At 41.5% G+C, this 144,179-nt stretch overlaps 1 protein-coding gene and 1 pseudogene across 3 annotated transcripts; one reads left to right on the forward strand and one right to left on the reverse strand.

Moving 5' to 3' along the window:
• Positions 1-8,009: 8,009 nt before the first annotated feature.
• GPBP1 (GC-rich promoter binding protein 1) lies at positions 8,010-47,585 on the forward strand. 3 transcript variants are annotated; one of them, XM_063422897.1, is made up of 13 exons: positions 8,010-8,645; positions 8,766-9,816; positions 10,636-10,703; positions 25,315-25,433; positions 30,709-30,832; positions 31,302-31,525; positions 32,133-32,199; positions 33,941-34,125; positions 35,082-35,222; positions 35,659-35,823; positions 39,502-39,686; positions 45,451-45,553; positions 46,657-47,585. In XM_063422897.1, exons 4-13 carry the CDS (start codon positions 25,371-25,373, stop codon positions 46,813-46,815), a joined length of 1,416 nt encoding a protein of 471 aa, XP_063278967.1. In that variant the 5' UTR covers positions 8,010-8,645; positions 8,766-9,816; positions 10,636-10,703; positions 25,315-25,370; the 3' UTR covers positions 46,816-47,585. The 3 variants fall into 3 exon arrangements, with proteins under 3 accessions (XP_063278967.1, XP_063278968.1, XP_063278969.1); XM_063422898.1 differs by having other exon boundaries at positions 8,010-8,349; XM_063422899.1 differs by lacking the exons at positions 8,010-8,645; positions 8,766-9,816; positions 10,636-10,703 and having other exon boundaries at positions 25,381-25,433; positions 30,678-30,832.
• Positions 47,586-53,428: 5,843 nt separating this feature from the next.
• LOC134564554 (uncharacterized) lies at positions 53,429-61,343 on the reverse strand (annotated as a pseudogene).
• Positions 61,344-144,179: the final 82,836 nt, after the last annotated feature.

A 144,179-nucleotide genomic window follows, 5' to 3' on the forward strand; every position in this document is an offset into this window, starting at 1 on the left:
TAGACAGGGTTCAGTGGTGGTGAGATGAGTCCAGTCTTCCTCTGGGAATCCAGTGGAAAAGAGGAATGCCTGGGGTCTCTAGGTCTCCATTTTTATCTGGGTAGGGAATGGTTGGCTCCTCCCCACTGGGCAGAGCATCTCCCAATGGGATGGTGTAATGTGTCATGTCACTGGGGAGCCTCAATGGCCCATTAACAGAAGATATCCCCCGAGGGTGGACAAAGTTGGTGAAAGAGATAAGAAACACTGCCCCACCTGGTTTTAACAGCTGGCCTCTTATCAGAAGGCATCCACCCTCCTCCCCTCTGAAGTTCAAGAGATAAAGAAAAACAAAACCATCCCCCAACTGCTTTCTAAAGATGAAATAGAACACACTTTTTTGTTACATAACCCAAGGCACCATGTCACAGCACTGTTCAGCTTACTGGAAAATAAATATTATAAAATGCAAGGCACTATCTCCCACAATCTATATTCTTTGAGCTTTGTGAGGGGAGGATAAAAGGAACCCCTTCTGTGTATTAGGCATATTGCTTACTACTCCTATCACAATCCTTGTTGTGCAAATGCCATCTATCTGAGGATTTTATTTCAACAGAATGGATGTGCAGAGTAAGTTTAAAATCTCCTAGTTGTTTGTCATGGTTTAACTCAGTTGGCATCTAAGTACTGTGCAGCTGCCTGGACATTTTCCCCTGGTAGGGAGAAAAGTCAGGGGAAAAAATGTAAACTTGTAGATTGAGATAAAAATAGAATAATACTAATTATAACAATATCAATAATATCTTCATCATCAACAACAATAATAATGAAACAGAGAGAGAGAGGAATAAAACCCCAGAAAGGCAAGAGGTGCTCAAATGCAGTTGCTCACCATCCAGTGACAGATGTCCATCCTGCCACCCTTCAGCAAGGATCAGTACCTCCCCGCCAGCTCTCCCAGTTCAGACCCTGGCCATGTCATCTGTGTGTGGAATATCCTCTGGCCAGGGCAGGTCAGCTCCCCTGGCCATGCTCCCTCAGCTCCTTGGGCACCTGATCACTGCACAGCATGGGACACTGAAATGTCCTTGGCTATGGAAAGTATTTAATAATAATAATAATAATAGCAAAAAAGCAACAATAAACAACCATTTAATTTTAGCAGTGAGCAAAGCAGCTTACTTTTGCTGAAGCTTACAAAAACTGGAAGATTTACAGCAAGATGTTTTATCCAGACTTACAGATATATGATTTACACATACAAATAATTACAGCACCATTAATTACACAAGAGATGGTGTAATGTGAATACTTTAATTTAGGAGATTTTTACAGACCTCATCTAAGGAAGGCTTCCTGCCAGGGATCTGCCTTAGGCTGCAACCATCAGTCCTCCTTAGGTTTTAACACCAATGGGATGGATAACCCTGGTGTGAAGGGAATGAACCCTATGCTCCATAATGGCACAGCTCTCCCAGGAAGGTCTTCTTGCTTAGAGAAAGAATCTTTCTGATCATCTTTGTACTGAAATGGGATTGCCCTTGCAATATGACTGAAAACAACAGTTACTCAGCTATGCAAAAAGAAACAGATGATCAAGTACCTCCTCTGTATGCTCTACAAGGAGGAAGCTTTTAATGAAAAGATAGGTATGTCATTCAATTATAAACAATTAAGAGCCTAATAAGAAACACTTTCTGCACTGCACATTGCTAATTTTCATTTTATAGCATTGGCAGATGTGTCACACATTATGAAGGAAAAAAGTCATTGTGTTTTTCTGTGTCTCTCAAAATATTTTAAATGCCTACACAATAGCCATCATCATTCAAAAAATATTTTCAAGAAACTTGCCTTTACTTACTAAAGATATGCTATTAGCCTTTCTGGCAACATTGTTGCAGTGTAATAAGATATGTTGGTTTTGGAAGAAGTACTGTTTTTGGGAGAAGTTGGTTTTGGGGGGGAATATTTCCTAAACAGGAGGCCTGGTACTTGTGTTTTGAGGGTGTTTTGCCTATTTCTTTTGAGCCAATTTGTAATAATTACAGAATCACAGGATCCTTTTTGCTGGAAAAAACCTCTGAGATCATAGGGTCCAACCTTCAATCACCACCTTGTCAATTAGAGCAAAGTTCCATGTCCAGTGATTTCTTGAACATGTCCCAACTTGGTGTTGCTCAGGCAGGACCTGCCTGTCCTCGGCCCGTGCTGGCTGGCCTTGATCCTTTGGCTGTCCTGTGAGTGCTGTATGATGACTCTTCAGATGATCTGCCCCATGAACTTGCTGGGCACCAAGGTCAGGCTGAGAGGCCTCAAGTACCCTGGATCCTCCTTCTGGCTCTTCCTGTGGGTGAGCATCACATTTGGCAACCTCCAGTCAACTGGAACCTCCTCAGTTAGCCAGGATTGATGATAAACGATAGAGAACAGCTCAGCAATCTCTTCTGCCAGCTCCCTCAGTACCTGAAATGACCACCTCCACAACAAGTATCATCACTGTCTTTTGAAGAGTTCACAAACTTTCAAAAAACACATACTTTCAAAAAACTTAGTACTGTGCACACTGATGGGGAAAACTTGCAGAAAATCCTTACAAAAATGGTTTTTCTTCACTTCACTTGGACATGCAAAGTTTCTAAATTAATCTAGTAATTGAAAATGGGGGAAATAAAAAAAATGGCACAAGTTGGTGCCAATACAGATTTTTTAAAGGAAAAAGGGCTAAAGCAAATAAAATTGCTATGAAGTGAAATAGCATTAAACTAAGATCTGCTTATATTTGGGTATGTGCAAGATCCTGATGTCACGCCAGTTATCTGGTCTCCTTATTTCAAATTTATTATGCTCTAAGTTCACAAGTTAGCAAGGCTAATTTTAGGGAAAATACAGAAATTTCACTTTATAGCAAAAAGAGTAGGGTAGAGACAAGTATCTTAGGAAAATTAGTCACTTGTTATTGAATATTTAGTTCACAATTCCTTCAACATAATTCTTTTTCATCTAAACAGTTTCTTGTCATTAACAGTTACTATTTTAAGGGTTTTTTTTAAAGAATTTTGAACAGTGAATATTCACTTGCTGTTACCACTTCATGGGTGGCAGAAGTTCAGTGCATTTAGAATTCAGATGTGTAACATTTTGGAGCAGATGTATATCATGACTTTGTCCTTCAACAGAAGAAATGTAATGTAGGCAGCATTCATCTGAGACATATTTGAAAAACATTTGCACCCTTTTAACCTCTATTTATTATCTCTCGTGACAAGGAAAGAATACTACTTAATGGAGATAAACCATTCAATTGGTTTCAAATAGCCCTTAGCTTAATATTGCACAGTGTTTATGGAATGTATTATTGGAGATGGATGCTTTTACTGTTGAAGGGGAAAGAACTACCAGTCAGGCTATTTTCAGTTACTGTATGTGTGAAAACTTGAAACAGAGAAGCTGCTCTTTTAAAAGCTTGGTTCCAAAAGAGTTTCTGTCTCTAATTAGCACAAAGAAGGGCATGGCCTCCCAGTTCTTGTCCTGGCTTTTCACTAGTGTCACCAAGATACTGATTATTTGAGATAGGAAAAGACATTATCTTGAGAGAGGTAAAATCATCAATTTATTTCAATAGTATAGGTCACATTTATATAATTCAAAATTAATACTGAGGTATTACTTCAAAATATGGACTGTTACCTACAGCTTTATTGAAGTCTTTGCCCAAAATTCTGCTCCTGTCAAAGTCAGTGGTAATTTTAATATCAAAATTCTTCAGAACATAAGGAGTCAACTAGCACTTATGTTTCAATTTCCAGATCTGCTTTAATATAATAAGCAAGTACCTTGCTTATATATTAAATGCATTGGATGCAGAGAACTCTTGAAAAATCAAATAACTAGAGATTATACATAATATATAAGGCAAAAAATAATGGCAAATTATTTAATACAGTCAAATCCCATTGTCTTATTTATGTAGACAGACCCACTGAAATCTGGGATAAATTGCTAAAGTCACCTTACCTTTCTTTCGTCGAAGATATAATATATAAAAAGAGACAAGCCCAGATACGTTATATCTTTTATAGTGTTCATCATGTTATTGCAAATGCTAATTACTAGATATTGCTGTGCACTTTTGTATACTGCTCCCATTCTCTTAATTTTGCTACTTAAAATATAGCAGTTGAAAGTTATTTAGGACTTTGCAGTAAGGACTGTTCATTAGAACTGTGTTTGTATGGAGGAACTCTCACTATATTTGGGATCTGATTATACAAATAATCATTTGCTGAGAAGAAATACATTAGAGTTGGAGTTTTTATTATTAGCATTAGGTGGCTGTTTGCTTTCTAATTTTTAAATATTGGGCTCACTGCACTAGAAGCTTTCTGGATCAAATTTGTATTAATCAGATTTAAACTTCTTACATGAAAATTTTGATTATGGCTTTCTGCCTGTCCCTCTGGTTCAGATTGCTTGTATATTGAATACACTGGGTTTTTAAGAAAAGGTAAAGTGTATTGTACATCTTCTGGAGGGACACAAAATGTGTAATAGTAGGAAATTAATTATGTTTCTATATTTTTCTATAGTATTTTCTTAATTAACAATCTGAGTGTGCACTATACTCATGTAAGTATCTTCTATTCCACTACTATAAATTGAAATGCTCTGGCAATTCTAGTGTCTGCCAAAATACATTTTTGGTCTCATACTTGGTCCCATCGGGTGAGGAAGGAGAGGTGGTGGGGTGTCTGTACACTGCAGAGTGTTTCAGCTGTATAGAGCTCAAGGATAATGGTGTCATAAGTTTGAGTCCCGAGGAGCAGGAATCAAGAGGATGGCAATCAAGGCAGATATCTGGTGGTAGCCTGTTCAACTCCACCCAACCAGGATGAAGAGGCAGACAAAGAATTCTGCAAGCAACTGGAGGCTATCTCATGATCACTGGCCCTTGTTATTGTGGGAGACTTCGCTTTAATTTGCTGGATCTCTGCTGGAACTCAGCACAACCGAGAGGAGGCATTCTAGGAGGTTCCTGGGCTGTGTGGAAGACAATTTCCTCACACAGATGGTGTGTGTGAGGCAGTGAGGGACGACCTCACTGGACCTGCTGTTTGTGAGCAGAGAGGGACTGGGGGTGATTTGGTGGTCAGAGGCTGTCTTGAACACACTGACCACAAAATTATAGCTCTCAATTCTTGGTGAAGGAAGAGAGGGCATCAACTAAACTTCTGCCTTGGCCTACCAGAGGCCAGACTTTGGCCAGTTCAGGACAATGGTTTAGAGAGTCCCTTGGGAAACAGTCCTTAATAACAAAGGGATCCAGGAAGGCTGGACATACTTTAAGAAGGAAATATTAAAGGCACAAGACCAACCCATCTGTATTTGCCAAAAGATGAGCTGGAGGAGGCAGGGAGAAAAAAGACTGGCCTGGCTGAATAGGAACCTTTTCCTGGAACTCAGCCTAAAAAAGAGATTTTATGACCTTTGGAAGAAGGCAACTCAGAAGTGTACAAGATTGTTATTAAATTATGTAGACTGAAAATTAGAAAGGCAAAAGCTCAGCTAGAACTCAATCTGACCACTACTGTGGAAGATGATTAAAAGATTGTTTATTTAAAAAAATTACTAACAGAAGGAGGAGAAAGGAAAATCTGCATACCTTAATGGATGCAGAGGGAAACATTGTAACCAAGCATGAGGAAAAGGCAGAGGTAGTTAATGCCTGCTTTGCCTCAACCTTTAACAAGAACACAATTATTATCAAGGCAACCAGCCCTGTGAGCTGGTAGACAAGGACGAGGAGCAGAGTTGAGCCCCTCTCAATTAATGAGAAGTTACTTAGTAACTGAACTGCTTAGACGCACAAAAGTGTAGAGGGCCAGATGGAATCCACCCAAGATACTGAGGGAGCTGGTGGAAGAGTTCACAAAGACACTTTCCATTTTTTACCAATGACCCTGGCTAACCTGGGAGGTCCCAGTTGACTTGAGTGGAGATGGGCCAGTGTGACACCTATCTACAAGCAGGGTTGGAAGGAGGTTCTGGGGAGCTGCAGGCCTGAAGCTGGCATCTGGAAAGGTTATGGAACAGATCATCTTGAGTGCTGTAGTGCTTAGTGCATAAAGGAAAGGCTGTGGATGTTGTCTACTTGGACTTCAGTAAAGCCTTTGATACTGTCTCCAAAGCCAGTCTCCTGGAAAAGCTGGCAGCCCGTAGCTTGGACAGGGCTCTGTTCACTGGATAAAAATGATTGGGATGGCCCCAGAGGGTGCTGGTGACTGGAATTACATCCAGCTAGTGGCCAGTCACCAGTGAGCTTCCCCAGGGCTCAGTACTGGGGGCTCTTCTGTTTAATATCTTTATCAGTAATCTGGACGAGTGGATTGAGTGTGTAACCTCAGTGTTGCAGACAACACCAAGTTGGGCATGAGTTGGAAAGGAGGGATCTGGACAGGCTGGACTGATGGACTGAGGCCAGTCGTGTGAGGTTCATCAAGACCAAGTGCAGGGTTGTTGGTTCATAGCTGGGCCAGGTGGCAGAGCACTGCCCTGCCTTTCCTGTTCACGGTTTCAGGTTCGCCATCAGGCTGTGCAATTATAACTAAGGGACACAGGGAATGCCCTCACACCCTTCCTGGGAGTCCTTGCTTTTGCAGCACAGGCAGATAAAAGGACAAACAATTTCAAGGATGAAGAGAAAGGAGATTTCACTGCAGTCAGAATTATGATGAGAACCTAGAAAAACGCTGCTGGTGTTAAAAATCAGAACTGAGATTTAACTACTCAGAGTTGAGCTGAAGATTAATGTGACCATAATTGTTTCAGAGCTTGTTAGTTTAAGGATGAAATTATCATGTGCTTTTTCTACTTTATTTTCTAAGCTGTTGATTTTTAGTAAAGTTTCTGGTAATTGTTGCTTTCTAGTGATTTCTATCCAGTTATGAAAAATAGTTTACTTTGGCCACATATACATGCCTTCAAAATATGTTTAAAAAAAGAATCTTACAGTTGGAGACAATTTTTGTCAAAAGTTACTGCATAATCTCAGCTTCTACAATAATTTAAAACTCGTGGAGGAAACTTCCAAAGAAAATCTAGAATCAAATGCAGGTGCTACAAACACTTGCCAGCATTCTTTCTAACGATATCTAAATATAAATTGGTTAATTTACTTTTTTACCTAATTAACTGAAAAAACCCAATTTTGGTTGCGTTGGTGAGATGATTTCAAAATCGCAAACCGCTGATTTAGACGTTCAGACCCCAGGCAGTGAGAACCTACCCATCGCTTTTCTCTGGAAACTCCACGCTCTGGATAACTGCGGGACCGCCAGGGTACTTCCACTCGAGCGCTTGTACACCGAAGCAATACCTGTCGATTTAGCGAGGATGCTGATATTTTGTTTTATTGATTTGTAGTTATTGTTTTTTACTGTCCTCGGGCCCCGCCGGCGCCGGCTCTGCCCGCAGCTCCGGGCACCGCCAGGGGACCGCGCCTCCCGGTGCCCGCTGCGCGCCGCTTCCTCACGGCACACACCGGCCGATCCACGGCCGCGCTGGGCGAACGCTCCCGCCGACATCCGCGGCGTCTGGAGCTTCCAGCAGAGGTCCCGCGGCGCCCGCCCGGGCCGGTCCGACAGGCCCGCGGCCCGAGCCTGCCTCTCGGCTGGACCGCCCCGCGCCGGCTCCGGCTCCGGCTCGCCCTGCGTGCGCCGGCGGGGATGCGCCGCTGCACGGGTAATTACGGCGGCGCCGGGGACTCCCGCCGCGAGGGCGGGGCGCGCTCTGGGGATTCCCAGTCCCGCGCGGAACCTTCGGGATCGTTCCCGTGACGTCACGGCGGGGGCGGTACAGGGGAGCCCCGCCCGGCCCTTCCCGGGCTCCCGCGCGGGGGCTCTCGCGGAGTTTGCGCGTGCGCGGGCGCGTGGGGAGCACTGCGGCGCGGAGCGGCGCCATTTTGAGAGAGCGAGGCGGGCGCGCGGCGCGAGCGCGCGCGCGGGGGGGGTGGGGGGGAGGGGCACTCGGGACAGCCCCGGGAGCGGGCGGGGAGCGCACACAGGACGGACACAGAGCGGCCGGGCCGCCGCTCTCCTCCCCCGCCGAGCTGCCCGGACCGCCCCCGGGGACGGCAGGGGGAGCGGCCCCCGGCGGCGGGAGCGGGCCGCCCCCGAGAGGGCAGAGGAAGCGCACTCGGCGGAGGCGCGGCGGGAGTCGCGCCCGCCGAAAACCGGCGTGCGTGTGCCTGCACACCCCGGGAGCGGGGTCGGTCTGTCCCCACACCCCGGGACAGGAAACATGCCCCGGGCCGCGCTGGGGCTCCCCCGGCCGCTCCCTGCGCCCCTCCGGGAAATGTCCCCGGCGCAGGTCAGCGCTTCCCGCCCGGGTGCCTTCTGCAGACCTCTTCAGCTTCCCGAATAAAACGAGAAATCACCCTTTCTTTCGGTGCTTTCCCCTCCTCTTTCCGCCCAGCCCCCACTCCCCACTCCCCCCGGCTGTTTTCCTCCCGGGATCGAGAGCAGGAGGAGGTTCTTGCTGATAGGCTGCGCCCTCCGTCAAACACTCCCGCCGCCCTCTCCGCGGTGTGAGTGGAGGTGTAGCCGAGCCTTCCGTCCTCGGGCTCCGCTCCCTGACTGCATCCGTGTTCGCTCTCCGGCAGCCAGGTTGCTGTTTGTTTCTGTTTTTAAGATTCAGGTTTTTGGGGTTTGCTTGTTTTGTTTTTGTCTAAGGCCGGTCCAGATTTCATAAGGGAAAACTGATTTTTCTGGTTCTTTTTACCGTAGGTGCCTTGAACGACAAGAGTCAGTGCTGGATGTTTGCAGGCTTTTGCTTCAGCTGGCAGAGAAGAAAAAAGGTGGACACTGACCTGCAGCAGTTGCCTCCTGTGAAAGGGGAGAAATATCGGACGCTCTTCAGGGATTATTTGTACGTGCTTCGTCCTGAAAAGGCCTCTGAAACAATCAGTAGACATCTGTGGAGAGAAATGAGGAAGTCGTGAGGTTTTTTCTTCTAGCAGTGTCGAGCACATCACCCTTGGATTCTTTTGTCCGCATGGCATGGATACATAGCTAAATTTATGAAGTTCTGAATACTTCAGCTGCCAAAATAAAGTGCTTTCCTCTTTTTACATACTCTTTTTCCTCTCGGCAGCATTCTTTCTGAGTCAGAGGCATAACCAGTTTTCTTAACTGACTCCAGGTTAAATGTGGCCTGAGTCACTGTGGAGACATTGCTGAAAAGTTTCATGGCAGATTTTTTTCTCCCCCTTATTTCATTTTTTAGATTTTCTGACATAGTCTTCTCTCATTTTGCAGTAAGACCGATTTTATAAATGAAGAATTTAATAGATGCTTGTTTATCCTTTTTTCTTTTGTATTTTATTTAATATTTCTGTTGAAAAATGTTCTTGCCGATAAGCAGTATGGAGGAATCGAGATAACTGTTTACAAATGCTTCTGCTACCGGGAGGTAGGAAATACTCTACAGTTCACATGTGAAATTTGGGGTTTTGGCATCACAATTTATGGAGTAAAACCTGTATTTATTTCACTTGGAGCTGATGCTGCGTTTAATAGTATCTACGTGGAATAGACAGGAGAAGAAACTGTCAGAGAAGAGAAAAGGTTTCTAAGACAGACGTTGGCAGACTTTGTACATACCCTTGCAGGATCAGTAAGCGAGAAGGATGGGTAGCTGATTTCTGTGAGGTCAAATCTATGTCAAACTGCTACAAATGTAGTATCAACGGGAACTCGGGATACTATCTCAAGGAAAACAAACTGGAAAAATATAAATCACCCAGTACTAACACCTTGTGCAGTCCTCTTGGATAAGGTAAGTGTCATAGTGTTCATAAATCAATTTACACTGGAAAAAAAAATCAGTAGAACAGTTAAACCAATAATTTTTACTGGTTAGACGTTCTTTGGGTTGTTGGGGATTTCTTGAGAATGTTGAAGCTTGTTAATTTTTACTTGCTGACTTTTATAATTAATGGAATAGTGCCTTAAGAATTTGAAGAATACAGATACAAGGAGAAACGTGTATGTAAGAGTGTGATTTTTATGTAAGATTAAAAAGCAGCTATATCTAGACTAAATCCACAAGGAATTTAGCCTTCATGTTAATGTTGTAATCTCAGCAGTGACTGTTACATCCTTTTGACCAAGTCTTCTGGATAGCTTGCATGTGTCAGTCCTTCCATTTGAGTTAGAGTTGTTTGCAACATCAGAGTGGTAATAATATAGAGGTTTTTTTATTTTTACTCTTCTTCTTTCCACTATTCTTTGTCATGTATGAAAGCCAGAGGTTTTTTTACCAAGAATTATTTTACTGTCTATGCAAGCTAGCTTTTTTCTGTGTTGATATTTTAAGATTGACTTCCTTGTATTTTCCTGTTCTGTAATGGGAATAAATTAATGTCCTGGGGTGACAGGTATCCCTAAACCAGGACAATTAGTCTGACTGGTCTGCAAGTATAGCACTTCAAAAAAAAAAGCTCCTTCTCCTTGGAATGATTCAAAATTAAATCTAGTGGTGAATTGGCTTATCTTCCTTGTTATTTTTAGATGTATTGTAGTTTCCTTCATCCCACAGTAATTAATTTTTTTAGAAAAAATTGGCATTAATGTGTTTATTTTTTTTTTTTTTTAGGTTTGCATTCATCTGAACAGCTATTTCCTGAAAGAAAATTAAGATGGACAGAGCAACTTAATTCAAAAGTCAGTGGTAATTTTACTGAAGTTCTCTATCCCTTACCCCACCCTTATGATTCATAAGGCTTTAAATAATTAAAGCCTTATTGGGTAGACTTCAGGCGTCTGGTAGAGGTTACACATTTACCTCAGCTCTAATCTTTTAAAATACTTTTGAGAGCCACTACTATACTGAAGTATTAGTGGTAGTGAACTAATGAAAATAAGAAGGTTTTCTCAAAGGGCAGTACAAAGATGTTTGGCAAGATTGCTTGTGTTAAAACCTTGTATAAAAAGTGTAGTTAAGCATGTGAAATTGTATTTAAAAATTACTGCATTGTGCTTTAACTCCTGTAGCTTGTTATTTTGACCACAAATGAAGGACTTGCACCTATATAAATTTTGTAAATTCTCAGTCTCACTAAAGTTCTTATCTGTGTGTTGTCAGTGTCTAAAAGTTGAACTAACTTAAATTTTCTGCTTTGGATGGTCTTGCTGTTTTGTTATTTTAACTTCTGCCAGTTGTTTTGAAAATATGGAAACTGGAACATGAGTAGGGGGCTGTTTCTGTAATCTCTGCCTATGGCTGGTGGCTATTCTTTATTGAGTCTGGGTGTATCTGGGATTGCCTGGTGAGCTGAGCCACTCGTTAAGGAACCAAACCAATAGAAAAGAATAATCTTGTATATTCCTTTACTTGTATGAGTATGGTTTTTTTGAAAGTATCTGGTACATGGAGAGTTCAGATGTGAGTGGCCGTTACGTTTGATTGTTGTCTGTTGTGTGCTCATGACAATAATAGAAATACTCACTTCTTAACTCATAGAAAAAGTGAAGTGTTGCTTGTTTTCCCAAGCTATTAATTTCCAGTGCTGTGAGATCCTTTTATTTCTTTTTAGAAAGCTCTCACTGAAATCAAGGAGCTACATCCTCCACTTACTATTTTGGATGACATTTTTCTACACTCTTCTCCTTCTAGAAGTTTTGAGGAGTTTGCTTTTTAGCATCATTAAGTTAATTCTGTCTTTACACATCTGTGTTTTCTGGTAGCATAATTCTTTTATTCCTTTCACAGTAGTTACGCTTGGGAAGTTGTAGTGTCCCACACTTAAGGGGAGGGGAGCACCCAAGATTCATAAATGCTTGTGGTTGAAAGGAACAACAAAAGTTGGAGGGTCCACAAAAAATCACCAGGTTTTATATGTAAATTGCACACTTGGCATTGAAATGGGTATGTCAGTGTCTGGCCTGCGAGATTAACACACAGCTTACATAGTAGGGGTAGAGAAAGGAAGGTAGAAGGGAAGAGATGAATTAAGGAGAGGGAGAAAGAGAAAAAGAGAGAAAGAGAGATCACCAGCTCTGGTTCCTAGTGTTGGTCTGGCTGATGGGGGGCCCTGGGCTGTGAGGCCACGGCATGGTGGGGTACCTTTTTATATAGTTTCCTGAAGCTAAGGGTTTCATTTTCTGTGTAGATCAATTATTCTGTATGCCCATTGTTTGAAGCCTTTCTGGAAGTGCCTTGGAGGGTTTTAGGAGGTCCCTGCTGATCTCATTATCCCCCTACTGCATTGACCTTTGGTCCACAGTTCATGCCTGCTTCTGTGCTGGCGCTGTCTTTGTTGTGTGGACTACAATGAGGATGTTTGTCCCAGAAGAGTGCTGTCCTGCCTCTGCATGGTCACTTCTCCAGCCACATCCCATTTATCACCAGCTGTTGGTTGGCTCTGCAGTCATCCAGCTGTTGGTGTTCGATATATACGTTAGCTCCTTATCCTCAGGGATTCTATAGAAGTATATTTTTTTCTTATTTGTGTGCATATGTATTTGACAAGGATTCAGGAATGTTTTACATCTGTGCCCTTGTACCCTAAAGAAAATTCATACCTAGTGAGGAGAGAATGCCGAGTGTGCCGATCCACTTTAATTTTTTCACTAGATTTTTGTTTTTCAAATGCTTACAGTCTGTTAAATGCTTTGCAGACAACTATGAAGATAATGTCCTTGCTCCCAAGAGCTTATGCTTTAAACCTTGATGTAAACATATCCCATCTTGTAGCGGCATAACTGTCAGCAGGTTGTGTCTTGTACTGATATGTTTATTCTGGTAGGTTCATAAAATGAGTGCATTTGTACTGGCTAATTCTTTAGAATGGTGCAGGTTGCTTTACTGTTTGAAAAAACTGTTGGTGGAAACTTTTGAGAATACCTTTATAACCCTTTAATCTTGCAGCAAAGCTGAAACAGAATTACATTGTTAAAATGATAGATAAATCGTGCAAATACTGCAGATAAATATCTGCAAATTGTGCAGATATTTAGTTTTGTACAAGTTAATGTGCTTTGTGCTCCGTTTCTAATGAGGTTATTCTCTTTAAAATGTGTGGATAAAACTGTTACAGTGACAGTTGATCAATAACGTCTGAGGAAGTAAACAGATGTGAATAAAACTTGGCATGCTTTTTGTTTTGTTTTTTCATACTCTATGTGTGTGAGTAACTGAGCATAGTAATTGATGATAATGCCCTGTGTGGTGCTCTCAACTCTTCCACAGTCTCTTCCTTTCATGTCTTGGATAAACATAGGGAAACAGAGGAAATATGGGGTTGTTTATCTGCATTATATAGTCAGCATAGGGCAAAACTTCTACCTTTTTCAGCTGCTACTTCATCCTTTTCACAATTCCAAAGTGCTAAAGAATTCCTGGTGATTTCCTACATAATATATGCTGAGTAGGACAGTAATGTAATTGAACTCACACTTCAACTTTTGAATTTGAACCTTGTTAAAGGGCAAGAAATGAGCATGTATCAGGCTTTTGCTCATTGGTCAGTACCATTTCGTGGAATCATTACACACCAAAGAGTGTTAGGTTTTCAAGTAGGAGAAACCTGGCTTGTAATTTACCTTCAAATGTGAAGTTACTTCATCTTATAAAACAGTTTGCATTTTTTTTAATCTACACTTTCGTACAAAGTGCAGAAACAAAAACTTTTTGTTAAAAAGTCATCATTGTATTATCTGAAGGACTTAGCAGCTTGAGCTGTATCTAAAACACTTCTTAAAAGATGTTTTGATTGTTGTGACATTTATATTTGATTCACAGAAGCGATGTTAAAACCTGTTGCTTGTGAACCATAACTGTATTTTGGAAGGGGACCAGATGATAAAAAGCATTGCTCACGTTCTAGATCCTTATGCAAAATGCAGTATGCTTTAGTTGTTCATTCTCCCATAAGGAGTTTGAGCCCAAAGTTGAAATAAAAGTGGATTTTTTTTTTGTTGAATTTTCTGTATTTTTTCTAAGTCTCTGTAAAGGTACTTATTAAGTCTATGGCTGTACTAAGGAATGTGTTTGCTTTAATTGGTTAAAAAACAGACCACTATATTTTGACTCCGTATACTCCTCATACCTAAGCATAAGTGTTCAGATCTAGCAGAGGACCTTGCTCCTTCCTTAGTGCTCTGCAGGAAACCTTAGTTCTTATACTTCTTTTTAAAACATGAGGCTAGAAGGTAAATTATAAATTGTATGGCTATCTTCTTTTGTTCTTCTGTATTGTCCAGTGATAGAATATATATGAGGACAGTTCTGTATTGGATGGTGGGGACATCAAAACTAAAACTAGAGATTTTGTTCTCTCTGCAGTAGTGTGGTTGAGAAATAAGAGGCTGCAGTTGAACTGTTTGAGATTTTTGTTTAGCTTATGGGAGAGACCTTCAAAAGTTCAGCTCCCTTTCCTTTCCATTGAAGGTATAAGTCATAGGCAATGGTTTTTAGAGAAACAAAAAACCTGAGGGAATTACCATACCCAAACCTAATCTTTTTAAAAAAGATTTTAAAAAGATTCATTGAAATGCCACAAGGGGTGACATGACACTCTTTCCTTTCAGAGTGTTAAAAGTTTGACTGTAAAGGTGTAAACTTACTCTGTTGTTGTGGTTTTTCATTGACACAGAGAGGAAGGAAAGAAAGAATCTTCAGCTGAAGTGTTTGTCATGCTTTTACAGCAATTTGTCACCAGTAGGAAGGCTTCCAGTTTCAAAAAGTCATAAAGCTTGTGTAAGGGTTTGAATATTATTTTCTGTTTTATTAACATGCAAATTTTGGATAGCAAAATAACTTGAAACTTTGATAACTTACTTTGATTTGTTGGAAGTACATGAATCACAGAGTAGTAAGGAAAATATCTAATAAACTGTGTCTTCAAAAGGAGAATGAAAATTGAGATACATCGATTTTTAATAAAAGTATTGTTTAGACCTTACATTTAGCAACTAGATTTCAAGTTAGTGCTAGTCTTAACTAGAGATAGCAGAGAGGAATAGCAGAGAAGAATCCAGTATCTCTGGAAATTTTTCTTTTGGCAGAAGAAAAAACTTCAGGTGGCGAGAGTTATTTTGAAGGTCTGCTTAGTTTGAAAAAATGTCCCTAATGATTCTGTATATGAGGAAGGAGTATATAGGCTGGTGGCTGAGTCTTGTGCACGTAGTTTCTTTGCCTAATGCAGACCAATACTTGGTAGTTTTCCTTTGGCTCATGATAAAGAGTTGAAGCCAAAATTTGAAGCTGGCCCATGATGGGAGGACTGAAGGGCCAGTATTCCAAGTACCTTGTTGGGCCCTCTGAAATTCATACATACACTTTTGTTTGTCTTCTGATGAAATAAGAGTCTGATATGTATACTGGAGCTCACTATCAAGGAAGCAAAGCAGTAGCAGCAAATTGAGACACTGCATATAACCTTTTATTTCCTGTACTCTCATAACAACACTATAGTGTGCTTTTATTCTCATGGCTTACAACCTTCTTGTACCCCATTTATAAATATTATGCTAAAAATTACATTGACAAAGAGAGGGTGGTTTGCCAGATGTGTGTAGTTGAGATGTGAGGGGTCCCCTATGTGATTAGTGGTGTGCTGTACTTACTGTGATAATAATCTGTGAGGCATTTGATAAAACCTCATAGGAATGTGCCACTTAGATATGCATACATACTAATTTTAGAATCCCTTGGAAAATATGAATGTGTATATCATCTCAGTGCTTCTAACGTTCATTCTGTTAGAGAATTTCTCCGTGCAAATCACTTGGCTGAACTTCTAAACTGGTCTTCAGGGAAGATCAAGAAATTTGTATCTCTTCTAATTCTGTGAATTTATGGCTTAAACCTTCCCTCCCCTCCCTTCATTGTTACTAAATTTGAAATTCTATTCACAAGTTTCAAGTACTCCTGGCTGTTTGAGTTCATATTGCCTTTTATTTTAATAGTCTTCTTACAATCTCTCAAGTTCCCAAGTGTCACAGAAACTGTTTCCTGTGAAATGATACGGACTACACAGAGACAAAGCTTAAGTATAGAACCTGAAAATATGGAACTGTTTTTCCTTGGTTTGCCTTGTCTTCTGGTGAAGGGTTCAGCTGACAAGATTTTGGTGTTGTGTTTTTTTTTTTGGTGGTGTTTTTTTTTGTTTGTTTGTTTTTGTTTTTTTTTTTTTTTTTGCTTGTTTGTTTTGTTTTGGTTTTTTGTTTTTTGTTTTTTGTTTTTTGTTTTTTTTCCCAATTTTGGCTTTATTTGTTTTTCCTATAGAATTTTGGTCAGCTCCATTTAAATAGGATGTAGTTATACTATGGTAGATCCATTCCAGAAGCACACAACTTTTAGTAGATTAAATTTTTAAAGGTAGAAGTTTTGGCTATTTTACTGTATTATTGGCCTGTTTTTTCTTATTATAGTAATAGCACTGTTTTACCTGTTTCTTCATGTGAGAACATCATGAAAAAGCAACGCTGTTTTTTTTTTATTCTCAGAGTTCAGACAGATAGTGCTACCAAATGTGTCTTATCTATAGTAATGAAGTATTGAAGACAGGTTTCTGAGCTAGAGAAATACTTTTATTTTGTGCTGGAAGAGACTTCTCTGTGGTTGCATTTGTTCAATACCAGTGAGACTGTCTCTGCCAGCTGAACACTGGTTAGACAAGTTAAACAACCCCCTTAAAACTGGGTGGAGTCTGTCTCTAGTCTATGTCCTTGTCATCTGCAAGTTCTGCTGTGCTTTTTTTCTCCACTCTCAGTGAAAGAGTCAGGTTAGGGGACACTTAAATAACTTGTAAGTCCATGGGGCTTGACAGGCTGCTTCCATGGGTGCAGAGGGTTCCACGATGGGTATTCCATTCTTCCATAAGTGCTGATGTTATTGCAAAGCTCTTCCTTATTAACTTTGAGAGGTGTAATGGTCATTGGGAGGGGTTCTTGAGTAAGAGAAGAGAGCAAATACTAATTTTGTCATTAGGAAGGATGAGAACGAGAATCCAGGGAACTACAGGCCAGTCAGCCTCATTTCAGTCCATGGGAAGGTACACCAGCTGATCCTGGAAACATGTTTCCAAACATATGAAGGACAGGAAGGTGAGTGAGAGCAGTCAGAATGACTTTATGAAGGGGATATCACACTTTAGCAAGCTAATAACCCTTTACAGTGAGGTGACTAGTTTGGCAGATGAACAGAGAGCAATGGATAGTGTTTATCTTGACCTCAGTAAGGTTTTTGACATTGTCTTCTGTGACATTGTCATGGAAAAGATGACAAGTGTGTGTGGAGAAGTGGCCAGTGAGTGTATCCAGAACTATCTGAATGCTCAGGGACAGGTCCTCGGGGTGCTGTCAGTGGCACAAAGGCCATTGGGAAGAAGCTGTTGCGGTGTATCCCAGGGTTCAGTACTGGAGCTCTGCTATCGAACATTTTCATTAAAGTTCTGGACAGTGGGGCAGAATCTACCCTCAGCAAGTTTGCAGATAATATAAGATAGGGAGAACTGGCTGATACACATGCTTGATGTTTGTTCTGCTGTGTGGAAGAATGTGGGTAGAGGGTCCTCATGAAGCAAAGAGAAAGCATGAATTTTTTGGAACAGCAGCTGCATATGCCAGCTACAGAGAAGGACCTGGGAGTCCTGTTGAACAGCAAGCCAACCACAAGCCAGCAATGCATCCTCATAATGAATGAAGTGAAAATCTCTCTGGGTGACATTAGGAAGAGTGTTGCCAGCAGGTCAGGGGGAGTTCAGCTTTGTCCTGTAGGCAGCCTTGGTAAGGTCGCATGTGGAGGACTGTGTCACCCTTCCAGGATGTGTAACACTGTTACAGGCTCCCTGACACAAGACAGGGTGAGACTTGGTGGAGAGAGTTCAGTAAAGGACCACAAAGATGACAAAGAGACGGCAGTATCTTTCCAAGGGCACAGGCTGATATTTGGTTTACAGTTCTAGGGAGGTAAAAGTTGGCCATTAGTTTTTCAGAGTTATCTGTGGATGTTATACTTTAATTTTGCAGAAGGTCCTTTCCAAATTTAAATTTAGTAAGCCATTAAACTCACTTCTCATGTAGAATTGTGTGAAGGTGCAAATGATGAGGGAGACTTCAGTTTTGTTAATATACTATTGGTGGATCTAGGGACTGTGGGTACAAGAGAACTGAAATCCCAAATGCTTTGATTACATCTACTTTCTCTGCCCTGCCGTCTTGCAGAATTTCAGAAGGTGAATTCTTTTGCCCTGCCATCTATAGGCCCTTGTCCACTTACACAGACAGTGCAGAGATTGCCTCCAGCTCAGTTTTCACAACAGTCACTTTTCCTGTTCCTGCTGAGTATTGTGTTCCTCCAGAGATGCGCTGTGGCTATTTTTAGTGTTGTGTAAATTGTCTGAGAGATTTTTTTAATCTCTGTATAGGTTTGATGAATACAATTAAAACTAGAAGAAATTCTGGGTAAAGGATTGTCTTTAAAAGGGACCGTGAATGATCAGGTGAACTATATTTTTGTGTAACCAGTTAGTCCAGACCTCAGTAGCCTTTGTTTTCAGGGTATGTTTAAGGCTGGATTAAATACTTTTGTAAAGGAATTTACTATTCTACTGTGTTGTCAGAAGCAGTGCAGAAGATGTGACATGAATTTTCTATGTGAAAGTAGTCTGCTTACACTGTCAATTTTCCAGAGTTTGATCTGGAGACTTTCTTATTTTATTTTTTAAAAAATATTTTTATTTTTATTTTTATTTTTATTTTTATTTTTATTTTTATTTTTAGTTTTAGTTTTAGTTTAGCTTATTTTTTATTTTATTTTTATTTTTAATTTTATTTTAAAGTTTTGTCTGTGCTGTTTCTAGTGTTTCATAGTTGCCTGGCATGGGGGAAAAATAGTTTAGGTCTGTCTTCATGTCTTATCCTTTTTCTTTGTAAGGTTTGGCAGCACAACTGCTTCCTGGAATAGTGCTGTGTTTAAGTGAGGTAGTACATACACACGATTCTGTCTGTAGGGGCTCTGCAGTTACCCTGTACTGAGTCTGGTGTTGACTGCAGTGTATTCCCATTTTTTGGTGTTAGGCAGAGATGCAGTCTGGAGATGCTTGCTGGGGTTCTGCATTGTTCTTAGCCCGTGGTGCTCGTGGGCTTCACTAGTGGCTGGAAAAGCACTGCCAGTCTGCCTGCTTGGTGGAATTGCCCCAGAGTGAAGGGCATGAAATCCATGATTAACATGACTGTGGTGGCAGCAGTCCCAAATTTAGCACAAATGGTGTGAGAATGAGCAAGCATTTCTTTCTGCCTGTCACCCTTTACCGCCTGTAAATAAATAGACAAGAAAAATCAAGTCTTAAAATAAATTAATTTTTTACTGCAAGAAGTTACGTAACTTTATTAAAATGTGACAAATTGTGCTTGTTAAAGCTAAGATGTACTCCATAACACTATTTTAGCTAGTTTGTTTATCCGAATCTCCTTGGTCTGTGTATTTCATGTCTTTGTTTTATGTGACAACTGTGTGGTGGAGGTCTTAGTTTATGAACAAGCTTTGGAAATGAAACTTAAATGTTAGTAAGTTTGTTTGTCCCAGTAATAGTGAATTAATGGTTGCAGATATGGTGAAAATTTTAATATTAAGATGAAGTCTGAGGAAGCACTTTGCTGTCTGAAGGCAGGCTAATCTGAAAGTTCATGAATAGAAGGGTGTTTTCTGCTTTTGTGTCATATTGAATTCTATTTGTGTTATTGCAGGAAAAAACCTCAGAATTTTACTTACATTTTGGTTGTAATGGGTGTTTTTCCTGCTTAAAAAGTTAGTTTTTTAAACTATATATTGTTTTTAAATAGCAGGGGAGAGAGAAAAAAAGTTGCTGGAGAGACATCACTCTTGCATGATTAGCACTGAAAATAGGGGAAAAGTGAATTTGCTTTTACAGTGTTAACTTTGTGCAGTGAATCATCCTGCATGTTAAACTCTTTAGTTGCAATTAGTAGGGTCTGATTTAGAAGTGTAGTAGAAATGGACAGATTCAAATGTTTGTCTAAGTCTTAAAGCTGTTTCAGAATATTATTTTTCTGATCTTCAGGACCATGTGTCTGTCCATCTTCTATCTAGTGTGACTGATACCTTGTGATGCTGTTGGTGTTTTGGATTAACACATCTCCTTTCTGCTGAAATTTTCTCCTTCTGATCTTCATAACCAATTTTAAAATGCATCTTATGTCTTCATTTTGTGAGGCAAAGTAAGCCAGATAGTTTCCTTAGACTTTTCATGTCCCTGATCACTGAAATAATTTGCACCAAGTAAAATTTTGAATCGCTGTGCTGTTATTGCTAAGTGTGATTTCACTTGTTCTGTGGGAATTGAAAAAAGAAAAATGTAGTAGTGTGGGGAAAATTGACTGTAGTCTGTAGTGTTTGTTTTCTTCATTTTATTTGGTAATCACAAGATAAACCAGTGGTACTTGTTGTAGCTTCATTTTTGTTGTTTTTGCAGGTTTGGGTGTTTGTGGAGGCTCTCCCCTGGAGAGAGAGCAGCCCCTAGGCTCCAGGGCTGTGGTGAGCCCCCCAGGGAGGAAACCTTAGAGGACTGCTATCTCCCACAGTGATAAGTTGTGTTTCCCCCCCATTAAGCTTAGCAGCATCGTGTTAATTGGTTGTGCCCCACTGGTTCTTTCCCTCCTTGCTCCTTATCACCCCAGTTAATGGGTCTGATTGGGATCCGTGCCCAGGCTGGTCCATTTTTCTGTGCCTCACTCCATTGGCCAGGTTGGGTAACCCTGCCTCCCCTGTATAAACATCCCTGCTTTTCCTGCCTATCTGGTCATCTGTCCCTGGCTCGTCTAGAGGAATAAAGCTCCTGGAGAGCTCTGTCCCTTTCTTCTGTGTGGCTTGAGTCCTGCAGCTTTCATGACAGAGCTAGCCCACGCCAGCAGCGTGGACGTGCCTGTGCTCCCAGGACCTCCTGATCAGGACTGCGAACCACCCGCGCGCAGCCGCCACCCTGCTGACCCTGGGTGCTGGTCCTGAGCCTTTTCCCAGAACTCTTGATTCCTGATTCCCTTTTCATAGCATGTACTGATTTTTGTAAATAATACAAGACATCAATTTTCCCCAGATGCTATGCAGGTTACACAAATTTGTTTAGTATATAGTTTCCTGCTGGTTTACAATAGTTTCTGTCACAAAAGAGAGTTATTGACTCAATCACAAAAAAAACCCAACCCAACCTTTTCTGTGTGGTGGTTGAGTGTATTTGGTACAGTGTTCTTATTTCAGCTGCAATGGGGCTCAAAGTAGATGAATGAGTAATATTTATGACAAATCTCTTCACTGTATATCATCTGGAGCCAGCTGTTCATTATTCCTTGGCAATCACTGCCTTATTATTGAAGATAATACTTCACAAAACTGTGGAATTACATTGTATTTAATTGAATATCAGATTAATTACTGCATGTTACTTATAACAAAATTCTTTAGAGACTGCTTTCGGATCGCCCCCTCAAGATGTAAAACTTAAGAACAGGTTTTCTTTTTTTTGCTCTAAACTATTCTATTATCCACAACACATCAACACATTACATTTATCTAAATTTATGGGCTGTGGAAGACTTTTTTACTGAGGTCACTAAGGTCACTACACATTATTTGAGTTGGTCACAAGATGCTATTGCTGAGATGAGACAATAGTTTGATCAGTTCGACTAAAGACATTTAAATGTATTTGAGTGTTAATTGCATGAGGCTGGCAGTATTTTGATATCTTTTTCTTACCATTGTAGAATTGTGCAGCTCTGCTTCAGTAGCTGAGAGCCTGAGCCAAGTTAGCTTTGGCTGTAGTTTGGTTGAAGAATACCAGATCTGTGCTGATAGGGAATGGTGGCTTAAATATTCATGATAAATTTTGGGCCTGCTCTTTTGTTACCAAGAGAGTTTCTGAAAGCCCTGGAATGGTGTCTGAATCTGTGGTGTTAACTGCACAAAGTTTATTTCTGATATCTGTATTAATGATGGGAGTGCATCAGCTGCTTTGTTAGTGTTACTGAAAAGCATTTGTGTGGTGTGTATGCAAGAAAAAAACTTGCTAGTAGATGTATGGTTTCATGTCAGTGTAATATAAGCAATTTTATGCTACTGACTTTTGTTCTATTCAAATTCTTTAAATGTTGTTTTTGTTTAATTTAAAAGTAGCACATAGTATGTATCTAAGTAAAGGTTGCAAATGCTTTGGTGGACACAGCATGCAAACACATATCTAACTTTTTGGAATGGAGTCAGTAGGGGACCTGAATAGTAGGGAAAGAAGGTAGAAGGAGCCTTTTTAGTGTTCATATGTATTGCAGAATACTTTGCCAGTTGCTGGTCCTGTTTAAGTTGGAAAACAAGCAAGAAACACACTAGTGTTGGCAACCAAGCTGATCACAAAGGGTTTAAGCATAGTAAATCATCCCTGTGGCAGCAGGGGTGCCCTGCTGACATCCCATTCTTATGCTTAATCTGATCAAAACTACCTTCCTGAGAATGAAGAGTATCCTAGAGCTATCAAAGATGTGTCAAATCATCTGAAAAGAGATCATGATTATAATTTTTTTTTTAATATATATGTATATAGGGGAAACATGTTGGCAACATCAGAAAGCTAGCAGTAGTAAGAATGTCTGTGAAACCTGGTAAAATATGGAACCAGCAACTTTCAGCTGAGTGGGCTATGTCCTCTAAAGCACTTTTAAAATATTTTTTCCTGACCTGCCCTTTGTTTCCCCATTTAATTATGGCTGGGATATTTGTGCCTATTCAAAGTTAGAAAGGCTTAATAATGAAAGTACTCTCTGTTCCCATGTCCAATTGCTACACCAGGCATATGTACAATTAGGTAAAAGAAAATGTTTTTTCCACTGTGGTGTGGAGTATGCACAGGAGTTGTTTTTCATGTTAATGCTTAACTGCAGACCTTTTGAGTTTGGTCAGGTGGTGTTCTAGAAATACATCTATGCTTTTTTTCTTGCTGGTTTTTTAATTAAAACTATTTGGAAGAATTAGCCCTAAAAGTTTGTCTTTTATGGGCTTGTTGCAACTTAAATATATATTCTGTTGCTGACTTTGTGCTTTGAGTACTGTGTAGTTTTGGCCCAGGTCTCTATCTTTACCATTTAGGTTTATTTCTCTCTAAGAAAAAGACTGACTCATCTGATAGAGCAGTACTATCAAAAAAATTTTAGAGCTTTTTTAGCTGAGAACATGAGGAAGACTTGAATCTGCTTCTAGAAAAAAATTTGCATGGGGAAATAGGCAGCCAGTGTCACTGAGCTGTGGGAAAAGGTCTTTTTACAAAATACCTTTTCAGTCCTTGGATACTTGGTAATCTCAGCCTTTTGTGCAAAGGATAAAAGGTAAGGATGTTAGTGAGTTAATAACAAACTCTTCTCATGGCAGTTGCATAAATAATGTTAGGAAGCTTGACTAGTTTTCTAAAGACAGCAAGATAAATCTATTAAGTTACATTGTTCATGGATTTGCTGTCCTGTACTTAATAGCTGAGGCCCCAATAACTTGGTGATACTTTGTGGAATCTTTGTGTTCTTACTCAGTATAAACCTGATCTTATTCATTGTTTTTCAGACTGTAAGTGCTTCAGTCTGAAGACTTTGTTGTTGTTGTGTCAGTCATTAAGTATTGAAAATCTGTTGTGATAATGTCTGAAGATATCATGATTCTTCTGCTTCTGGAGAGGAGAACTGTGTCTAAGTGACAGGGAATAAAATTTTTTTCTTGCTGTAATCTGCTCAGATTTGTTGTTTCTTAATTTAACATCTCTTGGTTCATTTGTAAACACACCCTTTTGTATACTGTTGCTGAATGGGGTATATCAGGGAAAATGAAGATGGTTCCTTTTAGAAAGAGAAGCCATTCTGGTTCATTGACTCCAGAATTTTGTTCATTTATATTTTACTAGTTTGATTTAACTGGAAATACCTAGAAAATGTCTCTGGATTTTTTGTTGATGTTGGTTTAGGAATGAGTTGAATGACTTCAGGAGAGTAATTTATAGTTAGTTATTTGGGTGAGATATACCTTTAACCTTGTGTCTGTTTAACTGTAATAATTGTATGTCCTACCTTACTGTTTAACTATGGTATTGGAGGTACCCAAAAACTTAAATGTGAGCTCACTAAAAAGAAACAGCAGCTCAACTAAGTACAGTTTTACACTAAGTTAAATCTAACAAATCTTCCTTTTAGAAGCTGGAACAGTCTTGTCTGTCAATGGAAATCTGCAGTAGCCTGCAATATTCTGGTTCAGGCCAGAGAACTACCATAATTATGAGTTACCAAGTTCAGATTCCATACCTCTTACTCATACATTACAGCAGCCATAGATTAACTGAACTGTATCTGTGCTCACTAACATATTTGCGCTCTGCTGTGCAGAGATGTGGGATTCACATTTATTTGGACCTCCCTGTATAATGTGTGTGGGTGTTTATTGTGTTTTCACTATCTGGATTTCTAATAGTTTGCATATCACACTTAAATATTTTTGAGTCTTCGACCACTTTTCAGTGCCTAGCTGCAGAGCATGATTCAGTTACCCTGTTATAATTTGGGAAGTGTTTCATCCATTTCTTTCCTATCTATGCTACAGTTCAGCTTCAGGTAACATAGTTCACATTACCTTGCATTCTCTTGCTTATTGAGAAATATTTTCTTAACTGTGAGAAGAGTATAGAGTAGAAAAAATATTCCTGTGTTTTAATCATAAACCATTGCATTCTTTGGCCCATATTCAAGCTAGAGAATTTTACTGGATTTTGACTCTCTGGACATGTAGACTTTGTTTCCTTTTTAGCTAGAGACATTGTGAGGTTTGTGATGAGCCCAAATTTCTAGGTTTTTCATAAGGAATTTTCATGTGGCTGCTGAGATGTAACTGTTAGGGATTAATTTAAAAAAATCAGCTTCTAGGAAGCTAATAAAATAGCTTGCAAAATCCGTTCTAGATAGTACCAGAAAGTATTTCAGCAAACTAATGTTTCTATGGTGTTCTGGATCAGATCTTACACAAGATGCTTCATCCCATTTATAAGAGGAAATAAAGAAAGGTTACAGTTATATTTTCATGATTCCTATGATATATTTGATTTATGTGACACTTCTGTAATAAAAGCACAGATTTGATGCTGTAAATGAGATGAGGATAGTAAGATTCTAAACCTGATTGGTGAGGAAAATAATACGGGAAGACAGAGGGGAAGTACTGAACAAAAGACAAGTGTAATCCCCTTGTAACATAAGCATCTGAAAGGACTCGTCTCTTTTCTTCTGATTACAGGGACTTGCCATGAGGTGCTAAGCCTTTTTTCATTGATTTGGCGAGACTGGACCTAAATGGCGCAGCATGACTTTGCTCCAGCCTGGCTTAGTTTTCCTACTCCACCTTCGTCAACAAAGGTATGTTTTGTATTGTTCTTTTGAAAAGACACCCTCATTATTAGGGAAGTCAAAATGTCATAATCTCAATCACAGTACAAATGCAAATCTCTTCATGAATACTATGATGACAAATGACTCCAGTAGAGTTTTTTGCTTGAGCAACTTAGGTCATGGAAGGAAGCACATGCCTGGCTTAGGCTGTGGTTGGTTGAAGATTGCCTTTATCAGCTGTTTAAAAATAATTATTGTGTTCCATGCTAGAAGTACCAAGACAGAGTGTGTATTTGATGTTCTTGCTTCTGATTTTTAGTTGTGTCCTGTAGATTTTACAGGAGTATTATTCTTTCATCCAAGTTATGAAAAGTATGCTTTTTTAGACTTCCTGAAATGCCTGTGTGCTTGATGGTAGAATGCTTGTTGCTACTGGTGGAGTGTGGTGGTTTCATACTGTTAGGCATCTTCACTCTGGTTGTTTCATCTAGACTACTGTTACTTTATATAGTGGGACAGCTTGGAAATGGGAAATACTAAACTCTTAATTGCTAGAATCTGTGAATATTCCTGGAAGTCTTGAGTATGTCTGTCTCAGAAATGTTTTTTCCTGGCCTGTCTTTCCACTCTTTCTAAATTTGTGCAGAAGCAGAGTCAGCATTGGATATTAAAACTCCCTCAGTCATCTGCTTCCCTTTTTATAGACCTATCTTCATTATAATAGTTTGAATTCAATATTAACATCTGCTGCTATGAGAATTGCTTTGCTTTTCTTTAATATATAAGCTTTGTGCATATGGAAAATGCTTAGCCTTGACAAACTTACGGCTTGTGGTATTGTTAAATGTACAGATAGATGGCAGTGTTAGTTGTGTTCCTAATGCTTGGATCCTGTATGCCTACATGAACATAAACACATTATTTTAGTCAGGTCATTGAATGTCCTTTTTTATATCACTCTATGATGTCGCTTCTACTCTGTCTCTTCTACTCTGACCTAGCTAGATTCTTCCTTAAGTATAATCTGTTTTTCAGAACATAAAGCCTATCTGTTCTGGGATACATAGTGTCTGAAAATCCAAATTAAGAAGCAGTCTTTTTGTTTTCATTCTCTGTGATTTCTGATGCATTCAATTATTTTGATTTTTTCAATGTGATATGTTTTAAATTGCAAAAGTATTTGGAGATTAATTTGATACGGTGTCGCGATTGCAAAACAATCTTCACTACATATTTAAAGAGTCTGTTGCAAGAGCTTCACCTCTGTGCTTTATGTGCCAATATAGCAAGATAAAAGTAAGTTCCAGAAGTACTCTAGTACCACTAGAAAATATCTGAGGAATGGGTTGTATTTGTCACCTAATTTCTGAATTGTGTGAAATTTTGTTGCAAGTGTATATTTTTGCTCCTATTCTCTTCATGATTCTTTGCCTCATGGAGTTTTGTTAGATTTTCTTCTCTTTCAAAAGCTCCGTGTTGTATGCTTACTCTATTGTAATACTTGTGTGTCATTGTCAAAATGTACCTTATTTCCCTGTATTACCTGCTCCCTCAATGATGAACATTCTGTGATATACAGGACATTTGGATATTAAGTGCCTGAAAAGTCTGTTTGTAGTTCTTAGTTTACAGACTAAGACTTGTGATGCCTCCACCAGACAGGTCACAGGTTTTGTGGCCCCTGCCCCCTCTATTTCCTGAAATAGACTTATTTTCTGCTGTATATCAAAAAAGCAGAAGAGAACAGCAGATAAGAGGGATGGAGATGAAGAGGAAGGCAAGGTGTCTCATGTTTCATGCAGGATGGAGCTGGGGTGAGGCTGTGGTACCAACAACATTTAGACTTGAGAAGTAGAAACTGAGCTCTCCTTGGTTAATTTTTATATTCCTGAAGTATAATAGCTTTCAGGTCTTACACCCACAGGATCCTGGTTTTCTCCTTGAGCCCTTGGTAGCTGAAATTTTTTTTCTTGCATAGCTCAAGGCTGGCATTGTAGAAACCTGCTACCAGGAAGCTGAGATTGTGAATGAGCTTTTAAATGTGACAGAGAGATTACAGCTTGATTGAAATCCATCTCATCTATTGCTGCTGATTTCCTTTTAACAGCAAGGTTTTCTCATCACTCTGTCAATTCCATGGCAAAACCCACCTAAGTAGATGTGTATCTGTCACTCAGTGGGTTTTGTTCATGTCTGGAACTAATGTGTTTGTGTCAGTGTTGCAAATGGACAGGTTGAATGGGAGGGTGTTGTGAATAGTGAAACCATCTTGGGACAGGGGGAAAACTTTTGAGAGTATTGCTGTAAAAATATGGGGACATTGCAGATGGATAGAGTCAATTTTACAAGTTCACTTTTACTTCTTGTTAAGCAGTTAGACTTCCTGTATTTCTTAAAATCTGTGTTATTTCTATCCCTTTTCCTTGACTGGCTGAACCGAGTCAGACAATTTCTCAACTTACAGAAGTTGCCACTAAATTTCCTTTTGATTACAAAGCTTGCTGTCATCTCTGCCTTGAGAGGCTTCCTAGACGAGTGCCTCCATCATGTGGGGAAAATGCAAACTGCATGATCTTCGCACACTGTTCAGAAGCATCAGATTCATTGTAGCACGTACAACTCAAACATGATACATAAAATGCTGTCAGTTATACTTCGTGAAAATTACAGTTAAATTCCAAAAGCAATATTAAGAGGTTATTGTACATAAATGAACACATGAAGGACCTTCTAAAATTTCACCTAAGATTGTCAGATCTAGCACTTTCTGCAATTTTTGGCAGCTTAGTCAAACTCTGTTCAAGGATTTTCTTTCACTTAAATATTTAGATTAATTTGGTAATTTTTGAAGTACTTTTATTTTAATAATTTTTTTCAGTTTTCTGGTTTTGCTCTCCAAGGAGAGTATGTCAATTCATGTTACAGGTCTCAGATTGAGAGGGTGTTCCCTGTACATTTGACTTCTGTACAATTCAAAAATACATGCTTTGATTTTTAAATATATACTTATTTGAGTTTAAATTTTAAGCAGTGAATATTGAAAAGCACCTTGAACTCTGCAGGGGTATTTTCCATAGAGCTTTGCATATCTTTTTGTGTGTGTGTGATTTTGTCTGTGAGGTAGGTGGGAAAAAGGAAGTAATTTTAAAGATACATGCAGAGAGAAGTTATGAGGAAGATATGGGTTGTATAAGGCAAGATGTTTATTGGTTTAATCCTTTTGGGTATGAATTGTAATCAGGATATGGTTTGATTTCTTGGTGCTACTCTCAAGATAAGATTTTAGTTTACTACTTCCTACTGATATATTTAAGATTTATTTATTTAAAATTTCTCTAATGTGTGCTTATGAGCTGAAAATTTGAAGTGTCTTTGTGAATCTGGACACTTCTGATTCTAGATTTTATTAGTATTTCATAACTACTTGTATTTGCCTTTTAAAGTTATAATGACAAGATTAATGAATTAGGCTTTATTTGGGTATAGCTGCCTTGGATGGAAGTGATTCCTTGCGTTCTATAGAATGCATGCATCTAGTCTCTGAAAATCCAGATTAAGACCCCAGACTTCTTTTCTGCCTTCCAAATTGTGATCTTCGGTCCTTTCTTACTTTTCTAATTTTTTTTTCTTCTGCTGCAACACATGTCATTTGTGCTCTGTTTTGTTGCTGTCATGGGTTGGCACTGGCCAGATGTTAATGCACCCATGAATATATGTTTTTTCTCTAACAACTCCTGTGGGATGTGATCAGGAACAGAGCAGAGCAGGCTTAAATCTTGAAAACAAAAAAAAACCCACCAAAACTTTATTAATTACATAAGAACAGGGACAGAAATACTCTTAAACACACACAGAGACAGAAATAAAAACTTCTTAGAACATTTCTTCTCCCAGTTTCTACCTCCCCACCCATCACTTTTCACAGACCAACCTTTGGGTTTTAGATCAAACAATCACCACTCAAAAAACTAATCTTCAATTCAGCAAGGGAGAGAGGAGTCTCTCTCGCACCACAAACTGTTCTTCAGAAAACAGGGGTCCACCCCTTATGTGTTTCTATGTCACCCATAGCACCGCCCGGAGAAGTCTGCTAAGGTGACACTCTCTTTTTCCTATGTCCAGCGCTCTCACCGCTGTCTCATAGGCCAAACTACATACAGGGCTTTTTAAGGATGCTGCATGCCAAGCTCTCCCCTTTTTACCCAGGGGCCGGGGTTCCAGGAGCAGGTCTGCCCTGAGGGCAGAGGGCGCCACCTCACCCTCCCCCTCTTTTCTCTGCTCGCTCCACTCTTCAACGTGCCAGTCACTGTAGCAAAAGCAAGGGGCAGCTGCATCCACCCAAAAATGCAGTTTATGTTCAAAAGAGACTTAAGTTCAGTCCATGGCTGACATTATGCAAGAAAAGTCCAGCTCAGAAGGCTACTCCTCTCATTCTTCCATTGGGTTCCTTCCAATCATGCTTTATCATCTCAGTCTCAGGCCGCTTCCCTCTCTCCGAAACCACCAGTCATGAGAATCAATGTCTAAGAAAAGTTTCTTTCTGCTACACAAGGGTTAACAGTTTCTTCTCGGCAGGGTGCAGGCTGAGGCACTCCCAGGCTTGGCAACTCCCACGTGGCTGGGCACCTTCTCCCGGAGTTTGGGGGGGAGGGGGGTGAGCACACACAGAAGGCACTTCCACAGTTTTCCACCCCTCCATCCTGGACGGTGCAGCTCAGTTCCAGTCCTGTCCCCTCTCTTCTTCCTTCTTTCTCCCCCCCCCGGGGCTCCGGCTTACCTGAGCTGACCACGTGTTTCCCCTCCCCCACCCAGCCTCGTGGCCGGGCAGGGGAAGGAGGCCTGAGAGGTGTCTCTGCTGAAACCGGGATCTGAAAAGAGGCCGAACCCCCTTGGGGGTCCTGCTTTTAACTCTTTGTGTCCTCAGAGGCGTGTCCAAACCTCCGAGTGACCAATCCAGGTGCCAGCAGAAAAGCTGATCACTGATTGGACTACCCACATCCCCCTAGAAAAAAGTCACCTCCCCCGCAACCACGACAGTTGCCAAAACAAAGCAGATGCTTTTTTCGTTGTGTCGCAGACATGTGGCTTAAGGGCTGTTTCAGTGTCCTGGAGCAGAAGATGCAGCTTCCACTTTGTTAGCCTGAGAGATGGTGACACAGGTCTGAATGTGAGGACTGCTGCATTGTCTGTTGTTCTTGGAAGAGTGAATTCTATATGCCATGAACAATGTGCATGTTATAATTCTGATGATTAAGTTTTGTTATGAACCAGATCTGAGGTCTACCACTTATTTTCTTTACAGTCGTCGCTGAATTTTGAGAAACATTCTGAAAACTTTTCATGGACAGAGAATCGTTGTGAAGCAAATCGCAGAAGACACAATTCTTCAGAGGGGTTTGATCCTAACATTGGAAGGCCAAATGGAGGTATAATATATGGAACACTGAATATGTTTGCATCATTTGTTTGTAGCACTAGCTAGAAAGCAAGTCTGATGATGATAGTTCATTTAGCTTAATTCTTTTTCTGCAGTAAAAGAATGATAATGGAGAGGCACATCTGGGAGAGGATGTGAGCGCTAAGGGTCGATTAAAGTAATGTGATTCCAGGTGTATTTCTCTCTCGAGTAGAATAAGTGTTAATACTCCAGCCAGCAGCATATAAATGAGCAGCCAGAAAAAGAGGTTGACTTGTAGCATTGGCTGGCTATCTTCTCTCTCTGGCACTGGTTTGTAAGATTCTTTCCTGCTGCTCATGTGAATGAAAACTTGTTTCCTATGCTATTGTATCCCAGTCTAGAGAGCTTGTGATTTACCTTGTTTAACAATTCTGCAGAATAAAATACTCTTTTTAAGTAGTTTGTAATCACGTTTCTTTAAAATTTAAAAATCTAAGGGCATTTTGGGCGAAAAGAGAAGAATGGTTGGCGTTCACAAGGCAGAAATGGTCCAGAAAATATAAACCATCGCGGAGGGTACCATGGTGGAGGCTCCCGTACCCGCAGCAGCACCTTCCACTGTGGAAAAGGTCAGGGACTGCATGAAAACAGTGTGCTTGATAATGACACCCGCAAAAAGGAAGACAAAGAAGTACCCAACCAGTTTGAGGCTGAGGATTTTGTAAGTAGATTGTAATTACAATTAAAAAGGTTTCATTTTGTCTGCAAGTACCATTTTGTCCATTACAAGTCACTTAATGAGATTTCACCAATTTCAGATTGTCATATAAGGAATTTTCTGTAGGTAAGGGAGTGTTGTTTCTCATTTGATGTCCATATTTTGTCACTATATGTTTATTATCGTTACTTATGTATTGAAGTGAAACTACAGTTGGATTCCCATCTGCTGTGGTGTGTGTATATATTAAATTCTACAGAGTTACCTTATTGGAATCTGAAATAGTAACAAAATAATATTCATGCCAGTGGCCTTCTGAGATCTCTTCAACCTACAATTAGGATGTAAGGGGAAGAGTGATCTTACTCTGAAGAAATGTACATTGCTGGTTTTTGCTTTCTCTGGACAGTTCATGTAATGATATTGGCTGTTGCCTGAGATATTTTGTTGGAGTAGAGAAACAAGAAGTGAGCATTGACCTGTTTGGTTCGTGGGGGAGATGTTTAGTCTGTCAGCAGAGGTCATGCTGCTGGTGTTACTGTGATTCTTTATTTCATTCGTCCCACAATTCAAGAGTTACTTTTTTAATAATGACAAAACTTTCTTTCAGCCATCTTTAAACCCTGAATATGAGAGGGAACCAAACCAGAATAAATCTCTAGCTGCAGGTGTGTGGGGTGAGTATTTTTGATACATAGCACAGATCTGAAGCTGTTTTATTTGAAACACAAACCTCTTTTTAGAATTATAAAGGTAAAGATGGAGACTTCAGTGTTATTACAGTGTAGGCATCTTTTTGTTAAAGGATAACACTTCCATATGAGTATCAGTCAGCTAGTCTGTAGGTGCAGCCACAAGTAGTATTCTTTCCCAGAGCGAGTATACATATTTTTTTGTAAAAATGTCAAGAAATCTTTATTTTCAAGAGGAAGTGCAATGAAGGTTGGTCACCTAAATTAGTGGTGTTGATTGCTAGCTGGAGACTTTGTAAAAGAATGCTTCTGACTGATTAGATGTGTTGGAGGAATTTGGAGAGAAACCTGGGAGAGCTGGAAGAGTAGGTTAGCTTGCAGAGATTTAAGGTCTCCTTTTAGAAGGAAATGTCTTATGTTGTTGATTGTGTTTGTATATTATTTGTATGACAAATACAATCCTGAGCATGGGCATTGAGCAGACCTGTAGTCAGGATTGTTTTCTCATCCTCACCTGGTTATGTTTGGCTATCACTTAACAATTCTAATGGGCTTTATGTAGTCAATTCTTTCCCCCTTAGGAGGTGGTGTCTTTAGAGGGCAGGTGTTTTAAAGTAATAAATGTACTCAAAATAAGAACATTTCTCTTTATTTAAAAAAAATAATTAAACATGAAAGCTTTTACTTGTCTACTTAAACTAATGCTAATACTGAGATTTTAAAGGTATTTTAATTTGCTGATCTTTTTCTCATACTTAATCAGTATTTTTTGCACATTAAAGTAACATTAGATATAGGCCAACCCCTCAATATAAATATCTAATTACTGTAAACCTTTTCAGCGTCATAAATACTTGGACAGCTTTCTGGTTTTGTATTGTTAGCATATTTCATGTGATAGTCTGTCTTTCAATAAAAGAATCTTGTTTTGTAATTGAAAAGCTGACATTAAGGGTGTTGGAAGATGACATAAAGGCTTCCCTTTAGAAGGAAACAATATTCAGGACAGAGGACTGTTACAATCCCCTCTAATATCTTTTAAACATGTAGGCATCTCTTAGATTGCATTTTACTTTGTGTATATATGATGGGAGCCTGTGAGTATTCTGAAAAATCTTGTCGTGAGGTTTAATGAGAATGAAGCTTACAGTTATGATAACTATTTTGTAGTTATCTAGCTGCTAAACAAAGCAAAAGTCATAAATGCTTTTAAGATAGGATTTGTTGGTTTGTTTTTTTTATTTTTCTAACAAAGGATATAGTGACTATGTGAAGTAGAATTGCTTGCAGGGAGAGGACATAATCCTTGAAAAGGCTCTTAACTCAATGTTGGAATTTATGTACAGGAAATACATTTTTTCACTTTTTGACAATTTTAGAACTGTTTTTAATAGATGTTCCTTAACACTGCTAAGTGGCAGTTTCTCTAGCTTGACAGTTGGCTGTGTCTCCTAGTTTGTGCTTCAATGAACATGGAAAAAAAATTCACCAAATTAAATATTTTTAAAATTATGATTGTAAAAAATGGAATAGAACCTGTATTTTTCCAGGTTTGCACAGTATGTTACTTGTGGAACTAATACTGATTTAAGTTCCTGATTTCTGCCTGTTTGCTCTGGATCATATGGCTGTACCTTATGAAATAAAAACTAGTGAGATTCTGTACACAGGCACATACACATACACACATATCTGTAATACATACACTCTTCTTTTTTTCTTCTAGAGTACCCTTTAAATCCTAAATCTAGATCTCAGAGAATGCTGGTCATTAAAAAAGGCAGTACGAAAGAGCTGCGGATATCTGGATTCCCAGTAGTGGGAAGTCTTCACTCACAGCCAATAAGGAATGGCACTGGCACAAGTGTTTATAAGGGATTAGTCCCCAAACCTGTCACTCCACCTGCAAAGGTGAGTACTGAATACCAGTGTGAAGAAAAACATGCTTAGAAGAATCATGCTGTAATTCTGAATGTGCTTCTTTAGTTCCTGAGAGTACTGTTCCTAGATTATCATGTATTCAACACTTGCAAAATGCAACACACCCCAAAAATCAATAGAAACAACTTTTTTGCATTTTTATTTTTAAATTATAATTTAGTCTCTCTTGCTTCTTGTCTAACACTTTTGAGAAGTGCATCAGCTGTACAAGTGAGAGTAAAAATGGTGCTTTTAACTTATGGAATAGCAGTCCCTTTTGTATATATGATTTTAACAAAAACAAAATTAGGTACATAGTGGAGAATACCTTCAGAATTTATCTCAGGTATAGGCAGAGATGACATTATAACCTATTAGTGTCACTCTGGTCTCTTTTCAAATGCAACTTTACGTGTGCATAATCACAGAATATTCTGAATTGTTAGGGACCCACAAGAATCTTCACCTTCAGCTCTTAAGTGAATCGTCCACATAGACTTCAAACCCATGACCCTGGCATTATTAGTGCCAGGCTTTAAGCTGAGCTGAACAATTGAGCTGTTCTCACTGGCTTCATCTCTATTTTTTTTGGTTCAGAAATTTTTCTGTGCTCTTGAGAGCATATTATGGATTAATTCTTTACTCTGTAACATTTTTAATCTAAAATAATACTTTCAGCTGTTGAAGTCCCATATTTCATTTTCAATACCTCAAATATGAAGATCTTAATTGTTTGGAATTTTAGTCTTTATATGAACAGCGTGAACAGTATTTATGAGCAAATGAATTGCTCATAAACAGCCTCTTTTCCACAAGAAAACAGATGTTTGCACTACATCAAGGTTGCATTATGATTTGCTTTTGCTTAATCATTTTTCTGAAGATTCTTGAAAATAATCCTTTTGTAGTTAATGACTCTTTACATCTCTGTTTATATTTCTGTCTAGCCCACACAGTGGAAAAGCCAAGCAAAAGAAAATAAACTTGGGAATGCGTTTCCTCATGAATCTGCATATGGTGTTGGCACTTTCAGTCCTTTCAAATCAACTGTCAAGGCATTTGCTGTAGCACAAAATTCAGTTAAAGAGGTAAAGCAATGGTCGTAGTTAAATCTATAAAACATTTAATTTGTTTAAGTGAGGATGGTCAGTAAATTTTATGCAGAATTTTATTATGTTTTTTTGGAACTTACTGTGCAAGACAAATGGAAGGCACAGTTTCCTTTGTAGGTTTGATTTGGAATAAAAACCCACATTAGGAAGAACAGCTTGATACATTTAGACTTCAAAACTGCTAAAGGTATTACATATTTCAGAAGGCCTACTGTTTGTTAGTAGTGCTCCATAAACCTTCATCTCTGGTTTTATATCTATACACTGTATATACCAAAATACAGATCTTCCCTTTGCTTTTGACTGTGAATATATGTGAAACTTGAAACAACAGATAACTGTGTCTTTAATTAAACTTTTTCTAAATGAAAACACTTCTAACATTCTTTCTTTTTCTGACTTCCTGCACTAGTGTAATCGATCAAATTCTTCATCCCCTGTTGACAAATCTGGTCAGCCTCGTTTAATAAAACTGACAAGAATGCGGACTGATAAGAAGAGTGAATTTTTGAAAGCATTGAAAAGAGATAGAGTGAAAGAAGAACATGAAGATGAGAATCATCATGGGCAAGAGAAGGTAATTTTGCCCATATTTACTGTAGATCCAGTAGGTTTCAGACAAACTATAAACTTTTTATTTTGCTGTAAACAGCTGCTAAGTAATGGTCTTGGATCTCTAAATGAAGGAAAGGAATCACCTTTTGATGAATCTAAAAACATTGTTCCAAGTACTACTCTTCCTCCAGTGTAATTTATAGAAGTGGTTTTTTTTGTCTTTCTGCAGCATCTGTTAGTGCATGTTCATGACATAGGTGCCTGTGTGTCTTTAGCAGCAATAAAAAGGATAAATTAGGTTTAGTAAACTAACCTAATCATAGATGAATTTATATTGGAAAAGACCTTAGAGATCATCAAGTCCAACCCTTAGCTCAGTACTGTCAGGTATGCAAGTAAACAATGTATTCAAGTGTCACATCTACATGTATTTTAAATACCTCCAGGGATGATGACTTAGCCACTTCCCTGGGTAGCCCATTCCAGTGCTTGACTACCCTTCCTGTGAAGAAAGTCTTCCTGGTGCGTAACCTGAATCTTCCCTGACACAACTTGAGGCCATTTCTTGTGTCCTATCACAGAGTTGGCCAGCCCCGACCTGGTTGCAGCCTCCTTTCAGGCAGTTGTAGAGAGTGATAAGGTCTCCCCTGAGCCTCCTTTTCTCCAGGGTGAACACCCCCAGCTCCCTCAGCTGCTGCTCCCAGCCCTGGTGCTGCAGACCCTTCCCCACTGCCCTGCCCTTCTCTGGACTCACTGCAGCCCCTCAGGGTCTGTCCTGCACTGAGGGCCCAGCCCTGCACACAGCACTCGAGCTGTGGCCTCACCAGTGCCAGCACAGGGGACAATCCCTGCCCTGGCCCTGCTGGCCACACCACTGCTGATCCAGGCCAGGATGCCCTTGGCCTTCTTGGCCCCCTGGGCACTGCTGCCTCATGTCCAGCTGCTGGCACAGCACCCCCAGGTCCTTTCCAGCCCCTCTGCCCCAGCCTGTGGCCCTGCCTGGGGCTGTTGTGAGCCAAGGGCAGGACCTGGCACTGGGCCTTGTTGAACCTCACCCCATTGGCCTCAGCCATGGTCCAGCCTGTGCAGATCCCTCTGCAGAGCCTGCCTGCCCTCCAGCACATCAGCATTCCCACCCAAACTGATTTTGCCTGCAAATGGACTGAGAGTGCCCTTGATCCAGGTCATTGATAAAGATATTAAACAGACGTACCCTCAATACAATGTGAGCCCAGGGAAACCCCACCCATGACTGGCTTCCAGGTGAAGGTAACGCCACTCACCACCACCCTCTGGGCTCAGCCATCCAGGCTGCTTTTACCCAGTGAAGAGTGCACCTGTCCAAACCATGGGCTGTCAGCTTCTGCAGGAGAATTCTCTGGAAAACTGTGTCAAAGAAAGGCTTTATTGAAGTTCAAGCAGAAAGCATCCATAACCTTCCCTTCATCCACTAAGCAGATCACCTGATCATAGAGAGAGATCAGGCTGGCCAAGCAGGACCTGTCTTTCCCAAACCTGTGCTGGCTGGGCCTTATCCCCTGGTTGTCCTGCGTGTGCTGTGTGCTGGCACTCCCAGTGATCTGCCCTATGACCTTCCCTGATACCATGGCCAGTCGGACAGACCTATAGTTCCCTGGAATCTCCTTCCAACCCTTTTTGCAAATAGATTTCACATTTTCCAACCTCCAGTTGCCTGGCACCCCTCTGGTAATGGAGGACTGCTGGTCGATGATGGTGGCTCAGTGAACTGCCAGCGCCTTCTGCATTCTTGTGTGAATCCCACCTGGCCCCAACAGACTTGTGGAGGGCAGTGTTTCATACCATGGCTGCTAGTTAGTCTACAAAACAGAAAAGTTGGTTCTGCTTCTCAAACCATTTCCTTTCTAATTAGTGTTTAGGTAGCCAGAAGTTCTCTGTTCTTGGTCTAATCATAGGACCAATAGCTCAATATATGCATAAACCACTGTTTTTTACTAATTGAGGACTTGAAGACCTATAATGGGTGTGTATAATATGCATCAGGTTTCTTTCAGTCTGCACTGACTTATGCAGTGCTTGATTGTTGCCAGAGAATATTTGTGTCAAACTCTATCAGCCACCAACAAGTTATAACACATAGTCCAAGTGAAGATAAGAATCTTTTTATTGAGAACGAGCTGATTGCAAGCCTATTTGCTGTAAATTAGTGGTTTAAAATGTCTTTTTAAAACAAAAAATCCCATAAATTACAAACCAGCCAGAGAAACAAGTGATTTTGAGGAAGAGATATTAGGCTTCCGAGATATTAAAGAGGAAACAGTGCCAACATACATTGCTCATGAAAGTGAGATTGACTTTTCTGACCCTGATCCTATTTCAGGCAAAATGCAATTTGCTGTAATGGAACTGTATAACTTAGCTGTATGTGTGAGCTTAAAACGTCTCTTTCATGAGGTGTTCTGTAACTGAGTGCCCTGAGATGGATATTGGGGATAGCTTTGTTCATGTGTTCAGGAAATACACAAAGGTTTTGATGCAAGATTAGAAAGATCTTAGGATCTAGAGATTCAGAATTATGAAAAAATGAGGCAAATTGTACTCAGCAGCTAAATCACACTTGGAAGAAGCTGTTTTTCCCTATGTATTAGAATTTCTTAATAAATTATTAAATTTTCATTTGTATTATGTGACATCTCTTCAGGCATATAATGTAACAGCTGAATGTATGTTTACTAGGATATGAGTTCTTAACATTATCTTGCTGGCTATTCTAAAAATTTCTGAAAGCAGACAACATGTGAGTGGGAAGAAATCATACTTCAGATCCTGAGCTCTGAAGTATGATTTCTTGCAGGTGCAGAAGATTGCATGATTTCCTCCTGCTATGGGGTAATGCTATTATATGCCCAGTTTAGGGATTTTGTTGTTGAAAAGGTGTGTACTAGATAATCATTGTACTCTTCTTTGTTTTTACAGTTGCTAAGACTTCTGAGGCTATTTGGCTCATTCATAAATAGGAATGAGTAGAATAGAAAGAAATACCTCATGTTTATAGGCTAAAAACCTAATCTTTGAGTGAACCTGAACAGTCTACTTTCTGAATAAATTTTCTTCCTGATTTGTAGTTCATGGCTAGTAAATTACAGTTGCTATTCACAACTGCCTGAGAAGTTGGGGTTGAGTGCATGTGTGTAAGTGAACTTGTCTGAATTTAAAGAGCAGTATGCAGTCTTTCTGAATTCATGGCAGAAAAATTGCTATTTGAGATATGAGTGTTGTGACCTGTCCCTTAGACTAAGTAAACTTGAGAATTCATATACTTTCAGACTTCTCCTGACACATACAGTTCTGATATTTAATTAGGAACAAAAATTAAGAGGCTGTTAAAAATTCAACAGCCTGTTATTTCTGTAAGTATGAAGGACAGCTGAAGTATGTTTGAATTTTAAAATGTGTGAAGCTTTGCAGAAAAAAAATTGGGGAAAAAGCATGTGAGTTGCCTTCTGCATTACTTAATCAGTAGCATATCTTAGGAATTCTGTAGTATGCAGGTACTGCAGATGCCAGAAGGGTGAAGAGAATTACCCGTGAAGTACAGAGTCTCTCCGTTTAAACTTAATTTAAGCTAAACAGAACCATTAAATTGCAGCACTTCTGGGTATTTACTCGTGGATGGAATTCATTTTTACGTTTTGTAATGTAAAATTATTTTTGTATTTAGGATGATGAGTCCTTCAGCTTGCATAACAGCAACAGTCCTCATCGTGAGAGAGATATAAACCGAAACTTTGAAAATGAGATTCTGCAAGAGAATGGCAATGCTTCAATTACACCTCAGCAGATCATTCAGTCTTCAGCTTTCCCTCAGGCAAATGTTCTTTCAAGCTCACTTGAGGCAGAGCATAGGTATGTACTTTATGTAACATAAAGAGTGTTCCTTCATGGTAACTGAGGATGTTCATAGGTTCTTACTAGTTCAGAAATCAGAATCTGAAAACTGGGAACACATAAAATGTTTCTTGAATAATGTCAAATGTATCTTTTAGACATGTACTAATTTAACATGAGATATACTTTGTTTCTTATGCTTGTGTATTGACTTGTCACCAATTTTTAGTAAAGAAAGTTTATTTCTTAACAAGGAATATAGCAAATTACGTAATGACTTCATCCTTCTGATTTTGGTCTAGGTGTCTGGGAGGAACAATGTGTGTAATTGCTGTTTGTATTAGTAATATTTTAAATGCTCCATCTTATATAAAACTCCAGTGAGCTTTTCATCATTATTAAAATAGTTAATTATTTTTGCAGCTGACTTGTTCACACTGTTAGTGATATCACAGGATAGTCCACTTGAAGGTGAGAAAGTAATTTCACAAAAAGGATTGAAACAATTCTGTTTTTCCAGTGAGGCAGCTACAGTAACAGTTGGTAGACATGAGAATGATGTTGCTGGAAAATCACAACCCAGTCTGGAAATCAGCTAGTCATGAGCTCTGTCAGATTCTAATAGTTTCTGGCAACTGCAGAATTGCAGTGATAGATTTTTTTTTTTTTTTTGATGGTGGTAGAATCTATACATTGGACTAGACAACTCTTCATTTTGTAGTGCCTGTAGAAGAAATTGCATTTCCTCTTACTCCTCGTGAGTATGAAGAATACAAAGCACCCTGCTCTGTTCCTTTTTCCCCACCATTGGCTTTGGAAACAGAAAGCCTTGGTCTAGTCTTGGAGTAGGAACATCCATAAGTGACACCGTGTGGGATGAGTTCTGTCACTGGAGTGTTGTGGAGGCTCCTCAGAAGGCGCAGATGGCAGGAAGGGTGAGGCAGTGGCATTGCATCTAATGGAGGGGGTGAAATATGTGGAGCTTGCAGATAGTGATGGCATGGTTAAGGGCCTCTGGATAAGGATTAAAGAGTGAACAAAAGAAGCAGATATCATTGTTGGAGTCCAATTGTAGACCACCCATCCAGAATGATGACACTGACTGTCCTTTAAGGAACTAAGGAATACCTCTAAATCAACTGCTGCTGTCCTAATGGGGTACTGCAACTTGGCAGATATTAACTTGGTGAGCAGGTTTCGGGTTCAAACTGGGCAGAAACACCAGTTTAGTGTAGTGGTTTTGGTTCACCACTTTTTTGTTTCCTGACTAATGCACCAAATAATGTGGTGGGTTGAGCCCCCACTAGAATTACTTTTTTTCTGCTGTGAGATAGGATTAGGAGAAGAGCAAAGCAGGCTCAAACTTTAAAGAGTATGAAGAAAGCTTTATTACCAAAATAAAAGAAAAAATTTAGTAAGGATTAAAATAAAATCTTCAGAACACTTTTCCTCCCCCACAACTTTCTTTTCTTTCTCACTGACAAGATAGAGACAAAACCTTGGACTTAGGTCAGTTTACCACTTCTGAAATAGTCTTTCATGCTTGTGGAGAAGTCTCTTTTGCTTTGTCATGGAGACTTCTCCACAAGCAAACAGTTTTCTCATGGCTTCAATTCTCATGAATACCAGCCACCCAGGAATCTGCATTCGTGAAGTCCCTCCCTCTCATGCAGCCTTCTCACAGTTGCATTCATAGGCCACATCAAACTCATGGGGTACTGTTTTAAGGATGAGCTGTTCGAAAGCAAAGGTTCTCTTCATCTGTCTCTGAGATCATCTTCATCTCTGGGAACAGAGGTCTTCTTCTTTCCTGGGGACAGAGGGCCTTTCATGGCTCTTACATCTTTATCTGTTCGAGCTTCTTGTGAGACCACAGCTACTTCAAAATTTACTTGCTTCGACACGAATGCCTTTGCTCATGTCTGCAATTTGAGCACTCCATCTCCCCATAATGTTTCCATGAATTAAAGGGATATTGTAGTGTATGAAGTCCATCACCATGGCCTTGCAAAAGAATTTCAGCCTAAGATTAAGGCATCTTCTCAATATCCTCCCATCTGGAACTTGACTCGTCCTTCAGTGACTGTGATGCCTTCATGTTGTTTCTCTACGGATCTTCACTCTGTCCTTTTCTCTCACTTGAGAGAGAATCAATGTCCTGCAAGTTTCATCTGTGCAGAGAAAGAGTTAGTATCTTGCCCAGGGCCTGTAGATGGTCAAGATGGTCAGTGGTAGCCAAAGCAGTGACAAGGATGGATTCCAGACCACGCTGGGAGCTGTGCCAGGATCTCAGGGCTCGGCCCGGCCAGCGCTGCAGCAGAGGCAGGGCCTGGTCTAGCCTGGGGGCGGGATGGGAACAGCTGCTGGAGGGGAACCGGCCTGGGGGCAGGATGGGAACAGCTGCTGGAGGGGAACAGGCCCTGCAGCAGGATGGGAACAGCTGCTGGAGGATGAACCGGCAGCAGGATGGGAACAGCTGCTGGAGGGGAACCGGCCTGGGGCCAGGATGGGAACAGCTGCTGGATGGGAACAGGCCCGGCAGCAGGATGGGAACAGCTGCTGGATGGGAACAGGCCCGGCAGCAGGATGGGAACAGCTGCTGGAGGGGAACCGGCAGCAGGATGGGAACAGCTGCTGGAGGGGAACCGGCAGCAGGATGGGAACAGCTGCTGGAGGGGAACCGGCAGCAGGATGGGAACAGCTGCTGGAGGGGAACCGGCAGCAGGATGGGAACAGCTGCTGGAGGGGAACCGGCCCGGCGGTGGGATGGGAACAGCTGCTGGAGGGGAACCGGCCCGGGGGCGGGATGGGAACAGCTGCTGGAGGGGAACAGGCCCTGCAGCAGGATGGGAACAGCTGCTGGAGGGGAACCGGCAGCAGGATGGGAACAGCTGCTGGAGGATGAACCGGCCCGGCAGCAGGATGGGAACAGCTGCTGGAGGATGAACCGGCCCGGCAGCAGGATGGGAACAGCTGCTGGAGGATGAACCGGCCCGGCAGCAGGATGGGAGCAGCTGCTGGAGGATGAACCGGCCCGGCAGCAGGATGGGAACAGCTGCTGGAGGGGAACAGGCCCTGCAGCAGGATGGGAACAGCTGCTGGAGGGGAACCGGCAGCAGGATGGGAACAGCTGCTGGAGGGGAACCGGCAGCAGGGTGGGAACAGCTGCTGGAGGGGAACCGGCAGCAGGATGGGAACAGCTGCTGGAGGATGAACCGGCCTGGACAGGGCCTGGGAGCTCCCCAGGAAGGGCCTGGCCCTCGGCAGGGCCTGCCTGACCCAGCCTGGCCACATAAAGGGGGCCAGGCCTGCCCCTGGTCACCTGTTCCCAGGCTGGAGAAAAGAGAGATCTTCTGGGGTTTGTTTGATTTTTAATATGTCTATTCACAGAGGCGTGTTCAGCTTCCTAGTGGTTTAACTAGGTGTTAGTATTCAAAACTAGTCACTGATTAGTTTTGTCCGGCACGGAGGAGATTCTTAGCAGCTCCTCTTGGGAAAAATAATTTTATGGGTGGCTTTTCTGTCCTCACTAAATGTCAATCAATGCAAAACCAGCACACATGGACACTACAAAAATGCTGCTTGCTATTGCAGGGAGAAAATCTGTGACTTTAAGAAAGAGAGAATGTTCTTCATCCAGAGGATAGTTGGGCACTGGAACAGGATTCCGAGGGTAGTGATCATAACTAAGGGACTAAGCCTGACAAAGTTCAAGAGGTGTTTGGCAGCGTTCTCAGTCACAGGATGTGATTCTTGGGATTGTGCAGGGCTAGGAGTTGGATGCCACATTCCTTGTGGATCTCTTGCAACTCAGGATATTCTGGGAGTCTGTGAAACCTTTGGCCACTAGAGGCGCATGATTTTTTGACTGGAAGATGGGAGTCAAATCTATCTCAGTTTTTCAATTCAAATTGCTTCAAATAGGATTTCTGAGCAAATACCTTCCTCTTGTGGTATCCCAGAAAGGCTGTGTGTCCACACTGCTCTAGCCCTTAGGCTGTGAGTTCAGCATGCATGTGCACAGGTATTATGGTTAGCCTTTTTGTGGTAAATAATACTTTGGGTCACCACCTTAGCTCCCAGGTTACTTTTGCATACCTAGTAACATTGTAGGCACATTTGGTACAAAAGGGCTTCCTTCCTGCTGGGGAAGTTTCCAACATGCAGGAATCCTGTTGGCATCAAGTTTGCTAATCTAAAGTAATATTCTTTATGTTGTTCACACTTCTAACCATTCTAGAATGGTGTCAGTTTAGTTAATCATTAATCAAAGTTAGTTAATCATTATCCTAAATTTTACTTGCATTAACAGCAGCTCTGTAACGATTTACTTCACTGAATGCAGTGTTAATGTCTGAGCTTGCTTGCAGTAAAACTTTTAAACTCAACCATCATCAAAATTCATTTGGCATTGTATTTTTCTGTACAATGTATTCTCTTAGTGTTTTGGATGACTTGTGTATATTTTGACATGTCCTGATGATTTGATTGTTCCTGCCTGTTATGCTTTCCAATTTGGTCTAAATGCAACAGGGGATACAATTTCCATTTCTGTTATTGTCCTGCTGACTTTTTTGTTAAGGATAGTGCTTTTCTCCTTCTACAATTACAAGCTTTTGTTATGGTTCTAAAAATAGTCATTGGTGTCTTTGGTTATCTGCCAATTTGCCCAGTGCACGTCCACTGTACTGGGATACAGAGTTCTTTGTGGGGAGGGTTGTGTAGAAGGGCATTTTTTGCTGATGTCTGCTTAAGTGAAGTGCCTGGTATATGGTATCAGCTGTGAGTATGTCTTATGTCCCTATTTTAATATATTCACTGTTTTAGATCTGAAGTGTCAGCTCTGGCGTACATTTTAGAAACGTCTTTATTTTGTGTGAAATAGCTTTAGTCTGTTTTAATGTTTAAGGTCAGAAGATACCTGGTTTGCCTGAAGAAGGCGCTAATCCTTTTGGCAAAAACTTTGCAGTAAGCAAACTTAATAACTTAATTGTTAAATGTCACTGTGTCTTCACCCTCAGATAACCCCTGTTTTCACAGTATCTTCAAACATAAAACCAATTTCTTCCTGCTCAGATAATGCCATCCTTCTTTTGGAACTAGCCAAAACATGCTGATTATTGCATCTTTATATATCTCAAGCTTAGTTATGAGAGGAGTCTTTCTTCTCCTCATTTCTTCCCGTTATCCCCAAATTCACTTCTAGCTGTTTGAGCTGAAATACCAGCATGTGCTGTTGGCTGAGACTCAATTGTGAAGAAGCTTGAAACAGCTCTTGACATTAGCATGTGGTATAAAAAAGAAATCACGTGAGGCTATTGCGCCCTGAACTGGTTTCCATCGAGGGACACCACCAATATTCCCTGTACTTTGCTCTGCTTCGTTATTCAGGAAAACGTGCAGAGTCCCTCAGTGTCTTTGTCTCTTCATATTGTTCTTAGGGGAGTACAGTTCTGCTTCACTAACAGTTATAAGTTATGTTAAGAGAAGACATTCTTACTGTTCTATCTGACACAGATCACTTGCCTTAGAATAGAAGGTAGAGTTTTTGCCACAAATAGTGGTAGAATAGGTCATCTTTGAGGGACTTGAGAACTCAGCTTCTGTGCTTTACACACCTTTTACTAGATTTGAACTCACACTTACGTAAGAGTTTGTTTAAAAAATACAGGCTGATTAATCAATGCATTTATTTCAGGTCTTTAGACATGTATGTAGGCAGAGCTTGAAATGTCTGTGTGTGTGTAGCAAATCCCTTAATGTTGTCCTTCTTAATTTAAAGGTTGTTAAAGGAGATGGGCTGGCAGGAAGACACTGAAAATGATGAAACATGTGCTCCTCTAACTGAGGATGAGATGAGGGAGTTCCAAGTCATTAGTGAACAGGTAAGACTTAAGTTAATTTTCCGTTATAAACCTGTAGTTGGTTACTCTAGATGCCTACCTTTGAGGAGGATATGCAGTAATTTTGATCATTAGGGACCTTGCTGTTCCACCACCATTTCAATACTGTGCTTTTGGAAGTACATGTGCTTAAAAAAATAGGATACCAATGCTGACTGTAGCTTAGGCCTATTCACAAAGTATCAAGGGAAGGGTAGGGCGTACTTCTCAGTATTGTTTCAGTAGTTTCAGTATTGTTGATGGTAGAATTGCATAGGCTTTCAAGCTCCTCAGCTTAGCCTAAGGAAAGAGAGTCTTCTTTCAAGGTTTTTATGCAGTTTCCTTGCTACTCTGAGAGCTGCATTTTCTTTTTTGGGAATTGAGAGACATTTAATTTACTAGTAACAAAGTATAAAAAGGCAATCTGGACTTGATTTTTCTTTTTTATTTTTTTTAAATTAGAAGTGTTGCGTAAACCTGGTGGAGTTAGTGAGAAAGAGTCAGGAAGGAGACTAGTGTATGGTGCTAAATCTGAACATTTGGTATTTCCATGTCTATGCGTGTCATAGCCACACGCATACTGAGTAGAGCATTTAGAATATTAAACTTTCAAGTGCTGTCTTAGTGCATACCTTCTGCATGATATTGAAAATGCAATAATTCTTTTTTGCGGAATCAGCCATTTCCTTTCTTTTCAGTCATTGACTTTCCAATTGCTGAGATACCCGTTCCTCTCTGCAGCATCTCTTCTGAGCCCCTTCCCTATTGCCCCTTGCCCTTCTTAGCACAGATGTTTGCAGCACTGTGGGAAAGGGGATTGGATTGCAGGGAGAAACCATTTGGGAGGAGGGACCTTTGGGGCAAGATGTGGGTGAGAACAGGGTGAATTCTCACTGACTGCAGGAGTTCAGCACAACTAGAGACACCAGGATACAGCTGGCTGGCCAGAAGTGAAGGCTTGCAGGGGAGTTTTCCTTTCTGTGTGCATGTGAAAAGCTGTGGATCCAGCGTAGCCCAGTGGTGAAAATGCAAAGGGTGTGGAATTGCAACAGATTGTTGTGTTTGGCACTTTCTTTCTCTAAATGTGTCATATTTTCACATTTCAGTTACAAAAAAATGGCCTTCGGAAAAACGGCATTTTGAAAAATGGCCTCATCTGTAATTTTAAATTTAGCCCCTGGAAAAACAGCATTTTCAAACCTGCTCTGGAGAATGACGATTCTGAGACGAGCAGCAGTGATACATCAGATGATGATGATGTGTGAAGACTTCTGTAACACCTATAGAGGCCCGTTTGTTCTCGTGAAGATTTGGGGATATTTTGTCCAAAAACAAAAATTGTAATTTATTTAGTACCATGCCCACTACAGGAAGAATGATGGGACTTACCTCTGAAGGATGCAAGGAATGTTTTGTTGGGTGTGTTGAAACTCACTGTAATTTCTCTGTAGATGAATGTTGTAGAATGAGGCCTTGGGTTCACCCAGATTTACTTCGATCATTGAAGCGTTTCTGACTAGCAATGTGACAATGTTACAAATCAGACTTTCTCACTTAATAATAAAAGCAAAGAATTGTTTCATGTCTTGCAAAGCTTCTGTCTTAACATGTCAAAGGAAAAAAAAAGGGCAGCTTGACACAGTGTTTTGCTTGCCAAGTCATTTCTTTCTTACAGTAGAAATCAAGGAGTCCACTTCGTACACAAAAAGGGCAATGTAGCATGTTGGCTAAAATGAGCAAAGTGCACTAAAACTCTTTTCCTTAATTGGGCTGTCAAATTGTTCTACAAATAACTGCTCTTTAGCCACTTGTGTTGTTGTTGTTGTTATTAATGGCAAAAGACCATGATGTTACAGTTCCAAATTTCTAGAATTAACTTTTAAAATTGAAAGCTTTAAGAGGTATAGCAAGACCCTTATTCTTACAGTGACTTGTGGGAAAATAAGCAGTTTGATTTCACTATTCAACATGCAGAACAATCATTACAGTGACTGGATTTGTCCACTACATGGGAAATAAACTGATTTACAGAGTATTGTCTCAGTGCATAGCATCATGGGTATTGTTTTTAAAACTGCTAAGTTTGTTTGCATTTATATTACATGTGCTCTGGCAGCAATGCAGTTGTGCATCTCAGAACAAGGTAAAAATACTTTCATCACCAGATCTTGCTTTTATAGCAGCAGAAGTGTATGTGTGCGACAACCACCTGTTTTGCTTACTCTGTGTGATACTTTTTCTTTATGCTCTCACATTTAAAACCCAGTATTGTATTATTTATAATTTTATTTCGTTTATTTTAGTTGTTTAAATATTTTTCCACAGTTGTACAAGCTGTGTAGCATTAATTCATAAGCACAACTGCTATCGGGGATGTCATATGTTTATAATATAGCATATATATGTATATATATAGACACTTCCCCATTAAGATGTTTCTGAATTCTATTACTTCTTATAGTAAATTATTTGCTGGTTAGAACTTGAAAGCAAGAATATTTATAAAATTGAGATTATAACTGTATTTCTTTAGGAAAATACTTTTTTATAAGGTGGCATCAATTTTGGGCCAAAGTTAGTATGTTTCTCTTTTTTATTTAATGTTAATTTAAATACATATTTCTTTTCAAAACGTCAGTTTTTGTATTAGAAGAGGCTTGCAAATGTTGGTACAGTTAATTTTAGCATGGTGTATTGAAATACTCCATTTCTAATCTCAATTTAAGAGGATAAAAATCTTTCTTTTCCAAAAAGAAAACTGCCATTTCTGTAATGATGTTTTTCTTACCTGCATGCCTTATACACCTTTTTCCTTTCCCTCTCCTGAATTTTTTTTACTGACGTTGACACACGGGTATAGCTTGTTTGTAGTTTGTTGTTTTTGGTTTTGACATATTATCAACAGGATCTTCTGGCTATCCTAATTATATAGTGATGTGTGGATCCACTATTTTAATATTAAGTGAAAAATGGTTTTGCCGTGGCGTTTCTCAAAGTGGGGGTAGGCTTTCCTCCCTTCTTTATTTAGTTTAGTAATCTGTGTCACCTCAGTAATTAAGTCTCTGAAAAGTTAATATAATTATAGAAGAGCTGTATTAAAATTGTATAGACTGGAAATTTACAAATTGCAATTGGGAAAATTCTCTTTAGAGGAAGCAGAAGTACTAGTCATATTTGGTACTTCTTTTTTTGCTAGTTTATATCCTGAAACTGGTAACGGAAGCCCTGATTATAATGAACTGCAGGCAAAGAAGGTTGCAGGAACTGGGCAGTGGTTTTGCTTTGTACAGTGAGTATTTTTTGTACTTTTACAGCCTTTGCAACTTTTCTGTGTGTGGTTTCTCCTCTTGTGTCTGCAGGTACTTGTGGATTAATTTCTGGTCCTGTACAGTGGTCGGTTCTGCCAGTTCAGAGACCCCTCAGAGGTCTGTGTGGCACCTGGCTTAAATGGTTATCGGCCTGCTCTGTTAGTTCTGTTTGCCCTTCACAGCATTTCTACTGAGGAACTGGATTCCCTTATGTTATATTTACTTATGACAAAGCTGAGTAGAGTATCTGTCATCTTCTGTGTCACTTTAAGAAAGTCTTAGTCACTTACTGTAGGAAGTCTTTTAGGTTTTTATTTTCCTGGGAAATACCACTCAAAAGAATCTTTGATTTTTGTAGTATACTTCCATAAAATGTATGAAAGCATTTTATTGTATGGTTCCCCCTTTTTTTCAGTGCTTGATGATGTAGAGAAGAATGAAATCTGATTCTCTGGTATTTAACAATGTATCTTAATCCATTTTTGACTTTGTTCCTTTCCCAGGGCAATTCAAGTAGTGCACTGACCTTTTTGTTCTCTCATATGTAAACCATGATCCATTTCCAGAATAAGTCCTCTTTTGTTTTTCTGCTTGAGCAGGCATGTTCCTTAAGGACTGAGAAGCTGGTGACTAAGCTTTCCCATTTCCTTAGTGGCACTAGTAAGCTTTGGAGACAATTTGTCATTGCTGGGCTGACAGAGCTTGACTTCAGTGGTGGTGATCACAGGTGGCTGCATGCAGACATGATTTGAAGTCACTACCATTTCTCTTCATCTTCCTGGCTTCATTGGGAGAGAACTATGTGTTCCTGGTTCTCTGTTCCAACCCTCCTCAGAAGCAAAGAGGAGTGATCAGTCACTCTGATTTTTATGATCTGCTGTTGATGGAGAAAGTATTCTCTGCCTGCTGCTGGCACGGAGGGTGCCTGACTTTATGGTGGGGAGCTGGGGATCCTTTACCTCATCCAGAATGACCAGAGGCCTCCCTCACTGACGTGTACGGGGCCTTTCTCTCTCTTGAGGCGTAAGAGAAGCTGGTTATCCTTGAAAAGAATGTTAAAACTGCAGTAAAGTTGTTCACTGATTCATACTGGACCAAATCAAGAGTCTGAAGAAGATTTTAATGGTCATCCCTGTCTTTGAGAAATGTTACCAAATGTGAAGGAAATTAATTTTCATTCCCCTATGCAGTTGCCTGTGAGGGGAAAACATCAGCTTGATTTGAGATGAGGACCTCAACTTTAGTGTTTCTTTTTAAAATAATGTCTTTTTCAATAAATACATTTAAACTGCTGGCTGCTAGAAACTGGAAGGAGAGTTTAGTCAATGATGCCTTTTTTTTCCCATTATCTGTTTGCTGCTAGGCAGCAGCTGAGGCAATTTGCTCAGCTGCAGGGAACTTTTGATCTTATTAAGGATTATTGCACTTGAGCACCAAGGGTTCTTAGCTCATTAGGATAATAAATGTGCTGACTAGCTGGTCATATTTCCTCATTATTGTTCTTGGTCATCAGTGGGTTTTCTGCAAACTGAATGAGATTTGTTTTGTAGCCTGGATCTCTGCAGCCTTCATCACAGGTACCTGGAAGTGCATTTGCTAAACCAGCTGTGGCAGCGATTTGCAAAGCAGTCTGGCTCTGGATGGGGCACAGGGCAGTGACAAAAACTCTTCTGTCTTAGGAGGTTTACATTTCCTTTAAGACATGTGTAAGCAAATTCTGAGGTCTGTCTCTTACTGGGTTGCCATCTGGGATAGATCTTCAGACTAAAGAAAAACTCATTCCTTCAACTGTGGATCAGTAAGAGTTTAGTGCTCTGTTACTGAGTTGAGTGTCCACCACAGTCTGCTTCCATTGCAGTCCCTTGTGCAGATCAGATCATCTAATGGATGTGGGAGGTCTCACAGGTCTCTTTCCTATACCAGCATGCATTCCTTAAATTTCTGAAAAGCTACCTGACAGTAAGGTTACTATGTAGACTCCATTCTTCCTGGATATTCTTAGTATGCAGCTATTTATTGTACTGGCTCTAGCATGATTTTTGAAGAGAAATGGCATTCCATACCTGCAGGATAAGTGCTCATTTGGTTTTGTCTCCTATGCAGATGACAGATACAGCTTTGACGTGAAAGAGTATTTTGGTAACTGATGATTGCTGATGTCCAGACAGGCATCTGCCTAACAGACTGATGGAACTTGGGTCAATATGGGAGAACTTGAGTTCCCCTTAGGAGATGCGGGGAGAGAACTATTTCTGTGAGTACTACGCAAGGCACTATTGAATTTCAGCTTGGGAAGCAAAGGGAAACAAGCTCATTCTGCCAGAAGTGTCAGATTTGAGAACTGTTGCAGGAAATTCCACATGCTAGAGAACTTGAACCAGCCTGGTGGCCTGAGCTATTCCATTTTACTGATTTACCAGACTGGTGGTGTGCTGTCCTGAGTTGTGATCTTGTGAGGCTATAGGTTCTGAAACAGAGCTGTGCATTAGGTACCAACACAGGGCTCTTGGCTGGCTCTGAACCCACAGAGTACCCAGTGCTGCCTTAGTGTTAGCACAGCTGGATCAGGGAAGGTGGTGCAGCTTTTCCTCCAGTCAGCTACTTGGTGTAGCCAGTACAGGAGATGATTTGCAGCTCTGATCCTGCTTACTCCAGCGTGGTGGCTGTAGTATTGTGACTTCCTTATTCCTTTCATGTGATAGCCTCAAGTATGGGGGCTCTGTTATTGTAATCCTTGTGTATTCCATCTCCTGTTGCTTTCTGCTGAAGACTGCTGAAGTAGAACCATTTTTAGCAAGGCGAGGAACATCCTGTGTGGCTTAAGTGACTGCATCATGGATAGGGGAAAAACAGAGCTTTGAGTTGCTTAGCATACATGTGCACACACTGTGTGGCATAGATGTGTTCTCTTAGAATTTGAGTGTAATACAAGGGGACATTGTAGAACTGTTAGCAGTAACTTGTTTTCTGTGCTTGCCATTTGTGGTTGGTTGGTGTTACTGGTGCCTCTTGTCATGAGTATCACATTTTTTCCTGCCTTAAATTATAGCCAGGTTGAAGGGCCTCTTCTTCAATGACTGGGTGATTTTTTTATTTTCCTACAGCATTGCTTTAGGTAACAATTCATTCTGTTTGAAAGGATAATGAAAATGAAAGCTGTCTGAAATGAGCTGATCTGTAAGAATTGACACACCCTATAAGCAGCCTGCTGAGTCAAGCCATTATTTATGCAAAGCTTCATTACCAAAAGCTGAGAAATACTTCTGTCTGCATTGGAAGGCTGTTTCAAAAAGAAGCTCAAGTATGAATGTCAATTACACAGAAATTTTACTAAATCCTCACATGAATATTTATTTTTCTTTGCTTCTATTTCTTTTATTGTCCACCTCCAAAGTGGGCATGCACAAATAATCTTTGCACAGAATAAATGCATTTTCATAATTGAGATAAACAAATTAGTTATTCTGAAAATGCAATTTGTAAGTATGTTAATCTTCCAGATAAATTATAACTCAATATTATTTAATTTTTAGTCTTTCATTTTATAAACTGCTGAGAAACAAGCACATTGTTGTAGATGAAACTGCTAGTACTGGCTGTGGTTATGGTTACCTTATGTTTCCACTGGAAGAATCTCTTCCTGGTCACTTGCTGCTGAATATGCTACGGGACCAGTTTTCCCTGGCTGACCAAACCCCTCAGCATGCAGGTGCAGGCTGGCAGAGCCCAGCAGATGTGTTGGAGGCAGATACAATTGTGGAGAAGTCAGTGGCAGAAGAGGGGGAAAAAGTTCAGTGATGAGGGTAAATGGGAGAAAACAGTCTCATAATTTTAGAAAACTAAAGTCTGCAATAAGTTTGTAGTGATGCTGTAGCTGGAAAGTGAGTCTTCTGATGCCAGTGAACTATTTCTCCCTGCCTCTTAGTGGCCGATTTGTGTTAGATTACACTGAACACTTGTTGCATGCAATGATCCCAAATTATGCTGTTTCATTGTAAGAAGGTTAATGTCTTCACTGGTTTGTGTAGAGGTTTGATGTGGTTCTCTTATTTCTTGTTCCTTTTTTTTTTTTTTTTTAATGAGAGCACAAGCTGTTTGGAATGTGCCAGGTTTAGCAGTGAGAAAGCAAGATCCTGATTTTAGTGGATATTTGTGCAAATTCCTGCCTCAGCCTTGGTAATTTACTTGAAGAAAATGGGGACCATACTGCTGGCTAAGCAAAAGATACAAAGGTAAGTTAATGTGGAAGGACTTGGCACAGGAGTACCAGAGGAGGGGAGTAGTTCTGTGTTTTGTGCATGGCATGGATGATGTGTTAGGTAAGTCCAAACAATGCGTTAGGCAGATGTCCTGCCAGATGAGTGGTATGTGCGCATGCAGTTACAAACAGTAACACATGCCTGCAAGAGCTTGGAGGTTGCATGTGCTTGTGCTTCTTGCCTTCAGCAAGGTTCTCTATTTATAATCTTGACCTTGATTTTCTTTGAATACCTTTCAAATCACAGAAAATCACTAGGTTGGAAGAGATCTTCAAGATCATCCAAGTCCAACCCATGCCCTAACACTCAACCTAGACCATGGCACCAAGTGCCACATCCAGTCTTTTTTAAACACATCCAGGGATGGTGACTCCACCACCTCCTCAGGCAGGCCATTCCAGTACTTTATCACCCTTTCTGTGATAAAAAAAAAAAATAAAAAAAAACCATTTTCCTAATATTCAACCTGTATTTCCCTTGGTGCAACTTAAGACTGTATCCTCTGTCAGTTCTGTCAGTTGTTGCCTGGAGAAAGATACCAACCCCCACCTGACTACAACCACCTTTCAGGAGATTGTAGACAGTGATAAGGTCACCTCTGAGTCTCCTTTTCTGCAGGATAAACAACCCCAGCTCCCTCAGCTGTTCCTCACAGGGTTTGTGTTCCAAACCCCTCACCAGCCTTGATGCCTCTTCTGGACATGCTGCAGCCCCTCCATGTCCTTCCTAAACTGAGGGGACAGAGCTGGACACAGCACTCAAGGTGTGGCCTCACCAGTGCCGAGTACAGGGGAAGAATGACCTCCCTGCTCCTGCTGGCCACACCATTCCTGATCCAGGCCAGGAGCCCTTGGCCTTCTTGGCCACAAGGCCCAGCCTGGCTCATGTTCAGCTGCTGTCACAGCACCCCCAGGTCCCTTTCTGCCTGGGCACTGTCCAGTCACACCATCCCCAGCCTATAACACTGCAGGGGGTTTTGTGGCCAAAATATGGGATTCAGCACTTACTAAACATCATCCTGTTGGACTCTGCCCATCCATCCAACCATTCCAGGTCTCTCTGCAGAGCCCTCCTCCCTTCCAACAGATCAACACACGCTCCCAGCTTAGTGTCATCTGCAAATTTACTGATGAAAGACTCAATCCCCTCATCCATGTCATCAATGAAGATATTGAACAGAACTGGTCCCAGTACAGATCCCTGAGGGACACCACTGGTGCCTGGCTGCCAGCTGGGTGCAGCACCATCACCACCACTGTCTGTGCCCAGCCATGCAGCCAGTTCCTGACCCAGCACAGAGTGCTCCTGTCCAAGCCATGGGCTGCCAGCTTTTCCAGGAGTGTGCTGAGGGAGACAGTGTCAAAGGCCTTGCTGAAGCCCAAATAGAAAAAACATCCACAGCCTTTCCTGCATCCCCCAGGCTCACCTGGTCATAAAAGGAGACCAGGCTGGTCAAACACCACCAACCCCTCCTAAACCCGTGCTGGCTGGGGCTGATACCCTGGCCATCCTGTAAGTGCTGTGTGGTGGCACTCAGTATAAACTGCTCCGTCACCTTACTGGGTACTGAGGTCAGGCTAACTGGCCTGTAATTACCAGGATCCTCCTTCCCACCCTTCTTGGGAATAGGTGTCACACCGGCCAGCTTCCAGTCCTCTGGAACCTCACCAGTGAGCCAGGACTGTTGGTAAATGATGCAGAGCAGTTTCACAAGCTCCTCTGCCAGCTCTCATCACCCTGGGATGGATCCCAGCTGGGCCCATAGATTTACAAACATCCAAGCAGCTCAGCAGCTCTGACTGCCTCCTCCTGGATAACAGGGGCACCATTCTGTTCCCTGACACTGCCTACTAGCCCAGGAAAGAGTTGTCCTGAGGACAAGCCATCCTCCCACTAAAGACTGAGGCCAAGAAGGTGTTAGGCACTTCTGCCTTCTCCTCATCTGCAGTTACTAAGTTCCCTCCTCCATCTAGTGGAGAACAAAGGTTGGTCTTACCCTTCCTTTTGCCATTAATATATGTGTAAAAACCTTTTTTTATTATCCTTTACAAAAGTTGCCAATTTAAATTCAAACTGAGCTTTGGCTTCCTTAATTTTTTTCCTACATGCCCTGCCACTCCCCTTGAATACTTCCTGAGAGACGTTGGGTGCCAATTGTAGGAGCTTCTCTGTGAAGGCAGAGTCCACAACAAAATATCTCTAGAAGCAAAACAGCTGTGGTGGGACATGGTTTATTGTGAGGGCCTTGCTTGTAGCTGCTAGGCACAGCTAAAGCAGGCCAGGAGAGAGCAGGAAAAGAGGAGGAGGTTCTGGCAACAGTACAATAAATGTCTTTCTGAGTTGAATAGTCTGTGTTGGACCAACCAATCTAATACAACATTTACATACAGCCAATACGACTGTCCCATTACCTTTGGCAAGCAAAAGGGTATTGTTTAATTGAAGGAGATTGCCCTCAGCTAGGCACACTATTGTTCACTAGCTGATGGCTTGATACCCCACACCCCAAAGCCTGCCCTCATTTCCATCTCACTTGTTGGTCTCGTACTCCCAGAATCTAAGCCATCATGTTTACAAGGCCTCTCTACTCCATCCTTCCCAACACCTGACCCTCCTTCCAAAGATGATACATCCTCCTTTTATTTCTAAGTTCCTTCAAAACCTCGTTGCCCATCCAGGCTGGACATTTGCCTCGTTGACTCATCTTTCAGCACACAGGGACAGTCTGTTCCTGTGCCCTCAAGATCTCTGTTTTGAAGCACACCCACCTTTCCTGGACTCCTTTGTTTTTAAGGGCTGCTTCCCAAGGAACTCTCTGAATAAGTCTCCTAAATAGGTAAAGTCTGCCCTCTGGAAGTCCAATGTCAGAGTCTTATTGATGCTTCTCCTGGTTTCACCAAACACTGAGAACTCTATAACTGCATGATCACTGTGCCCCAAGCAGCCTCCAACCACCACACCTCCCACCAGCCCATCTCTATTGGCAAACAACAGATCTAACATAGTCCCTCCCCTGGTGGGCTCACCCACCAGCTGTGACAAGAACTTGTCCTCCACACACTCTAAGAACCCCCTGGACTGCCTTTTTTCTGCTGTATTAAGTTCCCAGCAGGTGTCTGCTAGGTTGAAGTCACCTACAAGAACAAGGGGTGGTGATCCTGAAACATTCTCCAGCTGCTTACAGGATAAGTTGTCCAGCTCTTCTTCCTGGCTGGGTGGACAATAACAGACTCCCAGGAGGATGTCAGCCTTGTTGGCCTTCCCCTGAATTCTCACCCATGGGCATTCAACCCATCATCATTGGTTTCAATTGCCATGGTACCAAACCCTCCCTAATATAAAGAGCCACCCCTCCACCTCTTCTCCCCTCCCTGTCTCTCCTGAGGAGCTTGTAGCCACCCAGGGCAGTGCTCCAGCTGTGTGAGTTGTCCCACCACGTTTCCCTGATGGTGACTACATCACAGCTTGGCTGTGGTACCACGGCCTCCAGCTCTTGTTTGTTACCCATGCTGCCTGCATTGGTGTACGTGCACCTGAGCTGGGCTGCTGATTTCACCCCTCCCTCAGGCTTACCACCCTTGGGCCTGCTTCCAGACAGCCCAGCTGCATCCCCTTCCCCTTCCAAACCTAGTTTAAAGCCCTCTGAAAGGTGGTGCTGATGTTAGTTCCCCGTCTTATGAATGGGAAAATTAAGACTGAAGAAAGGATGAGAAAAAAGCTGGAGCTTGTGTATAATTGTTAAGGTATTTTTGGGAGCAGACACAGTTCTGTGGGGTCTGAGAATCAGAGTGCATCCTCCAAGTAACCCAGGGTGTAGGAGTGTGCATATCTAAAAGATGCATCACTGCAAGAGTAGGGTAGGAGTGGGGAGAGAGGCCAGAGCTCTCTGAGGAGGGGGAACTGGTACCTGACTGAAATGGAGTAAAAAAAATTATCCATAGTCAGGCCTAGGTCAACTCTGGGCAGCTTCTATATCGGTTAAACCTTCATTTTTCTTCACCTTTTAATTTGGGTTGTATTTTTGGGGTTTGTTTGTGTTTGGGATTTTATATTTGTGGGGGGTTTTTTTGCCTTTTTTAAAATTGTTGTTTTGGGTTTTTTTCCTGGGATGTTATTTTTGTGGTTTGCAGTTGAATTTTTGGCTGCTATTAAAACTTCTGAAAGGCAGATGGCCTTACCTTTGAATTTTGGTAGATTTTATGATGCAGAGACAACTAACCAATAGCAAAAGAACCTGCCCAGAAGCTGCTGTTTGGACAGAGGGAGGAGGACATAGACAAGACACCTTCCTGCACTAGGACTCCTTGGGTTCTTTCCCCTGTGCCCAAAGTCAGGTACCAGCTAGAGGCAGGGCTGGTTTCAAGGAGGGAGAGTAGAGATAAGAGTGGAGCAGAATCTGCTCGAATGAGGAGTGTACATAGAGTGTACATAGAGACAGCCAAGGGTGAAGAGGACTCTGGAGAGGCATAGCTCTCATGTCTGGGTGGTGGAAACTGCTGGGCAAAATGAAGGATGGTCAGCTTGGCTGTGCTGAGTGGAGGGGCTGCAGCAGTGCTGCAGCTGTGGATCAGGAGCTGGGTCTGACCTGCCCAGTGGGGCTGTGAGGGCACACAGGGGTAGAGCTGTGAGGACAGACAGTGACACCCCAGCTCAGAAATGTGCCCAGGGGAAGAGAAACTGCAAGGAGAAGGACCAACTATAAGAAATTCAACAAAGGAAAGTGCCAGATTCTGCAGCCCTGCAGGGGGCAGCCCTGGATCTGCACAGACAGACTGGGCAATGAGAGGCTGCAGAGCAGGGCCATGGAAAGGGCCCTGGGCTCCTGGTCCATGGCAAGTTGAACAGGAGCCAGCAGTGCCCTGGCAGCCAGGAGGGCCAAGCGTGTCCTGGGGACAGCAGGGACAGCATGGCCAGGCGGGCAAGGGAGGGGATTGTCCCCTCTGCTCTGAGCTGGGGCGGCCTCACCGCCAGGGCTGGGGACAGGTTTGGGTGCCACAGTGTAAGTAAATATGACACTAAACTATTAGAGAGCCCAAAGGAGAGCAACAAAGATGGTGAAAGTCTGTGAGGAGAAGCCATATGAGGAGCACCTGAGGTCACTTTGTCTGTTCAGCCTGGAGGAGAGGAGGGGAGACCTCATTGCAGTTACATCTTCACTGGGAGGGGAAGAGGAGGGGCAAACATTGATCTCTGTGGTATCAGACGGGACCTGAGGGAATGGCCTGAAGCTGTGTCAGCGAGGTTTAGGCTGGATATTAAGAAAAGGTTCTTCACCCAGAGGGTGGCTGGACAGTAGAACAGGCTCCTCAAGGAAGTGGTCACAGCAGCAGACCTGAGAGATTTCAAGAAGTGTTTGGACAATGCTCTCAGGCACATGGTGTGACTCTTGGGGGTGGTGCTCTGTAGGGCCAGGAGTTGGATTTGATTATCCTTGTGGGTCCTTTTCAAGTCAGGTGTTTTCTGTGGTTCTGTGACTGATGGAAAGTGCGTGCTTACTCTTGCATAGCGCAGACTGTATCTGGTGCGGGCATCCAATACCTACAAGTGGATGAGTGGATGTCTGAGCACTTTACAGGGTGTTCAAGCCCTGTCAAAGAGTAAACATGGAAGTATGTGGAGGAAATGTGGGTGGAATTCACTGGCTGAGCAGTGAATTTTTCTCAGTGGTACATGGATGGGGGAGGCAAGGAGCCTGGTACTGCCACTGTTTTGCTGTTATTTTTTTTCAAAAAGATGATAAAACCCCTCTCTGCTATATGAAGTAGCTACCCTGGTAGGATTTACCAAACCAGGATGGAGAGATTTTATTAACTAATATGTAGCAAGCCCCAGCAAAGCTGAAAGCTTCTCTGAAAGGGTGGCAGTCTTGGCAGAGCTGCAGTGTGACAGAGGGCACAAGTGTTGTTGGCTTTACTGGGAGGTGAGCTGAAAGATCTGGTGGTGGGGGAGGTGGGTGGTTAGTGGGTTGAGGATGCAGGGAGCACTGTGGACCCGGGAAAGGCATTTCATAGCAGTTCTAACCTTAGGAGTGCCCAGCAGCACCAATGTTCTGGCTGCTGTTGTCATCATGTGTCAGTGCATGGCAAGTGTGAGGAAAGATCCTGCTACTGTTGAAATTTCTTTCTAAAATTTACAAACCAATAGGATAACACATATAAGTCAGTGCTGCAGAGGGCACTAGCACCCTGTAACTCCCCTCTGCTTGTGTATTAATTACTTGTGTCTATCGATTCGAGCAGAAGGGAGGTGTTTGCAGTGGTGTCTGCAGGCTCTAGAAACCAGAAGAGGGTGCTGGAGATCTTCTGCTCGCTCTGTTCCTGCTCTGCTCACAGCTCTCGTGGAACTACTGTTAACACGGTTGTCTTTTTCTCAACTACAGCACCTAAGTATTTTAGCATTCTTTTAATTCTTTACCATGCCATCACCTAAATGCAGAGCCAATTACACTGTTCATGGAACTACTCTACTCTGATACAATACATGCCTGTACTTGTAAAATGCATGAAATGGCATTGTGAGCTGGAGTTTGGCTAGACATGTTCTTAAGCAGAAGAGCCTGCATGGACAGGTCTGTTATAAATTGAGGAGGGAAAGAACATTCTGACATATTTTTAGCTTCGCAAACTCTGTGCATACAAGAACATTATTTTAAAGAAAAGATGGCTGTAAAATTAGTTGCATTCTCTGCTCTCTGCTGTGATTCTCCCCTGAAAGTAAATCCCCTGTTTGAGGTTTGCAGATTGCCTTATGTGCTCAATGATGCTGTTTGAAAGTTTGCAGTTAGATTTGGGTAAAGCTGATGTTTTTCAGCTAAAACTTGGCCTCTTTTGAGATGTGTGCTTGCCAATTCACAATAGGACAAGTAGTTTTTTGCTTTAAAAAAACAGTTAAAATGGACAACAGGAAAAGGCTTGTTCTGATTCTGTTAATCCGTGAAAGCTGACACTAGAGGACAGAAAAGATATAGTTGAAACATGCTTTGGTTTTTGTATTTGCAGCTAGATTGCTTCTCTTCAGAGCTGGGATGAGATGGCTTTCCATAGTCTGCAATTTGCAGCTCACTTCTAGAGTTTTCTTTTACAGTGGATTTTTATAAGTTTTAATCTGTCTTGCCCTGCAGTTTTGATGCTGTTGCATGCTTGTTGGAAATGAGCCATGAGTACTTATAACAGGTTTTTGTAGCTTTTGGACAAAAATCTTTGATTTTGAGGGGTTAACATTAGTCATCTTATTTGGAGACGTGATTGCCTCATTCAGAGATGGAGAGCAAATCCCTTGCTGTTCACCAGTGGGAGTAACAGATACAATGACTGAAAACAAGACTTCATGACTTGATTTCAGAGTGCTAATTCGAAGAAAATTTCCTTTAGCTATCCATACCTAAGGGAGTTAAGAAAAATATGTATTAACATGCCAGCCTGTCCCTATGGGTTTGAGGTGATATTGCCTCTCCTTCTTTGGGAGATGGGCAACACTCCTCCCTAGCTTCTTCTTTAATCACACTATTGGAGGAGGAGATGCTGCAGGTGTTTTTGTTCTTGTTTAAATGCCCTTCAGTTCCTCAATCATGTTTGTTTGTAGTTATGGGCACATTGTCCTGCTCTGTGGGTCTAGAGAGCTGCTTAAGCATTTTTATTAAAAAAATCAATGGCTACATGTTTAATGGAGGTCAAGCATTTACACAGCACAAAGCTCTTTTATAGGGCTTTGGGGATTCATATAGGTCCAAGTGAAATAAGGGTGCCCACTCTTGTCTCTGTCTCCTTGGAAAACTGCAGGTATCCATCCAAGAACAGGAAAGTAAATCCATAGATTTTTTCCGTGTTACTTCTGTACTGGAGGAATTACTCCCTCTCTGCCCACACAAGAGTTTTTGTTCTCTCTCTCATGCTAGCCTCCACTTTGTTCACCATTCAAATCAGGACCCAGATTTTCACACCTGTGAAAAAGAAAAAACAACCAAACCAAACCAAAACACACTTGCAGAGGGTAATTTGAAAGAAATCCTCTCCCCTCATCTTCTTCCAATTCTTGGATAGCTTTCTTTACCCTGTAAGAAGAGCCTGGGCGTTTCAGCTCTCCCTTCACTCAGCAGCAGTACCCTGAGTGTTCCAAGTGTGAGGATTTCTCCTGGTATCAGAGAGAGGCAGAGCAGGTCTCACCTCTCTCGGGTGGGTGGTGGCAGCGATGGTGCCCAGGCTGGTGCACCAGGCTGGCAGATGGCATCGCTGCATCGCCACGCCTGAGGCAGAGCTGCACGGCAGAGGGAATTCTGACAGCTCCAGACCCGTAAAATCATCCTCATTGCCTCTAAGGCAGGCCCAAATAGTGCCTTTTTATAGGAAAGAACATTTTGTAGTCTGTCTTGCTCTGCTGGTAAAGGCAGAACACGTGAAGCACACCAAAATACGAGGGATCGGGCTTCAGAGACAGCAGGTGCTTGAAGGAAGACTCTTGGATTTGCAGTGGATGGAAAATGGAGCAAGGGGAAATACAAGGAGAGGTAACTAACCATCTCACAAATGTCACTGTATGATGTCGTGTAAGTGTGCAGCAGGAGGTGAACACCAGCTCTCTGGAGGTGGGAGTTTTAAGTAGGAAATAGAATTTTCTTCAGCCGAAGTATTGAGGTTTTCTTCTTGTTAAACTTTTCATGACCTTCTGTTGGAGATGGTGTTGCAAAAATATGAAATCTATTAAAAAAATACATTGTGAGTTTTCTAATTTTTTTCTTATCCCACAGTAAACTCTTAAAACCAATGCATCTGAGTGTGTGTGTATATTATACATAGAATTCTTTAGTTGTAGAAGGACTCTGAGAACAGGTTGTATTTCAGTCCTTAGTTCCTTTTTGAACCATCTCATTTTTTGTGGAATGTTTCATTTTTTCTGTTAAAGGGTATGCTGTTTAGAAGTTTAACACTGTTATTTTAGGCTCTAAGCTCCAGGTACCAAAGATACCTAGGTGGTTGTAGTAGGCAGACTTTGGCTTAAGGTGCCTGGTTTGACACAACCTGAGAAAATTCAGAGGAGTGCCTGACTGCAACTTATGCTGCTTTGTGTAAGAAAAATATGTCCTTATCCTCCCTCCAGGTTCAGACCACCTCTTGAGAGTAATAACAAGTTACTGTCCATGTTTGTTACTGATTAAAATCCTGCCTCGATGAACCAAACTATAAACTCTCCTCTAAGGCCTGAGTACTCACAGGTTCTTTTCAAGTGTGGTAGGTATGGGATGAACTGATCTAAAGGAGGATCTGGAGGAGTAGATTGGGTGTAACTATGCTGTCTCCTTGCTGGTTCAATCTCCTGCAAATGGCACCCATGCAGGCATAATACCTGCAGGCCTCTCCAAAAGCAGCTCTTCAGTGGCTAGTTCTTGTGCTGGCCACTCATTTTTCAGTATTACTAAACCACACATTGTCTTTTAAGTATGTCAAGCAGTTCCCCTCAGAGAGGGAGGCTGGTCTGTCCCTCTGCCTTGCCTTTCCCAGGTGTGAGGTGCCTTGCAGGGCACGGGGCTGTTGCTGGGGTCACTTCTGGGGCCCACTGATGCCAGTGCAGCCACCAAGCACAGGACAAATGGCTCCCCTCTTCAGGATTTTCCAGGAAAACCAGTTTTCTTCTTCCTGGAGTGTGATTTATATTTATGTTTGAGTACTGAATTGACTTACTACGCAGGGAAATCAGAGGCAACCTTTCCAAAGGTTATTTACCATATGTCTGAAAAATGTGGTGTGCAATTGAGAAACAGAGAACTCTTCTCACACAGTGTTTGTACATGCAGATTAATATATTCTGGGGTTAAAGTGAACACTCAGTTCAGTGAACTCATCATGTTTGTTTGTTGGTTTTATAGACCTTACAGCGTGCTTGGGTTTACATTTGGGAAACAAAAGCAGCAATCAGCAGCTCTTGGCTTTCGTGTATCAGGTCTTTCCTAAATAGAATGCAAGGACACTTCTGTAGTAATTGGTTTTGTGTTGACATTATTTATTATATTCTTTTTGAACCATCACATGAATAAAATAAAAGAGTAGGGGAAAACCAATTTATTTTTAAGACCAGTATTTCTGTTATTTGTTACCTGCAGATCTTAAATCTTCATTTTCTTCTGTTTATTGAGAAATGCAAGTAATTTACTTCATGTCTTATTGATGTTGAGCATTTTCATATTGATTTTAACAATTTTCACTTTTCTTTCCAGATCTTTGTAGTATTCCTATACACAGGTTATATAAACTGTAAAGTTCCCATGCATCAGAATAATATTTCATTTACAGCCATGGAGGGACAGTTTGATTAAACTATATTTCTTTTCTACTGAAAATCAAGATTTTCTTGGATCTAAGGCCAGCTGGTGATGTTCATATAAGTATGCTGATTTGTGTTTTATGAGTTTTAAAATCTTATTTTATTCTAGTTCTACAATGCTCAACAAAAGCACTGGGTGGAGTTGGTCACATAATTTTTATGGGTGTTATATATAGCTGAGCAGGATTTACACAGCTTTCTCCAGTAAGAACTGACAGAACTTCAAATTTCAGAATCACGGGATGATGGAGGCTTTCAGGGACTGCTGAAGGTCATCTTTGCCAACCTTTTTGCTCTCTGGAGCTGGCTGCTCAGGATCATGTGCACATGGCTTTTGAATATCCCCAAGGATGGGCAGTGGGTGAAAATTCACCAAGATTTCTCTTGCCTGGGGGTGTAATGTGACCCTGGGCTTGCAGTTCTCACCTTCTGCTGGTGGTGGCCCTGGGCTCTGGGCTCTGTGGTGCCACTGGGGCTGTGTCACTGTGGCTCAGGGGCAGCCAAGGGGCTGTGCATGGCCCCATGTGCAGCACCAGGCCACGCTAGGGCACGACCTGTGTGACCTCTGCCAAAATGCTGTGTGCCCTGGCACTGAGTTCTGCTCTACAGGGCTGCCCAGAGGAGCTTCAGAGATGCCAGAGTAAGAGATGCTAACCCACCCTGCTGCTCTGAGATTTTCCCTTTTATTGTTGCTGTAGGGATAGTCTGAAAGCCTCTGTGTTCCTCAAATACCCACAGAAATCTGCAAAGCCACATTTTCAGTGTTTCAGTTCTGGCTGCTGCCCTTCCAGAGACACAGCAGTGCTGGGGAAGGGTTTGTTGCCAGTTCAGGGTTCTATGATAGTGGCCACCCTGCCAAGCCTTTCATGATTGCTAAGTGCTAAATAACTACTGACAGTAGAGGCTGTCTGTGTTCACTGCTATCAGTCCACCCTCTGTGTTTATCACTGCCAACAAAAGCACACATAGCAAGGGAAGCAGACTGGAAGCACAGTGAATAGGAAGGTAGAAGAATAGGCTTTTCTTTGTCTTTATACTGTATTTGTAGGAAAAGTTTTAGCAGGCCTGAATTATTACAGGTCAAACCTGCCATTTGACCACCTCAGATGTGGTCCTTTTAGAGATGAAGCTGCTCCCAGAGTCAAGATATCCAACAGTTCTGTTTTGTCAGATTGATCCTTAGGGAGGAGGAGAGGAGGAGAGGCAGGCCTTGGGAAGAACTGTGCACCCCGTGTCCAGCAGAGTGGTAACAGATGCCAATGTCATCATTTTGAGAGCATGGAGAAAAAGCTGTGTATCTCCTAGACTCCTCCAGATTCTTGAAAGTTTGACTGTGAACACAGGAATGTTTTTTGCCAAGACAAACAAGCAAGTGGACATTTAGGAAAACAGACCAAAATTTCCAGAGTTTGGGGGAAAAACTAATGCATGGTTGGAATCAGCAGCAGGTGAAAAGCTTGTGTGTTAAAATGAGTGAAAGACCTGATAATATCAAACACTCTTCAGCAAGGACAGACAAGAGGTATTGTTCCCAGACAGCTTGCAACCATTTATTCAAGGCATAATTCCCTGGAATTAATTACATGAAGAATTTTTATCTGCAAGATGTGACACTTGCTTGAAAGCAGCACTAGTGTCTGACTTAAAGTAGTGAATATTATGCAAATTGAAGGTGTATAGAAGTAACTGGGAGGACAAACATGTTAGCTCTGCATTTCTGTTGCTCAAGAACATGTAGAAAATGAGCCATCCTGACATTCCTACAGCATTTCTTCCCATTTTTTCACAGAATGCTCCACAAAAATAGAGCCAGCTCCAGGGTATTCCAAGCGAGGCTGTAGGCAGGTATTGGGAAACTGGAAGCAAAGTAACTGCTCACATTTGCAGGGGTGGGACCAGAGAGAGAGACTTTTTCCTGGCACCTGGGCTCCCTGCAGGTAGGGCTCCCTCCTTCCTGTGGATTTGTGCTGTTGTCAGCTGATGCTGGGGAACACTGCCAGGTAAACTGACCAGTGTACTCCCATGTACTTATTATTCCTGTAGTTCCTGTTTCAGTGGCCTTTGTTTTGCTTAAGTAGTGAGGTAGTCTTAGCTGCCTCCCTTCTGGTTTCCAGGGTAAATCTGCCCAACTGGCCTGTCATAATTCAATTGCATAGACCTGGCTTATAAAGCTTTTAAATTCTTTTTAAAGAGTTAAAACCTTTTTCACAGTGGATGTAAAATTGTAATTTAATCTTTCTGTTTATTAAAATGTACTCATAAAATGGAGATGTATTCACATTTTCCTGATAAATCCTTAATATAGTATTAACAGTTGCACTTTTCATATCACTATAAGATGGCTGTATTTTATATAGCAGTGGAATGAAGGGGAAAACAGGCAGCAGGTTATTCCCACAGCCACGCTGGTGTCCTCTCTCCTGTTGTGCACTCTTTGGAAGCAGGTCAGACCTTCCTGAAACACTGTTTTTTTGTGATTGTGTTTACAATCTGGACAGACTTGCAGACAGACAGAACTATTAACAGTAATTTGGTCAGTGAGAAAAGGAGAGATCTGAGGTTTTAAGGGTTAAGGCATAGCAGAGGTGGAAAACAAACGGGTGACAATTCTAATAGAAATGTACATGGTTCTGTAAGCACTGTGAAGGGGAAGCAGTGCTTGCTCTCTGTCTACTCCCTTCCATCACAGTCAATCAGATGTGCATGAAAACTAATGAACCCTTTTTCAAACAAGTCCTTAATCAGGAGCTAGTGCTGTAATAATTACATCCTAGTTCCTCGAGGGCTTGTTGAAGTAGTTACTGATTTAAGGACATCTTTGGCTTGAAAGTACGCATGTGAGGCAGTATTTGGAAAGCAATAAGTAGCTCTAATCTTCTCAGAGGCCATGTTTATTTGATTGTAATATAAATAATGCAGCTTTTTAAGGTCAGGCTCTGGGGAAGGTTGTTCCTTGTGTGTATTCTGGTAAAGGCAAGCTAAGATTAGTGTTTGAAGAGGGTGCACCTTTGGAGGGTTTGCTATATTTAGGAGTTAGTGTCACGTTCTAAATCAATAACTTATCTGGGAGCTCGTGCGTGGATTTCATGAAACGTGTTCCTGCAGAGAAGAGGGACGAGCACTGCCTACATGTGTGGCTCTCACACAGTGAGATCTCACCAAGAGAAGATGTTACATAAGGCATGTGAAAGCTAAGCTCAGTGACTGGGGTGGAAGACAAGATTTCAGGCAGATGTCAAGCGTGAAGAAATCATAGCTGACCAGAAATGGATGATCTCCTCCTGTTCTGGATGTTGTGTTCAATACCTAGATGCTGAAGTTCAGTGGCTGATCCTGAAGGTCATGTGCTTTATAATAGAAGTGTAAATGCTTTTGATTATTTGCCTGTTGGAATTATTTTTCCAGCCAATGGTGGAGTTTCCCCCAGCCCCATTTAGCAGAGGACATTAATGCTTAGGGTGATTTCTTGTTCCCTCACCCTGCAGGTCTGGCAGCACAGGTTTTGGAGGTCTGTGGGAGGTGGCACACTGCCAGTGCCCACCAGAAGGTACAGTTTGCAGGCAGATTGCATTGGATGTGCTGGGAGACAATCAACTTCCTTTTGAAACACTGGGAGTAGTTTTCCATACCTTAAATTAAAGAAGCTCCATCTACGTCAAACTCTTGATTTCCAGGAAAGATGAAGATTGTTCAGCAGGATTATATCAACACCAGATTTTTTTTTAACCTAAACAGTATCTGACTAAATGCAAAAGCCCTAGCAGAAACTGCTGACCTTTTGCATGATTACAGACTCTGCCCTGCTGAAGAACTGTAAATGAATCATCCTGCAATGAAATATAAACAGGATGCTGCCCTTCCATTGCTGCTTTGTTTACCAACATGTGTTCATCAAACTGCAATGGTATCAAATTGGGTGACAAGAGTTTGTAGCAACACAGGAATCAAGGGTCAGAGCTGTGGGAGTGGGCATTGCTCCCCTTCCCCACCCCTAACTGTGAGCACAGACCTAAGCAGTGGAGATCTCAACCCCTGCCACCAGGTCTGAGTAGTCCTGTTTGGGACTGGCTAGGGTAAAATTTACTGGTGGTGTCTGGAGTGCATGGAGAGCTTGATTTGAGACTCCCTTCCTTTCGTTCAGGTTTCACCTGGAGCAACAAAACTCAGCCAAATCTCAGACTGAAATGAGAGTTGTTGCTGCTCTTTTCTCCTGCCAGGTTTCTTGCCCACATGAAAGTGAAGCAGCAAGATGCCTAGGTAAGACCCTAAAAGTTCAAAAGAACATGAAACATAGTAGCCAAAATAACCTTGCTGGTTTTGTTCACATTGAGATTGGCTGTGTATTCCTGTTTTGTTCTCTATGTTGCTTTTTTTTTCCTGCTTTTTTCCATAGATGAAGCCATGGAAATCCAGATTTGCCCTCTGTTTTCTGTAACAGCACTAGGAAAGAAACCTGATGCTGGACTGGAGCAAAAGAAGTAACTGTTGAGCTAAGATGGTTCAAGAAGTCCCCAGTAAAATTAATGGAAGTAGATTGAATACACAAACTCTTATTCAGGAAAGCCTGTAGGTACAATGTCCACAGAAATTATCACCACAGTGCCATTCTCCTTGCACTCATGCTCCTGTTCCTATCTGCTGGAGAGGTAGGGTGCCCAGCTGGACCTAGTCCAAACATGAAATTTTTCATATGAGTACATTTGGTGAGTTTTAAATTCATAAAGTTGTCTTCAGTTTTTTTGTGCTTAGTTGACATTTTGGTATTTTTGAAATCTATCATGTTTGTGTCTAGCATTACTGGAATTTAGAAGGGGGCACTGATTTTTATGCTGTGGGCATCCTGCAATGATATCAAGATCTGAGGTTCCTAAAATAGTTTGCTTGGTGTGAAAGCCAGCATGGATGGATAGCAAAATGCTAACACAGTAAGAAGGCAAGTAAAGAGGAGAGAGACCATGGAAGAAAATTATTTGGAGATGCTTTAGGGAGTAAAGAATGAAAGGGTGCAAGGATATGTCAGTATATGTCAGTGTCTGTACAACTGTGTTCACAGATTCAGCTGCAGTAGCTCCTGGCAGTCTCTGTGCCTTTTTCTCCTTTTACTTTACTGCTATTTACTCCCTTTTGGACAGTCTTGTATTATATGACCACTATTTTTATAAGTCAAGATGATTGAAAGCAGTTTGAAATATGGTTGTGGGTCCTGACCCACAGGACAACCAAAAGTTCAAAGATTACTAATGATCTTTCTGAATCAAAACAGGTTTTTTTTTTTTTTTTGTTTTTTTTTGTTTTTTTTTTTTTGTTTTGTTTTGTTTTGTTTTGTTTTGTTTTTGTTTTTGTTTTAATTGAAATCAAGTAATTCTGGAAGTAGTGCCTTTAGGATGCTTCATTTGTTTCTTTCCCTGCTACTTTCCTCGAAGCAAATTTAGCTACAAAAGATAGCTACTCTATTTTCTAAATTAAGCATAGATTTGAAAGGAATAGCAGGTCCTGGACACAGGATTCTGCAATAAGTCTGCAGCAAAGCATTAGGACAGCTCATGCAAGACAAGGACACATGAAGATGTCTTCCCCTAGTCCTGCCTGGCTGTGTGTCTATTTGTTTAGTTATGGGCTTCAGTTTGGTTGTCACAGCAGGTGCACTGAGAACTCTCTGGTCTCCAAAGATATCACAGGGTGGATGTAAGCTCAAAATCCTGCTCGCAGAGTTGTCACTTGCTAGTCAATGGAAAACTTGGGAATAGAGGCCCAGAAATGGATCTTTCCTCCACAATCCTCCACAACATTTATTAAAACCATCAAATCTCCACAGGAAACTTCAGGTTATCTTTATTTAACTCTGTCATCCTTTCTGGGATGGTGGGAGCAGGGGAACTCTGTATATTAGGGTTTTCATATTTCTATAAGTGAATTCTAGAAAGCACATTGAATTATCTGTAAAGTATGACCTGTGCTGAGACTGTCTGCAGGATTACAGGAATGAATCTGAAGACTGCACTCAAATCAGATATTTTTTTTTTCTACATTCTTTTTCAAAGTTTGTCTACTCAAGTGACCAGGTGTATGCCACAGACTCCTGCTAGCAAAAGAGGCTCTTGTCATTTGTGAGAAGGAAAATAATGTTCTGAAAAGGCTCTTTCTGTGAGTTAAAATGTTCAGTTTTAAGAAGACTTGGACTATGAAGAGCTAAGGTCAAGTCTCATATGCCTATCAAAGGATAATTTTGGATTTGAAAAGTTTAATGATTTTTTTAAGGGATGCTTCTCAAAGACTGATCAGTGAGTCCTAATTATTGCAAAAGTGGAGCTAGGGAAGGGAAAGGACACCTTATGCAACTGCAAAGACAATTCCACTGAGGTTTGGAAAGGACCTTATTTCTGTTATGTTCATTTGAGAATTCATAGTGCAGTTTCTTTCCACACAGGTGCTTTTGTGCACCTCAATGCCTGTGTGTGCTCTGTAATTCCTGTTGTCTGTGGCCCAGGTCTTCTATACCAGAAAACAGGAAAACAGCACTGATTTAAGTAGCCGGTTACAAAGGGCCTTAAGGTTTTGCAGTCTGGTGTTGCTAATCATGCACATCACAGACACCTTCAAAAACGTATTTTCTATTTAGTTTTGCATTTTCATAATTTTTTCACAGGACAGTTTGCTGAGAGGCAGCAAACACTTAACCTATTGCTGTATGCCTCTGCTTTGTGGCAGTGTGGTTCTGAGGTTACCTATATTAAATACTGCCCAGGAAAATGCTGGTTTGTGCTGATCCCTCTGCCTGGGAACTTCTGCTGCTGCACGGTTCACCATTCCCCATGGATAAGCCAGACACTCCTATTTGGAAGACAGACCCTTATCTTTCATCCATTCACTGGCCGAAATTATCTCTGCTAGTGTGAGTTTATGCTACAAATGGGGATTTAATTTCATGGCACTGTCAGAGCACATCTACCAGATCACTGGTCACAGGGAAGGGTTTTACTTCTGGAGCATTTGCCTGCTGGCTGTATGATCCTCCACGCTCCAGTGCCCCTTGAGTTGGCTCAGATGTCCTTGATCCCTTGGTAAGCTGATCCAGAGCACTGAACTGGGGAAAAAAACCCCAAAGCCTATTTGGTTTTTTCTGAGAAAAGTGAAACTGCCTTCTGGCGAGTGTGAAATGTTTGCTTGACCCATCTCTTAAAATGTCTCCCTGGTTTTCAGACAATCTGTTTACATGTGGCTCCTGCTGAACTTTTTTCTTTTCCTCAGAAAAGAGGTTGTTGGTATGGCTCTGCAGCTGTTCCAAATGCTTTCATGTTAGCATGAACAGGCAGTGCAGCATCTCATAAATCACCAGTGTATCTGAAACCAGCTGAGCCAGAAGGAAGCATACTAACTGAACAAATAGCGTGTTGTTTGGAAATTGTATGGTTGATAGAAATAAAATGGTCTTTTGTGGGCATCCTGTCCTGACAAAGCTCATCTCTTGTTTGTTTTCTGCTGTTTTAAGCTAATGGACTCAAAGTCAGGCTTTTTAATATTATGCAATGAAGTAATCAAAATCAAACAAAGCAAAGACAGTTCAACTTTTTTTTATATGCTTCACTTTTCCAGAGCTCTTTGGCAATTTGTGGGATCAGGGTTATTAGGAAAAGTATGTGGTGGGAAGGCAGAGGACAAAAGGACAACATATAGTAATTTCTAAAATGTAATAATTGTGTTCATAAAGAGCTCAGTGAGAACTTATTCTCAGCCAGTGGAATGGATCAGGAGTACTTGATATTCATCCTTTGATTTTCCATAGGTTCTGTGTCAGTTGCCTGGTTCCAGGTGATGGTGTGACCCTCTCTGGCCCTCCCCAAGCCTCTCAGTGCCTGTGACTGATCCTTGTGCTGAGCTGAGCAGGACAGGGAGCAGATGATGGAGGACATGCAGGGGTCAGTGCCAGTGGCAGCCTCTTTTCTGAACACAGGATTGAAGTCCTGCTCTTCTGGAGGCTGCCCCTCCAAGAGCAGAACACTGGTCCCCAGCCCTCAGGCTTTGTAGTGAAAATGAAGTATTGCAAATGTTGTTTTCTAAAAGGTTACCTTGTTTTGCAAATGCCACTTGCACTCATCTCTTGTTTTGCCCTGGTTCTGATACATACTGGGCTCAAGGTAGAGTGTTAATCTTGATTTAAAGCTTGCAGCCCCTGGGTCTCTACATTTAAAGGATTTTTTTTTCTTGTAATGCACTATTCATGCTGATTTAGCTTTTTCATCTTAATGTACCATATCTGAGCCCTTAATTCACAACAACTTCTGTCACTGTTAGATGTCCTTTAGGTCACACCTCTACACTGGAAAATGTTTTGAAGCCTAATTTCTGAGTTTCAGATTCTTGGCAGATATATCAGGGTCTCAGAATTTCTTTGCACACTTTGCACACACAGTTTTGTAATTGCTAACTCATGTTATGAGTTCATGGAGCAAAGTATATCTTTTCTGTTTTAGAGATGATGAACTGTTTGGCTCACACGTGCTTCCAACATCTTTCTAAGGTGGGAAAAAAGGTGTGTGAATGAGCAACTTCTGTGGATGTTTACCATAGCCTGTGTAGTTATCAGCACACTGCCCTTTAATTAAATCAGATAACAACTAATTGCCCAGCATAGGTATTTTTCTAACCTATCACCCCCAAGGACACTTTTTAATGAACATAATAGCAAGATTTGAAGATGCTGGAGCAGCCTTGTCCTAGCTAGCAGCAGGTCACCAGTCCTGCTGCGCTGTGTGTGCTGCTGCATTCCGAGACAGCAGAGCTTCCTTCTAATCTAATCTCTAAATGAGAAGGCATTTTTTATCCTCCTCAGGTAAAACATAAGTTAGTTTATATTCCTAAAAGCCATGAACTATTTATAAATAGAAGAGCTGACATCAGTTGCCATGACTTCCTGATACCCAAGCTTGCTCTTGAGATGGCACAATGAGTTCTCATCCACAGAAGGAGAGAGTGAGTTGGGCCTGGGTCTGTTTTAATGAGATTTTGCTGAAAACAAAACAGCAAAACATGAGAGAGGGAGGGAACATGAGAGACTAAAGGGGTGGGAGGAAGCACAGTAAACGCATGTAGGAGGAGAGGCAAAAAAAAAAAAAAAAAAGGAAAATGCTTTCTAAGAAGGGGTGTCATGTTCATGTTGTAGAAAGGCCATTTGGAAAGACAGGTATCTGTCAGGGAAAACTGGAGTTTCCCTTCGAATGGAGAATGTAAAAACCCCCTCCCCCCAAGTTATTACAATTTTGCAATTAGGAGCTTTCAGGCAAAAATATGGGAATAGGAATAACAGTTCTTCACTACGAATATTAAAAAAATACAAATGCAGTAGTACAAAAAAACAAACAAGCAAACAAACAAAAGTCCTAGAAAACCCTGACAGAGTCAGAGATACGACCTGACACCCCGTTGTCAGGGTGTTGGAAGCAGTCTAAATAAGTCCTCCTGGAGTAACAGATGTTGTTCTGTGAAGTAGAGATGATCCTGTAGAAAAAAGGGTCCAGTGCTGGCGAGATGAGTCCGGTCTTCCTCCGAGAATTCAGTGGAAAAACAGCTGCTCTGGGGTCTCTGTCCCCATTTTATCTGGGTAGGGAATGGTTGGCTCCTCCCCACTGGATGATGCATCTCACAATGGGATGGTGTAATGTGTCATGTCATTGGTGTGCCTGAATGGCCCACTAACAGAAGATATCCCCTGGAGGGTCCACTGGACAAAGTTGATGAAAGAGATAAGAAACACTGCCTCAGATGGGCTATTATCAGAAGGTATCCACCCTCTTCCCGCCCTAGAGTTACAAGAGATAAAGAACAATAATTCCCAGTTTCAACAGATGAAAATAGAATATACTTTTTTTGGTTACATTTTTCAACCGAAGACAGCCGTCTCCTCCTTCAGTAGCAAAAATTTACATCATTTATTAAGGCTGTTTAATGCTTTCTATTAGAAGACTTTTTATTTCTTTTTAACTAAGTTTCTTATTATTTTAACAGACTTTGCATGGGCTGAAATAACGAGTGTTGTGAGTCTGTCTCAGGTTGACTAGTGCATATATTTTTGAAGGGGGTTGATGGAGTGTGCACAAGGCTTTGCCCACGGCTACCTGAGTGTTACAGGCAGGTACTGCTGGATGGGAAGAGGTAAGAGTGGCTGGGTACAGCCCCACTTATCCAGGTTTCTGTTTTTCCATCCCAACCCCTGTCTCTGCAGACTTCCAGGGAGTGAAGGTTAGCTTGGCTTGGGAAATAAAAATACCTTTGTGATGAGCAGAAAGAAGTGAAGCGGTGGCTGTGAAATGGTGTTAAAGGGAATGATATAACTGGGGCAAGAATATCTTGACTGTGGCAGAAAAGGGCAAGGTCATGCAGAAAGGTCCAGCATATTCCTGTGGAGCCTGGGAAGAGGCAGTGGGGAAGAGGAACACCACAAAAAAGCTCAGTGTCAGAATAACAACATAATTATGTTGTCTGAGTGTGGTTTGAATAGTTGGCAATAAATAATATCATCCACAGGGAGAACCAGAAATACTGATTGAGCAAAAACATTTGTAGGGAAAGGGCTGGTTTGCAGCATCTTCCAATCAGATAGTTCTGGATAATAACTTCAAAAACTGCCCACAATTATCCCTTTTCTTTTTTCTTTTCATTTAGAGACAAAACTTGTATTTGGTTTATTTTTTTTTTGAAGTGCAAATTACTTTTACCCTAAACATTTACTTTTTATGAAAGAATTAATGGACGAGAAGGGCAAAATTAGAACAAAATGTTCTCAAAATATTACAACAAAACAAATAACAAAACAATAGTAATTTTCAGAACACCAGCTTTTACCCTGAAATCAAGCTGAGAACCAATTCCAGAGCAACAGACTTGTCTTGGTTAGGTAAAAACATTTGTGTCCCAAGGACATTGTCAATGCAACTCTAATTCTGGTGTCCTCTACCTTTCCCATGATGGATTTTCACTCTTAGTAATAGTTTTCTGCTGCAGTATCTGGGAGGGCATGGTGCAGGTGGAGGTCCGGGGGCTGTAATTTTGGTTATGCTGAAATTGTGGGGCTTGGCTGCCTTCAGCTTTTCACAGCAAAGGTCTGCTTATCTATTTTGTCTGTGAAAGACAGAAACAGAATGGAAATACAGAGTGGAGGTGGAAAAAACTGTGTGTGAGCCTCTGGTCCAGGGCAGATGGCAGGTGATGAAGACTTGGCCCTGATGCTTGGCTAATGAGCTCCTCTGAAAAGGGCAGAAGGACCCATGAGAATCCCATGGTGCACTTGCAGCCTGAGCTGAACAGGCAGGAGATTACTTTCAGAGATGTCTGAGGACTTTGTTGTTGCCAAAGTTGCTTTGCTATAATAATTGGTAGCAAAGCAGTTTCGACTGAGCAGAGGCAAATAAATGTGTGTGCAGCCCAGCATTCAACTTGCATGGGGTATTTTAATGAAATGTTTTCCCAGGCTGCCAAACAATGCCCCTTCACTAATAACATATAAAGCAATAGGCCTGTGGCTTCTTTTATAAGCCTGTGTTTATATTTGTTCTACTGAAACGGGCTGGTTTTGACATATTTAATTAGTGGTAAGAGCCCAGAAGAAAAACTTGCAGGTCTGAAGGATACTCCAGCTCTTCACAAGCAGCTACTAAATGTGTGCTCTCAGAAACTTACCATGGTTGGTTTTGGTTCAGGTAATACTTCAGTGTGTGTGTGCTTTCATCTGCTGGGCTGTGGTTCCAGAAAGCCTTGACCAGGCACGCAGCTGCTAAATCCCCAGATACATGGGGCATGCATCAAGTGCAATGCTTAACTGTGATGCACTCTTTACTTGTCTGCAGTTTCATATCTCTAGGGCCAATGCTGTATAGTTGCTTGTGTATAATATGCACAGTAACCACTGCACCTTGCTGATATGTATTCACCCTTGTGTACAGCAGCTGCTTAACCTCGTAGAGCAACACTGAATTTCAAATGAGCACGTGAAAGGAAGAAAAGTAATAAAACTTCAGGAATGGTCCTAAGGCAGAATATGACACATTTGTGTCAAATAGTTCATTCATTCTGCCTCCTCTGGGAAGTAAATTTTTGTTAAGAAAGAGATTTTGTTTGCTTTGTGTTCTTTCTGTTAAATGGAACATTATCTAAGCTAAAGATGCAATAAATCCAAACCATAAACAATCAACTCACAATGCAGCTTTTCAAGCTAAGAGAGCATCTCTGAGGAAAATCTGCTGAAATTCATATTTACCCAATCCATCTGGCAGTGCTGGCATGTCTTGTGGTGACTTTTATTGGACATTGTTGTGAAATGTTTACTTTATTGTTTTTCTCCTTCTTTCCACACAATCCCTCCCAACTCCCACTCCCGTACCGTGACCTCACAACAAAGAGATTAACCAGTCTCTACCACAAGTGCTCTGGAACAAAAAGAAAATACGTGTTTTGCTTTGTGAGGAGAGAAGGTTGGCAATGATGCTTGGCTCTGATTTTGCAAGTGCAGATGAATGTAGTTGTTCTCCTGGAATTTTGTACGTATGAAGTTAAAAGAGCTACTTGTGTGAATAAAATGAAACACCTTGGTTTACAGAATTGAGGCTATGTTATCAGACCTTTGGGTGTTTGTTTGCTTTCAACAATTAATTACAAATGATGAAAAACTGCTTTTAATGTGCCGTTAGGCAGAACGTCATTAGGATTGGTAATCTATAAAAGGCATTTAGGTCACGGATAATTTCCAGACTGAAACTAATTCTCCAGCATTTGAATGACTCTGCCCCCGGTGTGCATTGTGGCAGTTCCACTGATTCCATTGGGTTGTTCTTGTTTCCTTGTCTTGCTGCTGCTGGAGCTGAAAGAGACTTCCAGGGAGATCACAGGTGGCAGCAACGTGGGTAGAGCTCTACTGACGTGCTCCTTAGGTCACTGAGGTAACAGTGCATGGCAAACGTATTTAACTTCCAATAATGGAACAATAAGCACGAGGGAAAATAACTTGTACTCAGTAGCCTTGCATTTAACATATACTCTATCATTCTGTTAAGTTAAAGATTTCTCTCCCAGGAGTGCCAGAGGAGACATTGGAACAAAAAAGGCTCTGTTCCACTGGATTACAACAGAGGAGAGAAAATTCAGACTGCTTCTTGATTGTGTATAATAAGAATTGAATGCTCTGGACTGTAAATCAGAGAAGATACCATCATGACATGCAGCTCAGATGAGAGCTCAGCTACAGCAGTTTCCTTGATGCCTGCATTTCTTCCTTATCAGCCTGTAACACAGTGGCATGAGCAGATGCACTGACACTGCTGAATAGTATCACTTACACGTCTGTCCTGCCAACAAGAAAAAAAAGAGACTGTACAGCTGCCCTGCTATCTTCACCCCGTTAAACACTCCTGTCACAGAGGGAAGCACTCTTCCTGTTTGGATTGTTTTATTTTTCATTTAAAAAAGTCTCTAAGGAACCAAGACTCAGAAGCGACTAAGGTTTTCCTGCACTGGCTAGCATTCATGTTAATGCAGGTGCTGCAGAGGTATATAATGTTGAGCCACAGGCTCCAGATCCCCATGCAGTGAGCAGAAGAGCATGTGGGGGGATCCTTTCTGCCATTCTCTCCTCAGCTAACTCATGTGGGCTTCAGCCAGAACAGGGACACTGTGAGGACAGTAAAACAACTGATGTGTGCTGTGCTCTGCGAACAAAACAGCAATCAAGTCATTAGAAAAGGAGAAAGGTTTAAGACATTTCAATACTAGCCTTGAAGGAGACATTTTCCTGCCAGATGTATAGTGTGGTAGATGCCAAATAACCTGAAGGATGGGCATACCCAGAAATTTGTCATCTCTTCCCCAAGTATAGTGTTTGATTTAATGAGGCATTATCTCTCCCTGCAGACTTTGGTTAGCCAAATTGCTTCTTTTATGATGAATGGTGCAATACCCTTCCTGGACAGCCAGCCCAAATGCCTTTTCTGAGTTGCTTGCCAGATGCAGTGTGTCTGCACCTGCAGGGGACAATCCTGTCATCTTTTTGTGCACCTCTATCATTGTCTTCCTCAGCTGTTTCTTTTTCAGACTCAGGACTCTGAAACAATAAAATCCCAAACTTTTGCTTCTTAGTGGGAAACAATCCACACCTTTGAACATCTTTGTGTCCCTTCTCTAAACCCTTCCCAATTCTATTATGTGCTGTTGAAGATGAGAATAATGGAATTGCTCACAGTATTCAATTTATGGATAAGCCCTGGATTTATGCAGAGACATAATGGTCTTGATTTTGGTCTCTGTTCCTTTTCCAAAAATTATTATTATTCAGTTTGTTATTTTGACTTCTACTGAGCACTAAATTGTATTTATGTAACTATTTAGCAGATCTCAAAATTTTGCTTGAGTGGTAACAGCTTGGAAAACATCATCATTACATTGGAAATTAGGATATTTTGGGGTTTTTTTCCCCTTAAGACTGACTTTATTATTATATTTCCTGAATTTCTGCTGTATAATTACCTAGAGTTGTTCAGTTTCATGAGGTTCTCTTGAAATTGTTGAAGATTGCCCTTTTCAACTACTCTGAAAAATAAATATTCAGCAACATCACCACATTGGTGTTTGCACATCATTTTAAATTTGTTCTATGCCACAAATCCCAGAGCAGAACCTTGGAGAATGCTTCCTGTCACCTGTCTAGACATCCTTGGTGGATGGCCTTGCTGATAGTTTTAGAAATGCAGAGAGATTATCTGACAATCACACACAGACCTCCACACAATTGCATATCTGTCGAGACAACCCAGACTGGTTTGCAGGGGACGGCGTGCCTTTGTGAAAGAGTGATGATGTTTTCTAAATCATCTCCTCTCTTCCCATGCTCAGTTAGTGTACACCTGCCCTCCTTGATTCCAGTTATTTTCATGCTGCACAAAACAGGAAGGCATCCTTAAGGCTGTGAGCTCAAGGAAATGCTGAGTTAGAAGGGTCAGTTTTGGTTACTCAAGCTGTGAGACCTCCTGCTCCTTGAAGTGTATCCTGCAGCTTTTCTCCTATTCCTCAGGTTTGTATTGGTCTAACCAGTGGAGTCCTACCTACATACTTTATCCCAAGGTCATTAAGGAGACTGAAATAACATAGATGCCCTAAGACACAAGTGAGGGGACAGCCCCTCCTGAGGGACAGTTCTTACAGCTCAGCTTACAGTCAGCTCTCCTGAAGCTGCCTGCACACCTGAGGAGTTCTTGCAATAATCCCTCCTCCTACTGAGCATGTTTTTTTTCTGCAAGTTTTTAGCTGGTGTTTATAAAAGATGTTTGTTTCCTTTGCTTGCTTTTTATGAAGCTTTTAGTTTTCTTCCTAAGGAAAAAGAATACTTCAGCCTGGCTTTGCCTTTGATACACTTGTATTTTGCAGTTTCTGTTTCACTCTGCCTTCCTTAGATGGCTTTTCCTAATTTGCTCTAAAACCTTAAATGCCATTGAGATTTGGCTAATATAGGTTGTTTTTCCTAGTTCATTTGGTCTCCCTCTTCTTTGAAGATGGATTTTTTTCCTATTATCCAAGAAGTTTGTAGAAAATATTTGCTGTTAAAGTCAGGATTTCACAGATGAGAGCCTTCAAAATTTTTGAGATTCAGTTTGCTTCAGTCAATCATTTCCTTCAATCAAGAATGCACAAAATCTTTCAGTTGTGCTTCCACTTTATTTGAGGAAATTTGAATTTTTATACTCAGTCTTATCTTCTCTTTGCTGTCCGTATTAGTGTCTTCCTTAATCACTATTTTATTTCTTATTTCAACTTGTTTTAGGTCCTATCTATTCATCCTTGTAGTATTAGAGCTTTTCTGACTTATGTAGCTGAACAAAGCCAGTTTTTTAATTGTTGTTAAAATGTTGCACTCATCATAACCCTCAAAGCATTAACCATCCTTGCCATGCATATTTACTTCTAAAACATTGTTCCTCTTCAGTCTTTTCTCTTTCTTGACAGCTTCTTTATTAACTATGAAATTATTGAGACATGACTCATTCCTTTGTACACGTGAGTGCATGTTTGGATGTGTGTTGATTCCTGCCAGTAAACTGCTTTAGTATGCGTTAGCTTGGTCCAGTTATAATTTCTCAGAGTTCAGTATTTGTTCATGTTTCATGCTAATTTGTGAAAGTTCAGCCTTGAGTAATACACTTACTCAGCCTTTGGAGTATGTAAATATTTCCTTTCACTGTAACAGAGTTGCTCTGGAGGATGGTGAAATTACATGGAAAACACGTGGTTTTTCGCTTCACTCTAAAAGGAATTAAACTTTACTTAGTTAATATATGACGTGAACTAAAATTTATTCTATTTTTTTCCCTATTTGAGTAGGATCACAGTTGCTGGAAAGTCTCTGTGGTGTTGATTTAAAGAATTACAGAATCTCAGAATAGTTAGGGTTGGAATGGACCTCAGGAGATCATCCTGTCCAACCCCTGTGCCAAGGCAGGGTCACCCAGAGCAGGTGACACAGGAACACATCCAGGTGGGTGTTGAGTGTCTCCAGAGGGGGAGGCTGCACGACCTCCCTGGGCAGCCTGCTCCAGTACCACCCTCAGTGTAAAGTTCTTCTTTGTGTTTTAGTTTATGCACATTTCTTCTTGTCCTGTTTCTGGACACCACCAAAAAAAATCTGGCACCATCCACTTTGTACCTTCCTTTGAGATATTTATGTGAATTAATGAGACGCCCTCTTAGTCTTCTCATAAGAGAGATGCTCCAGAACCTTCATCATCTTTGTGACCCTTCTCTGGACTCTCTCCAGTATTTTCTTGTCTTTCTTGAACTGGGGAGACCAGAACTGGGCACAACACTCCAGATGTGGCCTCACCAGGGCTGACTAAAAGTGGAAGGATCAGCTCCCTTGACCTGGTGGCCACACCCTTCCTGATGTAACCTGGATCCCACTGGGCCTCCAGGCCACCAGGACACACTGCCAGCTCATTTGTCAACTTGTCACCCATGTTGGGAACTCAGCCAAAACTTCCAGCTCCTTCTCAGAAGAGCTGCTTTTTAGTGGGTCAGGCCCGGTCTGTGCTGGTACTTGGGGTTACTCCTCCCCAGGTGCAGGACCCTGCCCTTGCCCTTGTTGAACCCCATTAGGGTTCTCTCTGTCCCCCAAGGTCCAGCTGAAAGGCAGCAGAGCCTTCAGGTGTATCAGCCACTCCCCCAGTTTGGATCATCAACCAACCCGCTGAGGATATCCCTTTGTCCAGGTCATTGATAAACAGTTTGAATAAAGCTGGACCCAATATTGATCCCTGGGGAGCACCACAGACTACAGCTCTCCAGCTGGATTCCACTGCCCTGATCCTGACCCTTGGGGCTCTGCTGTTCAGGCAGTCCTTGATCCACCTCAGTGTCCATTCATATAACCCACACATCCTTATCTTATCTACTGTTGTAGGATTCAGTGTCAAAAACCTTGCTGAAGTCCAGGTAGACAGCATCCACTGCTCCCCTGTCATCCACCCATCCTGCCGTGGCATCACAGAAGGCTGTCAGACTTGCCACAGAAAGAGTTTGCTGCTGCTGCTGCTGCAGTAGAGAACACGAGATCTCATAGTGAAGCTGCCTGGGGTTTCTGCTGTGAGTAACAAACAGAGAGCACATAAGCTTGGTATGGGAGAGATCCTTCTGCTGCTTGTATAGGATTCAGTCAGGCCCAGGGACTCTGCTGCTGCATTCTGGGGACACAGGGAGCTGTGCAAAGCTTTAGTTTTGAGCAGAACTTCTTTTCTGCAATGATTTGAGCCAGGGAAGGTCACAACCTGCCCTTACAGTGGTTGACAAACAAAGCACTACTTTGGTGCCTGTGGCAAAAAGGCTTCATCACAGCCCTGGACAGGCATCATAACGTTGTATGGTGAGACAAAAGCTGCCAAAGCCTCAGATAGGATTGTTACATTTCCTCTTATTCAAGATATATTCTTGTTCCTTTTATCCGCAGACTAGAAGACTGACTTAGCTAAGGGCAGTGTTTTGTTTCAGAAAGAAAGCAAATTGGGATTTTTGCTGATGTAGGATGGGAGAGGAGGAGCAGGGGAACAATGTTGTGTACCTCCCCTGGCTGCATAACCTCCACCTCAGGTAGTACCTGGATCCTTCACCTGCAAGGAAAAAGCCCTATTTGACACTGGCAACATCCAGGCTCTGAGATCTCCCAAGGACTACATTTGCAAAGATTTTCAGGAATTGTGCACCCTTTCCACGTAGTTTTTTCAACATTTTTAAGGGTTTTTAAAAAATATTTTGCTTGTTCTCATTTTGTTCTAAATCATCATCTAGGATGCTTTTGCTAGAAATTGCTAGAAATCTAGGAATTACAGCAAAATAACAGTTTTCTCTGTGTGTGTATAAGTAAGCTTCTAGTCCTGACATTCTAGAAAGTGTTTTTACAGGATACTGGTCTAGATAGGCTCTTTATGAGCCCTGTATAAAATATAAATCCTTCCAAATCTAGCATGTATATTGCATTTATTCCTGTTATGACAATGAGTCATTGTGACAGACTAAGAGTTTGGGTTAATTGCTTTTCACTGCTAACTTGAAAAAAAGGACTGCTGGTTTCCCATCAGATTGTACAACTCAGCCCCATGATGTGGAAGGAGGTATGGATTGGACATAATTTGTCTCAGATTAATTTAAGGTACAAAGCAAAAATACTTGATGTAAGCAACACCCTAGCTAGTACAATGTTTAGGCATAAAAAGAGCAAGTAGAGAGCAGAACACATTGAAAAATGTCTGACAACTGGTATTAATTGGATAGATGCAGGAGATTACACAAAATTGAGCCAGTCTGAGAAAAGCTGCTCCAGTGGGGATGTTAAGTTCTGCTCAAGGGTGGTCTGACTGAATGACACACTAATAATTTTTGAACAAGAAAGTCTAATTCCTTCTACTGCTTTTGTCTAATAATGGGAGACCTATGTGTTCTCTTAGCACCAAGTTTATAAGCAGGATTCTGTCCACACCTTACAGATCACAAACAGATCCCCAACGTTAAAGTTCATAGCCACCCCTGCTAAAGAAATGACAACCTCATTCCACAGTATTCTAATTCTAATTTCTAAGATAATTCATGCTTTGCTAACAATTCCCGGTTTCTCCAAGGTCACCAGCCCTGTCATCCATAATCCATTCCAATGCCACTGGCCTCAGTTATTAGTACTTAGATGGTAGTACATGGATGTATTTCCTATCCCTAACAGTGCACTGACACAAACACTATGTAAAAAGAGATATTAAGAAATACTTGGGTTGCAAGATTAAATATTTCCTATGTAAGGTATGCCAAACTGAGCAGTGTTCTGAGCAGTCTTATTTAGCATATGCAGTACAAAATCATCATCTTTAATTATAAGACGACATACCCTGCTTTTGGCCCAGACACTCAACCTTCTCTAATATAGAGAGCCCAGCTGCTCTGAATCCTCCCTGAAGATGAAGACCAGATGAGGCTCCTTTTTCTAGGATCAGCCTTATTTACACTGCTCTAGGGGCTGTCTAACAGGCCAGACATGCCCTGGTCAAGTCCCCTGTCTTTCATCTGATGGGGCCTCTCCAATGGGCTGGTCCAAACCTTGCTTCTTCCATGTGAGGATCAGCAGGGTGGTCCACAGGTGACTGCCACCCCTGCCTGATGCCTAAGAGCCCAATTCCTCTGCCAGGGCAGGCAGTGCCTGTCCCAGGCTGGCTGAAGGCAGCAGAGAGGTCAGCTGCTCCTGGGCAGCCAGAGTGTATCAACAAGCCTCTGGTGTGTGAGCTGCTCCAGTCTGGACAGATTTTCATGTGAACTGCAAAGGCAATCTAAATAACTAAGGGTCATCCTCTCTTCTTTGTCTCTGTCTCATAACTGGCTGTGATCATAGGTGTCTTCTAAGACTGATTCACCAAGTTCTAGTGATTTCTTTTACCCCGATCTCTCTTCTCAAACAAAATAGCTGGTTTCACTAAAAAACTCCAGAAAGGTTGTAACAGATACCCAGTACTGAGGACTTAAGTTGGAACAGTCTGTCTGAGAAAGCTGAAATGGGGAGCATAAGCATGAATTGCTTCCTGGAGGAGGGTTAGTAAGGTAATTAAACACATGGTGTGCTAGTAGTCATTTGTAATGTCTTCTAGGGAGAGGAACAGCAGCTGATACTGGGATTTTGGGACTGCTATATAAACAGTGGTGATGCATTCTTTCCATTCACATAAGGATTTTTCTAACACCTCATTAATTTATTAAAACCAGAGAGCAAATCTTGAATAAAATAATGGCAACGATCCCAGAAAATTAACCACAGATGGCAAAGCCTGTTTAGTTAAAAACACACACACAAAACAGGGTACCATTTATTGTGACTGTTGTTGTCATCTCTGAATGTGCATGTTGTCTTATTAATGATTTTGGGGCATAGTGAGTGGTTATGTCTTCTTGCTATGATTAGTATTTATTTTCAGCAGCTGTTGAAAGTTGTTGTTTTTGTGATACTAAATAAATCATTTTAGATACAGGAAACATTAACCATCTGTTTTGGGATACATTAAGATCCCATTTAAAGATGACATTGAATATTCACATTTGCATTTAAAACTTTTAAAAGGAGAACTTATTTTTTAAACCGTGATTGCTTGTGTTAATGTTTTATGTTTTCTCCCCTTACAGAATCAAAAGTTTTTCTCTGCAAAAGAAAAGGGTTCTGTCACCTTGAAGTTATTCAAACTTTCAAGCTTCCCTAAATCATATGATTACTCCAATCCCCGGAATGTGCAGTAATACACTTAGAAGGATTATGATGGGCAGGTGCAAAGGTTTTTTGAAGTATCCTTATAATCCTAATAATTTTAAAAACATGATGAAGCAGTTATAGAAATGCAATGCATACTCTAACAGGGCAGATGTTGCCCTTTATTAGGGCACAGGATAACCCTCAGGATTTCCTTCCCATCTGGGCTCGTTCTCCAATGGATGAAGCCAGAGGGCGTCTCTCCATTCCTGCAGGTGTGGCACAGAGTCCAAAGCTTCTGAAAGCCATTCTGTGCAGATTCTAGATATTTATACAGCATGCATGTTATGTACACAGCATGCCCGAGTGTACTGGCACCACGTAAACCGGTGCCTGGCAGGGTTTAGGGATTCCAGGATGTGTGTTCCCTGTAATCCTAGAGGAAGCAAGTGGCAAGGGTCTCACAGAGATGAAGGAACAACAAGCAAGACCAGGTGAAGGTAAAAATTTTAGTCACGCAGATTATCTGAACACTCCCTTTGCTGCCAGTACACAAAGCCAATTTGATAAGTTAATTAGTTCCTCTTAAGATACATAGACTGTGTAGGCCTGTGGAGATTCACATCCCTCTTCACTAAGTGCAGAGGAAACCTTGGAAAGCCTGTCAAGATTGGACATTTTAGATGACTGTAGGCAGAATGAATGCAACCCAACACAGAGTATCTCCACACCTCTCACCTATGCAGGCTGATTACCTTGTCTTGTTTGGTCCAGCTTGTTCTTTTTACATACTTTTAAGAGACAAACACTGATTTGAGCAGGCAGGGTACCTGTTTTCCTGTACTTCCTGTAGAGGAGATAAGTAGCTTCCATGTACAGTGCTCTCTATATACAACTTTTCTGTATTGCATCCTAGTGTGTCTCTCATAATACACAGAAAATAAGAACTGAAACACTTCTTTTTTTTCTATTTGCATTAATATCCAAAGATATACTAATATACTCAGTGCTACACAGATGTGATTATCCATCTCTTCAGTATTTTCATCACAGCAAAGAGCAAAAGACATCTCCATTTGACTGTTGATAATGAGGACTGTACCAAATTTTCTTCTTTTTGCTTTTGCTCAGTAAGGTAGATGGTTTTCTAATAAATTGATTTCATAAAGAATTTTGAGCTAGGGAGCTTTCATCTGTTTCTTCTTTCAAGAAATCAGAATGATGGCTGATGTATTTGTACTGACTGCAAGGATCTACTCTTCACAACCCACACTATGTGGCTTATAATTTGTGGGCCACACCACATCTTATGAAAGCAGACTAACTGTACATGCTCACTTAGACCCTATAATAGTTCATCTCTTGTGGGAAGAAAAAGCCATGGTGCTTTGTTATTTTTGATTTTGATATAATTTAATCTGCAAAAAATGGAAGTAGTCCTCTTTGTACAAAAGCTCTCACTTCGTAACTACAAATACTTTTTAATAGTTTCTCCCTCTCAGGCTTTATCTGCATGGTAGCTTTGATTAAAGTTTCCATGTATAGACTGTGTGTGAAGTGAATATGTAGTTTTCTTAGTAAAAAGTAACAGGGGACCCCTTGTGAGCCCTGCCCTTCTGTGTGTGTGCTGCCCTGTGTGCATGAGGGTGATATCACTGCCTTTATCCTCTAATGTTCACCCCCAAAATGTCCTCCTGGGAATGGCCCTGCTTTCTCAAACCAGCTAGGAGCAAATTGAAGACTCTGGTGACCTCAATAAAAATGGTGCTTGGTGGCATGTCCTCCAACACACAGATTACTCCAAGAACTGAAGACACGGCCTTCCCTTCTTTGGCATCTGGGGAATCTCTAGTGCCTCAATACCAGTTGTGCATTACAACTGTATTTTAAATTTACTCTTACTAATGCCTTATGGTGAAACTACCAATGAACATGGTTACAGATGGCTGGTAAGCAATGGAGGAAACCTGGGTAGTTCCCTCAAGTGACAGGCCTTATTTCTGTGAAGAAAATGGGGCAACAAATTAGGGCCTAGCAGATCATGTCCTGCAAAACAGTAGCCAGCTGAGAGGAGAGAACTAAAACTGTAGGAATTATTTGCCTTTAAAATGCAAATAAACTCTCCATTAAAGCAGAATATTTTCAAACTTGGAAGATTAAATAATTTCCTGTTGGGCAATTTAATTGCAAAATAATATTAAATCACAATGATTTACTGTGAATAAAGATGTTGGTGCCAAAGTTCCATGAATAAATATTAGGGGGGAAAAAGGTTACTTATGCTTTCCTCACAACATCTCCTGAAAAATGTAGTTATGGAATTTAAGAACCCATACTCTTCTGGTCAGAGAGATTGTGGTTTTAGTGAATGAAAAATATAGGACTTAGAAGGCCTGTAGCTAGCATAGTTTAGCAAATAGATACTGGAAATTACATAGCTGCAAGCTTAAAACATCAAAGATTTACCTAAATAAGCATCACAGAATCACAGACTATTCTGCATTGAGAGAGACCCACCAGGACCATCCAAACCCAACTCTTAAATGAATAGCCCATGCAGGGATTGAACCCATCACTTTGGCATTATTTGCACCAGGCTTTAACCAACTGAGCTATAAATAAGACAACTTTTTGGCCACTTAATGCAGACATGAAGAAAACTGCATCATGGCACGGTGATCTAATCAGTACAGAAAGCCTTAGCCTGGAAATCAGTGTGCCCAGACATGCTGACTTTATAAACAAACTTAGCAGTCTTATGGTTATAGGTTGGTCAATACTCCATTCAGAAGTGATCTACAGAACCCTACTGTGTTTCTAGGATTTGCACATGCACGTCAGACATGGAAAGTGGTTGTTAAAAAATGCCTTAGTATGAGAGCACATATCAGAGAAACCTGATAGCTCTTTTCATGTCTCTTCAGTCTTTGCTTGTCTTATTTTTCTTTCACTGTTGTATTTTAAATACCAAGTTTTCCACAAGATTTGTTTTAAGAAAAAGGATAACTTTCTAATGCTGTTATTTCTTTATTGAATTAAGTTCCACCTGAACTTTTTCTTTAAATGGAAAATGGCCTTTGTTTTTGAAATGAGAGTTAATTACATGTAATTTTCTCTGTCTTGCACTTCTAATTTATAGTGCTGAGGAGAAAATGTCTCATTTAACAAAATAAAGATATGTATCATCATTACCCTCCACAGCTGAACATTATTTTTTAAAAAAAGCAAATGTTTTCCAGCTATAACAAGTTGCCAAACCTTAAAAAAAATTGTTTTGTCAATTTTTTGTTTGTTTGCTTTTCTTTTTAATTAATGAGATGACCTTTAAGTGGTGTCTTTTCAGTGGCTCCCATTGTCTTGTAAGAATGGTCTCCAGCTATGTCAGCTCCTACTATACCACTATGCCTGAATTTCCTAGTGTGGTACCAAAAGTAAGGCTACCTAGAAAATGCATCCTGCAAAGGCTGCCCAGAATGTCCAAGATTTTCAGAATCTGTTAAATGATTGATTTATCAAATTCAGATTTGCACAAGTGTTTCTGGCAATTAGGAACCTTTAAAGGGATCTTCCTGTATTTAGAGGCTCCAGGTTAGGACAAAGCAGGAGAAATCACTCCGAAATTGCTTTGTGTTTTAAGCATTTATCACTAATATTGCTCCAAAGAGGGTAGTAAAAAAGGTGAATTGTTACTCTGACCTAATGCTCATGCCAGCATTTGGTGCATTTTTTTTCCACAAAGAGGTTACTTATTTCTGACAAAAATCATAGTAGTAATTGGAGAAAACCCTATTTCTTTGTATTGTATTTTTTTAACTGCCGCTATAATTGCATTAAAATCTGATCTGGCTTATCTTTTTGGAAAGAATAGAGCCTTCTCTATATATGGAATAGAGCCTTCCTATAAAAGAGGAACACAGTTCCAAAAATTGAAACAGAAAGATGAGTTTTGTTACTAAAATGAAAAAAAATAGGGGATGGCTGTGCTTTATTTTCACCAGGCCTGCTAAAATTTAGGACTGAGTGAAGTTCTGAATTTCTCATTTTGCTTCTCTCATCCCTTTAATGTAGAAATATGAATGACAGCAGCTTGTAAAATTCTTTTCTCAAAGTGTTTGTCTCCAGAAAACTAAATGGAAGGTAATCTGGTCTGGATTGTTATGGTAGCACTTGGAATCAGGTATTCCATTTTTGAGCCAGCCCTGAAATCAGGGTGAGGTCCTTCCTGTGGGTAGGAGGCAAGGGACAGAAAGTTTGACTGAAAAAGGAGGGGGCACTAGGGATTCAGCTCAACATTAAAGTGGGGTGCATAGGAGGGCTGCAGGATGTCTGTGTGTACAACGAGGAGTGGAGAGAAGGAGTATGAGTAGGAAGGTGCTGAGGGTGCCCAGGGAGCTGAAATGAGAAACTCAGCAAGATAAAAGGGTGTCTTGGGTTGAAAAATGTAACCAAAAATGTGTATTCTATTTCCATCTGTTGAAGTCAGTTGGGAGATATTGTTCTTTATCTCTTGGAACTCTAGGGAGGGAAGACGGCGGATGCCTTCTGTTAATGGGACACCTGATAACACCAGATAAGACAGGGCCTTCTTATCTCTTCCTCCACCCATCCTCCTCTGAGGGACATCACCTGTGAATGGGCCATTGAAGGCCTCTCACATGACTGAGAACATCACCTCATTCCATTGTGAGATGCTCCACCCAGTGGGAGGAGCCAAAGCCTTTCCACCAGGATAAAACCTGCAATCCCAAACACCAAGGGAGCCTGTTCCCACTGGATTCCCAGAGGATGACTGGACCCTTTCTTGAGGATCATCTATACTTCAACGGAGCCACAACTGTTGCTCTGGGAGGACTTTGGGCTGCTTCCAACACCCTGACCAACAGGGTGTCAGGTTTGCATTCTGACTTTGTCAGTGGTCCTTTGTACTATTGCATTTATCTTATTTTATTTTTTACCTTTCTTGTTGTTTGTTCTCTCTCTATTAAATTGTATTTCTGACTTGGAATCTCACTGGTTTTGCTTTCAAACCAGTACAAAGGGGTAAGATGGTGAGGTGAACCAGAAATGGAAAGACCTGCCTGGGTAGAGAATGGAGGGTTGGGACCACAAGGACACTGTACCCTAATGACACAGGGACTTTTGGCAGTAGGAGTTATAACTGTAAAAAGCCCTGTAGGGAGAGATAAGGGCTTCCCTGCTTGCCACCAAGGTCGTCTGCAGAGGAGTCTGTCAGCCTGTTTATGGGCTAGCTCTGTGGCTCAAGCACAGGGAAAGCAGCAGCCGGTGGAAATGACAAAGCCTACAGTCTGGCTGTGGCCATAAAACAGTTGAGATTTTGGATCTGATGTTCAGGACGGGGTTTTTGTACTCCAACTTGGAATATGAAAACAAATATTTATAAATGGTTTTCCATTAAAACAAAGATGAACCAGTGGGCTGCATGTTTTGGATTCTGAGCTGACAAACAGCCTGTTAACTTGCTGTTCTTGTCATGTGATATTTCCTAATAGAGTATCTTGAAAGCTGATTGCATCATCTCCACTCTGCTGTAATATAAACTGAGCAGATAACAGAGAAAATGCAGAGGTGCTGAGTTGCTCACAGCTCTGATCTTGCAATAAAGAAATTGTATTATTATTTACAAAATAACTGATTCATTCAGGGATACTCTGAATGAATTCTTTTGAAATATGATGAACCATATGTTCAGTGACTCAGTTTCTATTGCTTCCACTGCACTGCCTCAGATGTTATAGCTAGTTCATTAAAATCTTGAATTCTGCTTCTACTCTATCATTTTTTTTGTTGCTTGTCTACATAAAATATTCAAAGTAGTACTTTGGAGGCAGCTGTAAGCCAAATATCAGCTGTAAGCTGATAGCTATAATAAGACCATAAGCCACCATCCCTAGGATTTTCAGTCAGGGTGAGTGATCTCTTTTATGTATTTAAAAACTTAACTGATCCAGCTGCCACTGGAGTCAGCAGGAGGTTTTTTTCAAAGAGCGCAACAGAGGGCCAAACTCCCTCCTTATGTACTGGTTTTCATAATGCTGGATTTTACCCCTCAAACCAGAAAAGAGCAGAGCACTTTGATTTTGATTGATCAAAACCATAATGAGAAAGGCTGCTGATTTTAAGGCTGTGCTGCTTGACCTAGCTTTTGTCTGAAACTATCAATCTGTAAACCATGTTTGAAATTACTTCTCTCCATAGCAGGAGCTTGGCCGCTGTACATATGTGGTTGTGCAAGGGTAGTGTTGTGGCTGGGAGAGGATCCATCAAACATCTTAAATCTTTAGGAGCCAGGAGAGAACTTCTACTTTCTCTTCCTGTTGCTGGGCATTTATCCTGTAGTGAACAGAAAACTAGTTTTCTAATAAATATATCCGCCACTTGGTATTTAGGGCAACAAACACATATCACCCTTCCCCCCACTCCCCCACCACTAAAGTAAGATTTTCAATCAGTAACCACCAATTTCAGTTAATTTATAAAATGTCCTTTGCACAATATCCCAAAATTTTGAGAATGTTGTATCTTCTTCCTAGCCAGGAAACTTAAAGCACAAAATGTTGCTATTTTATTTAATATACTACTGGCAAATATATGTCCAATATATTTCTTTTGTTTTATTCAGTAATTTGTAGCTTAATGATGATATTTAAATGTAAGAGCTGCTTATTTTGTTGGAAAATTCTGCCTGTTTATCCTTTCTGGTTAGATTTATTGGTATTAGAAGCAGAAGCACATTGGTAGCTCATTTTTTGTGCCTGTAGCCCAAGGCAACTGTAGGAGGAGATAATGTCCCAACAGCATTAACTTTTGTGCCGTGACGTTCTGCTCCCGGCCAGTGTGGGAGAGTTAATTATGGTGAACATATGGATGTACAAGGAGATAGAATTTCTATGCAAAGCCAGGCATTAAATGGGATTGGAAAATACTTTTTGCATGGACATTTGAAGTTATACATCCTGTTTCCACTCTTGGCCCAGCAAAAGCAAATCTCTAAGAGAAGGGAGCTCAGAAAATACCCTGTAGCCTGTTTGGCAGTGCCTGCTGTTGAAGCGCCTTAAGAGTGTGCTCTCCTCAGCTGTCTGCCTTGGCCCATCTTCCAACTCATCTCATTCTGTGATTCTGTTGTTGCAGGGGCTGTGGAATAGGACATGCACTCTCCAGTCCAGCCACAGCAGGGGTGGTTTGGGTTTCCCTGGTAGCAATTCTCCCTATGTCCCTGCCCCAACAGGGGTAAGCTCAGGAGGTGAGCTGCAGACATCAAACGGGTGGGTGGTATTTGAGATGTCATGTGAGGAAATGTGCTGTGTTCCATGTCCTGAAGAACCAGACGAGTAAGCAGTAGGTTAGGAGCTGGCCAGTGAGATGTTATTTTGTACCAGCAGCCGTGAATCACCAAATCCAAGAATGAAGTTTGGTCTGTGCCATCTGTGTGGCTCTCTGGGAAATTCTGTCCCAACAGACCACACAGTGGTTAAGGAAAACATTTGTTAAAATTTTGTGTTCCTAAGTGCGGTTATACGGAATGCCATATATTAAAAACTGCGTGGTTTCATAGTGCTTTCAGCACAGCAATTTAGCTTATGGCTTTGAAGCTGGGAACAATGTCACATGAAACATTAGGCTCCAAGTTCCCCTGAGCAGCCCTTGTTCCACCACCCACCACACCCAGCGCTCTGAAGCTGTTTCATTATAATCCCTTGTTACAGCAACTCCATTCAGCTGTTTGAAGTCTGGGACTGCATTCTGCTATATAAGCTTTTTTGCCTGAGGGCATGTTTTTCCTTCTTCAAAAGGAAGAATAAAGGTTATAGAATTTTAGTAGGCTGTGATTGTTTCTGGTGCAATTTGATTTCAGTGAGAATATACTTAGGCATTCTCTGGCATAAAGATGACAGAAAAGTGATAGTTAAGGTAGCTTTCAATGACAAAAAAGAAAATAAAAAAACCCTCCAAACCAAAAACCCAATAAAACAAAACAACAATAACGACAACAAACCAACCCCCAAACCTCCAAAACAACAACAAAAACCCCAAACCACCATCGCCACCGAAAAAACCCACAAAAAACAACGGGTTCCATTTACTGTTTTAATGCAAATTTAAATACCAGGAATTTGGGCTGATTTCTGGGTCAACACACTTGAGAACTAGAGTGGAAGAACACTAGGTAAATACATGTATAGGTGCATATAGTCCATACAGGAGATGATGGTGATCCTTAGATCCTTGATGTTCTCCCACAGCTCATCCTGTGTGGGAGAACATCACTGGAAGTTACAATTTGCCTTTGTCTCTCCGTGCAGGATATAACTCACTAGCAATTTGTTCCTGTTACAGCACACCCTCAGTATCTTACTCATCTTTGTGCTTAAGTGTGGTGGTAGTATCTTTGCTTGCTCTCACACAGCTGGAGACAAAAGGTGCAACTTGCTCCCTTTACCCCCCATATCTGCTCTACAGTACAGAAGTCTTCCTGTTTTATGGGTTCCTTCATAGGCTGGTCCCAAGCAGCTTAGGTGACTCTTGGCTCCTCTTGATGTTCTCCCACAGCTCATCCTGTCATTTTGGAGAGTGTGCACAAGCCTCCCTCTGCAAAGGCATTTCCTCATGTCTGCACCCCATGCAGGCCCTGTAGACTCACTGCTTAAAACTGCTCGACAGCCATCAGCAGCTCACCCAACACCCACGGCAGGCAAGACAGAGATGGAGCCATGAGCGTGGGTTGCACCCACACGATATCTTAAACATCCTAAACTTCCTGAAAGAAGAGAGCTGCTGTCGTCAATAGTGCTAAAATGAAAGCACAATTTGCTCTTGTTTAATTTTACTGAATCTTCCTGTCCTCACGATGCTTGACCCATGTAAATGAAGACAACCATGAACAACACTAACCAAAATGTTTTTGCTCTGGACACCTTAACAGAAATTCTTAAGAGTGTTTTTGATCTTGACTTTTTTTTTTTTTTTTTTTTTTTAAATAAACAAAACCAGTAATATCATTAGAAAACTCACCAAAAAAGACCAAACAACCAACCCCCCCAACCACCCCCCCTCCCCGCCCCCCCCAAAAAAAAAGATGAAAAAGAGCCTCTAAGGGGAAATAAAGGATACACAGGGGTCTGGGTTAAGACTTAATGATTGGGCTTACAAAGGCAGTAATTTTATTCAGTCCAGATCTCAGATCCCCAAGTGTGGGGCACTTTGGAAGACAGTATGTGCCTGCAGCTGCATCCCCTGGTTTGCATCCTTTCAGCTGGCCACCAGTGCAGGATCCTGTCCGCCAGCTGGCCTCACCATGCAGGGGTGCACTGCTGTTCCACTTAACACCCCTCTGAGCGGACAGTGCAGATTTCACGTGTTTTGTTTTCTGTTTACTCATTCAAACTCATGGTTAGGCAGATGCTAAGGGTATTATTATTTCATGATGCTGATCTTCATACATAAATATTAGATCTAAAGAGCAAAAACTAGAAGTGGGGTAAAAAGGTCACTTAGTTTCTTGATTTGTTCCTGTTTCCTTTTGAAGTTACTAGGAATTTTGTCACTCTGTCACAATGGGAATAGAAACAGTTTCTTTTATGATCAAATAAGACTAGTTTTCATATAATTAATTTCTGAGATCTGAAAGCATTTTACAAATAATTAATATGTATATATGCCAAAGCTGTGTAAATTCCTATATCCTGCTTATAAGGAAACCCTGCATGTACTGCTGGTAAGAAAAACATGTATTTCTATTTTTTGTCTTATATTACCGCTTTATTTCTTGTCTCATGGCCAAACATGTAGTTAAGTTTATCTTCTTGACACACACACTTTGCTGGCTACAATGGACATCATCTTGAAAAAGGATCTGGTTTTGGTTGTATAATATAAACTACTGAAAGGTGGGATTCACGTGTCTTCTGCTGTTTGGTAGTTTTATCTGCATAGCAGTACAGTCCTATCAATTGTTCCACTACCTAAAGTCCATATGCCATAAAGATTTCCTTTAGTCTAAATTGCATTTTGATAGAACAACTCTAGAAATGCTTTATTCAACACTGTTAATACTGTTTCTATACAGTATTTAAGGTATCAAAATGACAATTGGTGGATATAGATGCAAGTCCAAACTGATGATGATGATGTAGTTAAAAGTTATGCTATCAAACAAAACCTGTAAAAGTTAATCAGGCTATAGCCAATAAGTGCTACATGAAAGGGGAAAAAAGAGGAAGTAAGGGAGAACTGGGTGGTCAGTAGGTCTGTGCAAAGTGAAGAATTTTGAGATTTCCATAGCTAGTTTAATTTCAGCTGGGACCTGAAGCATAAGAGACTGAAAATCCATCTGCAATCTGGGAGACCACATGACTTAAGGAGATAAAAATATTTTGAAAGGGCATTCTGCTTTCCAATATTTGAGACTATCAGTAAGAGATGGGATGTTTCCCTCTATTTGTCAGCATATATCCAGAGCATTTCTCTTACAAGGAAAGGCTCTGAGTGACATGATCTAGTCAAAGATATTTTTGCTCAGTGCAGGGGTGTTTGACTGGATGGCCTTTACAGGTCCTTTCCAGCCCAAAATCTTCCTTGATTCTATGAAAATGTATAGTGCAAACTTGAACTTTAAAACTTGCAGAAAGTATACAAACTGTGAGGAAGTTATAATGTTGTTAACCCTGATGGTGCAGCTGTGTGACAGCTGGGAGCAGCCAGACTGGCCCCTGGCCTTCAGTGGTGTCTTGGTTTGCACGACAAGTGTCTGGGGACCAAGGGAGGCCGGGACCTCCCTTGGAATGGAGAATATGAACCCCTTCCTTCTGGATTATTATAACTTTGAAATTAAGGGGTTTTCAGGCAAAGATATGAGAAAAGGAAGTTCTTTACTGGTGAGCGTATGTATAACAAGGGGAACGATCAGCAACAACAAACAAGAGCAGAAACCCCGCAGTCCCTCCTGCGCTTTCAGCGCCTCCCCGGGTGCAGCTCCGCTCTGGGCCGGCAGGGCCGCCGTGACTGCCCGCGGCTGCGGGGGCGCTGCGCCGGGCCCGGCCGCTCCCTCAGGCCGCCACGGCGGACACGGCGGGCGGCAGGGAGGGGAAGGGGCTTCCTCCACAAACCCCCAGCAAAGGGAGCTGCAGCAGGAACCTCGGAGCGGAGCGGCAGGGCGGGCTCACCCGGGGCAGCAGGCAGGAGGCAGCAGAAGCTCCGCAGCTGTAGCACAGAGCATCTGGTGTGCGGCTGCAGTGCAGTGAGGAACCCCGCGCAGGGGCAGGGGAAGTGGGCAGAGGCAGCCCAGCTCCCAAACACGGCAGGGAGAGGCTCCCTGGCAGCGGAAACAGGCTCGGGGATCCCAGGATTTCCCCTGAGGCACCACAGCAGATGGTGAAGGATCCTTTGTTTGGTGAAGGAGGGTGTTAATAAGGTCCCAGTGCAAGGGCTGCTCCCACAAGCAGAGCTCCACTCACAGTAGAACGCAGAAGAAATCAACTCTGTAGTGGTGGAGAATTCTTCCCACAGGGACTACAGCATCCTTCCCCTCTGATTGCTGAGAGCTTGAGCTAGCAGCTGCATCCTGCCCTTTTTTCCCAGCCCAATTCTGCAATGTCTCTGCTCCTCGGAGGGAAACCCCCAGACAAGAAAGTAGCCAGCTGCACCCTTCCCAGGACAATTTCTTTTGTCTGTCTTAATCTGTCTTAACCTGGTCATTGTTGTCTCTTAGCAATAAAATGGAAGAAAATGCTCTAAGAGAAAGAAAGCAAAAGGAAAACTCCTAACCTCCAACAAGTGGTACTATGATATCCACATCAGGGCTTGTGCACCTGTGTCTCAGGTTGCAATGTTACTGAAAGTATGTATTCTATTAAAAGCAGGTGGGCCAGGTGTTCTGTATCTCTTCCATAATCCATGCTCCCTCCAGGGGGATATCTTCTGTTAATGGGCCATTGAGTCTCACTGCATGAAGGATAAGATTACATCATCCCATTGTGAGATGTGCCACCCAGGGGGAGGAGCCAGCATTCCTACCTGGATAAAAGCTGAGATTCAGAACACCACAGCAACCTGTTCCCACCGGATTCTCAGAGGAAAACCAGACTCATCTCACCACTACTGGACCTTCAGAGGAAAACTACACCCTGCTATAGGATCATTGCTCCAACAGAACCACATCTGTCACTCCAGGAGGACTTAATTTGACTGCTACCAATACCCTGACCAACAGGGTGTCAGGTTGTATTCTGACTCTGTCAGTGTTTTCTTTTTTGTCTGTTTGCTTTTTTGCACTACTACATTTTTATTTTAATTTTCCAGTAAAGAACTGTTATTTGTATTCCCATATCTTTGCCTGAGAGCCCCTTAATTTCAAAATTATAATAATTTGGAGGGATGGGGTTTACATTCTCCATTCCAAGGGAGGCTCTTGCCTTCCTTAGCAGACACCTGTTTTTCCAACCTGTAATCATGTGGGTAATGCCTCATGCTTGCAGGCACATTATTGGACTGCTTCAGTTTTTCACTCTGTACTGAGGTAGCCATGGCACAGAGTATGCTACAGACCTCTGCTGAGGTGAGTCCAGGTCAGCTCTGCCTTCAGAGGGTGATCCTGTGGGATAGAGGCTGTAGCTGTCTACTCATGACAGGAGGATGTCTAACATGAAAGAAAATGTATGGGAACAAACTGGCTTACAATTACTTACAATTAAAAAACTGAAACACTTGAGCATTTACATTTTTTATATTTATTAGAGTACCTAATTTGTATGCATTGAATAATAGAAAAGGTGGCTGCTGAAGGGCAGAAGGTTTTCCATGGTAAGAGGGGGAAAAACCAATTTTCTCTCCCTAGCTCTCCAGAAAATACCTGCAGAGTTTTTGCCTTCTGTTGGTTAAGAGTCAGTCTATTAATCTGTCAGACAAAAGAGAAAGGAAATGTAATACTAGAATGAGTTATAACACAAAGCAGTAAATATAGCCTACACCCAAAGATACAGCCCCCCTCCAGTGTTTGGGAGAGATGGTAGTCAGGTTCAGATACCACAGCTTAGACTAATTTTGTTCTTACCACCCACATCATAGAATTCTGCATTTGCATTTCCTGTATTTCTGTTTTCAGTTCTTCCAATTATAAAGACCTTTTAAAAATGAATTTTATTACAATATATCACACTAGTACCATTCACTTGATGATAGATTCTTTAAAATAACTTACTACTTTTTTCTTCTGATCAAAGAGCAACCACAGGAAATCCGATCAAGAATCAGAGACTTCGTTCCCTGGAGTCAGTAGCTCATTAATATTTTTCATATTTGTATTTGCTGTCATCAGCTACAATTCTGTTTCAGATCAAGGGTAAGAGAGCCTTTTTTAATGTGGGAGGGTAAGACTTCAGGGAAACTTAAAACAGGTACCATTTGTCTCGCTTTAAATAATCCTGGTTTTAAAATTCCCTTAAAGCTTTTCATTTGCTGTATGACCAGAAAATATTCAGTTCATCTCCTTGTTCAAAGTGATGAACTCTGGAAAAAGCAAATTATCATATGGTGTTAATTCTCTATAAGCAATCACATTTCCAGCAGTCAGATGGCTTAAATTAAGGCATTATTAAGCTTTCATATGTAGAAAATGATATGTGCACTGCTTTGAAAATGTAGAATAAACTCAGCAGTTTATTTTTCTTGAATGTAAATGCCTTTCTTGTGTGCCTACACATGATGGTTTTTTTGGATACAATGAGATTAAAAGGGGATAGAGGCTCAGGGAGCCTGCTTAGGCCTATCAGTGTTTACTGGCTGTTGACAACACAGAGCCAGGGACCCAAAGCAGCCTCTGGGGCAGGTATCTGCATCCCTGGTGTGTGAATTAGCAGACCACTGTCAGTCTGAAGCCTTTTGCAGCAGGGCAATTATTGTACCTGGATTTACAAGCTCCCAGCTCTGGCTTTAAAGGAACATCATTGTTTTGGGGAATAAATTCTTGTGGTGGGATTTGACTCTGGTGACTGTTTTGAGGATTTTTCTGATGTAGGGCTGAAACTGAATCAGAATCCTGAATGTTTTTCTTCAGCTTAGTGAGGCTGAAAATGCCCCAAGAATTATGCACTGTTCTCTAATGTCAAATGTTGAAATAATTCTAATGTATGAACATTAAAGAACAGGGTCTTTATTGTTTGTTAGATGTACATTTGTTAGATAAATGTAGGTGCCTGAGGAACTGTTGTTGCACTGCACCACTTAAAGGAGGGGGTCTCATTCTTCATGCCTGCTGTCAAGCAATGGTGTGGGGTTATCTATGCCAGAATGAAATGTATAGCTACACGCTACAAAAAATTGCAGCTGTCTTTGGTGTGCCAGTGCAGGCCATACAACACTTCTGGTACTCATTTGCTGCTCTTCTGGGTTAATGGTGTCACAGAGGTGAAGCTGCAGCTGTGTCAGGTACCTCTGCTGTGCCAGCATTTTCCTCTGTTGTCATTAGTACAATATGTCACCCATTCCTGCCTTTGGAGGAAGCAGAGAAGGGAAAATCTGTGCTGTCTCTGCAGATGCACTCTGATCTGGCTCCAAGGGGGACTGGGGTGCGTCCACTGACTCTTGTCTCAGATTTGGGTATGAGTGGTGGTGGAGCTTCTCAGCCAGGGCCTGTGACCTGTTTCTCAAATGCTTGGACCTCTGCAAGTAGTGCACTCTGAGCACTGTAGCTACGGAACAGCCTTGCCTGGCTTTTCCACACATCTCTGCTCTCCATGAGCATCCCAAGCCCCCCATCAGTGGTTTTCTCAGGCAGGTGAAGCAAAAAAGTAGCAAATGTGTGACTTTGCCTCATTTTAACAAAACCTATTTATGAAATGCAATATGAAGATCGAGAGAGCAACACTTGTGTGGGCACACATGCGTGCAGTGAGTTGCAGCTCTTGCTTTAAATTGACACCCGATTCTCAAAAGGAAAGACCATCTCTACAGGGGCAGGTATAAAGATACAGCCATGCTGCAGTCACTAGGAGCCTTGGGTCTCGTCTCGGGTTGAAAAATGTAACCAAAAAAGTGTATTCTATTTTCATCTGTTGAAACTGTTTGGGAGATACTGTTCTTGTAACTCTAGAGGGGGGAGAGAGCGGATGCCTTGTGTTAATGGGACGCCTGATAACACCAGATAAGGCAGTGCCTTCTTATCTCTTCCTCCACCCATGCTCCTCCGAGGGACATCCCCTGTGAATGGGCCATTGAAGGCCTCTCACATGACTGATAACATCACCTCATTCCATTGGGAGATGCTGCACCCAGTGGGAGGAGCCAAAGCCTTTCCACCAGGATAAAACCTGCAATCCCAAACACTAAAGCAGCTGGTTTTCCACTGAATCCTCGGGGGAAGATGGGACCCATCTCACCAGCACTGGACCCTTTTTTCTACAGGATCATCTCTACTTCACAGAACAACATCTGTTACTCCAGGAGGGCTTATTTGGACTGCTTCCAACCCTGACAACAGGGTGTCAGGTCGTATCTCTGACTCTGTCAGGATTTTGTAGGACTTTGGTTTGTTTGCTTGTTTTTTTTTTTTACTACTACATTTGTATTTTTAAAATATTCCTACTAAACAACTGTTATTCCTATTCCCATATTTTTGCCTGAATGCTCCTAATTGCAAAACTGTAATAATTTGGAGGGAAGGGGTTATTACATTCTCCATTCCAAGGGAAACTCCAGTTTTCCCTGACAGACATCTGTCTTTCCAAACCTCTGCTATCAAAATTTGCTATCATCACAGCTTGTTTTACATTTGTAGGCTGGCAGGGATAGGAAGAATATTGGAAAATGACTGTTGTCAGTGACTCTTTATTATTCTGTGGCTAAATGGTATCATAATTCATGTCACAACAGTGGATTTGAAAAAGTAAGACTGTAACCAGAGTTCAGAACTTTTCCAACAGGGTGATTTTAAAGGGCTACTCTCTTCTGCTAGATTTAAAATACATACTATAACTTGGCATTATATTAGCAGTCTGGATGCCTGATGCTTCTTCATGTTCAGTATTGTGATATGGATTAAGTCCGTTGTAGCAGTGAGGGTTTAAACCTATTTTGTAGTAGGTCTCTGGAACACAACACTGAAGCTTTGGGGTTTTTTTTAGAAGCAGTTCAGAGCACATTCAGATATGACCAAGTGAATTTCCCACTGCTGGTGTGAGACAAGGGCTAAGTTTTTGTAGGAAACATGTAGAGCAGCCTACTATCTTACAGGTGAAGTAATTTCTGGCACTTAAGTGTAGAATTTGCAAATGTAGTTCTTGCTGCGATTAACCCCATCTCTTTCCTCCCATCTGGAGTTGGCCACATTTGTAGCTGTTTGGTAATGGAGGGATCCACTTGGAATGATCAAAACAGCCAGGGATTGCCCAGACTGCTAAGCAGAACTTGCAGCAATGCATTCAAATGCATGAGACAGCTCCTGGCCCTCTCTCATCTCTCACCAAAAGTACAAATATGGCTATTTGTCACCAATGGAGACAAAATGGAGACAAAATGGAGACCCTGTGCTATTGTGTGGCCCCGAGGACATGTAGCAGTGCCTACAGCTCACATCTGTACAGTTCTTTTCTAGTCCCTGGAAGCAGGGTGGTACTGCTGGTTGTGGGAGGCAGTACCTATCTCCAAATCATGCCTGGACACTGGTGAGTGATGCTTTTTGGCACAGGTCAGTGTGTTTTAACAGAAGTCCTGAGGCTGGTGAAGATGAATGAAATGTGCATGTGAAAGCATTAGCAGAAATGGAAAAACAAGGGTTAATGAACAGATTAATCGCTACAGAGCATTGTAGAGGTAAATTCATTCAAAGAATTTGATAACGAGGAAAAGAATAAACTAAAGCCTGAATCTGTGGTAAAGAGATGAGGAAAAACTGGAGGGCAGCCATGAAACAAACATCCTGATAAACAAAACAACAGAACAATGGGAAGCGGGAATTTAGCCTTTAAGTTAAATATCCTGTCAAATCCCGGGGGTTTAAAAAGCTCATGCAGAACACAGTTTTTTGTCACCAGAAACAAACCTAAGGGCTGTGCCAGGACTTGGCAGCCAGTGGTACTGCACTGCCACCTCACAAACAGACAGTTTGGATGGGTGCCTGGGTGCAGATGACCCATGGGAAGCCAAGGCAAACTGCAGTCACTTAATTTTTCCTGGGATGAGGTCAGCTGAAGTGTCCTCACAATCCCATAGTAAGTGAATCAATGTCTTCTACACATTTGAGTGTAGGAACCTGGTCCTTCATAAAACATCTTCTTTTAAGAAAATACCTTTTTCCAGGTTTGAGTTAATATATTTTTAGCAGATCATTAAAACATTTTTTACAAAACTATTTGCTAGAGAACAACTTAGATGACATCAAAGGAGAAGAAAACCAAGTGGTTTTGTTAAGAGTGTCATCAGCTGTTGGAGTGGCTTTTACATGCAGTGAGAAATAATATCTAGATATCTATTTTTAGTGTTTGATCCTGTGCCATGATAGAAATCCTCTTCCATTATTCAGGTATGCTAGTGGAGATAGAGCTACTGATTTCTAAATGTTAATTAGAAGTAGTCTCCCGTGTAGTGTTACCTGTTAAAAAAGGGTATTGTTATTGTTATTGTTATTGTTATTAAATTTTACATATCTTTTAAAACATGTATTATATACAAGGCAAATATGGTCAGATGATTACTTTATAAATTATTCTTTCACCACTGGTGTAGAAAACTCTTCAAAGTTTGAAGATTTCTTTTGCAGCTTCAGTATAGTAGTCTTCAGCCTGATTCACAAACCTGATGGTTAAACAATATTTGTGCTCAATGCAGAATTTCCAGTATGAAGTAAAATAAAATGCAGGGTAAAGTATTTGCCTATTATTATTTTTTATATAGCTTTAAAGCAATGAAAAAATAAAGCAGCAGCAGCAACAGCAATGCCATCAACAACAACAACGACAACAACAGTAATAAAGAGAAGAGTGGAAAAAGAGAAGATGAAAGAAGAGAAAAATTTGTAAAAAACCTCAACTGAAACAAAAGAAAGAAGGTGTTCTTTCTGAATTTTATAGACGGTTTTTACCACATGTACCTGGTGTGAACAATGTTTCATATATAGACATATGGGTTTTTATGGGTTTGTGTTCGTTCTTTCAGTCAGAATGCCATCTATTCATCCTTCTTTCTCAAGAATATGCCTGTAAATATTCAGGAATAAGTCTTTACTTTGTAAGAAAGTTGTAAATGGACCACCCTTCCTCTCCCCTAAATTTAAGAACATGCTATGAAATTATATTATAAAATATGATGTGAGATCAGTCAAAATAATTCATCTGGATTAAAAAATTTCACTTGTAAAACTGATATTTTATAAGGTTTGAAAGCCAGTCAAAACTAAATGACTTATTAAAACAAATTTCAAAATATTTGATGCCAAAAGTTGTTGAAACACTTAATTTCCAGCCAACATTCTGTCACAGCCCTATGGGTACAGTGTTTGAATACCTCACAAGTATACTCACATTTGCAACACTTTTGTCACAACAGGGAAGCTGTTGTTCTCAATTCACTGAGTTTTCACGTAGTGCTTTCAAGGACAATGCTTATAGTCTAGAGACATCTGACAAACTGTGGTGAAGTGAAGTTTCTCACACTCCAATTCCAGCTGCCAGAGGGCTTCCTGAGAGGGATTTTATTCTATATATGGGGAACATATATTTGGCAATATAAGGGCAGATTTGACTCATCTTCCTAATGGTTAAAATTTCTACTCTGGTTCCTGTTCAATGGTTTTCATGGCCCAGCTCTTTCTTGTGGGCCCCATCAACACTTGCCTGGATTAGAATGAATGTAGAGTTTGGATAAACCTAGAGACTGAACTGATGTGTCACTTTAGCAGGTATGTTAGGGGAAAGTGCTTCAGTGAGATGGGTGTGGTTTACACTACACATTTTTCTAGTCAGGCACTTCTAGCACCTTCTACAACACCAGCTGTGGTACCAAAGTGACTTAGTAACTAGCTATGGGTATTAAAGGACAACTAGATGACAAATAAGGGTTGCCTGACTTTTTTCTTCTATTCATCTAGGTGTAAACTCAAATGCAAACAGAACACAGAAGCTGTTTTGGCAGATGATAATTTTGTTTCCTGTGTGCTTCCCCCAGTGCATCTCCCTGCTGCCTGCAGAGGGCATGGGCTTCCAGCTGGCTTGGTGAGGGGCTGGGTGGGCAAGAAGAGCTGTGTAGGGCAGGGACCTGGTTCTCTGTCCCTGCTGCTGTCACCTGCTCACCAAAGACAGGAGAAAATGCTGCCTTTGCAAAAGAGAGAGGTACATGGTTCCCCTCTTCCTCAGGAGCCCCAGCCAGAGTGGCAGCTTGGTGTCCATGGGACCTGTGGGGCAGGAGATGCACTGTGCAGGTCACCCACTCCTCCTGCTGCCTCTGTGGCTGTGCTGCTGGGACAGCTGGGTCCCTCCTGGGGACCAGTATGGGAGTCCTGCAAGAGCTCTGGGTCCGAGAACTTGACCCAAATGGTGTGAACAGTCAGGCACTCCCAGTTGTGACAACTCTTTCTTACTGTTGTTTACCCCTTGAGAAAATTCTTGGTTGTTGTGCCTGGGATCCTCCATCTGTGGGAGCTAGGACATGTGAGATGAAGCTGTCTTGACACAGCAGCAAGCCTGGTTCCAGCCCTCAAGTGTCTCCGTGTGGTCTTGTCCCACCACTGGCCCCTCTCTCCTACCCCATCCATCCCCTGTCTTGGCTGGGAGTAGGGTTTGCCTTCTCCTTCATAGACATCTCCAATATTTTTCTGGAGACAGTGGTGGAAGCCAGATACCTCTTCAGCTATAGGCTGCTTAGTGAAACAGACTGACATAAGAGAGACATAAGAGACTTTAGAGTCTCTTATGTTTTATTTGCGGGTAGAATCTTTTCTGTTTTGCTGTATTCACTCCTCATTTTCTAACTTACTCTTTAGAGAGCTAAGATTAGTGGAAATACAAAATTTGGTGTCTTTAAGGTTTGCAGAAACCTTAAAACTCTAGAAAGCAGAAAATTTCAAGCTTGGCTGCTAAGATTTTACAACAGATGATATGCCTCAAGACTCAAGAGTGTTAGGCAGTATACAGAACATTATAAAGATATACTACTAACTAGGTCACAAACTAACAGGATCACATTTAGAAAGGCAAAACTACAAGGAAAAATATCTATCTCCTTAATACTTTAGCTCTGCACCCAAGTGAACCCATAGAATCACAGTCTATTGTGAGTACATGCAGACAGTAAAATAAGCAAGAAAGTTTTATTGAGATGTAATTGTTTTCCAAAGCAAACTCATACTTATTTATTATTTAAGGTTTATTTATGCTTCCTTGCAATTTTCTGTAAACATATCCATATCACTTAAAACAACAGTATTTGTTTTCATCTTTTCCTGAGGGGAATTACAGGTTCATTTGCTCTAATTCAGCTGTGCCTAATGTTGGTACCTCTGCAGTGCCCCAGGTTCCACTGTAGTATGCTATCTTTCTTCATAAACTCCTGGTAGGAGCTTCAATCATTCACAGACTTGAACATAATAATTCAAATCACAGATACTTTCCCTTAGCAGCTTGCTGGTTGCTGAAAGAGAGCTGGAGTGATTACATTTCCTGAATCAGTTACTTGTTTTCCTGTTTGTTGTGGATTAAATGCATTTTTATTAGGCCCCCTATAGAGCAAAACTCAAGTTTGTTGCTGCTGTTGAACCAATCCTGATTTATAACTTGTGATGTTTTCCTCACTCATGAGCTACCATGGTTAGCAATGAGTCCTTCCTTTAGCTCTAGGTGTTTATTTAAGGCATGTCCTAGGGTAGGACATAATGGCAATCCATAGTAAGTTAATTTGATTATTATACAGACCATAAATCAGGTTTTAAATTGATTCAGCAATGAACAGTATGAGGCTTTATCATTTGGGATCCTCATGTGTTATAACTCCCCCACCCACCAATAACTAACTGTTATTCATTAATGCTGCCAAAATTAGGATGCACTAACTATGGTTCAGCAATGAGAAAAAATTTTCTTTGCTGATTTTAGGCTGTGGATGTTGCTCTGTTTCCTAGCTCAGAATGATGTAATGGCTAAACAGAGGACATGGGGATGAAATTAAGTCTGTTTTTACTTGGGGCAGAACATATGCAATACGTGATGCTACTGACTGTGGCCACAAATGTAAGGAGAGAGCTTTTCAACAGTTGGTTTTGCTCTTTCTGTTCATGCTGTTATCAGCTAAGAGAGTATAATGTAGCTGCCTCTTTTCTGTGTTACAGTAGAAGATGACAGATGATGGGGCCTGCTAGACACCATTTATTTATTATAACTAATTTTACATTCACATTAGTTTTGCCCCCCATCTAGGTGTTACAGATCCTGGTCATGAACGAGTTATACTATGGTATTAGGAACAAATGCAGGACTTTATTATGGCTTCTGGATTTCACTGGGGGAACATGGCCACTGTGTTTAAGTCAAGTCAACCTTGCAAATTCTGTGAGTCTGAAAATAGTCTGCAAAAACGTAAACCACCTCAAATTTTCCTTTTGCTTCTTTCTCTGTGATTTTCTAGAGTGTGAAGTCTAGTGCAGCAGGATCCAACCCTTTTACTATGCTACTCCACATTATTGCCTTTAAGGTACAATGTGGTGATCCTTTCTGTACTCTGTCCCAGGCAGGGTAGGGTGATGTCCTCCCTTGGCGGGGAATGAGGTGTATTACATGATGGTCTACCTCTGCAGCTCCCAGCCCCATCACTTTCCCACTCATCGTGCTGCTGTCATGTGGCTGGAAATGGATCTGTGTCACAGGGAGTGTGCCACATGGTGTTTCCCTGAGGGCAAGACCACAGGCACTTGTGTAAGAGGTGGTGTAGTTTGGGTGGGTGGCTTTTCCTGCTGACCTGACTTTACCACCCCACCTGTATCACTGTATCTATAGGATCATATGAACATGTTGAGAGCAGAAATGAGGCTGAAGAAACCAAGCTTAACCTGGTGTAGATGTATGGTTCAGTGGCTTGATGTCTTGTCTGCAGACATGGGTCTGCAGCTGCAGACCTGAGTACTGCTCCTCTGTAGTGTGTTATCACAGCTAAAAATGTCACTGTCTCATCTCCAGAAACCTGTCTTGCACTCCTTTTCCTGACTGCATGAAGTGTGTACCAGAATGAAGGTCCCTTTAGCCCAGAGTCCTGTTTCCCATGTTCACCCTTGGTGGACATATTAAGAAGAATAATTGTTCATATTAATAAGAAGCTGATCATGTACTGATCTCTCCAGCCTCCCTCTGCATTCAGGAGGAACAGGCAAGAGTTTGCACGGATGTAAGCTTCCACTTTTGTTATCTTCTCAATTGTTCAGTTCTTATACAGATTTGTTTCATTAGAATAGCAAAGAAGCCTTTACCAGAAGATGCACCTCCACTGGCTAATTTCCCTTCTCAGTTTTTATTTTAACCTCTGTTTTATTTGAGCCTCTTGGTTGCAAAGCTGAAGGGGATTATTTCTTTTCAGTAGATTCCAGTGGGTATCAGTCAGCAGAGCTCTGTGGGATCAGTTTGTGCTAGCTGAGCGTTTGTCCCTGGGAATTATAAATGTGGTGGAGCTTCAAGGCCTGTACAAGTTTACAAGAGGAGTTTCTCCTCTCATGAGTGATGTGTTAGATTGCTCAGGATTGTTCACTGCTATAACTACAGAGAAAAATAATCAAATTAATCTGATTAGGAGCAGTGTGATGTGCACCTCTACGACTGTACTGTGGTGATGTCTGTGCTCAGTGATTATCAGAGTGGAGCAAACAAAGTGAGTATAGATAAGATGCTACTTCTCTGCTGCTGCTGTCTTGTTGAAAAGGTTTTGCAATCTGTATCCTCTGAAAGCAGGGTCCCTAGTTAATTTAAATGGTACTTTCATTCTATGAACTTTTTTTTTTTACTCTAGACAGCCTTGGATATTTTAAAGCTGTGTGCTTTACTGTTTTTTTCACATTTCTAGCAGTTGTTTTGCAACTCAGTTGCTCACAGCTTTTAATAGCATTGCGGAGAAGATCCTCAGGTGACAGAAGTCTGCATAGTTTTTACTAAAGCAGTGAAATTGTATTGACTTATTCAAGATGAGTGTCTGACATTTTGGATTTTTTTAACACTAGAGAGGATGAAAATCCTTCTGGTATATCTCAAGCATGCACTTTATTCAGTTTCTTCTTGAGAGTACAGTCGTACTCTATAGTACAAAGAACTGAAAAAACTCCATAGCTATTACAAGATTATTTAGAGGAATAATCAAAACTCAAAGCTATTTAGGTGTGCACCCATGCAAAGGAAAATTGACATGACACAGGAATTTTCTTGTATTGCAGTTGATCAATCAGGAAGAGAGTTTTCATATTATTTTCACAGTGTTTTCACTTTCTCCTTTTGTAAGACTTTTTTAAGACTTCAAAACATGAAATTCTACATTCTTTCTACAATGAAAACGTGTCCTGGATCTGCCAACTTTAACTTTATGATGCAAGTTCAGGTAGAGGGATTTCATAGATCATATAACACCACAGCCATCACAGATTACTGCTAGTTCACTTGTTTCAGTTTATTTCAGAACTGTAGTGAGCAGTTGGCAGCATGGTGTAACCTCATTTACTGTAACCCTTTGTGCCTGACCTCTCAGCCAGTTGTTCACCCACCACAGGATGTATTTGTCTGGATGTCTTTTTCCCCTTAGTTTCTACTAAACAATTTGGTTTGCATGGTACTGTATGTTATCTATTCTGTTTGAAATAATATCATACTGATACTTGTCATAGAAATTGCCAACTTGGAAGCACATTAAAAAAAAAAAAAAAAAAAAAAGGAGTTTAGCTTTGATCCCTTTGGCCAAACTTGGTATACTGCCTGAGGGTGAATTAACACTCTGATTTTCACATTTGAGATCCCACTTCTCCAAAATCCAAATAGGTTTGTGGCCTTTTGATACTGTGAAAGAGAGGTTTGGTATGGAATAAGCAATGTATGCATTTGAATAGGATGGTCTCTTCCTGTGTAGTGGTAAATAGTGCCTATCAAAAGCATAGTTTGTTTTACTGATTGGTTTTCAGAAGCATGCAGCATTTCAGATTAGTTCAAGTTACCTTTGAACTTCTTAAGGCTGCAAAATTAGCCTAGATAATCTTGAAAGAATAAATCACCCTTATGTTTCCAGTAGTTTCTGGTTAGACTTGTATGACTCCATGTAGTGGTTTTCTTTGAGCACCGTCATGAAACTCCCAAATCAAAGGCTTATGAAAATGAGTAATAATTTATTAAAATAATAAAACTGGGTAACTGCTGACAGCACCTGAAAATGATGCACATCCACAAAGAATTTTTGTCCCAAGAGATAGCTTAAGTTGTTGGAGGACACGTCTTCTGCCTGGGGTGAGGATGGGAGAAGTGCTATTAAGCAGAAGAAGGTGGTCAGCTCCTATGGCACATGGTGGTAACTCACCAGCAAAGGATGTAGAACCTTCATAACAACTTCCTCATACTGGTAGTGACATTGTTTTGATACAACTGAATTTTGTATCTCTGAGTGTAGTCTTTGACAAATTGATTTTTATTGTATTCTGTGAAAAGACAGTGTGTTTCTACTTATCTACCAGGTTTCGGAGGGGTTGTGTGTGACAGAAAACACATACACTCTTCATCTGACCATGGTTTGAAGGAAAATAAAGACAGGGTTAGGTTTTGATATTACTTGTGAAATGGAAATAAAAGAACTGGCAATGTGCAGCTGTCTTATTTGAAGACAGATGCTTGCACCCATATTGACAGTTCAGTAATGAATCACATGATAATATCTTTATTGATGGCCTGGATAAGGAGATCAAGGGCACGCTCAGTCTGTTTGCATACGATGCCAGTTTACCTGGAAGTGTTGATGTGCTGTAGGGCAGGCAGGCTCTGCAGAGGGATCTGCACAGGCTGGATCATGGCTGAGGCCAATGGGGTGAGGTTCAACAAGGCCCAGTGCCAGGTCCTGCCCTTGGCTCACAACAGCCCCAGGCAGGGCCACAGGCTGGGGCAGAGGGGCTGGAAAGGCCCTGGGGGTGCTGTGCCAGCAGCTGGACATGAGGCAGCAGTGCCCAGGGGGCCAAGAAGGCCAAGGGCATCCTGGCCTGGCTCAGCAGTGGTGTGGCCAGCAGGGCCAGGGCAGGGATTGTCCCCTGTGCTGGCACTGGTGAGGCCACAGCTCGAGTGCTGTGTGCAGGGCTGGGCCCTCAGTGCAGGACAGACCCTGAGGGGCTGCAGTGAGTCCAGAGAAGGGCAGGGCAGTGGGGAAGGGTCTGCAGCACCAGGGCTGGGAGCAGCAGCTGAGGGAGCTGGGGGTGTTCATCCTGGAGAAAAGGAGGCTCAGGGGAGACCTTGTCACTCTCTACAACTGCCTGAAAGGAGCTCATGGCCAGGTGGGGGTCAGCCTCTTCTCCCAGGTAACAAGTGATAGGACAGGGGGAATTGTCCTCCAGTTGCACCAAAGGATATTCAGAAAAAAATTCTTCACTGAAAGAATGGTTGAACAATGGAATGGGCTGCCCAGGGAAGTGGATGAGTCTCTATCCCTGGAAGAGTTCAAAACACATTTGTATTTGGCACTTTCATGGTATGGTAAAGTGGAATGGGATATTCAGTCAAATTTGGACTTGATTTTACAGGTCTTTTCAAACTTCAATGATTCTATGATCTGTGGCGGTTGAGAGGTTAATGCTGTCAGTGATCCCTTGCTGCAGCTCCAAATAATACTTGCTTGTGCTGCAGTAGGGACAGCCTGTGCTGCTGTCTATATATGTATATCATGTGTATAACCTCAAAGACTGCAGTTTGGCATTACTAGAAAAATCTAGATTATCCTCTTGTGCAAATGAGAGTCAGATTTGGTGTCTGAAATTGGATTATTGAGGCTGCCGAGACAGCTCTTCAAATATTTGTGAAAATATAAATTGCAATATTTTTCCAGGGTGACTGAAGAATTCTTCCTGGATGTCCTCTCTGAGTTTTTTTAGGTGAAGGAAATTTTGCATCTTGGATTTTGCAAAATGTTGTCTCTACTCTGTGATTGCACTTTGTCCTGATCTCAGAACTCAAAACTCTAATATTGCCAGGCCCTTGTTGAGGTGGTAGTAGGAGCCGTAATGATCAAAATTCATGTTTATTTCAGCTTTCTTATGCTTAGCAGCTGCTTCCAGATGTCATTATTTAATCACTTTTTGTAGAGGTCTCAGAAGTTGTTTTCAGCCAGATTTATTTTTGGATGAAGGCGATATTTTTTTTAGAAATATCTTTGATGAAATAAATGATGGAAACGAACTGAGAAGCTGTAATTCAGTCAAGACATTCACTTATGGCAGAGGCTGTGATGGCAGCTTGTTGGAATTAAGGTTGTTCTGCTCAGTGCAGAAACAGGTATTTTCATGTCAAGCACAAAAAGTAAATTATTATTATATTTTATTAGTAATGACAAGATATATATTTTATGTTCAAATAAATACAGTGTAGAAAATAATTTGTTTTAAATACAGATGACAAAAATAACATACTCTTAATTCAGACATGGAATGCATACTTTGATTGTTTATGTAATTTTGGTTTTGTGTTAGTGGTTTTGGCAGTACATCTGAAAATGAAATGTTATGGAGAAAATTAAAATCAGCAATCCTTTAAAACTTTATTTATAATGGCAGGATACAAAAAATTATTGTGATCAGAGGAATGAAGTTCCTGTATCAGGGATGATCTAGCTGGAAACATCTGATCCATCTTTGCTAAGGAGAGAAGGAATTAAGCTCTGGCTAACTGCCATTGCTGGGCCATTTTGTGGTGGTTGTGCTCCCCCACTGCTCCAGGGAAAGTTGTGACTTCCAAATTCCTTTCTGCTCTACCACAGATAGTCCTTTTACTTAAGGCACACCTGGACCAGGGAGCTCTGCAGCTCAGGGAAAATTAAATTTCACAGTCCCAGTGTATGCATACTGATCAACCTCATCTGGGGAGAAGCTCTGCAGACCTGGGTCTGCTGCTGCAGCTGGGGTGCTGGGCTGGGAGTGCAGGGAGCTCTGCTCCTCCCCGGAGCCCATGCTCCCTCCCAGCTGGCTCTCTGGTTCCTTCCTTGGGTGGCCAGCACTCTGGTGTGGAAAAAAGGCCTCTTTCCTGCACTTCAGCAAGTTGCTGCCTGTAGAGTTGTCTGCTTTGTGTATGCATTGTCAATTCAGCTATAAAATCACTTTTGGCATGATTTCTCTGTTACAGTAGATACTCATTGGCTTGGATCTCTTTATAAGCACTTGGTTGCTGCATCTCCTAACCTTAAATGATCAACCATTAGGTTTGGTTTGCAAGTCTCCAGATAAATGTTTTAAAATACAGGGAAAAAAAGCACAGGGCCCCACCCTATAATCAGGAATGGATTGAAGAGGACATCCAATTCAGTCTTTTTGTAGTAACTTTTTACTTAATAAAGCCAGTATGAGCCAGTACATTGGTAAACTAGAATAAATCAACAAGTAGTAAAGTAGGCTATGGATTACATTTAATTATTACTGTCAGAATGCTACATTTCTTCCGTTAATCCTTTGGTTTGCCTTTTCGTGTCAGCAAGTTTCTATATTTATTCTGTTGCCTCTTGTTTGGTATCTCATGTCCTAGATAATCCTGACAATGAGGGTAATTGCTTTTAATTTTGATAGATGATAGATTATGTCAATATACTGCATATGGAAAAAAAGTACTTCTTGATCTTGCATACTCTCTGACCAAATAGATTTTGGGTGGAGTGGTCAGCTAGTTGTACCCACCAGGACCACAAGATTGATTCTGCCTGGGTATTATATCCACCAAAGAATGGTTACCCTCACAGCTGCTCATCAGAAAACATTGTGAGTAAATGAAGTCCTTTCCCTTTATTACACCTGGGCAGATGAGAGAGCTGCTGCTGGAAACTTCCTGAAGTTGTGGTCCAATTAGATGAATTTTGGCAAGAACACACTTATTCTCAGTTGAATGCAACCAACAGATGGCTAGACAGTCTCTGTGGATTTGGCAGGGAAGGCCCACTCCAGTGGTTGTTTCTGGAGTAGTTCCTATATGGAAAGAACAGTGCCAAAACTTAGATTTTGTTGATTCTGCAATTGTTCCAATAGTTAAACAGAGCTGGTTTTCAAACTGAGTTGCTGACCTGTGAACCTCCACTTTGTGCCTGGGAAGATGATGGAACAGATGCTCCTGGAAGCTGTGCTGAGGCACGTGGGGGACAGGGAGGTGATTTGAGACACCAGCACAGCTTCAGCAGGGGCAAGCCCTGCCTGACCAACCCAGTGGCCTTCTGTGGTGGACTGACTGCATCAGTGGACAAGGGAAGGGGCGTGGGTGTCCTGGACTTCTGTAAAGCCTTTGACATTGTCCCTCACAACATCCTACTCTCTAAACTGGAGAGAGATGGATTTGAGAGCTGGACTCTGAGATGGAAGAGAAATTGGTTGGGTGGTCACATCCAGAGTCCCAATGGACATCAGTGACAAGTGGTGCCCTCAGGGGTCTGTACTGGGACCAGAGTTATTTATTATCTTCATCAGTGATATAGACAGAGGAATCAAGTGCACCCTTGGCAAATTTGCAGGGCGCCCCAAGCTGAGAGATGCAGTTGATACACCTGAAGGATGGGATGTGAGCCAGAGGGACCTGAACAAGATATTAAAGTGGTAATCTCAAGACCTGTACCAGGTCTAAGTGCAAGGTGCCTCTGCCTGGATTAGGGCAACCCCCACTGTCAAGGGAGATAAATAGATTGAGAGCAGCCCTGCTGAGAAGGACATGGTGGTGATGGTGGATGAAAAGATGGACATGACCCAACAATGAGGGCTTGAAGCCCAGAAAGCCAATAAGTAGTAAAGCACAATATGGATTATCTTTAATTTTTTCTGGTGGAATGGAAAATGTCTTTAGTTAATCCTTTGGTATTTCAAAATCCAAAACACAGTTAATCATTGACTGTATCAAAAACTGTGGCTCGAGGATCATGGGACATGATTCTGCCTGTCACCTCTCTCTGGTGAGACCTCACCTGGAGTCCTGCATCCAGCTCTGGGGTTCTCAGAACACAAAAGACATGGACATGTAGAAGGGCCACAAAAATTATTAGAGGGCTGGAATACCTTCCATGAAGACATGGTGAGATGTGGATTTGTTCAGCCTGAAGAAGAGAAGGGAGATATTTTTGGAGCCTCCCAGTACTTGCAGGGGGCTTGCATGAAAGATGGGGACAGATTTTTTAGCAGGGCTTGTTGTGATGGAACAAGGGGTAATGGTTTTAAACTAAAAGAAGGTAGATGGATTCTAGATGTAAGGAGGAGATTTATTATGGTGAAGGTGGTAAAACACTGGAACAAGTTGCCCAGAGAGGTGACCCATTCCTGGAAATACTGAACGTGAAGCTGGATGGGGCTCTGAGCAACCAGATTTACTTGAAGATGTCCTTGGTAATTTTGGAAGATTTGGACTAGATTACCTTTAAAAGTCACTTCCAACCCAAACTATTCTATGACTGTGTGACAGGGGAAAGGAGTGTTCCTCCTTTCTCCTATCACAGAGCCATAGAATAAGAGTGAAAGAAATCAGAGGCGTTCTGTGTTGCGTGTTGTGCTAGTTAGATCCATAACCCACATGAAGCCCCACTCTGACCCAGATCATTCTCCTTCCTTGGAATGAGGTGAAAAAGATGTGCTGGTGTAGAGAGAGCAAATTCCACTCCACAAAGGAAAACTTCCTTATATGACAGAGGACTCTCCACTGGTGGAATATTTGGATTAAAACTGAGTCATGTCATAAATAATTCAGGCAATTCTAGCAGTCTTTGGGTCCATAAAACTGTCATTTGTTGTTGTGTGAGTTTTACAAATTCTAGCTCACTTTAAAGAGTATTTTCTGCAAGAGAAGACATACAAACCATATTGTTGGTGGATCATATTTTTAGTGCTGATTGAATGACAAATTTTGTCTTCTCCAAAGAATTTTGGTATGTTTAGCTTAAAAATGAGAGCTGAAAGATTTTTTGTTTTAATTAAAAACTTGTTTCCAAACAATAGACAAAGAACAATTTATTTAAGTAGTTACTTTTCCTGCTTGACCAACAATAAATACATGAAAAAAGTCAATTTTTTGCATGGTGATATTATGTGCCACAGCAAGTCAAAATGTGAGATGAATTACATTTGATATATTATACAGTTTGGTTAAGTAAATTGGTATCAGCAAGGTTCCCCTCACTTCCCATTTGCATGAATACGGAGGACTTTTCTTATTCAGGTAAACTCGAGGCAAACAGTGCCATGGTTGCCATTTTCATCTTCATTTTTAACATATATATTCCCTCTTTTGTGCTTACTTTTTGAAATCCCTTGGTTCCCTCCCAGCTCGCAGATGGGCACAAAGCACCCTGGCTTTCCACCTCCTGCTCTGTTATTGCTTAAGTACCTACCCTCATTGCATCCCAGCTAATGAGGGTATTGCTGGCAGGCACAGATAGCAGAACTGGAGGTAAAGTTTCTTTTGCATTAAATTGTGTGTATTAATAGATATAAATAAATTGTTGAATATTCTTAAAACTATTGTGCTAGTGAAAATCTTACTGCGTCTCTCCTGGTGGAGTTATGTGTCCTTCAAATCAGTCTAGGTAGCTGACATGATTCAAAATGCCTTGTCAGACACAAAGTGAGTTGGAAAGCTTTAGACCTCTTCGATGCCAGAGACAAGAGAGGAGGAGAAACTGTGAGCAAAGGGTTTAATGGTAACCTGAGGTTTACCACCCCCAGCATCTCTGTTGTGCTGAGTGCTCTAAAAAGGAATTTCACAGGGCACTGAGATGATATTGGGGGAGATTCGCAAACTGATAGTAGTAGGACTGGGTTTAAAACCTTGGATCCACCATGAGGCAGTCTTGGCTGTGCTTTTTCAGCCATCTGTGCTCATTTATTAAATAGGGGAGGCTTGTGGCTCCTGTGATTTTTTTAGCAGTCATCATGAAAAAAACCAGTTATTAGAAACTATAGGGGAAGACAGAATACAGAGTCTTTATTGCTGTCAGTTTAAGATAATTTTCTATCATGTTTCTATATAGATTATGGGAATGATGTGCTATCTGTTTTAAAATGTTATGGAATTGGAGGAAGTCATCCATTCATTTAGAACAGGGGCACACAAAACATGCAAAACGTAGACAGTGTATGTGAAGAGGCTGTAGAACTGGAAAAAATTTACCATGGGAGGATGGTTTTTTCTTCCTCCATCCATTAATAAATTTTCTTTCTTCCTTCTAATGGCTAAATATTTTCTTTGTTTCTCTGTTCCACCAGAGCCAGCTCTTCTTTCAGGTGCATTTTTTGTTTACAACCAGTTGCATTAACATGCCATAAGAACAGAAATATGGGCTTTGTATGAGCTCTGCCCAGCTTCTGCAATAAAGGCCTGGTTAAAAGCCTGTTTCCTGAAGGGGAATCTTGACCTAATAAGGAACAATCCTATTTAAACAATCTTATTTTCTCTGTCAAGATGATGCTCTTTTTCCCTTTTTCACTCCCCAAGTGATTTGGTACCTCTTTATTTACTTCTCCACTGTCTGAGCTTCATGAGCTTGACACAGCATTAAAAGCATTTGTGCTTTGTCTATAACAATAAACATCAGCAAGATTGCCACAAACGCTCCTGTAATAAATTGCCATTAAATGCAGCTGCACCTTTTTGGATGTGGGAGGAGGATGGCCATGGCTCCTATCTGAGCTGAGGACAAGCCCACTTGCTTGTGCAGAAGCAAGATGAGGGACCAGATTTGCTCAGCTGTGTTTATCTTTCCGCCTACACATGTGCCCATACAAGCATCCCACCAGCTGAACATCAGGCTAATCAAAACAACATAAAGCCGGCTGAATCCTATCCAGCTGCAACCAGGCTTGTCACGCCTCTACCATCATTATTGTTGTTTCAGTTTATAAAGTTAACCTCTGCTGATGGCCCTGATTGTAAATGCTTTTTCTTCAGCTTCTCTGCAGCTCCTGTGTCCAGGGGCCATCCTGCCTGTGACAGCTCTGCAGTCCCACCCCAGTGTCCTCTGCAGGCCCAGCCTGGGACCCAGGGCTCTGAAGGCAGTGGGTTCCCATCACTCCTCCTGCCACTGGGGTCTTTGAGCTGCAAGTGAATTCAAGAGCCTCCCCAGAAACAGGAAGGCTTTTGAGCTGATCAAAAATAAAACTTATCATGTGCTGCTGTGGGAGCTCACTGTGACTGCAGTAATGTCTTTACTAAAATTTGTGTGCCTTTCGTAGCTGTTTTCTGTCTCCAGTTGGGGTGTCAGAGGTGTTTTATCCACTTCTCACAGCCCTGCAGAACTTGGCTGCTGTGGGACTCTCCATCTGACTCAAGGGAGTTTCTCAGGCAGAGTCATCCCAATGGGCTGCTGCTGGATTCTCCCATAATAAAAGTACAAAGCAGATCAAAACTGAATGAGAATGACTGAGTTTTGTGGTGGTTTCAAATTGGTCTTAAAGCAACACAGCCCCTGAAAGGCAATGAGAAGCCAGATACACTGGGATGGCCTCCATACTCCTGAATGCCTCTCTGCTATGTTTAACCTTGAAAGTCCAAATACAATATAAAAGTTAGCTAGTTATGCCTATGAAACTTTTACAGAGAAACTTCTACACTTATAGATATGAGATAAAAGTTAGGTAAAGTGAGAGAAGGAAACAGACCCAGGGAGAGAACATAGGAATTCTGGTCAGTTTTCCACTGACGCACTGTAAATATGTTCATTTTCTACAAAATTTGCTAGAGGCACTATCTAAAAGCAACATGTAATTCATTATCTAACTAGTGAGCTATTGCCATATCTGCAACAGAAGGCTTTCAGCAAAGGGGCAATTTAATTTTCTAAAGCTGTTGACTTTGCTACGCTCCCTAAAATAAAGCATGTTGTTTTAGGCATGCTGGTGAGAAGTATGGATCTGCTTATTGCACTGAAATTAGACATTTCAAGTCTCTACAGATACAACTATTTCAAGATTTGGCAATGATGTTCAGTGAATAGGAAAGGGCTTTCTAACCAGAAACAATGTGCTTTAATCTTCTATAAAGAAGTACTTTGTGTGTAGTAAGGAAAGCTACTGCTGGCAGAATGATGAATAATTTCTTAGTTCCCTCATCTATGCCAACTTGATTTAAACTTAATGTGACCATAAGAACCCAAAATGTAACAACAGAAAATCTCTCTGAAGGATCACATTTACTCAGCTTAAAATACTGCAAGTTTCTGTGACAGAAAATTCTTTTAGAATATAGAGTAGAGATGCAGATAGATTAGTCTCATGTGCAGCCCACCACCTGTGCCATTGAGGTGACATATGTGGGCTTCCCATGAACACAGACATCCCCAGCCCCTGCGAGCTCCAACAGATGCCTGGTCTGGGCAGGGAGGAGTGGCTGGAGCTGCACATGGAAACTTCCTGGGAGGAAACAGGGACCAGATGAGTGGTGCAGAAAAAAACAGGAAGACCTCTGAATGATAATCATCGTGGAGATGATGGCTGCACAGAGAAGTCACACACTCCTTGGGTGCCCTTCACAGCAGGTGGAGGCCAAGGGGAGGAAAGGAGGAGCTGGAGGAGGCTCTTCTGCTCCACCCCTGGTGGCAGCTTTTCCAGCAGAAAAGGAGCACCACGAGGGGCAAATCTGGACACCTAGGGCTGAGAGATCTCTAAGGTGTCTCTGAGGAAAGTGTTAGGAAGTAGGAAGATATTTATTGTCTAGGCTTAGATTAAAATTACAATTTACATTTTATTTTACCTATTTTCAGTACTGCAAATAACTTAATATCTCACTAGAAAAAAACAATTTTTGCTTTCATTTCCTCTCAAGCAGCCTCTTGATGGTGCAGGGAATTTTATCCTAAATTCCCAACAGTGAGCTGTCTCCACAGGGAGAATGTGGAAGATGTAACAAGGGGAAATACCGACCACCTGGAGGATGCTGCATGCAGGAGATGCATTGTGGAAAGCTAAGTGTTGGAGGAAGGTTACCTGACAGCCTGACATGGACCACCATGATGTAAATCCATGTAGCCAAGAGGCTGAATTAATTAATCCCTGCTAGAAGTAATTGCCCAAGAGAGGTCCTAGGGCCCTCAGAGAGCCCCAGCACCACAGACACCAAAGAGTAGTACAAACCCAGGGGGCTTAGCTCTGAGCATATATTAGAGAAAAACAATCCCAGGTATTTCTGACTCACACATGCTTCTCCAGATGAACTGCCTACAGTGTAAGGTTTTGAGGAAGGGAAAGCTTGAAGCTGGCAGTCAGGAAGAGAAATCTATCTTTAAAGGGCCTCTGGGTGTGTTTTCTTTATACTAACCCTACAGAACACCCTAGAGTGGTGAGAGAACACCATTTTCTCAATACAAAACAGGAAACTGTTTTGCTCTTTCTCTTGTCTCCATTCTTTCCACCTTTCCTCAGCTCCCACCTCCTCCAGCAACAATTCCTAGCCATGTTCCACTGACTGGCTTTTCCTGCTGTGGAATGTGATTTTTCACTATTCTGTGACTTAGTCAGTAATTATTAACACAATTTGTCCATATTCATCAGTGGTATAACATCAATTATCTCAGCTGGAGTCACACTAAGAATTTACTTGATCTATGAATTTTGCAGAATGCTGTTGATATACAAGTAGCTGTGTTTTGCAGTTGCCAAGAGCAACTGTTGATGACCCCTCCAGTTCCTAGGGCAGATACCAGTTGTTGTGGGGAGCTCTGCACTATCTTGTCTAAGAAGATTTAATTGTGTCTTAATAAATGTTTTGGGAGCTATTTTCAGTCTATCAGGCTTGTTTGCTTTACCTGATTGTATTTAACATTTATTTTAAATCTTCCAGGATAACTATGTCATTTCGTTGTACATGATATATTTCTAACAATACATGATGTTACTGTTGAGCCAATGTTTGGGAAAAGGATGCATCAACCTTGTGTATGTAATGAGCCTACACTCCCTTTCACAGTAGATCATTAAACTCTTTTTAACAAAGGACTTGTGTAAAAATTATCCAGTTTGACCTAACACTTGAAGTAACCAGATTTCTCTGCAAGTTTTTTTCTGCCATGTCTTGACCTTCTCACATAAATGAAAATTTTGACATTTCTCTTTTAATAAAATACACCGTGAATGACATAATGAAGTTCAGTGCACCTAAAGTCTTTCAATTTGATTCAAAATTTGATGTCATGCTATGTCCATTATCTTTGTTATTTTAAGGAACTAGAAGATTGTTAATGGTAAGTATTAAAGATGCATGCTGTAGAAACTGAGAAAAAAGGGGAAGGCTAGCAGACAGGAAGGAAATATTTCAAATTTCATCCATCTGGGAGGACCCATGGGAAAATTATAGACTATTCATAGTATGTGGATATTTTAATGAAGAAAAACTATTCATTTTAATCAATTACAAGAGATCTATGTTAACATTAAACTTTAATGAAAATACATTTTTTGGATGAATGATAAAAACTCCTGTAGCCATGTTTTATAAATGTATCACATATTGAATACTCACATTGGCTTCACAACCCAAAGGATTACAGACCCAGATTGTTTGACAGCTCTGTGGCTCAGAGGAGATCATGAAACAGAAGTCTATTGATATTGATGGAGAATATGCACAACTATTAAAAGATTTATCAAAACCCCCCTGAACTCTGTATGCATGTATCACACCAACTCAACCAGGCACAGGGAACAGAGAAATTTGCAGCTGGAAACATAATTTTTCCTTTTGAAACACAAATTTTGTTTAAAAAAGGAATTCTGAATGGCCAGTCTGCATACCCAGAGAATAAGGTCATGTTTTCAGCCCAACATGCCCTAGATTTTTTACAAAAAGGGCAAGGGGACAGTGCTGCTAAGAGTTCTATAAATAACCCAAAAGCAAACCTTCTCTGCAGTTTGTCTGATCTGACTATGGAGACTATGCTCTGCTATATATATAAAGAACAAGTATTTTTTAAAGATCAGAGGAAGAGCAAAAATAAGCTAAGCACATCGAAGCAGACTTTTGAAATATAGGTTTGAGGCTCAGCCGCTAACTGAATCCACAGACGACGGGATGTAACATCTCCCGTCCTGTAGAGAAAATCCCTGCTGATTTTCAGCCTCCAGAGAGCTTGATATGGGCAACATGGGCTGAGGCTTCTGCTGATGACAGCAGACTGCACAATCAGCAAAAAGACAACAGCGAGTCTTGCTCTCCACATCACCTAGAGCAGACAAGAAGAGGACAACAGAGTTCCAGCCCTACCTCAGGACCAGTGGCAGGGAAGAGGCAATTTGCATTTCTGGACCCAGACCTACAAACGAAAGAGCAATCCAAGTCCACCAAAGTGAGTGAGATTTTTAGTAGCAGTTTTATTTCATGGTGACTTGAATAAGTCCTGGTGTGGCCACAGATGAGGGCTTACCTCAAAAGTGTCTCAGAGGCAGGTCACAAAAGCAGTTTTGAGGTCCTGCCCTATCTGCTAATGTAAGCCTTCTCCTACAGCGCTGCTGGAGGTAAAGCCCATCACCAAACTCAGTGGAGCCATGGGACACTGTGGAGATCGGGCACCTTCAGAGAATGGGACACGTTGGCAGGGCCAGAACCTCGCAGTGCTGATACCACCCATGTAAAATGGAAAAGAAAAGGGAGGTGGGAAAAGGAAATGTTTCAACAGATCTATTCACACAATAGTCACAAATCTGAAAAACAGCATTAAAGTGAATATTTTTAAAGATTTTTAAGAAATCATGGGAAGAGGAGAAAAAATTCCAGCATATCTCTTCAGAACAAGATGTATAGATGGTTGTTTTCATTAAAACCAGGTTTCTAGGCAGCACACAGAGTGTTCTGAGGCATATGTCTAAAATAAAAATCAGATGCAAACCAGGAGCATGCAGATGAAAGCTGGCCAAGCCTTCAGGGAAATTAGCAAGTTCCCATGTGTGCTTTCAAGTGAATGAACCTCATGCTTGTTTTATATACACGGATTAACCTTGCACGAATAGTAACACTGAGGAAGCACCGTTATTGTAGAATAAAGCCAGCATGAGACCAGACTGGGAGGAGCAAATTACTCTTTACTACAGTATCTCACTTCTTATACTGGTTATATAAGTGAGAAGACTAGACCCTTGATCAGAATAGCCCCACATGCTGGAGTCGTGTTGGATTATAGAGGGGACATAAAGGCAGTGCAAAGAGCTTTCCTTCAGTGATGTTTAATCCCTAAGCCTTTGGGGACAAGGAAGCATTAGGCATAATTTCATGGGGTAATGGTTGAGGTCTGTTCACAACACCAGCTAGGATTTTGGCAGTGGGAAATAGGTGGGAAAAGATTATGGAGAGATGTGGAAGAGAGGGAAAATGCTGCAACATGTGCCAACAGCTGTGCTAGACATTAACTTCTATTTCTATTACACATGTTTCTCCTTTCCTCTAAGAATCATAAAATGGTTTGGGTTGGTCCCATCCAATGTGGTGTTGAACAGTTCCAGGGATGGAGGCTGAGGGTTCCCTGGGCAATGTGTTTCTGTGCCTCACTACCCTCACAGTAAAGAATTTCTTCCTAACATCTAACATAAACCTACCCTCTTTCAGTTTGAAACCATTCCTTTTTGGCCTATCAATATATGCCCTTGTGATAGCATACAGCAAGAGGGAGTTTTATTAAGGTAAAAGAATACACAAAAACATTACTAAATAATTTACATAACTTAGGCCCCCAAAATTGGACTAGATCTCTTAAAAGTGCAAACATTCTCCTAAATGTAGATACATTTTTGTTCTAACAATGAGTGAAATCCTGTGAGATTAACTTTACTCATGGCATTTTGGACTTTTTAGCAACAACCGAAACAAAAGTGCAGAGACGGAAAAACTGATTGCTCAGACGAATTCAGTGGCATGTGGAAATTACAGTGCACTATAGCTGTTTTTCAGAAAAAGAAAGGAGCACAAAAAGAATTAGAAAGGAAAAGATTTTTGTGGGACAAGGCCCTGCCTAGCAGACCAACTTTATCATCTTTTTAATGTCCTACTACACAGGTAGCAAACTCCAGCCTCATGGGGACTAGTGTGCTTGAGGGCACAGAAACTACCACACTGCAGTCCAGATAAATTGTCTTAATCTGTGTCACACAGAAGAGCTTAAAAACCACATGGTGTTGCTTGGTTGGAGTCATTGGTCAGGCACATTGGATTCTCTGGGCAGCAAACCCCCCTTTTCTGAGGGAATGCATTGAAAAATGGCAAAGACTCCAGCATTTCCAGTTCAACTTTTTCTCCCTAGTGCAAGGAAAAATAGAAAGATATATACAGAGCAATGCATACAATTTCCCAGACCAGCTTGAGAAGTGGACCCATGGGAATCTCATGCAATTTAATGAGACCAAATGCAAGGTTCTGCACCTGGGCTGGGTCGGTAGGTGGTATCAGGACAGGTTGAGGATGAACAGACCCAGAGCAGCCCTGCCCAGAAGGACTTGAGAATGCTGCTGGGTGAGGGGCTGGACATGCCCCGGCCATGGCATTCACAGCCCAGAGAGCCAAACGTGTCCTGGGCTGCAGCCAGAGCCCCGTGGGCAGCAGGGGAGGGAGGGGATTCTGCCCCTCTGCTCTGCTCTGCTCTGCTGAGACCCAGCTGGAGCTCTGCATCCAGAGCTGGGGTTCCCATGACAAGGAGGGACATCAACCTGGTAGAGTGAGCACAAAAGAAGACTGTGAAGATACAGGGATGAAACACATCTCATATGAGAAAATGTTGAAGGAATTGAGTTTGTACAGCCTGGAAAAGAGAATGTTTTGGGCGACGTAATCGCGGCCTTCCTGTACCTGAAGGGAATAACAAGGCAGAAGGAGAGAGAATCTTCACAAGAGCATGTAGTGACAGGACAAAGGGAAATGGCTTCAAAATGAAAGAAAGTAGGTTTAGATTAAGTATTAGGGGAAAAAATTCTTTACTGTGAGGGTAGTGAGGCATTGGAATAGGTTGCCCAGAGAAGTTCCAATGCCCCATCCCTAGAAGTGTTTAAGGCCAGGTTAGATGGAGCTCTGATCAACTGATGTAGTGGAAGATATCCCAGCCCATAGCAGAGGGCTGGAACTAGATGATCTTTAAGATCTCTTCCAGCCCTGGTCATTCTGTGAACCTGTGAATCTATGATACAATGAATACTTAAGTTGTGAGGACAAAGGACTGTTTTTAGGGTCCACTTGTCTAGGGATAACACAGTCTCATGCTTGTTTGTTACTGGGGCTTCTAGGTGTTGCCGAGAAATCCAACAAAATTTGTGTGACTACCTGCTTGAGAGACTAGCTGGTGCCAACTGGTGTTAGTTTCTCATTTTCACAATGCAAACGCATACTTTAAAAGGAACACCTTTTAAAATCCTTTTTGAGCAGTTAGGACTTGGAGATGGAGCAAACACAGTGATTTGTCCAGCAAGATTGATAATGATGCAAGTGAAGGCCATTAAACCACTTCTGAGAGGGATTTTAAAATGCTATTCTAAATTTGCCTTATTTTCCCAGTGTTCTTCTGTCACATACATTTTATTTTAATTAATATTGGATGATGCAGAAACAAGGTGAAGGCTGAATGTAAAGGCAAGGAAGAGATGGCTTTTCAATGGCACAATTCTCAGAAAGAAATTAATCAGTCATGGTGTCCATTCTCCTTTTTTGCAAATAGGCTACAGAATTCTTTAATTAATCTTTCTCACATGGTTTCATTCTTTTGTTTTAACCTTCCCATTTCTTCTCCTGTCTGTTCATCTACTTGCCTGGCTGTGCTTCAGCTTGTCAGCATAATCAAAATGGTCTCTTGTCTGTTTTGTTATTATTTTAATTTCCTCTTCTCACCAGCAGAATGTAGCCTTCTTTCTTCTTTAACTGGAACCTTCAAGACATAGTCAGTTGTGAAGAGGAGGAAAAAATAGCCACAGCTTCAATTTTTCTTCAGGACAGAGTTTCCAGTGTGACCTGTTGGAAGGAGGGTAGGGGACAGACACAAATCCTCCTGAGGTGTTATATGTTTCTTCTTAATACTAACTGCATTTAACATATTGGACATGACTGAAGAAGGAAGTGATGGAGCAGCAGTGAGAGGGGCTGAAGCAGCTGTTCAAATACAGGGAGCAGGTCATATGCTCCAAAATTTGTTTTTCAGTATTGTTCCAGTAGGAAAGGAGGCTCACATGAGTTGCTCCTGGATCTGGGGAATCTTTCTGTCAATGAGCCCTGCTGTGACTCTACATGACTCCTCCTCACCCAGCAGCAGAAGGTCCCTGGCATTCTCTAGCACTCAGGTTGCCCCTGCATGCAGCAATAGTTACACCCTTGAACTGCCTGCTGCTGCTGCCACAGAGATTGTGTTGCTTCAGATGTGGGCTTGTAACTTCACTAAGCCCTTTTGATTTTCTCTTGTTGGCTGCACATCTAGGTAATTGATTTTGGACAATCACCCAATCAATTTTTGAAGTAAAGGCTTTTTGGAAATAGTTTAAAAATATTTTTCTTTAATTACTCCCACATTTACTTCTCTTGAAACCTTTCAGCTGTGATATCCATATTCCTGGGGAATGTAATGAACCAGAAGTCCTGAATAAAAATATTTCTTTCTGCTGAAAAAAAAAAAAGAAAAAAAAGGAAAAAAAAAGAAAAAAAGGAAAAAAAAAAAAGAAAAAAAAAAGTGCAGGTTTCCTTCTCCTCCCTGCAAGTCTAGTTCAAACATACTTTGTTTTAGTAAATTCTTACTGGTTTACACTTCAGAAAGACCTCAATACATAAACAGCTGTGTGTACCACCAGTCTTATATTGTAGACTCAGGGCAGCTCTCTTTCTGTTATGTACATGAACAACAGCTGGTCCTGGCCATTGATTAATAGTCCAATATTTCCACCATCATACCAATTAAAAATAGTTCCATGAGCAGCAAATAATTCTTAGGTTGCATACATTTAAAGTAATTACTAAATTTAAAGCAAATTAACACGTTTCTGCTGGGGCCTTCCATAGTCCTGTGATAGCATGCATTGCTTGAAGCACAGGAGGGATGTCTTTCTTCTTGCTTGTATCAGCTTTATCTAAGCTCCCTAAAAGCTCCACTGTGGTAATATTTGAAAGCTCATCTGCCTGTGAGATTAGGAGAGGGTAGACAGTGAGTAGTCAGTGTATACAGACAAATGGCAACAGCCAAATTTATTGAAAAAAGGAGATGTAGTGAGAGAAGATTTAAGGAAGTCTCCTGAGATCACACCAAAAATCACTAACAAGAGTTGGGGAACTAAACCCCTGTTTCACAGATATTGAATTTTCACCTCAATCAGCAGCATTGAGTCTTCCTCTTGTTCTGATTTTTGCTGTTATTCAATTGGCAGTAACACAGTGAGACTATGAAACTAACCATACTGTATTATATGTCTCTTAGGTAGTTTTTAAAGGACTGTAGCCTTTGTAGAAGAAGTGTGCTTCTTTATTGCAGTGTTGTCATGACTTAGCAGGGCCAATGCAGCACCTGGATAAGGGCATCCTGTTGGAAGAGAATGGTTGCCAGATTTTAGTGGCAATTTCTTAACCCTCTTTCAGCAGAAGTGTAGTGCCCTTATTCAGCATCTGCTGTATTGCGTTTCTGTGGCCAGATTTTGATAGTGGGGGTGCTACAGGGGTGGGTTCTGTGAGAAGCTGTGAGAAGCTTCCTCTGTGTCTGACAGAGCCAAGATGCTGCTGGCCAAGTGCAAGAAAATCACTGATGGTGGTAACACTTCTGTGACAATATATATAAGAAAAAAAAGAAAAGAAGAGTTATTGAAAAGATGTAGTTGTGGCCAGAAAAGCGAGGAACAATTATGCCAGCACCAGGGTCAGTGAATCAAGGAACCACAGATCTGCAGACTCGATTAGGATGGAAAAGGCCTCTGAGATCACTGAGTCCAGCCTATGACCAAACGCCGTGTCAGATAAACCATGGCACTCAGTGCCACATCCAATTGTTCCTTGTTCACCTCCAGTCACAGTGACTCCATCACCTCTCTGGACATCCTGCTCCAACATCTGATCACTGTTTCTGTGAAGAAACTCCATCTTAAACCTCCTCTGGTGCAGCTTAAGACTGTGTCTCTTGTCCACTATTGGTGGTTGCCTGGGAGAAGAGGCTGATCCTCATGCTCTTACAGTCTCCTTTCTGGCACTTGTAGAGAGTGATAAGATCTCTGTGAGCCTCGTTGTCTCCTCCTTTCCACCCTCAGCTCCTTCATCTGGTCCTCATAGTACAAGCATATCATGAAGTGAAGTGAGAAGGAGCGGGAGGAGGTGCTCCAGGCACAGCAGCTGGGATTCTCCTGCAGCCCATAACGCAGGCCATGGAAGCAGCTGTGTCCCTGAGCCCGTGGAGGTCAAAGGCGGTGCAGGGATCCACCTGTAGCCTGGGGAAGAGGCATGTCTTGTGTCAGAGCATGCCTTGTTCTACTTGACTGATCTACTTGCTTAATCCAAAGGTTTTATTCACGAGGGTTCATCATCTAGCAGACCTACCATCTTAGGTAGGAAACCAAGGTGAACTAGATTAGGTGTCCAAGTCCAGGTTTATGGTTGAAAATTGCAAGAAGACATGAAAGATAGTTTAGAATTCAAATTTGGCACTTTGATGCTTGCTGGTATACATGGAAGTTGTATTTTTACAGATCTACTCTTAAGTCCGGTTTTAATTCAGTTTGTAGGTGCCTGGACTCTTGGCTGTAAACACCAGCAGTTTAATCCTAGGGAATTAAAGTACTCTGTATCAGCAAGACAGGAGAGATCAGAACCCAACATATGATCATCTGGATGCAATTATGAACTTCCAGAATGCCTTCTTAGATGTGGATTTATTCTGCTCAAAGAGCAGAGACACAAAACAGCCACATCCTCTGGAATAAAAAGGCAGAATTGCATGTCACTTCATCTTCAGCTGTGCTTCATTTAGAAGAGCAGAGGAAATAGACCCTGATAATGTCAACTAATATCAGTTTCCTGAGTAATGACTACCAGCTAGCTGGGTTAACACAAAGGCTTCACAATGCAAGAGCCAGTCCTTAAATGATGTGAATGTCCTATGTTAATTTTTCAGTATTTGAGGTGCTTTGTCCGTTATCCATTGATTTCACTCTGCACCTCAAAATGCATCACTTTTGAGCTTTATTTTTTCTCAAGAGACAGAGGTACAAATACTGGCTTGAAAAATTGGAGGGAAATTCCACTTCCCTTGTCATGTGCCCAGTCATTCTGTAAACACCTGGGCTAAATGTTTTGCTGAGATCACAAAGCCAGACTAGCTACATATAGTTGGGTTTAAGATGGCCAATGGTAATTTGCTTACAGTTCAGTCGAAGTTTGTAGCTAACATGTCTTCATGATGCCGTCATTTAATTATGAGCAATGTATGTTCCACATCTAAAAGTAAATAGAATCATTCTTGGTGATTTCCTGTTCACTGTAGGTTGTGAAATGTCAGCATGCCAGAAACAAGCAAATGTTGAGGCAATATATAACAGAGCATTTGATGTAACAAAGCCGCAAGAAACACACATTTCTGTCTCTTCCTCTTTAATATTCCAGATATAGAAATTAAAATAACACTTTATCATAGATTGTGTTGAATCAGAAGAAAGCTGTCTCTTTAAGTGCCTCTGCTGAACAGGACTACTCCATGGGTTTGTCCAGAACATAGAGGGATATCTCCCAGATGCACCCAAACAAAGAGGAAACGAGATTTGGACATTCTTTGCATTAAAAACATGCATCTTTAGGCTCCTGAGAAAACCACCACATGCCAAGATTCAGTTCTGAATACACATATTACCAAGCATCCAACAAAATTATGCCAGTTTCTGAACAAAGGAGAAGAAAAAATATTCAGTTAAAAAGAGGGCAAGGTAGCATCCACACCAGGGTGGAAACCAAAGATGTGTAGGATGAGTCATTCCTCCTCATTCCATCAGCAGGATGTGTATGTATTTTCTTTAGAGGTTTCACTACCATTCCTGCATTAATGCAGTTATCTTTGGCACAGCAGAGTGTACAAAAGAGTGAGTGTACAAAGCCTCCCAGATGGCCTCAAAAGAGTCTTCAAAGGAGCTTTGGTGTTCATTTTCAGTGGCACATTTAGAAATTATTACGTAATCACTTTCTATTTGCACCTTGCAAATCCCAGCCAGTAAAGGCCTGTTCACACACAGGTTGTATTTTCATAACTGTCAGAACACAGTTAATGTATTATGTATGTTTTCTGTCTTGATATCTTGCATGGATTCAGCTATTTTGTTGAGAAGGCACCTAGCTAGTGGTGGCATTCATAAGGATAAAGACAGGATAGCTGCAGTGTACGACACAAAGCTACTTACATCTGTGTCCACATGGGGACAGTGCAGTTCTACCAGAGAGACAGCCTAAGAAACTGCTTCATCCTAGAAAGGTCTGAAATATCTTCCCAGACTTGTTCCTCCAAGCCTGACTGTAAATTTTACAGACCTAGATCTTTCAGAACATTCTCCCAAACATCAAATCAACTCATGGAGCAGAAAAACTCTGCCAGTTTTTGTGGCATTTTATAGTTTTGACTAGTATTTAATTTATCTGGATTATTGAGAGGTGCGGCAAGATCCCTCACTGGAGAAAAGTGCAGCAGTTTATGTTATTAGTAGTGTTAGGTCAGTATATCCTACCATGTCTTGCTTCCACATTGAAGAAATGTACTTTTTATTCATCTGGGAGTTATGTTTTGCATGCAGGAAGGATTAAAATTCACAAGTTAAAAGGGTGCCAACAAGAAAAAAGCTGTAGAAAAGCAGGGGGCTGTGAAAAGGCAAATCCCCACAAATATTTTGGAGGTTACATGGGTCATGTTGAGAGCTTTTTGAGACAAATTAGAAACCTCGATACCCCTTGCTTTCATTTGTTTAGCAGTTTCTTTTGCACTGAGCACATTATCTACTCCCCAAACCTTTCTGCCCCCCAGCAGGGAGTTTTCAGTCAAGAAAAAAAAATCCATGAAAAAGGTTTTTGTTAGACTTTTAAGGATCTCTGTTGTCCTGAATAGCATGTAGTGTTCTAGGGAAAGGCATTCTGAATAGGACTGTAAGACTAGATCTGTGTTAAACAAAAAGAAGTGTTTGCTCCTATTCAAGCAAATATAAGAGACTCTTGCTTTCCGTAAATGTTTTGGAAGATAATGTGTCTTTGTTCTCTTCCCTTTAAGCTGATGGGCTTGCTCATGAATCAGCCATTAGTGAAATAGGTATCAGGGCTAAACTGCAAAAAGTGGAAGAGTAGCACCGTAAAATGGTTAAGTGGTTTCTGTTTTCCAGGACTGTAAATACCTACTTAACTGAGTTTCTTCTTTCCTAATGTTTGCTTTGAGAATACCAATCCAAACAAACCCCAAAAGCTCTTTTTTTTTTTTTTTTTTTTTTTTTTTTTTTTTTTTTTTTTTTTTTTTTTTTTTTTTTTGTCTTAAGGCTTACCTGTAGCATTTTGAGCACCAGAGAAGGATGTGATCAATGTGGGAGCTACAGAAAGCTTTTAAGGCCACCTCTATGCCTGAAGAACCCTGTCAAATTTTGTCCATGTGCCCTATTTCAAAACTGAAGACTGTAGCAGAAATACAATATTTCAATCCTCAGGACACTGTAGGTGAGCCTTGTGCAGAATCAGGAGAGACTAAAGTACCACGGATACCATGTGCCTGCTCCCTCTAGGACAAACTGTATATATTACACACTGTAATATCTGAACCATACCATGTTGCTGGTTGTTATGATCCTTTCCAAGGTGACCCAGGACAAACTTCTCCTCTACCCAGATCTGCTGTCAATATATCACTGAGCAAAACTCCTGCAGCTGATGCCCAAGAGGATTTTTCACATTGCCTTTGAGTGAAGTGTGGCTAGAGACAGACTGTCCTCTCTGCTCCCCCTGGAGAGAGAGAAAAGGAGTGAGGCCTTGTCAGAAGCCACAGACACAGTTTCCTTTCTCGCTGCCTCTGACCTGAAAGTGAACAATAAGCTTGCAAAAATGATTGCAGATCTTGGTCTTTACCAAAGAACAGAGAGATTTCAGAGAATAAATAAGGATGTAAGAAGTGATTGGGCTCCCTCCCCAACTTATGTGGAGGATGCCAGTCACTTACTTGGGTACTTTCTATTCCCTAAATCTTTGTGGACTGCTCCTTGACCATCCCCAGACAGGTGAATCAGCTCTTCAATATAGTTTTCAAACAAACAGGAGCTGGAAGCCACCATGCTGCTAGAGGGCTACAGCCTAGTTGCCTTTACTGAAAGCTGGTGGGATGAATCCCTTGATGAGTGTGGCTGTGGATGGCTACAGGCTGTTCAAGAGGGGACAGCCAAGGCTCTCTGTGGATTGCCCTCTACATAAGAAATGAATAGATTGTGAAGGACTCTGAAGAAGAGCCACAGAGAGGTCAAAACTTCATGAGTGAGAATCAAAGACTGAGGTAACAAAGGGAACCTTGTGGATGTTTCTGTTAGAGGCTGCCTGATCCAGGGGAGCCTGTTGGCAGCACCACCTTCTTGCTCAGCCACAGGAGGCACTGAACTCACCAGATCTCATCCTGGGGGCACTTCCACCCCCAACAGCTGCTGGAAAAGAAACAGAGTGAGCTGTAGGCAATCCAGGGGGCTGCTGGAATGCACAGAGAAGAACTTCCTTACCTATGTTCCTAAGTTCCTTCCTAAGTTCCTTCCTATAACTTCCTAAGCCAAGTAATGGACAGCCCTGGCACAGGGGATCTGTTACTGGACCTGATGGTCACCAGAGCAAGGGAGCTCATGGGTGATGTCAGGGATGGAGGCAGCCAGGGCTGCACTGAACATCACTGGTGGAGTCTGCAGTCCTGAGGAATATGGCACGGGTGAAGAATACAGTCAGGACCCTGAATTTTGGGAAAGCAAATTCCAGCTGCTCAAGGAATTAGTCAGTAGGATGACATGGGTAACTGCCTCAGGGACAAGGGAGCAAAACTAAGCTGGCAGATCTTTAAGGACACTTTCCTTAGAACACAAAACTCTTGATCCGTAAGAAACAGGTAAGGAAGGGAAGAGACTAGCATGGAGGAGTCAAGACCTCCTGAGCAAACTAAGGGATAAGAATGTACAGACAATGGAAACAGGGATAACTATCCTGGAAAGAGTATTGGAATGCAGCCTGGTTGTGTAGGGGTGCGGTGAGGAAGGCCAAAGTATTCGAGTATTCAAGTATTTGACAAGAGACAAAAAGAAAATCAGGAAGGGTTCTACAGCCAGAAAAGGAATGTCAAAGAAGGAGTACTATTCCCCATTAAACAAGGTAAAGAACAAATGAGGAAACAAGAAACTGGAAACAACAGATGAGGAGAAAGCTGAAGTACTGAACTGTTTTTGCCTCAAGCCTTCAATGTCAATCTCTCTTCACAAACTTCTCAAGTCAGTGGACTACAAGACAGGGTTTGGAGAGTAATGATCAGGTTCATGACCACTTGAAGACCCTAAACAAATATAAGTCTATGGGATCTGATGAGATACATCCCAGACTCCTGAGGAAATTTTCTGATGTAGTTGCCAAGCTATTCTCCATGGTATTTGAAAAATCATGGCAGTCGGGGGATGTCTCCACTAAGTGGAAAAAGGGAAATATTGCATCTTTTTTTAAAAAGGGTAGGCAGGAGGATCAGAGAACTACTGACTTGTCAGCCTGGCTATGGAACATATGCTCCTAGAAGCTGTACTAAGGAACATGGAGAACAGGGAGGCAATTCAAGACAGCCATCTCCCCTTTGCCAAGAGGAATTCCTCTCTGACTGATTCAGTGGCCTACTGTGATGAAGTGACTCCATCACTGAATAACAAAAGTCCAGATGTCATTTATGTGGACTTCTGTAAAGTCCTTGACCCTAACTCCCATGACATCCTTCACTTCAAATCAGAAAGAGATGGATTCAGTTATTGGACAGTCCCATCCAGAGGGTGATGATTAATGGCTCAGAGTCCCCATGGACATCAGTGGCAAGTGGTGCCCTAAGGGGTCTGAACTGGGGCCAGAGTTATTTAATATCTTCATTAATGACAGAGACAAAAGGATTGAGTGCACACTCAGTAAGTTTCTGATGACCCCGAGCTGAGAGGTGCTGTTGACACCCCTGAAGGATGAGATGTCACCCAGAGGGACCTGGACAAGGTGAAAAAGTGGGCCCATGGGAACTCCATGAGATTCAACAAGGCCAGTGCAAGGTGCTGTATCTGGATCAGGGCAACCCCTGCTATCACCACAGGCTGGGGATGAACAGACCCAGAGCAGCCCTGCCCAGAAGGACTTGGGGGTGCTGCTGGGTGAGGGGCTGGACATGCCCCGGCCATGGCACTCACAGCCCAGAGAGCCAAACGTGTCCTGGGCTGCAGCCAGAGCCCCGTGGGCAGCAGGGGAGGGAGGGGATTCTGCCCCTCTGCTCTGTCTGTTGAGACCCAGCTGGAGCTCTGCATCCAGAGCTGTTGTCCCCAGAACAAGATAGACACAGCTCTGTTAGAGCAGGTCTAGAGGAAGGCCACAAAAATGATTAGATGGATAGAACACCTCTCCCATGATGGAAGGCTGAGAGATGTGGGGTTGGTTAGCCTGGAGAAGGAAAGGTTCCAGGGAGTCTTTATAGCACCTTTCAGTACCTAAAGGGATTTTATTGGAAAGCCAGAGAGGCACTTCTTACAAGGGCATGTAGGGATAGGACAAGGGGAAATGGCTTTAAATGGAAAGAGGTTAAATTCAGCCTACATAAAAGGAAATTTCTTTTGCCATGTGGGTGATGAAATATTGCAACAAGTTTCCTGGAGAAGTTGTGATGTCTGCAGAAACATTTAAGCTTGTGCTGGATGGGATGGAACATAGTTGAAGGTGTCCCTAATTTTTGGAGGTTTGGCCTAGATGACCTTTAAAAGTTCCTTCAGACCCAAACCATTCTATGATTGTGTTCCTATTATATGATCTTGTCAGGTTCAGCATTTGGAATACATAAGGCTGGGGAACAGTTTTGAGGTTTTCACTTCTTAAGATGCTTTTAATATTTTCCCCTCTTGTATAAGCAAGGATTTGTCAGCTGTCCTGAGTGAAACCTGGCCTCTGTAACCATTGCAGTCCATGCAAATACCCCAAGTTGCTGGGGCAGTGACTAAGTGACATCTGATACAAATTGTTCTGAATGGCAGCATGTGTGTTAGCTGTGCTGGTGGCTTTGGCCATTGTGGGCAGGACCTGGGAGGGCAGACCTGAAGTTATTTTCATGGTTAGGGTCTTAGTGAACCTCACCCTAACAAACAGCCCTGAGTTTGGTGTTTTCATGGAAACAGGAATGCACACTCGATCCTTCAGTGCCCATGTAGACTCCCTTGAGCAAGTGTAGTGTCTAAGGACACAATTTTTTTTGCATAAGTGGATTATGATCAGTAAAGCTAATTATACAAACAGCTAATCACAGTCACCTGCCTTTCAGATTTTTAAGTGCTTGTTAAAGTGTTTTCCTGTAGACTGCAGAAATAGATTTCTTTCCAAATGTGCTGCATCAGATCTGTGTGTACAAAGTGCTGTTTCTGTATGTGAAATACAGAAAATTGTGGTCCTCTCTCACATAGATGGGGCAGGGAGTAGTGTTTAATAGGAATGGAATGTTTCCTGCTTATTTGCAGTTTTATTTCAGGCCACACAGGGTTTCATATGGTGGACAGCTAGCCCAGGCTATTTTATGTTCCCATAAAGCAATAGCCTGATGGACTGTTGTCCACCACCTGACTAACTTTGAGACTGATTGCTTTACAAGGAGCCCTGAGTTAAAAGAATGCTACTTCTGTAAGAAAGAACACCCTACTCTTTAAGTAGATCACATCTTTGTGATTGGAGAGGTTCATGGTATTCTTAAATAAATTTGAGAAATATCTTAGTATCTTTTATTAAGCTCACAGTTGCACATTTATGTAGTGGCTGGGTAATGAGTACTACATGATGAAGGATACTAACATTAGAATGAAATTATTTAATTAACTGATTTTTTTTCACTTTGTAGGAAGCATGAACAGAAATATGCTGCAAATTGCTAATTTTCAATAAATTACAACTTACCAAGACTGTATATTAATGAACAGAATTTCAAAGGGAACAAACCTACAACAATATTTCTACCCTGACTTCCCTGGATATTCAGAGTAGAAAGAAGTTTAATGTGCTTTTACCCTCCTTTAACATAAGCAGTTTTCTTTCAGTTAATGAAGTCAAATTTCAGTTTTTATTACAAAACAAATATAACTGTGGGAAAACAGAACCCCGCTGAATCTGCAGAGAGCTGGAAGTGTTTCTGAAAGATGTGTCTTTAAACCACAGGTCTAGGTTGTAGACCCTACCCTACTTTTTCAGGAAGAGGTCTTGATTATCACTGATCACGACATTGCATGAAGAGGAAAGCAAAGAATCAAGCCTTATGTGAGTAGTCACCATTTTTCTACCAGAAATGATATGATTCTTGAGAAGGGAAGAGTAGTTTGATATGCAAGGCACTTCAGTCACACAACAGTTGGCATCAAGGTCATTTTGGAGCTGTTTTTATGGGCAATACAGAGCCAGATTTATCATGCATACTGTAATCTGCTAAACCTGCCTTCCAAAAAGGGGAAGAAGTGATAGCATAGAGATGCCAATCAAGATCAAGTTCTTGTGCTGCACTTTATGGTGAAATTGTAGTCTCAGAGGCCTCCATGGTGAGAGCAAACCTGGGGCACCAGACCCTGCTCCATTCTGTAGGGGAGCTTGTACTTTTCCTGCATGGAGCCAGTGGCAGCCATGGCATTTTCTTGCTCAGAATCCAGCAGACAATGCAGAAATACAACCAGTATGTGTTGCATACTGCTCTCTACCAGATACCTCTCTCAAATATGTTTTGGCACAGCATAGTTCTCAAGTTTTAACCATGGCTTTTATAAGATAATGAGAAAATAACATGGGGAAGCCAAAAGGACTGTGAAGTTGAGTCTGTCACCAGAAAGCTTCATACTATCAAAGTGATTACTATGATTACTATGTCCAAAATGATACTTCAGGCTTAGGACACCTCTCCCGCTTTTGGATTTTTGACCTACCTCAGCTGCAACTTTGCTGTATCTATTGTGCTCCAGAACAGAGGGGAAGAACAGCAGCTGGGAGTTGGTCTTGAACTAGCCCAAGCTGCTGTATGTGACTGGAGTTTTTTGCTTTTTCCCTAGCCTCTGGTATTAGGAGATGGAATACTAAGCTGTGTATCCCCAGAATTCTAAAGATTGGACTTTGATTTCTGCTGTTGGATGAATTAAAAACGCAACCGTGGTGAGCTCCAGCCACTAAGAATAACAGATGTTTCCCATCCATGTGGTTCCACCAGCAACTTCTTTGAGAAACCATCCCTTTGGGTTTTCTTCCTGTAAGTGGCCTTCCACTGCCTCTCCACTGCCACCCACAGTCATGGCAGAGCCATTGGCATCTTCCTCTGAGCTACAACCTGGTCCTTCCAGTGTCACATGGAAGAGCTTTGTAAGGCCACAGAAAAGGGAGAAATCTCCTTGTCTGCAGTAAGTGAATGAAGATAGATGAGTAAGCACCTCTGCAGCATTACAGAGGGTAAATGCCTTAAAATATCCTGTTCTCAGGGGCAATGTAAACCCTTATCAAACACATTTGATAGAAGCTATCAGGGATAACCAAACACCTACAGCCCCCACTTCTCTCCTGTAGCACATTTTATTGCTCCCAGTTGTGCATGATGCTTAGCTAAGGGGAAGAGGCAGAAAACTCTGTACCTGCTGAAATTGAGACCCTAAAAATTAATTTGGAAGACCCCCTTTATTAACACTCTTGGAAGCCTGATTCCTTGGAAAAATGTGAAGCTGAGATATGGGGACTATTCATGTTCTGTTGTCATAAAAAAGATTGTGAGAGGATAAACAGCAAATTAACTCATTTATTTACTTCTATCCTGTGAGAATTATGCTGATATCTCCCACAATGATCATTTTATGATATTTAGCTGTTATCTGCATTTGGATCTTGTTTTATTTTCTTACACAGTGCTCAGGCATTCTCATATTTACAAACAGAGGGGAATGTGAAGGTCTTTCTTGGTTCTTTGTGTTTCTGCTTCTTGTTCTCTTGTTGTAGTTGTGCTTTTGAAAGGTGCATGGAAATTAAAGTTTCATGTAATTTCCCTCTTAAGTGATACGTAAAAATGTGCCTGTGTTGGCACTGCAATGGTATGGGCAGCATGTACTCTAACATCAAAGGTGAAAATGGTACATTCTTCTCTAAATTCAGATCAAGTGAAAAGTTCACGTCCAACTAATTAACAGTCTTACCCTTGCCTTTTCTGCTGTTATTTTTGATGCAAGTGTGACAGAAATACAGAAGTGGAGTGATTTTTTTTTTCTCATTAAGTAAAATGTGTTACAGATAAATTTTAAACTAGGCTGTAAAAAACATAAAGATTGCATTAAAATCTGGGGTTTTGTTGTCGAAAATATTTTTTTCTGTAAACACCAAAGCTTACTGTGCTATCACATGGATGGCAGCACATCTACTTTTCAAGGCACTGATATGCTACTTTGGTGACAATCTTCATGACAGCATGAGTTTTAACTTTCTGAGCTGAAATGCTAACCATGGTGAGTCTGTCTTGATCTGTCTTTTTGGCCAAGGATTAGCACAGGAAATGTTTTGAAATGAAATAATAAAGTATTTCAAATTATGAATCAGAGGAAAAAGCTGTCCTTGACACTACAGCTTTAAGGTTCCCATGATTCAGAAAAGAAGCTTTTTTATATGGTAGGAGACAGGTTTGGGTATTTTTTAAATGTAGGATTTGTGTTTCTACTGTTTCCAGGACAATCTGTTTTACCCAGGTCAAGCTTATTATATTCTCTTTTTACTAAAATCCTGTGTCCAAAATGGGGTACAGCAAAACCCCTAGACCTTGTTCTTAATGAGCACCTAAACCTGAGGGTAAGAGGAGCACTGTGAATAAAATCCAATATCAAATAGCATCAAACAGTATCAAATCCAGAACTGCAAGGCATAATCCTGGTGTATGTTAGTGCTGGAGCACTTGACAGCAGTTTCCATTGTATGAAGCTTTGAAAGCTTTTTTTAAAGGAAAAAAGCTATCCAGAAGTAAAGCCTTATTCCTGGTGGAAAATTACCATTATATTTTAAGCCCTTTATCCATTCTTCCCTTCCACCTCTAAAGGGATCATAAAGAAATATGTGAGCAGAAAGAAAAGGAGAGATTTAAAGTAACTTGCTGAAGGCCATGCAACAATTAAATGGCAAACTGGAATGAAATTCACAATAGTGAAACTGCATCTCAGTGGTTTGTGTGGGAGACTGTGCCACTTCTTACTGAAATCTACTGCAATGCCTTGTCCTATTTGGTGAGCAGTTTTGAAACTCTCAGATTGGCTTCCCTAAGCAGATGCAGTATTTGTGAGGCACCATTTGCTGTACACCTCTAAAACATAAATCCTAGGGCTGATAGTTGCTCAAATATTACTTTCAGCTCTCTGGAATTTTTTTCTTTTGCTGGCATAGGAAGCTCGACAAAAGTTCCATTGGAAGGGATTTTTGTCCTCTACTAATAAGACAAAATGGAATAAGGGGGTCTGATGTCATCTGGAGAAGTTAATTTACATAAACCACTTCTCCCTTGCCAGTAAATACAAACAGATGGCACCTTGTTGTTCTATCTAGGCAGTTTCCAGCATCTGAGGAATTTCAGGATCTAGCATCTGAGAACTCTATCACTGGTGCCTCTCCTGTTCAATTATTTGTGTTATGGATATTTTAGCAGGAACTTTGTTATTTTGAATGAGAATTGAAAGCATGCTACAATTTCCCATTTAATATGCAATTGCTAATAAAATGAGTACAAAGTTCCTTTTATACTGGGTATTATTATTTATATATTATAAATATATACTGGGTATTATTTTATATATTATTTATATATATGACTTTTATACTGGGTATTATTATTCATGTCAAATAAAATGGATATAAAGTTCATATATGGTTGTCACAAAAAATAAATTACACAGGATATAAATGCAAAGTCTTGGAAGCTTTGTAGTAAATAAAAACATCACAATTAACACCATATATGAGCTTTGCTTTTCAAATTATTGATTCTGAGAGGGTTGGTGAGTCAACACAAGTTTTTAAGCGAGAGAGGCTGTAGTGAAAAAGTTTGAAATCTGATAATAAACCAGGTTATTTTTACGTAACCTCTCTTGAGCAATTAGGCTGTATTTTGGTTTAAAGTGTAACACTTACAGAAAATACATCTCACATATTTTCCTGGTCTTCTATTTGTTTTGACATATCTTTCAAAATAGGTATATGAAAATAAACAAGCTGGGGCATTGTAGGCTGTATCTGTTCACTGTTTCCCCTTCAACACTGTTGAGTTTGAATAACTCCTTGCAAGATTTAACCTGCTTTTGTGATGGCTCAGTGATGTGTCTTCACAGTTTCACTTCATGTAGTAAATTTCACCCAGGCCAGAGACAGCTTTGAGTGATGGGAGGTTATTTCTGGGAGATGTTTATACCAGAAAACTGGTGTAACATCACAACTGGGAAGGGCATTCTCTCTTGCTGTGGATGGGATCTTCTTGTCTGACTAGTGCTTGGCCAATGGTTCTCATGGGGCACGCTGTTCTAGTAGCTTCTAAGCTATATACCATGGCAAGACCTGCATATAAGTGCATTTTTAAAAGCAATATTTGAGATAAAAAGTGTGAGAATAATCTCAGGTTATTCTGGCAGGACTTGACTGGGTGTGAGCCTGAACACCCTCTGTTTCACCTGGATTGTAGCACGTGTTCCCCTCTAAGATACTTACATTTCTATGCATGCAATGTAGAAGTGGCCCAGGTTTCCTTCTCTTGGCAGTGTTCTCACAGAATATTTGGACCATGCATTCCCCTGTGTTGGGTGCAGTCTCCATCTGGGAGGCCACAGGATGCTCCTGGGGATTCATGTACAAACCTGTGCTGGATACCCTTTCTGTGTTCAAAATGGGAATTACAAAGGCCAGTCTCTTTTTCAACTGTTTTCTGCTGCTTGGATCCAGACCCCTGGAGAATGGCAGTCCCAGGCAGCAAGTGGCTGCCAGTGGCACCAGTTTGTTCCTACCTGCCTGGCAGCAGCAGGAGAAAATGCCCGAAACCAATGGATATTTGGCAGTGTGCCTGCACCCAGGTTTACAGCTAATGTGCACCATGATGTACACAGCTGCTGTGATGGGCATTTGGTGTCTTCCCTGCATCCAGGAATGTTTGATTTCTCAGCTTATGAATCTTCTTCCTACTGGGCTTTACAATGTGGCAGCTCTGCATGTGGTGTGCTGGGTAGCAGAGAGGGGTGTCCACACCTAGACTTACTCATGCAGAACAAATTTATCTGAAGGCCTCATCAAAATAAAATTGAAAAACATTAAGAAATTAGCAGATGGGTTTGTAGCCAGTCCAGGAGATTTTTGCCATTGTGATTCCCCAGCTGTCTTCCCCAACTTATGTTAGAGTGTACCTCAGTGTTTCCATGTGGGAACTTGGGTGCCCCCATCCTACCATGTTTGCAAAGATTCGTCCTCAACTAGGTTGTTAAATTGGTCTGGATTAACATTTTTTACCTCTTTCTTTTTTGGGAAAGGAATGAGTGTGTATGTAGTTTTTTTGTTTCTTTTTCTTTAAATTTAACCTAGGTAGTTTTGCTGGATGTACTTAACCTATACATCTCAAACTGGTTTCATAAATCCAAGCTGGGGATCAGGCACAAGTGGGTAGAAGAAACTGTTATCTCCTAAACTGGTTTAGTTGCCAGAGATGGTGACATTGAAAGACCCAGTTTTGCTGTTGATTAATTAAAATAGATACCTACATTTTAACCCTTTTAAGTGCTAAGTGCAGCAGCTGAACCCAGACTGCATTTCTCTATATCTGTTTTAAAAGAATAAATAAGCATTAAAATCTACAAAAGGCACACAAAAAAAAAAGCATAAATGTGATAACATGATAACGATTCCATTTGCACTTTTACCTGTTCTTCATAATTAATGAGCACCTATCTAGAGATTTTCATCTCTGAAGTGCTGCTTAGACGTGTGCTTCTTTCAAGTAGTTATATCAATTTTACAGGTAGTAAAACTGAGATACAAGAGAGATTTAATAATATGCCTGACTAAAATAATGCTGTAAGAAATTTTTCTGAGTCAAGCAGTAGCTCATACCCTCTTCTGCAGAAGAGCTGCATTCTTGTGCCAGGAACCTCTTCAACCACAGACGGAAAATGTGTGCAGTATTTACCTGCAGCACCCTGGGGAGTGGTGGGTGGCTCCAGCACTGAGGAAAAACTGTGCTCTTCAGAAACTGGGAATACTGGAGGCTGTGCCTGTGCCAGTGGGTTTGCCCTGCTCTGCTGTGCTGTGCTACAGTGCAGTGCTCATGTCCCCACACAGCACATAGCCAGGCCTTGGCTGTCCTCCAGGTGCATACTGAAGCCAGTTGTGCTTGTCTGTGCAGGCAGACGTGCCCATAAAAATTTTCTTTTTGTTACTAAGTCTGCTTTTGTGATGTTTTCTGTCCTGTGATTGAAAGCATGATTGAAAGCACGTAGAGTTGTAAATGACCTAGCTTTAATTTAGCTAACTTGGATATTAATAGCTACAAAATTGTACTCTGGGCTATAGATATCCTCCAAGGAACCTGGCAGATTACACACTAAGTGGGTGTATGTCTTTACTGCTAACTCCATTCATGATACTTTGAGTACAGCTACAGGTGTGGCAGACATATCTCCCGTGTGTGAAAAGATATTGCCTTAGTCTGAGCAGGGGCTTTGACCTGTAGTAGTTATGCATAGGTTATCCTAACTTCTGAAGTGTGGTAAATATATTTGTTCTGTACAGGGATTTATACAGCAGTAGGGAGCATATGATCCTGAGCATCTTCCAGTTGTGTCTACAGTAATTGCTTCCCCAAGGGTAAAGCATTCCATGGAGAGCTCCTGAAACATGCACTGTGCTGGGCTGAGACTGGAAACATCAGAGATATGCCTCTCCTTGGAGCAGAGATCACAAAGCTGTGATGGTTAAACACCTGGAAAGCTGTAGTGGTTTCATGTTAACTAATTTCTGTTTCCCTGCCAATGAACTGTTTGTATAGTGGTTTGAGTGTCTACCACAATCATTTACTCATTTTCTTACTGTGAGACATGATTAGGAGGAAAGTAAAGCAGGCTCAGACTTGAAGGGTATAAAGATAGATTTATTAACACACACTAAAAGAAGAATGAGACTCAAAATGAAACCTTCAAAAACACTTCTCCCTCCCCACAACTGTTCACTTTCCCAATAACAACATAAAGAGACAAAACCTGGAACTCTATGGGTGGTCAGTTTACCATCTATAAAAATAGTCTTTCATCCATTCATTTGGAGAGAAAGGTCTCTTTCAGTCTGCTATGGAATTTCCCCACTGACAACATAGAATAGTTCTCTTGTGGGTTTTAATTCTCACAAAGAACAACTGCCCAAGAACCAGCTTTTGTGAAGTCCCTCCCATTTGGCGGCTTTCCCAAGCTGCATATAGGTCATGGATGCTTTGGGGTGTCATTTTAAAAATACAACAACTCTAAAGGCAAAATATTTTCTTCATCTCATGGAAAAGAGATCTCTTTCTCTAGGGGCAGAATCTTCATCTTCATCCAATCTCTCTGTTCAAGCTTCTCTAGGATCACAGCACTTAGTCCATCACAAAATACCTTTGCTCTACAACTTAAATACTCTTGTCATCTCCCCAAAATGCATATTTACTCCATGGTTTACAGGAATATTCTACTATATTACAATTCATTACCATGGCTCATAGAAGACTTTCAGCCTAGACTAGGCAACTCCTTAGTCTTCCTCCAACTCAAGACTTTTTACTCTCTCTTCACTCATTTTATTCTCATGCTGTGTCTCTCTATGGTTCACTCTGGCTGTTCTCTCACTCAGAAAAGAGGAATTTGTGTTTTCTAAGTTTCATCTGTCAAGGAAAGAGTTGACATCTCCCAGGTCTGCAGAGGGCATGGTGGCTCTCTGGTAGGATTCCAAGGCCGCTGGGGCGGGAGGGCTGAGGAAGGCGGCCGGGATCTCTTGCCAGGATCTTTTCCCCTCCCCACCCCTCGTTCTCATGGGGTGGGCCCAGCCCCCGGTCAGAGCTCCTCTCGGGGACCCAGAGGACACTCCTGGCCTGGCCGGCGGTGGGGTTGGCTTTAGGGTTGGCTGGATGTCGATAGCTGTGGCTTCCCCTTCCCCACCTTGGCCCCACCAGGGCTGCAGCAGTGGCCGGGCTGCGCCAGGCCCAGGGCAGGCCCCTCGCTGCTCCAAGGCAGGGAGGAAAAGGGAACTTTCCTGAGATTCCTCCAATATTTAACCCTGTGTATTCTCAGAGATGTGTCACTTTGCCAATGGCTATGTGAACTGTCAATTTTCATGCCTAGTCAGTGATAGGTTTTACTATAACTGTTTTAAAAAAATCACTTTCTTCCCAAACTACCACAAAAGCTCGTGCCGTTGCCTTGGACTAACTCCTGGGAAGGTTTGTCCTTGTCCCATATTTAGCATTTGTGCTGGAAAAGATCCGTGTCCCTGAAAAAAAGTCTGCCAGCTTTAGGCATTTAGATATTACCTAGGCCTCTTCCTCTTGATAGGTAAGGTTTTGAGTCTGATAGACTATTCCTCTTTATGAAAAGTAGTGGAGGACAGCCTTGAAATGCTAATGATGGCCAGGGATACCAAGGGGATAATGGTAAGGAGAAATTTTTGTCATTAGCATTTTCTTTCATGACATGAGCAGCTTTTGAGAGGGATCTGGAGGTACATACAAACAGCAGCTGTAATTTGTCAGGTTGGAAAAGGATAATACCTTTTTCAGGCAAGCAGTCATTACTTGTGAAAGGTAATAAGAGAGAAATGGTATTCCAAGAAGTACAAAACCACTTTAAATGATAAACTGTATCAACCTTTGTTGGATATGTTCTTTTAGTAAGAGAAGGCTGATCCCTCAGTTTAAAAATAGTCTGTAATCTTTTTCTATGTTCAAAAAATTTGAACTTCAATTTGCTCATCCCACTCCTCTGTTTTTGTCTTTTGTAAATTAAATGTCCAAGGTAAATATTGAAAAGCAATGGTCCAGATATCCTAAACTCTTGCATATGCATTTCCACATCCAAGCAGTTGTTTCTATATAAGGAAAAGAGTTTCAGTTTGCCTTTGAACTTAAAATGAAGGTGGACTGGAATCTTCTGTGATACTCTCACTGTGGCTGGTCCAGTGCCAGCACAGGGGCACTGGCTGGGCTTTGGAGGTGTCTCTCAACATCTGTAGCTGCTTCTGTTGGCAACAAGCCAAGTTATCCCTCCTAAATCGTTAACTATGCAGAGGGGTGCACAGGGAAGCTCAGGTACTTTTTGGGGTGTTGTAGCAAGGTGTCAGGCTTCTCTGATACCAGTGCTTGGCTTTTTGTTTCTGTATTGTTCGTTATTTTGCTTTTATTAAAACCTTTTGCTTTACAAAACACCTCCGAAGAGCCATCTCGCTATTATTTTAAGCCATTCTGAGAAGTGCAGGACACCCTCAAAGACTGATATATTTTCATGCTGCTCATAACATTCTGGCCAGGTGTCAAACTGTATCACTAAACCATCCCTTTTTATTTTTTACATAGTAGGTGTTTTTTCTCTCTGGATTTTAGAATTATTACTTACGGTACTGTTGCTCCAAATTTTAGTATGC

The sequence above is a fragment of the Prinia subflava genome, chromosome Z (assembly GCF_021018805.1).
Source record: "Prinia subflava isolate CZ2003 ecotype Zambia chromosome Z, Cam_Psub_1.2, whole genome shotgun sequence".
Classification (NCBI taxonomy): Eukaryota; Metazoa; Chordata; class Aves; order Passeriformes; family Cisticolidae; genus Prinia; species Prinia subflava.

Excerpts from the sequence above, each read along its gene's own strand:
- GPBP1 (XM_063422899.1), top strand. The coding sequence starts at position 25,381 with ATGACTTTGCTCCAGCCTGGCTTAGTTTTCCTACTCCACCTTCGTCAA. Across the intron at positions 35,223-35,658 it reads CACAAAATTCAGTTAAAGAG|TGTAATCGATCAAATTCTTC; the intron begins GTAAAGCAATGG and ends TTCCTGCACTAG. Across the intron at positions 39,687-45,450 it reads TCACTTGAGGCAGAGCATAG|GTTGTTAAAGGAGATGGGCT; the intron begins GTATGTACTTTA and ends CTTAATTTAAAG.